General features: G+C 44.6%; 2 protein-coding genes across 4 annotated transcripts; one reads left to right on the top strand and one right to left on the bottom strand.

Moving 5' to 3' along the window:
• The first annotated feature begins 96,137 nt into the window (after window positions 1-96,137).
• Window positions 96,138-119,193, top strand: adgrd2 (adhesion G protein-coupled receptor D2). 3 transcript variants are annotated; one of them, XM_014171644.3, is made up of 26 exons: window positions 96,138-96,499; window positions 96,749-96,816; window positions 97,079-97,139; window positions 97,335-97,571; window positions 97,731-98,360; window positions 99,473-99,598; window positions 99,879-99,973; window positions 100,201-100,500; window positions 101,940-102,051; window positions 104,796-104,930; window positions 107,076-107,184; window positions 107,428-107,533; window positions 107,687-107,742; window positions 107,860-107,986; window positions 108,115-108,218; window positions 108,520-108,622; window positions 108,862-109,015; window positions 109,409-109,542; window positions 109,747-109,862; window positions 111,166-111,286; window positions 111,889-111,930; window positions 112,064-112,117; window positions 112,270-112,417; window positions 115,476-115,528; window positions 115,664-115,694; window positions 116,708-119,193. In XM_014171644.3, the coding sequence occupies exons 2-26, from the start codon at window positions 96,772-96,774 to the stop codon at window positions 116,713-116,715; spliced, it is 3,207 nt and encodes a 1,068-aa protein (XP_014027119.2). In that variant the 5' UTR covers window positions 96,138-96,499; window positions 96,749-96,771; the 3' UTR covers window positions 116,716-119,193. The 3 variants fall into 3 exon arrangements, with proteins under 3 accessions (XP_014027119.2, XP_045562842.1, XP_014027118.2); XM_045706886.2 differs by lacking the exon at window positions 115,664-115,694 and having other exon boundaries at window positions 96,138-96,422; XM_014171643.3 differs by lacking the exon at window positions 115,664-115,694.
• On the bottom strand, window positions 119,179-141,382 carry LOC106585443 (nuclear receptor subfamily 5 group A member 2-like). Its single transcript, XM_014171645.3, has 7 exons — window positions 141,175-141,382; window positions 139,013-139,137; window positions 138,769-138,910; window positions 137,223-137,869; window positions 133,426-133,545; window positions 125,712-125,859; window positions 119,179-121,140 (listed from the first exon to the last, which is right to left on the bottom strand). Exons 1-7 carry the CDS (start codon window positions 141,194-141,196, stop codon window positions 120,887-120,889), a joined length of 1,458 nt encoding a protein of 485 aa, XP_014027120.1. The 5' UTR covers window positions 141,197-141,382; the 3' UTR covers window positions 119,179-120,886.
• Window positions 141,383-143,626: the final 2,244 nt, after the last annotated feature.

Genomic DNA, 143,626 nt, shown 5'->3' with positions numbered 1-143,626 from the left:
TCTGCCTCTCTCTCTCCATGTTTCTGTGTCTCAGTTTCTCTGCCTCTCTCTCCCTGTTTCTATCTCAGATACTCTCCCTCTCTCTCTCCATGTTTCTGTCTCTAGGTTTCTCTGCCTCTCTCTCTCCATGTTTCTCTCTCTAGGTTTCTCTGCCTCTCTCTCTCCATGTTTCTCCCTCAGTTTCTCTGCCTCTCTCTCTCCCTGTTTCTGTCTTTCAGTTTCTCTGCCTCGCTCTCTCCATGTTTATGTCTCAATGTCTCTGCCTATAAATCTCCCTGTTTCTGTCTATTAGCTTCTCTGCCTCTCTCTCTCTCTCTGTTTTTCGGTCTCTCAGTTTCTATGCCTCTCTCTCTCCCTGATTCTCTCTCAGTATCTCTTCCCCTCTCTCTCCCAGTTTCTCACTCAGTTTCTCTGCCTCTCTCTATACATGTTTCTGTCTTTCAGTTTCTCTGCCTCGCTCTCTCCATGTTTATGTCTCAATGTCTCTGCCTCTAAATCTCCCTGTTTCTGTCTATTAGTTTCTCTGCCTCTCTCTCTCTCTCTCCCTGTTTCGGTCTCTCAGTTTCTCTGCCTCTCTACATGTTTCTGTCTCTCAGTTTCTCAACCTCTCTCTCTCCCTGTTTCTCTCTCAGTTTCTCTGCCTCTCTCTCTCCCTGTTTCTGTCTCTCAGTTTCTATACCTCTCTCTTTCCCTGGTTCTGTCTCTCAGTTTCTCTGCCTCTCTGACTCCATGTTTCTGTCTCTCAGTTTCTCTGCCTCTCTCTCTCTCCATGTTTCTGTCTCAGTTTCTCTGCCTCTCTCTCTCTCCATGTTTCTGTCTCTCAGTTTCTCTGTCTCTCTCTCCATGTTTCTATCTCTCAGTTTCTCTGCCTCTCTCTCTCTCCATGTTTCTCTATCTCAGTTTCTCTGCCTCTCTCTCTCTCTCGATGTTTCTGTCTCTCATTTTCTCTGTCTCTCTCTCCATGTTTCTATCTCTCAGTTTCTCTGCCTCTCTCTCTCCATGTTTCTCTATCTCAGTTTCTCTGCCTCTCTCTCACTTTGTTTCTGTCTCTCAGTTTCTCTGCCTTTCTCTGTTTCTGTCTCTCAGTTTCTCTGCCTCTCACTCTCCCCGTTTCTCTCTGTTTCTCTGCCTCTCTCACTCTGTGTTTCTGTCTCTCAGTTTCTCTGCCTCTCACTCTCCCCGTTTCTCTCTCAGTTTCTCTGCCTCTCTCACTCTGTGTTTCTATCTCTCAGTTTCTCTGCCTCTCTCTCTCCATGTTTCTCTATCTCAGTTTCTCTGCCTCTCTCTCACTTTGTTTCTGTCTCTCAGTTTCTCTGCCTTTCTCTGTTTCTGTCTCTCAGTTTCTCTGCCTCTCACTCTCCCCGTTTCTCTCTGTTTCTCTGCCTCTCTCACTCTGTGTTTCTGTCTCTCAGTTTCTCTGCCTCTCACTCTCCCCGTTTCTCTCTCAGTTTCTCTGCCTCTCTCACTCTGTGTTTCTGTCTCTTAGTTTCTCTGCCTCTCTCTCTCCATGATTCTTTCTCTCAGTTTCTCTGCCTCTCTCTCTCCATGTTTCTTTCTCTCAGTTTCTCTGCCTCTCTCTCTCCATGTTTCTGTGTCTCAGTTTCTCTGCCTCTCTCTCCCTGTTTCTATCTCAGATACTCTCCCTCTCTCTCTCCATGTTTCTGTCTCTAGGTTTCTCTGCCTCTCTCTCTCCATGTTTCTCTCTCTAGGTTTCTCTGCCTCTCTCTCTCCATGTTTCTCCCTCAGTTTCTCTGCCTCTCTCTCTCCCTGTTTCTGTCTTTCAGTTTCTCTGCCTCGCTCTCTCCATGTTTATGTCTCAATGTCTCTGCCTATAAATCTCCCTGTTTCTGTCTATTAGCTTCTCTGCCTCTCTCTCTCTCTCTGTTTTTCGGTCTCTCAGTTTCTATGCCTCTCTCTCTCCCTGATTCTCTCTCAGTATCTCTTCCCCTCTCTCTCCCAGTTTCTCACTCAGTTTCTCTGCCTCTCTCTATACATGTTTCTGTCTTTCAGTTTCTCTGCCTCGCTCTCTCCATGTTTATGTCTCAATGTCTCTGCCTCTAAATCTCCCTGTTTCTGTCTATTAGTTTCTCTGCCTCTCTCTCTCTCTCTCCCTGTTTCGGTCTCTCAGTTTCTCTGCCTCTCTACATGTTTCTGTCTCTCAGTTTCTCAACCTCTCTCTCTCCCTGTTTCTCTCTCAGTTTCTCTGCCTCTCTCTCTCCCTGTTTCTGTCTCTCAGTTTCTATACCTCTCTCTTTCCCTGGTTCTGTCTCTCAGTTTCTCTGCCTCTCTGACTCCATGTTTCTGTCTCTCAGTTTCTCTGCCTCTCTCTCTCTCCATGTTTCTGTCTCAGTTTCTCTGCCTCTCTCTCTCTCCATGTTTCTGTCTCTCAGTTTCTCTGTCTCTCTCTCCATGTTTCTATCTCTCAGTTTCTCTGCCTCTCTCTCTCTCCATGTTTCTCTATCTCAGTTTCTCTGCCTCTCTCTCTCTCTCGATGTTTCTGTCTCTCATTTTCTCTGTCTCTCTCTCCATGTTTCTATCTCTCAGTTTCTCTGCCTCTCTCTCTCCATGTTTCTCTATCTCAGTTTCTCTGCCTCTCTCTCACTTTGTTTCTGTCTCTCAGTTTCTCTGCCTTTCTCTGTTTCTGTCTCTCAGTTTCTCTGCCTCTCACTCTCCCCGTTTCTCTCTGTTTCTCTGCCTCTCTCACTCTGTGTTTCTGTCTCTCAGTTTCTCTGCCTCTCACTCTCCCCGTTTCTCTCTCAGTTTCTCTGCCTCTCTCACTCTGTGTTTCTATCTCTTAGTTTCTCTGCATCTCTCTCTCCATGATTCTTTCTCTCAGTTTCTCTGCCTCTCTCTCTCCATGTTTCTTTCTCTCAGTTTCTCTGCCTCTCTCTCTCCATGTTTCTGTGTCTCAGTTTCTCTGCCTCTCTCTCCCTGTTTCTATCTCAGATACTCTCCCTCTCTCTCTCCATGTTTCTGTCTCTAGGTTTCTCTGCCTCTCTCTCTCCATGTTTCTCTCTCTAGGTTTCTCTGCCTCTCTCTCTCCATGTTTCTCCCTCAGTTTCTCTGCCTCTCTCTCTCCCTGTTTCTGTCTTTCAGTTTCTCTGCCTCGCTCTCTCCATGTTTATGTCTCAATGTCTCTGCCTCTAAATCTCCCTGTTTCTGTCTATTAGTTTCTCTGCCTCTCTCTCTCTCTCCGTGTTTCGGTCTCTCAGTTTCTCTGCCTCTCTCTCTCCCTGATTCTCTCTCAGTATCTCTTCCCCTCTCTCTCCCAGTTTCTCACTCAGTTTCTCTGCCTCTCTCTCTACATGTTTCTATCTCAGTTTCTCTGCCTCTCTCTCTCCATGTTTCTGTGTCTCAGTTTCTCTGCCTCTCTGTCTCAGTTTCTCTCTCAGATACTCTCCCTCTCTCTCTCCATGTTTCTGTCTCTAGGTTTCTCTGCCTCTCTCTCTCCATGTTTCTGTCTCTAGGTTTCTCTGCCTCTCTCTCTCCATGTTTCTGTCTCTAGGTTTCTCTGCCTCTCTCTCTCCCTGTTTCTCTCTCAGTTTCTCTGCCTCTCTCTATACATGTTTCTGTCACTCAGTTTCTCTGCCTCTCTACATGTTTCTGTCTTTCAGTTTCTCAACCACTCTCTCTCCCTGTTTCTCTCTCAGTTTCTCTGCCTCTCTCTCTCCCTGTTTCTGTCTCTCAGTTTCTATACCTCTCTCTTTCCCTGGTTCTGTCTCTCAGTTTCTCTGCCTCTCTGACTCCATGTTTCTGTCTCTCAGTTTCTCTGCCTCTCTCTCTCTCCATGTTTCTGTCTCAGTTTCTCTGCCTCTCTCTCTCTCCATGTTTCTGTATCTCAGTTTCTCTGTCTCTCTCTCCATGTTTCTATCTCTCAGTTTCTCTGCCTCTCTCTCTCTCCATGTTTCTCTATCTCAGTTTCTATGCCTCTCTCTCTCTCTCGATGTTTCTGTCTCTCAGTTTCTCTGTCTCTCTCTCCATGTTTCTATCTCTCAGTTTCTCTGCCTCTCTCTCTCCATGTTTCTCTATCTCAGTTTCTCTGCCTCTCTCTCACTTTGTTTCTGTCTCTCAGTTTCTCTGCCTTTCTCTGTTTCTGTCTCTCAGTTTCTCTGCCTCTCACTCTCCCCGTTTCTCTCTTAGTTTCTCTGCCTCTCTCTCTCCATGATTCTTTCTCTCAGTTTCTCTGCCTCTCTCTCTCCATGTTTCTTTCTCTCAGTTTCTCTGCCTCTCTCTCTCCATGTTTCTGTGTCTCAGTTTCTCTGCATCTCTCTCTCCCTGTTTCTATCTCAGATACTCTCCCTCTCTCTCTCCATGTTTCTGTCTCTAAGTTTCTCTGCCTCTCTCTCTCCATGTTTCTCTCTCTAGGTTTCTCTGCCTCTCTCTCTCCATGTTTCTAACTCAGTTTCTCTGCCTCTCTCTCTCCATGTTTCTGTCTCTCAGTTTCTCTGCCTCTCTGTCTCCCTGTTTCTGTGTCTCAGTTTCTCTGCCTCTCTCTCTCCATGTTTCTCACTGTTTCTCTGCCTCTCTCACTCTGTTTCTGTCTCTTAGTTTCTCTGCCTCTCTCTCTCCATGATTCTTTATCTCAGTTTCTCTGCCTCTCTCTCTCCATGTTTCTTTCTCTCAGTTTCTATGCGTCTCTCTCTCCATGGTTCTGTGTCTCAGTTTCTCTGCCTATCTCTCCCTGTTTCTATCTCAGATACTCTCCCTCTCTCTCTCCATGTTTCTGTCTCTAGGTTTCTCTGCCTCTCTCTCTCCATGTTTCTCTCTCTAGGTTTCTCTGCCTCTCTCTCTCCATGTTTCTCCCTCAGTTTCTGTATCTCTCTCTCTCCATGTTTCTGTCTCTCAGTTTCTCTGCCTCTCTCTCTCTCTCTCTCTCTCTCCCCCTGTTTCGTTCTCTCAGTTTCTCTGCCTCTCTCTCTCCCTGATACTCTCTCAGTATCTCTTCCCCTCTCTTTCCCAGTTTCTCACTCAGTTTGTCTGCCTCTCTCTCGCATGTTTCTCTCTCAGTTTCTCTGCCTCTCTCTCTCCATGTTTCTGTCTCTAGGTTTCTCTGCCTCTCTCTCTCCATGTTTCTCCCTCAGTTTCTCTGCCTCTCTCTCTCCCTGTTTCTGTCTTTCAGTTTCTCTGCCTTGCTCTCTCCATGTTTATGTCTCAATGTCTCTGCCTCTAAATCTCCCTGTTTCTGTCTATTCGTTTCTCTGCCTCTCTCTCTCTCTCTCCCTGTTTCGGTCTCTCAGTTTCTCTGCCTCTCTACATGTTTCTGTCTCTCAGTTTCTCAACCTCTCTCTCTCCCTGTTTCTCTCTCAGTTTCTCTGCCTCTCTCTCTCCCTGTTTCTGTCTCTCAGTTTCTATACCTCTCTCTTTCCCTGGTTCTGTCTCTCAGTTTCTCTGCCTCTCTGACTCCATGTTTCTGTCTCTCAGTTTCTCTGCCTCTCTCTCTCCATGTTTCTGTCTCAGTTTCTCTGCCTCTCTCTCTCTCCATGTTTCTGTCTCTCAGTTTCTCTGTCTCTCTCTCCATGTTTCTATCTCTCAGTTTCTCTGCCTCTCTCTCTCTCTATGTTTCTCTATCTCAGTTTCTCTGCCTCTCTCTCTCTCTCGATGTTTCTGTCTCTCATTTTCTCTGTCTTTCTCACCATGTTTCTATCTCTCAGTTTCTCTGCCTTTCTCTCTCCATGTTTCTCTATCTCAGTTTCTCTGCCTCTCTCTCACTTTGTTTCTGTCTCTCAGTTTCTCTGCCTTTCTCTGTTTCTGTCTCTCAGTTTCTCTGCCTCTCACTTTCCCCGTTTCTCTCTCAGTTTCTCTGCCTCTCTCTCTCTCTCTCTCTCCCTGTTTCGGTCTCTCAGTTTCTCTGCCTCTCTACATGTTTCTGTCTCTCAGTTTCTCAACCTCTCTCTCTCCCTGTTTCTCTCTCAGTTTCTCTGCCTCTCTCTCTCCCTGTTTCTGTCTCTCAGTTTCTATACCTCTCTCTTTCCCTGGTTCTGTCTCTCAGTTTCTCTGCCTCTCTGACTCCATGTTTCTGTCTCTCAGTTTCTCTGCCTCTCTCTCTCCATGTTTCTGTCTCAGTTTCTCTGCCTCTCTCTCTCTCCATGTTTCTGTCTCTCAGTTTCTCTGTCTCTCTCTCCATGTTTCTATCTCTCAGTTTCTCTGCCTCTCTCTCTCTCCATGTTTCTCTATCTCAGTTTCTCTGCCTCTCTCTCTTTCTCGATGTTTCTGTCTCTCATTTTCTCTGTCTTTCTCACCATGTTTCTATCTCTCAGTTTCTCTGCCTTTCTCTCTCCATGTTTCTCTATCTCAGTTTCTCTGCCTCTCTCTCACTTTGTTTCTGTCTCTCAGTTTCTCTGCCTTTCTCTGTTTCTGTCTCTCAGTTTCTCTGCCTCTCACTTTCCCCGTTTCTCTCTCAGTTTCTCTGCCTCTCTCTCTCTCTCTCTCTCCCTGTTTCGGTCTCTCAGTTTCTCTGCCTCTCTCTCTCCCTGATTCTCTCTCAGTGTCTCTTCCCCTCTCTCTCCCAGTTTCTCACTCAGTTTCTCTGCCTCTCTCTCTGTACATGTTTCTCTCTCAGTTTCTCTGTCTCTCTCTCTCCATCTTTCTGTGTCTCAGTTTCTCTACCTCTCTGTCTCAGTTTCTCTCTCAGATACTCTCCCTCTCTTTCTCCATGTTTCTGTCTCTAGGTTTCTCTGCCCCTCTCTCTCCATGTTTCTGTCTCTAGGTTTTCTCTGCCTCTCTCTCTCCATGTTTCTCCCTCCGTTTCTCTGCCTCTCTCTATACATGATTCTGTCACTCAGTTTCTCTGCCTCTCTACATGTTTCTGTCTCTCAGTTTCTCAACCTCTCTCTCTCCCTGTTTCTCTCTCAGTTTCTCTGCCTCTCTCTCTCCCTGTTTCTGTCTCTCAGTTTCTATATCTCTCTCTTTCCCTGGTTCTGTCTCTTAGTTTCTCTGCCTCTCTCTCTCCATGATTCTTTCTCTCAGTTTCTCTGCCTCTCTCTCTCCATGTTTCTTTCTCTCAGTTTCTCTGCCTCTCTCTCTCCATGTTTCTGTGTCTCAGTTTCTCTGCCTCTCTCTCCCTGTTTCTATCTCAGATACTCTCCCTCTCTCTCTCCATGTTTTTGTCTCTAGGTTTCTCTGCCTCTCTCTCTCCATGTTTCTCTCTCTCGGTTTCTCTGCCTCTCTCTCTCCGTGTTTCTCCCTCAGTTTCTCTGCCTCTCTCTCTCCCTGTTTCTGTGTCTAGGTTTCTCTGCCTCTCTGTCTCCCTGTTTCTGTGTCTCAGTTTCTCTGCCTCTCTCTCTCCATGTTTCTTTCTCTCAGTTTCTCTGCCTCTCTCTCTCTCCCTGTTTCGGTCTCTCAGTTTCTCTGCCTCTCTCTCTCCCTGATTCTCTCTCAGTATCTCTTCCCCTCTCTCTCCCAGTTTCTCACTCAGTTTGTCTGCCTCTCTCTCTACATGTTTCTCTCTCAGTTTCTCTGCCTCTCTCTCTCCATGTTTCTGTGTCTCAGTTTCTCTGCCTCTCTCTCTCCATGTTTCTGTCTCTAGGTTTCTCTGCCTCTCTCTCTCCATGTTTCTCCCTCAGTTTCTCTGCCTCTCTCTCTCCCTGTTTCTGTCTCTCAGTTTCTCTGCCTCGCTCTCTCCATGTTTATGTCTCAATGTCTCTGCCTCTAAATCTCCCTGTTTCTGTCTATTAGTTTCTCTGCCTCTCTCTCTCTCTCTCTCCCTGTTTCGGTCTCTCAGTTTCTCTGCCTCTCTCTCTCCCTGATTCTCTCTCAGTATCTCTTCCCCTCTCTCTCCCAGTTTCTCACTCAGTTTCTCTGCCTCTCTCTCTACATGTTTCTCTCTCAGTTTCTCTGCCTCTCTCTCTCCATGTTTCTCACTGTTTCTCTGCCTCTCTCACTCTGTGTTTCTGTCTCTTAGTTTCTCTGCCTCTCTCTCTCCATGATTCTTTATCTCAGTTTCTCTGCCTCTCTCTCCATGTTTCTTTCTCTCAGTTTCTCTGCGTCTCTCTCTCCATGGTTCTGTGTCTCAGTTTCTCTGCCTCTCTCTCCCTGTTTCTATCTCAGATACTCTCCCTCTCTCTCTCCATGTTTCTGTCTCTAGGTTTCTCTGCCTCTCTCTCTCCATGTTTCTCTCTCTAGGTTTCTCTGCCTCTCTCTCTCCATGTTTCTCCCTCAGTTTCTGTGCCTCTCTCTCTCAATGTTTCTGTCTCTCAGTTTCTCTGCCTCTCTCTCTCTCTCTCTCTCTCTCTCCTCCTGTTTCGTTCTCTCAGTTTCTCTGCCTCTCTCTCTCTCCCTGATACTCTCTCAGTATCTCTTCCCCTCTCTCTCCCAGTTTCTCACTCAGTTTGTCTGCCTCTCTCTCGCATGTTTCTCTCTCAGTTTCTCTGCCTCTCTCTCTCCATGTTTCTGTCTCTAGGTTTCTCTGCCTCTCTCTCTCCATGTTTCTCCCTCAGTTTCTCTGCCTCTCTCTCTCCCTGTTTCTGTCTTTCAGTTTCTCTGCCTTGCTCTCTCCATGTTTATGTCTCAATGTCTCTGCCTCTAAATCTCCCTGTTTCTGTCTATTCGTTTCTCTGCCTCTCTCTCTCTCTCTCCCTGTTTCGGTCTCTCAGTTTCTCTGCCTCTCTACATGTTTCTGTCTCTCAGTTTCTCAACCTCTCTCTCTCCCTGTTTCTCTCTCAGTTTCTCTGCCTCTCTCTCTCCCTGTTTCTGTCTCTCAGTTTCTATACCTCTCTCTTTCCCTGGTTCTGTCTCTCAGTTTCTCTGCCTCTCTGACTCCATGTTTATGTCTCTCAGTTTCTCTGCCTCTCTGACTCCATGTTTCTGTCTCTCAGTTTCTCTGCCTCTCTCTCTCTCCATGTTTCTGTCTCAGTTTCTCTGCCTCTCTCTCTCTCCATGTTTCTGTATCTCAGTTTCTCTGTCTCTCTCTCCATGTTTCTATCTCTCAGTTTCTCTGCCTCTCTCTCTCTCCATGTTTCTCTATCTCAGTTTCTATGCCTCTCTCTCTCTCTCGATGTTTCTGTCTCTCAGTTTCTCTGTCTCTCTCTCCATGTTTCTATCTCTCAGTTTCTCTGCCTCTCTCTCTCCATGTTTCTCTATCTCAGTTTCTCTGCCTCTCTCTCACTTTGTTTCTGTCTCTCAGTTTCTCTGCCTTTCTCTGTTTCTGTCTCTCAGTTTCTCTGCCTCTCACTCTCCCCGTTTCTCTCTTAGTTTCTCTGCCTCTCTCTCTCCATGATTCTTTCTCTCAGTTTCTCTGCCTCTCTCTCTCCATGTTTCTTTCTCTCAGTTTCTCTGCCTCTCTCTCTCCATGTTTCTGTGTCTCAGTTTCTCTGCATCTCTCTCTCCCTGTTTCTATCTCAGATACTCTCCCTCTCTCTCTCCATGTTTCTGTCTCTAAGTTTCTCTGCCTCTCTCTCTCCATGTTTCTCTCTCTAGGTTTCTCTGCCTCTCTCTCTCCATGTTTCTAACTCAGTTTCTCTGCCTCTCTCTCTCCATGTTTCTGTCTCTCAGTTTCTCTGCCTCTCTGTCTCCCTGTTTCTGTGTCTCAGTTTCTCTGCCTCTCTCTCTCCATGTTTCTCACTGTTTCTCTGCCTCTCTCACTCTGTTTCTGTCTCTTAGTTTCTCTGCCTCTCTCTCTCCATGATTCTTTATCTCAGTTTCTCTGCCTCTCTCTCTCCATGTTTCTTTCTCTCAGTTTCTATGCGTCTCTCTCTCCATGGTTCTGTGTCTCAGTTTCTCTGCCTATCTCTCCCTGTTTCTATCTCAGATACTCTCCCTCTCTCTCTCCATGTTTCTGTCTCTAGGTTTCTCTGCCTCTCTCTCTCCATGTTTCTCTCTCTAGGTTTCTCTGCCTCTCTCTCTCCATGTTTCTCCCTCAGTTTCTGTATCTCTCTCTCTCCATGTTTCTGTCTCTCAGTTTCTCTGCCTCTCTCTCTCTCTCTCTCTCTCTCCCCCTGTTTCGTTCTCTCAGTTTCTCTGCCTCTCTCTCTCCCTGATACTCTCTCAGTATCTCTTCCCCTCTCTTTCCCAGTTTCTCACTCAGTTTGTCTGCCTCTCTCTCGCATGTTTCTCTCTCAGTTTCTCTGCCTCTCTCTCTCCATGTTTCTGTCTCTAGGTTTCTCTGCCTCTCTCTCTCCATGTTTCTCCCTCAGTTTCTCTGCCTCTCTCTCTCCCTGTTTCTGTCTTTCAGTTTCTCTGCCTTGCTCTCTCCATGTTTATGTCTCAATGTCTCTGCCTCTAAATCTCCCTGTTTCTGTCTATTCGTTTCTCTGCCTCTCTCTCTCTCTCTCCCTGTTTCGGTCTCTCAGTTTCTCTGCCTCTCTACATGTTTCTGTCTCTCAGTTTCTCAACCTCTCTCTCTCCCTGTTTCTCTCTCAGTTTCTCTGCCTCTCTCTCTCCCTGTTTCTGTCTCTCAGTTTCTATACCTCTCTCTTTCCCTGGTTCTGTCTCTCAGTTTCTCTGCCTCTCTGACTCCATGTTTCTGTCTCTCAGTTTCTCTGCCTCTCTCTCTCCATGTTTCTGTCTCAGTTTCTCTGCCTCTCTCTCTCTCCATGTTTCTGTCTCTCAGTTTCTCTGTCTCTCTCTCCATGTTTCTATCTCTCAGTTTCTCTGCCTCTCTCTCTCTCTATGTTTCTCTATCTCAGTTTCTCTGCCTCTCTCTCTCTCTCGATGTTTCTGTCTCTCATTTTCTCTGTCTTTCTCACCATGTTTCTATCTCTCAGTTTCTCTGCCTTTCTCTCTCCATGTTTCTCTATCTCAGTTTCTCTGCCTCTCTCTCACTTTGTTTCTGTCTCTCAGTTTCTCTGCCTTTCTCTGTTTCTGTCTCTCAGTTTCTCTGCCTCTCACTTTCCCCGTTTCTCTCTCAGTTTCTCTGCCTCTCTCTCTCTCTCTCTCTCCCTGTTTCGGTCTCTCAGTTTCTCTGCCTCTCTACATGTTTCTGTCTCTCAGTTTCTCAACCTCTCTCTCTCCCTGTTTCTCTCTCAGTTTCTCTGCCTCTCTCTCTCCCTGTTTCTGTCTCTCAGTTTCTATACCTCTCTCTTTCCCTGGTTCTGTCTCTCAGTTTCTCTGCCTCTCTGACTCCATGTTTCTGTCTCTCAGTTTCTCTGCCTCTCTCTCTCCATGTTTCTGTCTCAGTTTCTCTGCCTCTCTCTCTCTCCATGTTTCTGTCTCTCAGTTTCTCTGTCTCTCTCTCCATGTTTCTATCTCTCAGTTTCTCTGCCTCTCTCTCTCTCCATGTTTCTCTATCTCAGTTTCTCTGCCTCTCTCTCTTTCTCGATGTTTCTGTCTCTCATTTTCTCTGTCTTTCTCACCATGTTTCTATCTCTCAGTTTCTCTGCCTTTCTCTCTCCATGTTTCTCTATCTCAGTTTCTCTGCCTCTCTCTCACTTTGTTTCTGTCTCTCAGTTTCTCTGCCTTTCTCTGTTTCTGTCTCTCAGTTTCTCTGCCTCTCACTTTCCCCGTTTCTCTCTCAGTTTCTCTGCCTCTCTCTCTCTCTCTCTCTCCCTGTTTCGGTCTCTCAGTTTCTCTGCCTCTCTCTCTCCCTGATTCTCTCTCAGTGTCTCTTCCCCTCTCTCTCCCAGTTTCTCACTCAGTTTCTCTGCCTCTCTCTCTGTACATGTTTCTCTCTCAGTTTCTCTGTCTCTCTCTCTCCATCTTTCTGTGTCTCAGTTTCTCTACCTCTCTGTCTCAGTTTCTCTCTCAGATACTCTCCCTCTCTTTCTCCATGTTTCTGTCTCTAGGTTTCTCTGCCCCTCTCTCTCCATGTTTCTGTCTCTAGGTTTTCTCTGCCTCTCTCTCTCCATGTTTCTCCCTCCGTTTCTCTGCCTCTCTCTATACATGATTCTGTCACTCAGTTTCTCTGCCTCTCTACATGTTTCTGTCTCTCAGTTTCTCAACCTCTCTCTCTCCCTGTTTCTCTCTCAGTTTCTCTGCCTCTCTCTCTCCCTGTTTCTGTCTCTCAGTTTCTATATCTCTCTCTTTCCCTGGTTCTGTCTCTTAGTTTCTCTGCCTCTCTCTCTCCATGATTCTTTCTCTCAGTTTCTCTGCCTCTCTCTCTCCATGTTTCTTTCTCTCAGTTTCTCTGCCTCTCTCTCTCCATGTTTCTGTGTCTCAGTTTCTCTGCCTCTCTCTCCCTGTTTCTATCTCAGATACTCTCCCTCTCTCTCTCCATGTTTTTGTCTCTAGGTTTCTCTGCCTCTCTCTCTCCATGTTTCTCTCTCTCGGTTTCTCTGCCTCTCTCTCTCCGTGTTTCTCCCTCAGTTTCTCTGCCTCTCTCTCTCCCTGTTTCTGTGTCTAGGTTTCTCTGCCTCTCTGTCTCCCTGTTTCTGTGTCTCAGTTTCTCTGCCTCTCTCTCTCCATGTTTCTTTCTCTCAGTTTCTCTGCCTCTCTCTCTCTCCCTGTTTCGGTCTCTCAGTTTCTCTGCCTCTCTCTCTCCCTGATTCTCTCTCAGTATCTCTTCCCCTCTCTCTCCCAGTTTCTCACTCAGTTTGTCTGCCTCTCTCTCTACATGTTTCTCTCTCAGTTTCTCTGCCTCTCTCTCTCCATGTTTCTGTGTCTCAGTTTCTCTGCCTCTCTCTCTCCATGTTTCTGTCTCTAGGTTTCTCTGCCTCTCTCTCTCCATGTTTCTCCCTCAGTTTCTCTGCCTCTCTCTCTCCCTGTTTCTGTCTCTCAGTTTCTCTGCCTCGCTCTCTCCATGTTTATGTCTCAATGTCTCTGCCTCTAAATCTCCCTGTTTCTGTCTATTAGTTTCTCTGCCTCTCTCTCTCTCTCTCTCCCTGTTTCGGTCTCTCAGTTTCTCTGCCTCTCTCTCTCCCTGATTCTCTCTCAGTATCTCTTCCCCTCTCTCTCCCAGTTTCTCACTCAGTTTCTCTGCCTCTCTCTCTACATGTTTCTCTCTCAGTTTCTCTGCCTCTCTCTCTCCATGTTTCTCACTGTTTCTCTGCCTCTCTCACTCTGTGTTTCTGTCTCTTAGTTTCTCTGCCTCTCTCTCTCCATGATTCTTTATCTCAGTTTCTCTGCCTCTCTCTCCATGTTTCTTTCTCTCAGTTTCTCTGCGTCTCTCTCTCCATGGTTCTGTGTCTCAGTTTCTCTGCCTCTCTCTCCCTGTTTCTATCTCAGATACTCTCCCTCTCTCTCTCCATGTTTCTGTCTCTAGGTTTCTCTGCCTCTCTCTCTCCATGTTTCTCTCTCTAGGTTTCTCTGCCTCTCTCTCTCCATGTTTCTCCCTCAGTTTCTGTGCCTCTCTCTCTCAATGTTTCTGTCTCTCAGTTTCTCTGCCTCTCTCTCTCTCTCTCTCTCTCTCTCCTCCTGTTTCGTTCTCTCAGTTTCTCTGCCTCTCTCTCTCTCCCTGATACTCTCTCAGTATCTCTTCCCCTCTCTCTCCCAGTTTCTCACTCAGTTTGTCTGCCTCTCTCTCGCATGTTTCTCTCTCAGTTTCTCTGCCTCTCTCTCTCCATGTTTCTGTCTCTAGGTTTCTCTGCCTCTCTCTCTCCATGTTTCTCCCTCAGTTTCTCTGCCTCTCTCTCTCCCTGTTTCTGTCTTTCAGTTTCTCTGCCTTGCTCTCTCCATGTTTATGTCTCAATGTCTCTGCCTCTAAATCTCCCTGTTTCTGTCTATTCGTTTCTCTGCCTCTCTCTCTCTCTCTCCCTGTTTCGGTCTCTCAGTTTCTCTGCCTCTCTACATGTTTCTGTCTCTCAGTTTCTCAACCTCTCTCTCTCCCTGTTTCTCTCTCAGTTTCTCTGCCTCTCTCTCTCCCTGTTTCTGTCTCTCAGTTTCTATACCTCTCTCTTTCCCTGGTTCTGTCTCTCAGTTTCTCTGCCTCTCTGACTCCATGTTTATGTCTCTCAGTTTCTCTGCCTCTCTCTCTCCATGTTTCTGTCTCAGTTTCTCTGCCTCTCTCTCTCTCCATGTTTCTGTCTCTCAGTTTCTCTGTCTCTCTCTCCATGTTTCTATCTCTCAGTTTCTCTGCCTCTCTCTCTCTCCATGTTTCTCTATCTCAGTTTCTCTGCCTCTCTCTCTCTCTCGATGTTTCTGTCTCTCATTTTCTCTGTCTTTCTCACCATGTTTCTATCTCTCAGTTTCTCTGCCTCTCTCTCTCCATGTTTCTCTATCTCAGTTTCTCTGCCTCTCTCTCACTTTGTTTCTGTCTCTCAGTTTCTCTGCCTTTCTCTGTTTCTGTCTCTCAGTTTCTCTGCCTCTCACTTTCCCCGTTTCTCTCTCAGTTTCTCTGCCTCTCTCTCTCTCTCTCTCTCCCTGTTTCGGTCTCTCAGTTTCTCTGCCTCTCTCTCTCCCTGATTCTCTCTCAGTATCTCTTCCCCTCTCTCTCCCAGTTTCTCACTCAGTTTCTCTGCCTCTCTCTGTACATGTTTCTCTCTCAGTTTCTCTGTCTCTCTCCATCTTTCTGTGTCTCAGTTTCTCTACTTCTCTGTCTCAGTTTCTCTCTCAGATACTCTCCCTCTCTTTCTCCATGTTTCTGTCTCTAGGTTTCTCTGCCCCTCTCTCTCCATGTTTCTGTCTCTAGGTTTTCTTTGCCTCTCTCTCTCCATGTTTCTCCCTCCGTTTCTCTGCCTCTCTCTATACATGATTCTGTCACTCAGTTTCTCTGCCTCTCTACATGTTTCTGTCTCTCAGTTTCTCAACCTCTCTCTCTCCCTGTTTCTCTCTCAGTTTCTCTGCCTCTCTCTCTCCCTGTTTCTGTCTCTCAGTTTCTATATCTCTCTCTTTCCCTGGTTCTGTCTCTTAGTTTCTCTGCCTCTCTCTCTCCATGATTCTTTCTCTCAGTTTCTCTGCCTCTCTCTCTCCATGTTTCTTTCTCTCAGTTTCTCTGCCTCTCTCTCTCCATGTTTCTGTGTCTCAGTTTCTCTGCCTCTCTCTCCCTGTTTCTATCTCAGATACTCTCCCTCTCTCTCTCCATGTTTTTGTCTCTAGGTTTCTCTGCCTCTCTCTCTCCATGTTTCTCTCTCTCGGTTTCTCTGCCTCTCTCTCTCCGTGTTTCTCCCTCAGTTTCTCTGCCTCTCTCTCTCCCTGTTTCTGTGTCTAGGTTTCTCTGCCTCTCTGTCTCCCTGTTTCTGTGTCTCAGTTTCTCTGCCTCTCTCTCTCCATGTTTCTTTCTCTCAGTTTCTCTGCCTCTCTCTCTCTCCCTGTTTCGGTCTCTCAGTTTCTCTGCCTCTCTCTCTCCCTGATTCTCTCTCAGTATCTCTTCCCCTCTCTCTCCCAGTTTCTCACTCAGTTTGTCTGCCTCTCTCTCTACATGTTTCTCTCTCAGTTTCTCTGCCTCTCTCTCTCCATGTTTCTGTGTCTCAGTTTCTCTGCCTCTCTCTCTCCATGTTTCTGTCTCTAGGTTTCTCTGCCTCTCTCTCTCCATGTTTCTCCCTCAGTTTCTCTGCCTCTCTCTCTCCCTGTTTCTGTCTCTCAGTTTCTCTGCCTCGCTCTCTCCATGTTTATGTCTCAATGTCTCTGCCTCTAAATCTCCCTGTTTCTGTCTATTAGTTTCTCTGCCTCTCTCTCTCTCTCTCTCTCTCCCTGTTTCGGTCTCTCAGTTTCTCTGCCTCTCTCTCTCCCTGATTCTCTCTCAGTATGTCTTCCCCTCTCTCTCCCAGTTTCTCACTCAGTTTCTCTGCCTCTCTCTCTACATGTTTCTCTCTCAGTTTTTCTGCCTCTCTCTTTCCATGTTTTTGTCTCTAGGTTTCTCTGCCTCTCTCTCTCCATGTTTCTGTCTCTAGGTTTCTCTGCCTCTCTCTCTCCCTGTTTCTCTCTCAGTTTCTCTGCCTCTCTCTATACATGTTTCTGTCACTCAGTTTCTCTGCCTCTCTACATGTTTCTGTCTTTCAGTTTCTCTGCCTCTCTCTCTCTCCATGTTTCTGTCTCAGTTTCTCTGCCTCTCTCTCTCTCCATGTTTCTGTATCTCAGTTTCTCTGTCTCTCTCCATGTTTCTATCTCTCAGTTTCTCTGCCTCTCTCCCTCTCCATGTTTCTCTATCTCAGTTTCTCTGCCTCTCTCTCTCTCTCGATGTTTCTGTCTCTCAGTTTCTCTGCCTCTCTCTCTCCATGTTTCTCTATCTCAGTTTCTCTGCCTCTCTCTCACTTTGTTTCTGTCTCTCAGTTTCTCTGCCTTTCTCTGTTTCTGTCTCTCAGTTTCTCTGCCTCACTCTCCCCGTTTCTCTCTCAGTTTCTCTGCATCACTCTCTCCATGTTTCTGTCTCTAGGTTTCTCTGCCTCTCTCTCTCCATGTTTCTCCCTCAGTTTCTCTGCCTCTCTCTCTCCATGTTTCTGTCTCTCAGTTTCTCTGCCTCTCTGTCTCCCTGTTTCTGTGTCTCAGTTTCTCTGCCTCTCTCTCTCCATGTTTCTCACTGTTTCTCTGCCTCTCTCACTCTGTGTTTCTGTCTCATAGTTTCTCTGCCTCTCTCTCTCCATGATTCTTTATCTCAGTTTCTCTGCCTCTCTCTCTCCATGTTTCTTTCTCTCAGTTTCTCTGCGTCTCTCTCTCCATGGTTCTGTGTCTCAGTTTCTCTGCCTCTCTCTCCCTGTTTCTATCTCAGATACTCTCCCTCTCTCTCTCCATGTTTCTGTCTCTAGGTTTCTCTGCCTCTCTCTCTCCATGTTTCTCTCTCTAGGTTTCTCTGCCTCTCTCTCTCCATGTTTCTCCCTCAGTTTCTCTGCCTCTCTCTCTCCATGTTTCTGTCTCTCAGTTTCTCTGCCTCTCTCTCTCTCTCTCTCTCTCCCCCTGTTTCGGTCTCTCAGTTTCTCTGCCTCTCTCTCTCCCTGATACTATCTCAGTATCTCTTCCCCTCTCACTCCCAGTTTCTCACTCAGTTTGTCTGCCTCTCTCTCTCTCGCATGTTTCTCTCTCAGTTTCTCTGCCTCTCTCTCTCCATGTTTCTGTCTCTAGGTTTCTCTGCCTCTCTCTCTCCATGTTTCTCCCTCAGTTTCTCTGCCTCTCTCTCTCCCTGTTTCTGTCTTTCAGTTTCTCTGCCTGGCTCTCTCCATGTTTATGTCTCAATGTCTCTGCCTCTAAATCTCCCTGTTTCTGTCTATTAGTTTCTCTGCCTTTCTCTCTCTCTCTCCCTGTTTCGGTCTCTCAGTTTCTCTGCCTCTCTACATGTTTCTGTCTCTCAGTTTCTCAACCTCTCTCTCTCCCTGTTTCTCTCTCAGTTTCTCTGCCTCTCTCTCTCCCTGTTTCTGTCTCTCAGTTTCTCTGCCTCTCTCTCCATGTTTCTGTCTCAGTTTCTCTGCCTCTCTCTCTCTCCATGTTTCTGTCTCTCAGTTTCTCTGTCTCTCTCTCCATGTTTCTATCTCTCAGTTTCTCTGCCTCTCTCTCTCTCTCTCGATGTTTCTGTCTCTCATTTTCTCTGTCTCTCTCTCCATGTTTCTATCTCTCAGTTTCTCTGCCTCTCTCTCTCCATGTTTCTCTATCTCAGTTTCTCTGCCTCTCTCTCACTTTGTTTCTGTCTCTCAGTTTCTCTGCCTTTCTCTGTTTCTGTCTCTCAGTTTCTCTGCCTCTCACTTTCCCCGTTTCTCTCTCAGTTTCTCTGCCTCTCTCTCTCTCAATTCAATTCAATTCAATTCAATTCGCTTTATTGGCATGACGTAACAATATACATATTGCCAAAGCTTATTTTGGATATTTACAATATAAAAATAAATAAAAATGAGAATCAAATATTGTCAACGGGACAACAGTAACAACAATAACCAAGGGTCAAAATAACCAACACATTGAACAATAACAATAATCATACAGTAGAGGACATGTGCAGGTTTATTGGTCTGTCAGACACTGTCCCTCAACTTATGGCAGGCAGCAATGTAGTGCGCTGCCAACCCACAGCTCTCTGCGTCCTCCCCCAACAGGACGGGTAGCCTATCCTCATCAGAGAGGTCTGTGAAACCTTGAATAAGGGTTTCAAATTTGGGGAAATGACACTCTCTAATTGTTTTATATTTTTGACATTTTGTCAGGAAATGTAGCTCCGTCTCAGGTTCTGCTGTGGTGCAGTGGTTGCACAGCCTTTCCTCTACAGGGAGCCAGGTTTTCCTGTGTCTACCCTTTTCAATGGCAAGGCTGTGCTCACTGAGCCTGTACTTTGTCAAGGTTTTTCTAAGGTTTTGATCAGTAACCATGGTCAAATATTTAGCCATAGTGTACTGTCGATTTAGGGCCAGATAGCACTGCATTTTGCTTTGTGTTTGTGCTTGTGTTTCCCAATAAGCAATGTAGTTTTGTTTTGACTGTGTTGTAATTTGGTTTATTCTGATTGATTGGATGTTCTGGTCCTGAGGCTTCAGTGTTTTAGTAGAACAGGTTAGTGAACTCAGCCCCAGGACCAGCTGGATGAGGGGACTCTTTTCTTTGCTCAGCTCTTGGCATTGCAGGGCTTGGTAATGATATGAGAGGGGGTCACTGTATTTTAGATGTTTCCAAAACTTAATTGCTCTTTTTTGAGTTTTATTATTAGTGGATATTGGCCTAATTCTGCCCTGCATGCATTGTTTGTAGTTTTCCTCTGGACACGTAGGAGAATCTTACAGAACTCTGCATGTAGGGTTTCAATGGGGTGTTTGTCCCATTTGATGAAATCTTGTTTTGCAAGTGGACCCCACACCTCGCTGCCATAAAGTGCAATTGGTTCAATGACATATTCAATTAGTTTTAGCCAAATTTTAATAGGTATTTCAATTTGAATTTGCTTTTTAATGGCGTAGAATGCCCTGCGTGCTTTCTCTCTCAGTTCATTCACTGCCTCATTAAAGTGTCCAGTTGAGCTTATTTTTAAACCTAAGTAATTGTAGTGTGTACAGTACTCTATATATTTTGTACCAATTGAGAACTTTGGTCTAATTCCCTGAGATCTGGATCTTCTCTGGAAAATCATTATTTTAGTCTTTTTGGGGTTTACTGCCAGGGCCCAGGTCTGGCAGTACTGCTCTAGCAGGTCCAGGCTCTGCTGTAGGCCAGGTGCTGTGGGTGACATCAGGCATAGGTCATCTGCGAAGAGTAGGCATTTAACTTCTGAATTGTGGAGACTAACACCAGGGGCTGAGGATTTTTCTAGAATAGTGGCCAATTCGTTAATGTAAATATTGAATAGTGCAGGGCTCAGATTGCAACCCTGACGAAGGCCCCGCCCCTGGTTAAAGAATTCTGTTCTTTTCTTACCAATTTTAATGCTGCACGTATTGCCAGTATACATTGATTTAATTATGTCATATGTTTTTCCCCCTACACCACTTTCAATAACTTTGTAGAACAGTCCTGTATGCCAAATAGAATCAAATGCTTTTTGGAAGTCGATAAAGCAAGCGTATATTTTGGTATTATTTTGGTGGACATGTTTATCTATCAGGGTGTGTAAGGTGTAAATATGATCAGTTGTGCGATGTTTTGGTATAAATCCAATTTGGCTTTTACTCAAGACATTGTGCTTATTAAGGAAGTTTAGAACTCTTACATTGATGATACTACAGAAAACCTTCCCCAGGTTACTGTTCACACAAATGCCTCTGTAATTGTTAGGGTCAAATTTGTCTCCGTTCTTAAAGATTGGGGTTATGAGTCCTTGATTCCAGATGTCAGGGAAATAACCTACACTCAGGATCAAATTAAACAGTTTTAATATAGCCAATTGAAATTTTGCACTAGTGAGTTTGAGCATCTCATTTAGGATGCCATCAGGTCCGCATGCTTTTTTAAATTTGAGGGCCTGAAGTTTCTTATAGAGCTCCTGGTCAGTAATTGGGGAGTCCAATGGGTTTTGATTGTCCTTTATAGCTTTTTCTAATCCATTCAACTTCTCATGGATTTGGCGTTGTTCTGCGTTTGTGTCAATTTGAACGGTGTTGTAGAGTGTTTTGAAATGGGTCGTCCATACGTCACCATTTTGTATTGCTAATTCCTCTTGTTTCGATTTTTTTAGTTTTTTCCAATTTTGCCAAAAGTTGTTTGTGTTTATGGACTCCTCAATTAGTGTCAGCTGCTTGCTGTTGTACTGTGCTTTTTTGGTTCTGAGTGTACGTTTATAGAGTTTTAAAGTCTCACAGTAATGAAGGCGTAGTTCACCATTATTTGGGTCTCTGTGCTTTTGGTTGGATAGTGTTCTAAGGTTTTTCCTTATAATTTTACAATCTGCATCAAACCAGTTGTCATCTGCGATTTTTTTTAGTTTTGTTTTTTATCAATTTCAATTGTGCTTCTTTTGCCGTTTGCCTGAATATATAGTCTCTCTCTCTCTCCCTGTTTCGGTCTCTCAGTTTCTCTGCCTCTCTCTCGCTCCCTGATTCTCTCTCAGTATCTCTTCCCCTCTCTCTCCCAGTTTCTCACTCAGTTTCTCTGCCTCTCTCTGTACATGTTTCTCTCTCAGTTTCTCTGTCTCTCTCTCTCCATCTTTCTGTGTCTCAGTTTCTCTACCTCTCTGTCTCAGTTTCTCTCTCAGATACTCTCCCTCTCTTTCTCCATGTTTCTGTCTCTAGGTTTCTCTGCCTCTCTCTCTCCATGATTCTTTATCTCAGTTTCTCTGCCTCTCTCTCTCCCTGTTTCTGTCTCTCAGTTTCTCTGCCTCGCTCTCTCCATGTTTATGTCTCAATGTCTCTGCCTCTAAATCTCCCTGTTTCTGTCTATTAGTTTCTCTGCCTCTCTCTCTCTCTCTCTCCCTGTTTCGGTCTCTCAGTTTCTCTGCCTCTCTCTCTCCCTGATTCTCTCTCAGTATCTCTTCCCCTCTCTCTCCCAGTTTCTCACTCAGTTTCTCTGCCTCTCTCTGTACATGTTTCTCTCTCAGTTTCTCTGCCTCTCTCTCTACATGTTTCTCTCTCAGTTTCTCTGTCTCTCTCTCTCCATCTTTCTGTGTCTCAGTTTCTCTACCTCTCTGTCTCAGTTTCTCTCTCAGATACTCTCCCTCTCTTTCTCCATGTTTCTGTCTCTAGGTTTCTCTGCCTCTCTCTCTCCATGTTTCTGTCTCCAGGTTTTCTCTGCCTCTCTCTCTCCATGTTTCTCGCTCCGTTTCTCTGCCTCTCTCTATACATGATTCTGTCACTCAGTTTCTCTGCCTCTCTACATGTTTCTGTCTCTCAGTTTCTCAACCTCTCTATCTCCCTGTTTCTGTCTCTCAGTTTCTATATCTCTCTCTTTCCCTGGTTCTGTCTCTTAGTTTCTCTGCCTCTCTCTCTCCATGATTCTTTCTCTCAGTTTCTCTGCCTCTCTCTCACCATGTTTCTTTCTCTCAGTTTCTCTGCCTCTCTCTCTCCATGTTTCTGTGTCTCAGTTTCTCTGCCTCTCTCTCCCTGTTTCTATCTCAGATACTCTCCCTCTCTCTCTCCATGTTTTTGTCTCTAGGTTTCTCTGCCTCTCTCTCTCCATGTTTCTCTCTCTAGGTTTCTCTGCCTCTCTCTCTCCGTGTTTCTCCCTCAGTTTCTCTGCCTCTCTCTCTCCCTGTTTCTGTGTCTAGGTTTCTCTGCCTCTCTGTCTCCCTGTTTCTGTGTCTCAGTTTCTCTGCCTCTCTCTCTCCATGTTTCTTTCTCTCAGTTTCTCTGCCTCTCTCTCTCTCCCTGTTTCGGTCTCTCAGTTTCTCTGCCTCTCTCTCTCCCTGATTCTCTCTCAGTATCTCTTCCCCTCTATCTCCCAGTTTCTCACTCAGTTTGTCTGCCTCTCTCTCTACATGTTTCTCTCTCAGTTTCTCTGCCTCTCTCTCTCCATGTTTCTGTGTCTCAGTTTCTCTGCCTCTCTCTCCCTGTTTCTCTCTCAGATACTCTCCCTCTCTCTCTCCATGTTTCTGTCTCTAGGTTTCTCTGCCTCTCTCTCTCCATGTTTCTGTCTCTAGGTTTCTCTGCCTCTCTCTCTCCATGTTTCTCCCTCAGTTTCTCTGCCTCTCTCTCTCCCTGTTTCTGTCTCTCAGTTTCTCTGCCTCGCTCTCTCCATGTTTATGTCTCAATGTCTCTGCCTCTAAATCTCCCTGTTTCTGTCTATTAGTTTCTCTGCCTCTCTCTCTCTCTCTCTCTCCCTGTTTCGGTCTCTCAGTTTCTCTGCCTCTCTCTCTCCCTGATTCTCTCTCAGTATCTCTTCCCCTCTCTCTCCCAGTTTCTCACTCAGTTTCTCTGCCTCTCTCTCTACATGTTTCTCTCTCAGTTTCTCTGCCTCTCTCTCTCCATGTTTCTGTGTCTCAGTTTCTCTGCCTCTCTGTCTCAGTTTCACTCTCAGATACTCTCCATCTCTCTCAACATGTTTCTGTCTCTAGGTTTCTCTGCCTCTCTCTCTCCATGTTTCTGTCTCTAGGTTTCTCTGCCTCTCTCTCTCCATGTTTCTCCCTCAGTTTCTCTGCCTCTCTCTCTCTCTCCCTGTTTCTGTCTCTCAGTTTCTCTGCTTCGCTCTCTCCATGTTTCTGTCTATTAGTTTCTCTGCCTCTCTCTCTCTCCCTGTTTCTGTCGCTCAGTTTCTCTGCCTCTCTCTCTCCCTGTTTCTGTGTATCAGTTTCTCTCCCTCTCTCTCTACCTATTTCTCTCTCAGTTTCTCTGCCTCTCTCTTTCTCTGTTTCTGTCTCTCAGTTTCTCTGCCTCTCTCTCTCCATGTTTCTCTCTCAGTTTCTCTGCCTCTCTCTCTCCTTGTTTCTGTCTCTCAGTTTCTCTGCCTCTCTCTCTCTCTCTCCCTGTTTCGGTCTCTCAGTTTCTCTGCCTATCTCTCTCCATTTTTCTGTGTCTCAGTCTCTCTGCTTCTCTCTCTCCCTGTTTCTCTCTCTCAGTTTCTCTGCCTTTCTCTCTCTCTGTTTCTGTCTCTCAGTTTCTCTGCCTCTCTCTCCTTGTTTCTGTCTCTCAGTTTCTCTGCCTCTCTCTCTCTCTCTCCCTGTTTCGGTCTCTCAGTTTCTCTGCCCCTCTCTCTCCCTGTTTCTCTCCAAGTTTCTTTTCCTCTCTCTCTCCTAGTTTCTCTCTCAGTTTCTCTCCCTCTCTCTCTCTCCATTTTTCTGTGTCTCAGTCTCTCTACCTCTCTCTCTCCCTGTTTCTGTCTCAGTTTCTCTGCCTCTCTCTCTCCCTGTTTCTCTCTCAGTGTCTCTTCTTCTCTCTTTCCATGTTTCTGTCTCTCAGTTTCTCTGCCTCTGTCTCCCTGTTTCTGTCTCTCAGGTTCTCTGCCTCTCTCTCTCCATGTTTCTGTCTCTCAGTTTCTCTGCCTCTCTCTCTCCATGTTTCTGTGTCTCAGTTTCTCTCCCTCTCTCTCTACCTATTTCTCTCTCAGTTTCTCTGCCTCTCTCTTTCTCTGTTTCTGTCTCTCAGTTTCTCTGCCTCTCTCTCTCCATGTTTCTCTCTCAGTTTCTCTGCCTCTCTCTCTCCATGTTTCTGTGTCTCAGTCTCTCTGCTTCTCTCTCTCCCTGTTTCTCTCTCTCAGTTTCTCTGCCTTTCTCTCTCTCTGTTTCTGTCTCTCAGTTTCTCTGCCTCTCTCTCTCTCCTTGTTTCTGTCTCTCAGTTTCTCTGCCTCTCTCTCTCTCTCTCCCTGTTTCGGTCTCTCAGTTTCTCTGCCCCTCTCTCTCCCTGTTTCTCTCCAAGTTTCTTTTCCTCTCTCTCTCCTAGTTTCTCTCTCAGTTTCTCTGCCTCTCTCTCTCCATGATTCACTCTCAGTTTCTCTCACTCTCTCTCTCCATTTTTCTGTGTCTCAGTCTCTCTACCTCTCTCTCTCCCTGTTTCTGTCTCAGTTTCTCTGCCTCTCTCTCTCCCTGTTTCTCTCTCAGTGTCTCTTCTTCTCTCTTTCCATGTTTCTGTCTCTCAGTTTCTCTGCCTCTGTCTCCCTGTTTCTGTCTCTCAGGTTCTCTGCCTCTCTCTCTCCATGTTTCTGTCTCTCAGTTTCTCTGCCTCTCTCTCTCCATGTTTCTGTGTCTCAGTTTCTCTCCCTCTCTCTCTACCTATTTCTCTCTCAGTTTCTCTGCCTCTCTCTTTCTCTGTTTCTGTCTCTCAGTTTCTCTGCCTCTCTCTCTCCATGTTTCTCTCTCAGTTTCTCTGCCTCTCTCTCTCCATGTTTCTGTGTCTCAGTCTCTCTGCTTCTCTCTCTCCCTGTTTCTCTCTCTCAGTTTCTCTGCCTTTCTCTCTCTCTGTTTCTGTCTCTCAGTTTCTCTGCCTCTCTCTCTCTCCTTGTTTCTGTCTCTCAGTTTCTCTGCCTCTCTCTCTCTCTCTCCCTGTTTCGGTCTCTCAGTTTCTCTGCCCCTCTCTCTCCCTGTTTCTCTCCAAGTTTCTTTTCCTCTCTCTCTCCTAGTTTCTCTCTCAGTTTCTCTGCCTCTCTCTCTCCATGATTCACTCTCAGTTTCTCTCACTCTCTCTCTCCATTTTTCTGTGTCTCAGTCTCTCTACCTCTCTCTCTCCCTGTTTCTGTCTCAGTTTCTCTGCCTCTCTCTCTCCCTGTTTCTCTCTCAGTGTCTCTTCTTCTCTCTTTCCATGTTTCTGTCTCTCAGTTTCTCTGCCTCTGTCTCCCTGTTTCTGTCTCTCAGGTTCTCTGCCTCTCTCTCTCCATGTTTCTGTCTCTCAGTTTCTCTGCCTCTCTCTCTCCATGTTTCTGTGTCTCAGTTTCTCTCCCTCTCTCTCTACCTATTTCTCTCTCAGTTTCTCTGCCTCTCTCTTTCTCTGTTTCTGTCTCTCAGTTTCTCTGCCTCTCTCTCTCCATGTTTCTCTCTCAGTTTCTCTGCCTCTCTCTCTCCATGTTTCTGTGTCTCAGTCTCTCTGCTTCTCTCTCTCCCTGTTTCTCTCTCTCAGTTTCTCTGCCTTTCTCTCTCTCTGTTTCTGTCTCTCAGTTTCTCTGCCTCTCTCTCTCTCCTTGTTTCTGTCTCTCAGTTTCTCTGCCTCTCTCTCTCTCTCTCCCTGTTTCGGTCTCTTTGTTTCTCTGCCCCTCTCTCTCCCTGTTTCTCTCCAAGTTTCTTTTCCTCTCTCTCTCCTAGTTTCTCTCTCAGTTTCTCTGCCTCTCTCTCTCCATGATTCACTCTCAGTTTCTCTCACTCTCTCTCTCCATTTTTCTGTGTCTCAGTCTCTCTACCTCTCTCTCTCCCTGTTTCTGTCTCAGTTTCTCTGCCTCTCTCTCTCTCTCCCTGTTTCTCTCTCAGTGTCTCTTCTTCTCTCTTTCCATGTTTCTGTCTCTCAGTTTCTCTGCCTCTGTCTCCCTGTTTCTGTCTCTCAGGTTCTCTGCCTCTCTCTCTCCATGTTTCTGTCTCTCAGTTTCTCTGCCTCTCTCTCCATGTTTCTGTCTCTCAGTTTCTCTGCCTCTCTCTCCCTGTTTCTCTCTCAGAAACTCTCCCTCTCTCTCTCCATGTTTCTGTCTCTAGGTTTCTCTGCCTCTCTCTCTCCACGTTTCTTTCTCTGAGTTTCTCTGCCTCGCTCTCTCCATGTTTCGGTCTCATTTTCTCTGCCTCTCTCTCTCCCTGTTTCTGTCTCAGTTTCTCTGCCTCTCTCTGTCCCTGTTTCTGTCTCTCAGTTTCTCTGCCTCTCTCTCTCCCTGTTTCTCTCTCAGTTTCTCTGCCTCTCTCTCTCTGTTTCTGTCTCTCAGTTTCTCTCCCTCTCTCTCTATCTATTTCTCTCTCAGTTTCTCTGCCTCTCTCTTTCTCTGTTTCTGTCTCTCAGTTTCTCTGCCTCTCTCTCTCCATGTTTCTCTCTCAGTTTCTCTGCCTCTCTCTCTCCTTGTTTCTGTCTCTCAGTTTCTCTGCCTCTCTCTCTCTCTCTCTCTCTCCCTGTTTCGGTCTCTCAGTTTCTCTGCCTATCTCTCTCCATTTTTCTGTGTCTCAGTCTCTCTGCTTCTCTCTCTCCCTGTTTCTCTCTCTCAGTTTCTCTGCCTTTCTCTCTCTCTGTTTCTGTCTCTCAGTTTCTCTGCCTCTCTCCATGTTTCTCTCTCAGTTTCTCTGTCTCTCTCTCTCCTTGTTTCTGTCTCTCAGTTTCTCTGCCTCTCTCTCTCTCTCCCTGTTTCGGTCTCTCAGTTTCTCTGCCCCTCTCTCTCCCTGTTTCTCTCCAAGTTTCTTTTCCTCTCTCTCTCCTAGTTTCTCTCTCAGTTTCTCTGCCTCTCACTCTCCATGTTTTTGTCTCTCAGTTTCTCTGCCTCTCTCTCTCCATGTTTCTGGTTCTCTGCCTCTCTCTCTCCATGTTTCTCTTTTAGTTTCTCTGCCTATCTCTCTCCCTGTTTCTGTCTCTCAGTGTCTCTGCCTCTCTCTCTCCCTGTGTCTGTCTCTCAGTTTCTCTGCCTCTCTCTCTCCATGTTTCTCTCTCTAGGTTTCTCTCCCTCTCTCCATGTTTCTCCCTCAGTTTCTCTGCCTCTCTCTCTCCATGTTTCAATCTCTCAGTTTCTCTGCCTCTCTCTCTCCTTATTTCTGTCTGTTTCTCTGCCTCTCCCTCTCCGTGTTTCTGTCTCCGTTTCTTTTCCTGTCTCTCTCCCTGTTTCTGTCTCTCATTTTCTCTGCCTCTCTTTCTCTGTTTCTCTCTCAATTTCTCTGCCTCTCTCTCTTCCTGTTTCTCTCTATTTCTCTGCCTCTTTCTCTCCCTGTTCTGTCTTTCAGTTTCTCTGCCTCTCTCTCTCCCTGTTTCTCTCAGTTTCTTTGCCTCTCTCTGTCCCTGTTTCTCTCTCAGTTTCTCTGCCTCTCTCTCCATGTTTCTGTCTCTCAGTTTCTCTGCCTCCCTCTCTCCCCGTTTCTCTTTCAGTTTCTCTGGCTCTCTCTCCCCCTGTTTCTTTCTCAGTTTCTCTGACTCTCTCCCTGGTTCTGTCTCTCAGTTTCTCTGCTCTCTCTCTCTCTGTCTCTGCTTCTCTTCGCTCTCTCTTTGTTTCTTTGCCGCTCTCTCGCTCTTGCAGTACCATGTATTTTCAGTCCCCCTCATTTTTCTGTTCATATTCACATTCGCTTACTCTCCTTGTGTCATGGATAATAAGATACAGAGATTTGTCACGTAACATTTCAAATTTGTAAACTTTGAAAATGTAATATAATTGAAACTAAGCTTTGACTCATGTTTTATTGTTGTATTCAGAGTGTTATTGGCCAAGTACAGTATATTAGTTCCTCAGACCAAAGGGTGTTTGTATACAAGCTGTGTCCTTTACTCACCATGTCTGGAGTGTGGAGGAGCTGTGGAGCTCCTCAGGTCAGAGGATTGGTATGGGGGGTTTGCCAGAAGCGTTGCCCCCAGCAGGCTGAGCCCTCTCTGGCATGGTTCTCTGATCTGCTCCCTCCTCTCCTTGCCCTGGACAGAGTGGAGGGAAAACAGAACCACACTATTGATGTTCGAGGCAAAGTGTGCCCTGCTTTTCTACTTTCGCTTTTCACTTGACCTTTTTTAAATTTATTTTACATTTTTTATTATTCATATTACATATTTTATATAGTTAACCATGCATTTTCATAGCTTATTTTCACAGCCTATTTTCACAGTCTATTTGGAGCTAATAAAGTCTGAATCCAAGGACGCAGTGATCAGGGGAATATACATATACTATACAGCTGCCTTAGGTTGTGACCTTCACTGGGACTGAATGGAGGATTGGTCCTCTACGGTGATTATGGTGAGGCCATGCCAATGTGTTGTGATGCCAGGATCACTGTGCCAGTGTTTAGTACCATAGATGTCCAGTACTCCACCAGGAAGTGTGGACTGTGCTTGAACTCGCAGGTGAAGGGAAAATGGTAAACCTGCATCTACTGTTCCAATATCCAACAAACTAGTATAATAAGTACAATGCATGCCCAATACATTCCTTCATATGGATTGCTAGTATGGACATGGTAAGGAAGCCTAAGAGAATCAAACCATAGTCCAGTGCTTATTAATAGAAATCCAGAATGGCCATGAAGTACCATTCATAAGGAAGCCCCTTCCTCACCACCCTCACTCCCACTGCATCACCTCTGACAGCTCATGTCAACGCCCCCAAATTAAGCTCTTTGTTAGGGGTGCATTATCCTGTATCCTCCCTCCCTGAGCACCATGGTGCTACACAGTAAAGGGCAGCAGAGAGGATCCACAGCCTAAAGGAGAGGCTTAATGAAGGCCACAACACAACCAGCAAGGCCTACATATACAAGTAATGACCACAGTCTGTGTACTACACTGTAAGTGATGGGAGAGTTTCTGCTCTGGTTTTGGTTAGTTGTGTGCTTTTCATTGCGTGGATAATTGTTCTATATATAGATATAGAACATAGACATTTTTCATCAGGACCATTGGAGGCGTAGTACTGCAACAATGTTATCTGGGGGACTTTTTGTAAAGGTCAGGATTGCCAAAGTAAGGCCAGTGTGCTGCTCTACGAGTATGTTGAGGCCAACGCTAGTGCAGGAGAGAGGTTGGTATTTGTCAAATATATGGTATAGCTCACATCTCCTATACTGTAGTGAATGGCATCAATGACTTTGTTGCTCCACTAGTACTGAACAACACTGTAGGGATTATGATGAAGGGTAGGGTGTGTGTGTCTGTCTCTCTGCGCATGTATGTGTGTGTGTGTGTGTGTGTGTGTGTGTGTGTGTGTGTGTGTGTGTGTGTGTGTGTGTGTGTGTGTGTGTGTGTGTGTGTGTGTGTGTGTGTGTGTGTGTGTGTGTGTGTGTGTGTGTGTGTGTGTGTGTGTGTGTGTGTGTGTCTAAGGCCATGGAAGCCAGTGCAGTGCAGATTATTATGCAGGGTGGTGTGTGTCTGTGGCCTGCTCCATTATGTATGGACTCAGGGGAGCCTGGTCAGTGGAGTGTGAGAGACAGGCCCAGGAGCAGGCCATGCTGTTGGACACATGTCAACACAGACACACCACCTCTCCACGGACCGCAGACACACACACACACACACACACACACACACACACACACACACACACACACACACACACACACACACACACACACACACACACACACACACACACACACACACACACACACACACACACACACACACACCACACACACACACACCACTTAGTAGGCTGACAAATCTGTACACACACTCACTCACCCACAGCCTGCCAGAGAATAGTCAATGTGATCCGTACCATGCCCTGGATACACTGCAGTTTAGCTTGTGCATTGTTCAATGTAATAGACAGAGGACCTCATGTACACTACTACCACATACAATACATGCAGTAGGTTACATTCAGGGTTACAGTCAGGGTAACAGTCAGGGTTACTTTCAGAGCTACAGTCAGGATTACATTCAGGGTTACAGTCAGGGTAACAGTCAGGGTTACTTTCAGAGTTACAGTCAGGGTTACATTCAGGGTTACAGTCAGGGTAACAGTCAGGGTTACTTTCAGAGTTACAGTCAGGATTACAGTCAGGGTTACTTTCAGAGTTACAGTCAGGATTACATTCAGGGTTACAGTCAGGGTAACAGTCTGGGTTACTTTCAGGGTTACAGTCAGGGTTACATTCAGGGTTACAGTCAGGGTAACAGTCAGGGTTACTTCCAGAGTTACAGTCAGGATTAAATCAGGATTACAGTCAGGATTAGAGTCAGGGTTACTTTCAGAGTTACAGTCAGGATTACAGTCAGGATTACAGTCAGGGTTATAGTCAGGATTACAGTCAGGGTTATTGTCAGGGTTATAGCCAGGGTTACTGTCAGGGTTATAGTCAGGATTACAGTCAGGGTTACAGTCAGGGTTATAGTCAGGATTACAGTCAGGGTTATAGTCAGGATTACAGTCAGGCTTATAGTCAGGGTTATAGTCAGGATTACAGTCAGGGTTACAGTCAGGATTGCAGTCAGGGTTATAGTCAGGGTTATAGTCAGGATTACAGTCAGGGTTATAGTCAGGATTACAGTCAGGGTTACAGTAAGGGTTATAGTCAGGATTACAGTCAGGGTTACAGTCAGGATTACAGTCAGGGTTATAGTCAGGGTTACAGTCAGGGTTATAGTCAGGATTGCAGTCAGGGTTACAGTCAGGGTTATAGTCAGGATTACAGTCAGGGTTATAGTCAGGATTACAGTCAGGGTTATAGTCAGGATTACAGTCAGGGTTACAGTCAGGGTTATAGTCAGGATTACAGTCAGGGTTATAGTCAGGATTACAGTCAGTGTTATAGTCAGGGTTACAGTCAGGGTTATAGTCAGGATTACAGTAAGGGTTACAGTCAGGGTTATAGTCAGGGTTATAGTCAGGATTACAGTCAGGGTTACAGTCAGGGTTATAGTCAGGGTTATAGTAAGGTTTACAGTATGGGTTACAGTAAGGGTTATAATCAGGGTTACAGTAAGGTTTACTGTAAGAGCTACAGTCAGGGTTACATTATGGGTTACAGTCAGGATTACAGTCAGGATTACAGTATGGGTCACAGTATGGGTTACCTTATGGGTTCAGTATGGGTTACAGTCAGGGTTACAGTATGGGTTATAGTCAGGGTTACAGTCAGGGTTACAGTTAGGGTTAAAGTATGGGTTACAGTCAGGGTTCCAGTATGGGTTATAGTTTGGGTTATAGTCAGGGTTAAAGTATGGGTTACAGTCAGGGTTATAGTCAGGGTTACAGTAAGGGTTACAATATGGGTTATAGTCAGGGTTACAGTAAGGGTTACAGTATGGGTTATAGTCAGGGTTACAGTAAGGGTTACAGTATGGGTTATAGTCAGGGTTACAGTAAGGGTTACAGTATGGGTTATAGTCACAGTTAAAGTATGGGTTACAGTTAGGGTTATAGTCAGGGTTAAATTATGGGACACAGTATGGGTTATAATCAGGGTTACAATATGGGTTATAGTCAGGGTTACAGTAAGGGTTACAGTTTGGGTTATAGTCGGGGTTATAGTCAGGGTTACAGTATGGGACACAGTTTGGGTTATAGTCAGGGTTACAGTATGGGTTATTGTTAGGGTTACAGTATGGGTTACAGTATGGGTTATAATCAGGGTTACAGTTTGGGTTATTGTCAGGGTTATAGTATGGGTTACAGTTTGGGTTATAGTCAGGGTTATAGTCAGGGTTATAGTCAGGGTTACAGTTTGGGTTATTGTCAGGGTTATAGTCAGGGTTATAGTTAGGGTTACAATATGGGTTACAGTATGGGACACAGTATGGGTTATAGTCAGGGTTACCGTAAGGGTTACAGTATGGGTTATAGTCAGGGTTACAGTATGGGACACAGTATGGGTTATAGTCAGGGCTACCGTAAGGGTTACAGTATGGGACACAGTATGGGTTATAGTCAGGGTTACAGTAAGGGTTATAGTATGTGACACAGTATGGGTTATAGTCATGGTTACAGTATGGGTTACAGTATGGGATACAGTAAGGGGTACAGTATGGGTTACAGTATGGGACACAGTATGGGCTACAGTAAGGGTTACATTGTGGATTATATTCAAGGGTACAGTAAGGGTTACTGTATGGGTTATAGTCAGGGTTATAGTCAGGGTTACAGTATGGGACACAGTATGGGTTATAGTCAGGGTTATAGTCAGGGTTACAGTATGGGACACAGTATAGGTTATAGTCAGGGTTATAGTATGGGACACACTATGGTCAGGGTTATAATCATGGTTACAATATGGGTTATAGTCAGGGTTACAGTATGGGACACAGTATGGGTTATAGTCAGGGTTATTGTCAGGGTTACAGTATGGGACACAGTATGGGTTATAATCAGGGTTACAATATGGGTTATAGTCAGGATTATAGTTAGGGTTACAGTATGGGACACAGTATGGGTTATAGTCAGGGTTATAGTCAGGGTTACAGTATGGGACACAGTATGGGTTATAGTCAGGGTTATAGTCAGAGTTACAGTATGGGTTATAATCAGGGTTACAGTATGGGTTATAATCAGGGTTACATTATGGGTTATAATCAGGGTTACAGTATGGGTTATAATCAGGGTTACAGTATGGGTTATTATCAGGGTTACAGTACGGGTTATTATCAGGGTTACAGTATGGGTTATAATCAGGGTTACAGTATGGGTTATAATCAGGGTTACAGTATGGGTTATAATCAGGGTTACAGTATAGGTTATAATCAGGGTTACAGTATGGGTTATAATCAGGGTTACAGTATGGGTTATGATCAGGGTTAAAGTATTGGTTTATAGTTGAACTGTACCTAAACCTGTGTGTCAGTAGTTCATTAATGGCGTTAGTGTTAATTATGTGGAGTGTTCATATGCTGTCAAGCCTCATTAGGCAGCCGGAGCTAATTGGCTTTTGAAAAGGTGGAGCGGATCCCCTTACATTTAACACAGGAATGAATTATTCTTTTGAAGTTAAGCAGTATTTTGGCTGTTGCGCAGAAGTCAATAAGAGGTGGGGATTGACTGTTTTTGAGTCTTATCAAACTGTTGTTATGCTCTCTCTGCACTCTCTCCAGGATTTTAAAAGGCAGACTGCATCTCATTCCTGAGAGAATCATATGGAAATATTTTGTTTACAGATTGCCTTGCAGCGTCTGCCCTCTCGCTGGGTCATGCATTAAGGTAAACTTGCCCTTTATCCCTACCTCTCTCTATCCTCGCTATCTTCTTCACCCATTGGTCTCCTGCCTGCCCTCTGTGTGTGTCTGACTGTCTTCAAAGACTGAGAATGGGCATAGTAAATTAAACTTAATATTGTTATAAGACTAGTAAGTTATTATGGCAGCCCAATGAGTGAAGCATGGAGGGGAGGAAATGGGTCAGAATAGTGTTGTGTGAATGCAACAGACATCGTATGAAATGCTACGATCATCACATTAGTCAATGCTAAGATCATCACATTAGTCAACGCTAAGATCATCACATTAGTCAACGCTAAGATCATCACATTAGTCAATGCTAAGATCATCACATTAGTCAATGCTAAGATCATCACATTAGTCAATGCTAAGATCATCACATTAGTCAATGCTAAGATCATCACATTAGTCAATGCTAAGATCATCACATTAGTCAATGCTAAGATCATCACATTAGGCAATGCTAAGATCATCACATTAGTCAATGCTAAGATCATCACATTAGTCCATGCTAAGATCATCACATTAGTCAATGCTAAGATCATCACATTAGTCAATGCTAAGATCATCACATTAGTCAATGCTAAGATCATCACATTACTCAATGCTAAGATCATCACATTAGTCCATGCTAAGTCAATGCCAACTGTACACCTCAACTAGGAGTAACTTTATGTATTGTTATCAACCCAAGCATGTACTTCATGGGCCAAATTTGTGTGTTTCTTTGGGTAGATATGTATGTGCTCATGTTTGTGTGTATGTGTGCGTGTGTTAATGTGTGTGTTTGTGTGAGTGTTTGTGTGTGTGAAGACTGTGAGTGTTTTTGTGTGTGTGTGTGTGTGTGTGTGTGTGTGTGTGTGTTTGTGAAGACTGTGCATGTTTGTGTGTGTGTGTGTGTGTGTGTGTGTGTGTGTGTGTGTGTGTGTGTGTGTGGGTGTGTGTGTGTGTGTGTTTGTGTGTGTGAAGACTGTGCGTGTGTGTGTGTGTGTGTGTTTGTGAAGACTGTGCGTGTTTGTGTGTGTGTGTGTGTGAAGACTGTGCGTGTGTGTGTGTGTGTGTGTGTGTGTGTGTGTGTGTGTGTGTGTGTGTGTGTGTGTGTGTGTGTGTGTGTGTGTGTGTGTGTGTGTGTGTGTGTGTGTGTGTGTGTGAGTGAGCGGGCTGGTGGATGCGGTCCTGAGGGGCTGGATTACCCCTCTGCATGCCCCAGGCCAGAGCAGCTCTGGAGGGATTACTCTCAGACCTGCACCCTGGCTGGATTAGACTGCTGGGCCTCATTTCCATTTTCTTATTTACCTCAGCCCACCAGAGGAAACGCTCAGCTGCACAAAAACAGCTAATTGATGCTGTTGAAGCCATGGAGTGTCGCACAGTATACACTCTTTATTCCTGGGGTTCCGTTTTGGGGTTTAGGGCAGATGGGGATGAATTCTCAAAACAGGCAACAACATTTTTAGTCTGTCAAAAATAGAACGAGAGGGTTGTCTTTGTTTATCTGTGTGTATGATGTTGTGTTGTTTTGTGTGCCATGTCGTGTGTCTGCTACGTGGGGGCGTGTGTGCGCCTGTGTGTGTGCGCGTGTATTTGCGTGCTTGTGTGTGTGCCTGCCTACGTGCCCCTGTATGCAGAGGTCTCATTACTCTTCAGGGTGGTGTAAATACCTGGTCACAGTGTGATGAAAACAGTTGTCTTACTCCGCAGCTCTCTAACGAGCTACTGATGGCTAGAGCCACCACATTCCCCTAGCAACCACGCTGAACTCTGACCCCGAAGATTGGAAACCTGTATATATTAGGATCACAGGAGTATGAAAATCCACTGTGAGTCCCTTTCCACCTTCTTTTGCCTGTTCCAGTGTCCTTTTTGTTCCATCCAGGACTTGACGTGGGCTAACAGTACAGGAAGAAGAGAGGTGGGTGAGGTGGCTGCTGTGACAGGTGTACGGTGGTGTACGGTGGAGCCCAGGCTCAGTTCAGGCTCAGCTCAGACTCAGCTCGGGGCTCAGCTCGGGGCTCAGCTCAGACTCAGCTCAGGCTCAGCTCAGGCTCAGCTCGGGGCTCAGCTCGGGGCTCAGCTCGGGGCTCAGCTCGAGGCTCAGCTCAGCTCAGGCTCAGCTCAGGACTCAGCTCAGGCTCAGCTCAGGCTCAGCTCAGACTCAGCTCAGACTCAGCTCTGGGCTCAGCTCGGGACTCAGCTCAGACTCAGCTCAGGCTCAGCTCGGGGCTCAGCTCGGGGCTCAGCTCGGGGCTCAGCTCGAGGCTCAGCTCAGGCTCAGCTCAGGACTCAGCTCAGGCTCAGCTCAGGCTCAGCTCAGACTCAGCTCAGGCGCAGCTCGGGGCTCAGCTCGGGGCTCAGCTCGGGGCTCAGCTCGGGGCTCAGCTCGGGCTCAGCTCGGGGCTCAGCTCAGGCTCAGCTCAGGACTCAGCTCAGGCTCAGCTCAGACTCAGCTCAGGCTCAGCTCAGGGCTCAGCTCAGGGCTCAGCTCAGGGCTCAGCTCAGGCTCAGCTCACTCAGGGGCTATTAGTGATTGCAGGTGTGACAGATCCTCTGTTCAGACTCAAGGAAGTTTGCCCTCTCAGAATAACCCTGGTAAAAAGAGAAAAATATTATTGTGGGGAAATGGTAATACTAGTTTGTAGATAGTGTGGTGTAGACTCATTTATACTTTTCTAAATGTATGCCAGCCTTCTTTGTGTCTATTTCCAACCGATTATCCAGGATGTCTTTGTCTCACTATTGTCTTTGTATCGCAGGCTCCTTGGTAAAGACTGGGCTTCATAATTAAATTAGTACTCACATAATCAAGTGTCTTAGTAAATAGACACACTAATACAGAGTAGCAGACTGTTTTGAAAACGCAATATTTAAAAAATGTTTTTCTCTATTTATGCAAGGGTTCAATTTATTGTCTTACTCTAACCACGTTCCAATCCACAGTTTTTATACGAGTAAAGTCATACCATATAAAGAAAATCACGACAGCTGTGATGGAAACACGAAGTTTTGGTACAATTTTATAAATGCAGACAGATCATTTGTTTGTTTGACATGGTGGGATATTTTTGTCTCCGTAAAACGTATTATGCAAGAAATGGTGGCCTTTATGCACATATATTGATATAATAATAACGAAGTAAACTTGGAGTCATGCGATGATATGGTGTGTGGTTTATGTAGTTTATTAGGCTACAGGGGTGGCAGGTATTCTAGTGGTTAGAGCGTTGGGCCAGTAACCGAAAGGTTGCTGGATCAAACCCCTGAGCTCACAAGGAAAATATCTGTCGTTCTGCCACTGAACAAGGCACTTAACCCACTGTTCCTAGGCCGTCATTGTAAATAAGAATTTGCTCTTAACTGACTTGCCTAGTAAAATAAAAATAAGTTGTGATGAACTTCACAGGGTGGTGAAAGCGCACGGTGATGAGCTTGATGCCACTTTACAATAAATATCGAGGGTCTTATTCTAGTGACATGACACTGCCTTTAGACAAATTCAAATATTCTCGCTCTTATCCATAATAATCTCATCATGTAGACTAGCCTATCCACACAGCCTACCTGCACTGTATCTGAGAGCTGTTGGCTAGAGCACCCGTGCCAAGACCAGAGTAGGAACATTTGCTATTTAACGCAACAGTTGTTGTGACAAAACTATCGGTAGAGTTGAAAATGTGATGGAAACATATTGAACTTTTGATATTTATCAGTACATGAAAACTTAATAGAAAAAGTATGTTTTGGGTGAACTACGTGATCACCATTTGGTGGAAACACCACTGGTGAGAAAATGCGCATATTTTCTTTATGTGGATTCTAGAATATTCACATGAAAAACTATCGCCAATTGAATGGAAACGTAGCTAATTACAGTCAGATATGGTTAAGATGAGTGAATTTATTGAAATGGTGCATGTGCTTAGAGAGTGTTTACAGATTTGCAGTCAGTCCTACAATAGAGGTCCATCCATGCTATCAGTGTACTGAAGGGAGATCTCGTCTTACCTTACATCTTATCCTTGATGTTTCAGGCATGAATGGCTGTTGTTAATCTGTCATAATCACTACTTCTGATGTGTATTTTATTTTTATTTTTATTTTTTATTTCACCTTTATTTAACCAGGTAAGTTAGTTGAGAACAAGTTCTCATTTACAACTATGACCTGGCCAAGATAAAGCAAAGCAGTGCGACACAAACAACAACACAAAGTTACACATGGAATAAACAAGCGTACAGTTAATACTGTACGCGTGCTACGGGTGGGTGTTGTTATCGTGACCAGTGAGCTGAGATAAGGCGGAGCTTTACCTAGCATAGACTTACAGATGACCTGGAGCAAGTGGGTCTGGCGACAAATATGTAGCGAGGGCCAGCCGACTAGAGCATGGTAACAAAATGGATGGCACTGTGATAGACTGCATCCAGTTTGCTGAATAGAGTATTGGAAGCTATTTTGTAGATGACATCGCCGAAGTCGAAGATCGGTAGGATAGCCAGTTTTACAAGGGTAAATTTGGCGACGTGAGTGAAGGAGGCTTTGTTGTGAAATAGGAAGCCAATTCTAGATTTGATTTTGGATTGGAGATGTTTAATATGAGTCTGGAAGGAGAGTTTACAGTCTAGCCAGACACCTAGGTATTCATAGTTGTCCACATATTCTAGGTCAGAACCGTCCAGGGTAGTGATGCTAATCGGGCGGGCGGGTGCGGGCAGCGAACGGTTGAAAAGCATGCATTTTGTTTTACTAGTATTTAAGAGCAGTTGGAGGCCATAGAAGGAGTGTTGTATGGCATTGAAGCTCGTTTGGAGGTTAGTTAACACAGTGTCCAAAGAAGGGCCTGATGTATACAGAATAGTGTCGTCTGCGTAGAGGTGGATCAGGGAATCACTCGCAGCAAGAGCAACATCATTGATATATACAGAGAAAAGAGTCAGCCCGAGAATTTGACCCTGTGGCACCCCCATAGAGACTGCCAGAGGTCCGGACAACAGGCCCTCCGATTTGACACACTGAACTCTGTCTGTGAAGTAGTTGGTGAACCAGGCGAGGCAGTCATTTGAGAATCCAAGGATATTGAGTCTGCCGATAAGAATACGGTGATTGACAAGTCGAATACGGATACGGTGATTAAGAGTCGAAAGCCTTGGCCAGGTCGATGAAGACGGCTGCACAGTACTGTCTTTTATCGATGGCGGTTATGATATCGTTTAGTACCTTGAGCGTTGTTGATTTGCACCCATGACCAGTTCAGAAGTCGGATTGCACAGCGGAGAAGTTACGGTGGGATTATGTGTATTTGTGATGTGTATTTGTTTGTCTAGGAACAGCCTACCATGTTGACCAACCATACTCTCAAAGGATACATAACAGTGGATATGTCTCCAAAGAGATCCCTGGTCTGGCTGCTTAATGAGGTAGGTCAGTGAGGTATGTCAGTGGTTGATTTCGGCTATAAAAAGAATACCAGTGTCCACATGTGAGGCAGAAAGTGATCACAATACTGCTGACAGATTATTTAAACCAACTTCCTAGTACAGTATATCCCAACACACACCACACACACACACACACACACACACACACACACACACACACACACACACACACACACACACACACACACACACACACACACACACACACACACACACACATACACACACACACACACACACACACAACTGATTTATTAAAAGAGAACAGGGTGCGATGGGGGGAAAGGTAAATCGATCTGGGCTCCCCCAGCCTCAGTCAGTGGAGAGTTAAAACATTGTTAAACTCCAGCCGAGCGGACGCACTCCCTAACCAGCTAACCTCCCTCTCATTGATTTTTTATTTAGCTCCCAGCAGTGATATGTCTTCAATGCACACAGAACACACCGAACCTCCATAGCCTGCCAGGACATAAATCAGGCCCCATTGAGCATAGCCAGCCGGGCCGGCGCAGTGCACTGAGGCAGAGCACTTTGTTAACAGAATTAAACTCTTATTTAGTTGACTTTCCATAGAGGCCAACAGAGAGCCTCAAGACAAGACGGCCCGACAGGAAATCCAATTCACCTTAGTGAAGAACAACATGCTGCCTCAAATAAGAAGGGCTTTGCATTAATTTGTGTGTGTTTGTGTTTGTGTGTGTTTGTGTTTGTGTGTGTGTGTGTGCGTACATGCGTGCGCATGTGTGTGTGTGTGTGTGTGTGTGTGTGCATGCGTGTGTCTGTGTGTGTGGTACACCTAGAACACAAATCTCCCTATCTCCATCCTAGAACGTTGGGATGGTTTCTGCTCTTGATTTGTGGTCTAACTGGTCTGTGTAGTAGTTTTTTAAATAAACTGGACTGTATAAGGCTGGGATTTTTGTGGTTTGTGTTTTATTCTTAAACCTTCTAATAAATAATGAACTGTATCTAACGGGAACCTTTAAAAAAAGTTCCTGGGTTACCACACAGTGTTAAAACCACACTTTTCCCCTCACTGGCCTCTCTCTGTTGTTTAACAAGAACAGTGTCCCCCTATGGGAAGGGACAGGGCTCAAAAAGGACAAACCTCTCACATGACATTCACCTATACCTCTAGCGTGCCATGAAAACCTTTACAAGGCTCTGACAGATCTATCTGAGTAAGGAGCTGAATGCTGATCCCAGATCAGCTCCACAGTGTCCCAGCCCATCTCGTCTACCTCTCATTGCCAACTGCTGACTTGAGATCAGCCATTTCCGGCTCTGTTACGGCTCTGTAATGACGTTAACACACAATAATCTCTCACCGAGGGTCTCTCTTCTCTCTCTCCCAGGCAGGCAAGCAGGAGAAGCGCCGGAAGGTTGATCAAAGAAGGGGATTATGGTTTCTGATGACTTCCGCTGGCACTCTGAGCCCAAACCAAGCGTTCTGAATAGAGGTAGTTACTTACTACTTAGCTACACCACAGCAGATAAAACAGAGATCTCCCATGGCTTCCACTGAAGAGAAAGAAGGACTCCTGCTGAATTGACTTCAATAGACTTCAGTTCCAAATAGCTACCGGTTTGAACAGCCATTCATTTGTTATATTTCCTCCCTATGTCAAGGAGCTTTGGCATGTTGAGCAGTGTTGTATTATTGTCACCATATATATGTTTAGCACAGTGTTGGTCAGCCATGTAGAAGGTCTGAGGATAACAGCACACCTGCTAATTGGGATTCAAGAGTGAGATTGGAAAGGCTGTGTAGGGAGATGGACCAGGAGCAAGAGCAGTGGTGTCAGCAGAGACAAAAGTAGAGACAGAGACAACAGGGTCAAAGATTGGGGAATAAATAGTCATGAGACTATATATTTTTTAAGATTTTTATTTCACCTTTATTTAACCAGGTAGGCAATTTGAGAACAAGTTCTCATTTACAATTGCGACCTGGCCAAGATAAAGCAAAGCAGTTTGACAACATACAACAACACAGAGTTACACATGGAGTAAAACAAACATACAGTCAATAATACAGTAGAAAAATAAGTCTATATACAATGTAAGCAAATGAGGTGAGATAAGGGAGGTAAAGGCAAAGAAGGCCATGGTGGCGAAGTACATACAATATAGCAAGTAAAACACTGGAATGGTAGATTTGCAGTGGAAGAAAGTGCAAAGTAGAAATAGAAATAATGGAGTGCAAAGGAGCAAAATAAATAAATACAGTGGGGGAAGAGGTAGTTGTTTGGGCTAAATTATAGATGGCTATGTACAGGTGCAGTGATCTGTGAGCTGCTCTGACAGCTGGTGCTTAAAGCTAGTGAGGGAGATAAGTGTTTCCAGTTTCAGAGATTTTTGTAGTTCGTTCCAGTCATTGGCAGCAGAGAACTGGAAGGAGAGGTGGCCGAAGGAGGAATTGGCTTTGGGAGTGACCAGAGAGATATACCTGCTGGAGCGCGTGCTACAGGTGTGTGCTGCTATGGTGACCAGCGAGCTGAGATAAGGGGGGACTTTACCTAGCAGGGTCTTGTAGATGACCTGGAGCCAGGGGGTTTGGCAACGAGTATGAAGCGAGGGCAAGCCAACAAGAGCGTACAGGTCGCAGTGGTGGGTAGTATATGGGGCTTTGGTGACAAAACGGATGGCACTGTGATAGACTGCATCCAATTTATTGAGTAGAGTATTGGAGGCTATTTTGTAAATGACATCGCAGAAGTCGAGGATCGGTAGGATGGTCAGTTTTACGAGGGTATGTTTTGGCAGCATGAGTGAAGGATGCTTTGTTGCGAAATAGGAAGCCAATTCTAGATTTAACTTTGGATTGGAGATGTTTGATGTGAGTCTGGAAGGAGAGTTTACAGTCTAACCAGACACCTAGATATTTGTAGTTGTCCACATATTCTAAGTCAGAACCGTCCAGAGTAGTGATGCTGGACGGGCGGGCAGGTGCAGGCAGCGAACGGTTGAAGAGCATGCATTTAGTTTTACTTGTATTTAAGAGCAGTTGGAGGCCACGGAAGGAGAGTTGTATGGCATTGAAGCTCGTCTGGAGGGTTGTTAACACAGTGTCCAAAGAAGGGTCAGAAGTATACAGAATGGTGTCGTCCGGACAACAGGCCCTCCGATTTGACATTGAACTCTATCAGAGAAGTAGTTGGTGAACCAGGCGAGGCAATCATTTGAGAAACCAAGTCTATTGAGTCTGCCGATGAGGATGTGGTGATTGACAGAGTCAAAAGCCTTGGCCAGGTCAATGAATACGGCTGCACAGTATTGTTTCTTATCGATGGCGGTTAAGATATCGTTTTGGACATTGAGCGTGGCTGAGGTGCATCCATGACCAGCTCTGTAACCAGATTGCATAGCGGAGAAGGGTATGGCATAAAAACATTATGTGCATTTTGGAAGCATATCTATAGTGAAAAAGGAGTAACATTCCCAAACCATTCACTCATTCTAATGAATAGCTAGCTGTATTCTGGGAAAACTTTAAAGAACTAAATGTGGTTTGCTAGGTTTGCTGGGTATGACTTTTCCAGAGTGGAATGCGATGTTGTCCTCTCACCATGGCCCATAAACCGTGCACGTCCTGACTGACACTCCCTGATTATAATAATGAGCTGCAACCACAGCGCACAGGTCAGAGGCCACAGCAATTATCTGGTGTCTCCCCACTAAAAATGTTTCGCACAGACACACAGCGCCATTTCCATTCTAATATTTTGAACCACAATTAGGGGTTAAAAATTATTAGAATCATTAAGATAAACCTGCTCCAATAACAGTAAAAACATATTGCTCTGATAGATTTGATGGTAGACTTCCATCATGATTATATAGGAGGATTTACAGAGGTTTAGATCAAGAGTTTTAATCACAAAACAGATTGATTAGTAGCATCAACACAGGCCTCATCACAGGGATGTCCTTGTTTGTGGTGGCTGTGTCAGTGTGACGGGGTGATTATACAATATAGGGGTGAGGTCATCAGGAGGCATGGGGGGGGGGGGGGGTTATGATATGACTGCTGTAGCCACACTGTCCCACTGGGCCCAATGTCACAGGCACCCCTCAACCCTCTCTGCAACCCCACAGACACCATGCCTGTAGCCACACACACATACACACAGCCTGGGGGGAAACGACAAACACACCAGGAGTATTTCAAGACTAGAGGAGACTACAGTAGCTACAGTATGTCTGTCTCTCAGAGCAGTAACCGATTCATAAAGGCTGTGTCAGAGATGTACCTCAGTTCATTCTACTGTCACCATGGGCTCTTCTTTAGTGCCTCTCACAGTCAGGGGAAGAAAGGAGAAAGAGAGAGAGAGAGAGAGAGAGAGAGAGAGAGAGAGAGAGAGAGAGAGAGAGAGAGAGAGAGAGAGGCGTGCTGCCTGTAGAGTAGATTGGTTATGAGGTCTCTACCCCCCATGTTCTTCCTCTGAGGTTTGGCTATTGATTGTTGTGTGTGTGCTGCTTCCTGTGATCCACGTCAAGCCTAAAAAGTCAGAACAATACCTGGCTCTGGGCCTGGGGATGGAAGGTTGTACAGCAGTGGTTTACCAGTTATCTACTCTGAGTGTTTCCTGAGTTGGTTTGATACTCCTTAATTGGTTTGATAGTCATGAGTGACATTAATTACTGATTTATGTGTAAATGTATTTGAATGTATATTGAATGTACTTCCATCCTGCGGATGGAAGGTTGAACAGCAGTGGTTTACCAGTTATCTACTCTGAGTTATCTACTCTGAGTGTTTCCTGAGTTGGTTTATATATATATATATATATATATATATATATATATATATATATATATATGAATTAATGAATGAATGGGGAGTTATGATTAGGGAGATAAAGATATTAACAATCTTTCAACATTATAGCAAACAAATATATCATAGTCAATATTGGAGCTTAGCTTAAAGTATTACAGATGACATTTTGACAGCAAAGTTGAAATTCAGATTCTAGGCAATGTACTGTGGGTGGAAGGTTATAGCTAGTTGTAAAGTCAAGAAAATGGATATTGTATAAATTGCATTGTTTAATATCACTCTTGTTTCCCCTCTGTATATTTTGACATCCCCCTGGTTGTGCCCTAGTCTGTATGGACATGAGAGGAACTAATCTGACCCACACTCTTCATCTTCACTCAACCGATGCAGTGGTCTGTGCCCTCGCTACGTTCCATCGCCCCACTGCTCCCCTTCTCCCATTAACTTCAATTAATGTGATGGTTCATCAGTGGCTGAACGACTCTGTCATGGGCCCTAAGGCAGTATTTATCTGATTACTCTTAATGGGTGAAAATATGATAAACAAATGAAATTATCTGTGACCTATTTAAAATGGAGGGACGGACGTGAGATTTTTAATTTCATTTTATAGGAAGGAAATTAAGACCCCTAATTACCTTGACATGTTCTGGATAGACACGGAATAACAAATACATTACAAATTCAGGGTGATGAACAACTGGACACGTGTAAAAGGCCAGATTCAGACTATTGGAGAGATAACACCCCCTGTTCTGTCCTCCTCAGTGGCCATCAATTGTTCATTGAGATGGTGTGGACTGACTTCATCACCAAGTATTGATGACAGGAGTCGTGGGGATATGAATTCCTCCAGCAGCCTCTGGAATGATGAAGTCAGTTGGATATAGATTTAATTAAATCCAGAGCTGACTATGTGAAGATTGAGGGAGGCAATTTAAGCAGAATGTTCACCATGCAAGCCTAGGCATTTTATGAAGAACTGTATTGCTCTACACACTGTCTGTGGAAAAGCATGGGCTCCCTCTGTTGGTGGATTATCAGAAGCAGGGGTCTGGTCAGCTGCAGTAAGTTACAGTTATGGCCAGAGGAGAGAGACACTGGTACAGTGACTGTTATCTGACATAAATTAGATAGAGGAGTGTTGGGGTTAGTGTCCTAACTCCAAAAAGAAAAACAAACCTTTGGAGATAAAGATATTCACTTCGTTTAACATCCACATTTAAGCTCCACTGACAACCTATGACTGCTGTTGTAAGACGGAGAGCTGTTGTAAGACGGAGAGCTGTTGTTAAACGGAGAGCTGTTGTAAGCCGGAGAGCTGTTGTAAGACGGAGAGCTGTTGTAAGACGGAGAGCTGTTGTTAAACGGAGAGCTGTTGTTAAACGGAGAGCTGTTGTTAAACGGAGAGCTGTTGTAAGACGGAGAGCTGTTGTTAAACGGAGAGCTGTTGTTAAACGGAGAGCTGTTGTTAAACGGAGAGCTGTTGTTAAACGGAGAGCTGTTGTAAGACGGAGAGCTGTTGTTAAACGGAGAGCTGTTGTAAGACGGAGAGCTGTTGTAAGACGGACAGCTGTTGTTAAACCGAGAGCTGTTGTAAGACGGAGAGCTGTTGTTAAACGGAGAGCTGTTGTTAAACGGAGAGCTGTTGTAAGACGGAGAGCTGTTGTAAGACGGAGAGCTGTTGTTAAACGGAGAGCTGTTGTAAGACGGAGAGCTGTTGTAAGACGGAGAGCTGTTGTTAAACGGAGAGCTGTTGTTAAACGGAGAGCTGTTGTTAAACGGAGAGCTGTTGTTAAACGGAAAGCTGTTGTAAGACGGAGAGCTGTTGTAAGACGGAGAGCTGTTGTTAAACGGAGAGCTGTTGTAAGACGGAGAGCTGTTGTAAGACGGAGAGCTGTTGTTAAACGGAGAGCTGTTGTTAAACGGAGAGCTGTTGTTAAACGGAGAGCTGTTGTTAAACGGAAAGCTGTTGTAAGACGGAGAGCTGTTGTTAAACGGAGAGCTGTTGTAAGACGGAGAGCTGTTGTAAGACGGAGAGCTGTTGTTAAACGGAGAGCTGTTGTTAAACGGAGAGCTGTTGTTAAACGGAGAGCTGTTGTAAGACGGAGAGCTGTTGTAAGACGGAGAGCTGTTGTTAAACGGAGAGCTGTTGTTAAACGGAGAGCTGTTGTTAAACGGAGAGCTGTTGTTAAACAGAGAGCTGTTGTAAGACGGAGAGCTGTTGTTAAACGGAGAGCTGTTGTTAAACGGAGAGCTGTTGTTAAACGGAGAGCTGTTGTAAGACGGAGAGCTGTTGTTAAACGGAGAGCTGTTGTTAAACGGAGAGCTGTTGTTAAACGGAGAGCTGTTGTAAGACGGAGAGCTGTTGTAAGACGGAGAGCTGTTGTGAAACGGAGAGCTGTTGTTAAACGGAGAGCTGTTGTTAAACGGAGAGCTGTTGTAAGACGGAGAGCTGTTGTAAGATGGAGAGCTGTCGTTAAACGGAGAGCTGTTGTTAAACGGAGAGCTGTTGTAAGACGGAGAGCTGTTGTAAGACGGAGAGCTGTTGTTAAACGCAGAGCTGTTGTAAGACGGAGAGCTGTTGTAAGACGGAGAGCTGTTGTTAAACGGAGAGCTGTTGTAAGACGGAGAGCTGTTGTAAGACGGAGAGCTGTTGTTAAACGGAGAGCTGTTGTTAAACGGAGAGCTGTTGTTAAACGGAGAGCTGTTGTTAAACAGAGAGCTGTTGTAAGACGGAGAGCTGTTGTTAAACGGAGAGCTGTTGTTAAACGGAGAGCTGTTGTAAGACGGAGAGCTGTTGTTAAACGGAGAGCTGTTGTTAAACGGAGAGCTGTTGTTAAACGGAGAGCTGTTGTTAAACGGAGAGCTGTTGTAAGACGGAGAGCTGTTGTAAGATGGAGAGCTGTTGTGAAACGGAGAGCTGTTGTTAAACGGAGAGCTGTTGTTAAACGGAGAGCTGTTGTAAGACGGAGAGCTGTTGTAAGACGGAGAGCTGTTGTTAAACGGAGAGCTGTTGTAAGACGGAGAGCTGTTGTAAGACGGAGAACTGTTGTTAAACGGAGAGCTGTTGTTAAACGGAGAGCTGTTTTTAAACGGAGAGCTGTTGTAAGACGGAGAGCTGTTGTAAGACGGAGAGCTGTTGTTAAACGGAGAGCTGTTGTTAAACGGAGAGCTGTTGTAAGACGGAGAGCTGTTGTAAGACGGAGAGCTGTTGTTAAACGGAGAGCTGTTGTTAAACGGAGAGCTGTTGTTAAACGGAGAGCTGTGGTAAGACGGAGAGCTGTTGTTAAACGGAGAGCTGTTGTTAAACGGAGAGCTGTTGTTAAACGGAGAGCTGTTGTTAAACGGAGAGCTGTTGTAAGACGGAGAGCTGTTGTTAAACGGAGAGCTGTTGTTAAACAGAGAGCTGTTGTTAAACGGAGAGCTGTTGTTAAACGGAGAGCTGTTGTAAGACGGAGAGCTGTTGTAAGACGGAGAGCTGTTGTTAAATGGAGAGCTGTTGTTAAACGGAGAGCTGTTGTTAAACGGAGAGCTGTTGTAAGAAGGAGAGCTGTTGTAAGAAGGAGAGCTGTTGTAAGAAGGAGAGCTGTTGTAAGACGGAGAGCTGTTGTTAAACGGAGAGCTGTTGTTAAACGGAGAGCTGTTGTAAGACGGAGAGCTGTTGTAAAACGGAGAGCTGTTGTTAAATGGAGAGCTGTTGTTAAACGGAGAGCTGTTGTAAGATGGAGAGCTGTTGTTAAACGGAGAGCTGTTGTTAAACGGATAGCTGTTGTTAAACGGAGAGCTGTTGTAAGACGGAGAGCTGTTGTTAAACGGAGAGCTGTTGTTAAACGGAGAGCTGTTGTAAGACGGAGAGCTGTTGTTAAACGGAGAGCTGTTGTAAGACGGAGAGCTGTTGTTAAACGGAGAGCTGTTGTTAAACGGAGAGCTGTTGTAAGACGGAAAGCTGTTGTAAGACGGAGAGCTGTTGTAAGACGGAAAGCTGTTGTAAGACGGAGAGCTGTTGTAAAATGGAGAGCTGTTGTTAAACGGAGAGCTGTTGTTAAACGGAGAGCTGTTGTAAGAAGGAGAGCTGTTGTAAGACGGAGAGCTGTTGTTAAACGGAGAGCTGTTGTTAAACGGAGAGCTGTTGTAAGACGGAGAGCTTTTGTAAAACGGAGAGCTGTTGTTAAATGGAGAGCTGTTGTTAAACGGAGAGCTGTTGTTAAACGGATAGCTGTTGTTAAACGGAGAGCTGTTGTAAGATGGAGAGCTGTTGTTAAACGGAGAGCTGTTGTAAGACGGAGAGCTGTTGTAAAACGGAGAGCTGTTGTTAAACGGAAAGCTGTTGTAAGACGGAGAGCTGTTGTTAAACGGAGAGCTGTTGTAAGACGGAGAGCTGTTGTTAAACGGAGAGCTGTTGTTAAACGGAGAGCTGTTGTAAGACGGAGAGCTGTTGTAAGACGGAGAGCTGTTGTTAAACGGAGAGCTGTTGTAAGACGGAGAGCTGTTGTAAGACGGAGAACTGTTGTTAAACGGAGAGCTGTTGTTAAACGGAGAGCTGTTTTTAAACGGAGAGCTGTTGTAAGACGGAGAGCTGTTGTAAGACGGAGAGCTGTTGTTAAACGGAGAGCTGTTGTTAAACGGAGAGCTGTTGTAAGACGGAGAGCTGTTGTAAGACGGAGAGCTGTTGTTAAACGGAGAGCTGTTGTTAAACGGAGAGCTGTTGTTAAACGGAGAGCTGTGGTAAGACGGAGAGCTGTTGTTAAACGGAGAGCTGTTGTTAAACGGAGAGCTGTTGTTAAACGGAGAGCTGTTGTTAAACGGAGAGCTGTTGTAAGACGGAGAGCTGTTGTTAAACGGAGAGCTGTTGTTAAACAGAGAGCTGTTGTTAAACGGAGAGCTGTTGTTAAACGGAGAGCTGTTGTAAGACGGAGAGCTGTTGTAAGACGGAGAGCTGTTGTTAAATGGAGAGCTGTTGTTAAACGGAGAGCTGTTGTTAAACGGAGAGCTGTTGTAAGAAGGAGAGCTGTTGTAAGAAGGAGAGCTGTTGTAAGAAGGAGAGCTGTTGTAAGACGGAGAGCTGTTGTTAAACGGAGAGCTGTTGTTAAACGGAGAGCTGTTGTAAGACGGAGAGCTGTTGTAAAACGGAGAGCTGTTGTTAAATGGAGAGCTGTTGTTAAACGGAGAGCTGTTGTAAGATGGAGAGCTGTTGTTAAACGGAGAGCTGTTGTTAAACGGATAGCTGTTGTTAAACGGAGAGCTGTTGTAAGACGGAGAGCTGTTGTTAAACGGAGAGCTGTTGTTAAACGGAGAGCTGTTTTAAGACGGAGAGCTGTTGTTAAACGGAGAGCTGTTGTAAGACGGAGAGCTGTTGTTAAACGGAGAGCTGTTGTTAAACGGAGAGCTGTTGTAAGACGGAAAGCTGTTGTAAGACGGAGAGCTGTTGTAAGACGGAAAGCTGTTGTAAGACGGAGAGCTGTTGTAAAATGGAGAGCTGTTGTTAAACGGAGAGCTGTTGTTAAACGGAGAGCTGTTGTAAGAAGGAGAGCTGTTGTAAGACGGAGAGCTGTTGTTAAACGGAGAGCTGTTGTTAAACGGAGAGCTGTTGTAAGACGGAGAGCTTTTGTAAAACGGAGAGCTGTTGTTAAATGGAGAGCTGTTGTTAAACGGAGAGCTGTTGTTAAACGGATAGCTGTTGTTAAACGGAGAGCTGTTGTAAGATGGAGAGCTGTTGTTAAACGGAGAGCTGTTGTAAGACGGAGAGCTGTTGTAAAACGGAGAGCTGTTGTTAAACGGAAAGCTGTTGTAAGACGGAGAGCTGTTGTTAAACGGAGAGCTGTTGTAAGACGGAGAGCTGTTGTTAAACGGAGAGCTGTTGTAAGACGGAGAGCTGTTGTTAAACGGAGAGCTGTTGTAAGACGGAGAGCTGTTGTAAGACGGATAGCTGTTGTAAGACGGAGAGCTGTTGTTAAACGGAGAGCTGTTGTAAGACGGAGAGCTGTTGTAAGACGGAGAGCTGTTGTAAGACGGAGAGCTGTTGTAAAACGGAGAGCTGTTATTAAATGGAGAGCTGTTGTAAGACGGAGAGCTGTTGTTAAACGGAGAGCTGTTGTTAAACGGAGAGCTGTTGTTAAACGGAGAGCTGTTGTTAAACGGAGAGCTGTTGTAAGACGGAGAGCTGTTGTAAGACGGAGAGCTGTTGTTAAACGGAGAGCTGTTGTTAAACGGAGAGCTGTTGTTAAACGGAGAGCTGTTGTAAGACGGAGAGCTGTTGTAAGACGGAGAGCTGTTGTAAGACGGAGAGCTGTTGTTAAACGGAGAGCTGTTGTTAAACGGAGAGCTGTTGTTAAATGGAGAGCTGTTGTAAGACGGAGAGCTGTTGTTAAACGGAGAGCTGTTGTTAAACGGAGAGCTGTTGTAAGACGGAGAGCTGTTGTTATACGGAGAGCTGTTGTTAAACGGAGAGCTGTTGTAAGACGGAGAGCTGTTGTAAACGGAGAGCTGTTGTAAGACGGAGAGCTGTTGTAAGACGGAGAGCTGTTGTAAGACGGAGAGCTGTTGTAAGACGGAGAGCTGTTGTGAAACGGAGAGCTGTTGTTAAACGGAGAGCTGTTGTTAAATGGAGAGCTGTTGTAAGACGGAGAGCTGTTGTTAAACGGAGAGCTGTTGTAAGACGGAGAGCTGTTGTAAGACAGAGAGCTGTTGTTAAACGGAGAGCTGTTGTTAAACGGAGAGCTGTTGTTAAACGGAGAGCTGTTGTTAAACGGAGAGCTGTTTTTAAACGGAGAGCTGTTGTTAAACGGAGAGCTGTTGTTAAACGGAGAGCTGTTGTAAGACGGAGAGCTGTTGTAAGACGGAGAGCTGTTGTTAAACGGAGAGCTGTTGTTAAACGGAGAGCTGTTGTTAAACGGAGAGCTGTGGTAAGACGGAGAGCTGTTGTTAAACGGAGAGCTGTTGTTAAACGGAGAGCTGTTGTTAAACGGAGAGCTGTTGTTAAACGGAGAGCTGTTGTAAGACGGAGAGCTGTTGTTAAACGGAGAGCTGTTGTTAAACGGAGAGCTGTTGTAAGACGGAGAGCTGTTGTTAAACGGAGAGCTGTTGTAAGACGGAGAGCTGTTGTTAAACGGAGAGCTGTTGTAAGACGGAGAGCTGTTGTAAGACGGAGAGCTGTTGTAAGACGGAGAGCTGTTGTAAAACGGAGAGCTGTTATTAAATGGAGAGCTGTTGTAAGACGGAGAGCTGTTGTTAAACGGAGAGCTGTTGTTAAACGGAGAGCTGTTGTTAAACGGAGAGCTGTTGTTAAACGGAGAGCTGTTGTAAGACGGAGAGCTGTTGTAAGACGGAGAGCTGTTGTTAAACGGAGAGCTGTTGTTAAACGGAGAGCTGTTGTTAAACGGAGAGCTGTTGTAAGACGGAGAGCTGTTGTAAGACGGAGAGCTGTTGTAAGACGGAGAGCTGTTGTTAAACGGAGAGCTGTTGTTAAACGGAGAGCTGTTGTTAAATGGAGAGCTGTTGTAAGACGGAGAGCTGTTGTTAAACGGAGAGCTGTTGTTAAACGGAGAGCTGTTGTAAGACGGAGAGCTGTTGTTATACGGAGAGCTGTTGTTAAACGGAGAGCTGTTGTAAGACGGAGAGCTGTTGTAAACGGAGAGCTGTTGTAAGACGGAGAGCTGTTGTAAGACGGAGAGCTGTTGTAAGACGGAGAGCTGTTGTAAGACGGAGAGCTGTTGTGAAACGGAGAGCTGTTGTTAAACGGAGAGCTGTTGTTAAATGGAGAGCTGTTGTAAGACGGAGAGCTGTTGTTAAACGGAGAGCTGTTGTAAGACGGAGAGCTGTTGTAAGACAGAGAGCTGTTGTTAAACGGAGAGCTGTTGTTAAACGGAGAGCTGTTGTTAAACGGAGAGCTGTTGTTAAACGGAGAGCTGTTTTTAAACGGAGAGCTGTTGTTAAACGGAGAGCTGTTGTTAAACGGAGAGCTGTTGTAAGACGGAGAGCTGTTGTAAGACGGAGAGCTGTTGTTAAACGGAGAGCTGTTGTTAAACGGAGAGCTGTTGTTAAACGGAGAGCTGTGGTAAGACGGAGAGCTGTTGTTAAACGGAGAGCTGTTGTTAAACGGAGAGCTGTTGTTAAACGGAGAGCTGTTGTTAAACGGAGAGCTGTTGTAAGACGGAGAGCTGTTGTTAAACGGAGAGCTGTTGTTAAACGGAGAGCTGTTGTTAAACGGAGAGCTGTTGTAAGACGGAGAGCTGTTGTAAGACGGAGAGCTGTTGTTAAATGGAGAGCTGTTGTTAAACGGAGAGCTGTTGTTAAACGGAGAGCTGTTGTAAGAAGGAGAGCTGTTGTAAGACGGAGAGCTGTTGTTAAACGGAGAGCTGTTGTTAAACGGAGAGCTGTTGTAAGACGGAGAGCTGTTGTAAAACGGAGAGCTGTTGTTAAATGGAGAGCTGTTGTTAAACGGAGAGCTGTTGTAAGATGGAGAGCTGTTGTTAAACGGAGAGCTGTTGTTAAACGGATAGCTGTTGTTAAACGGAGAGCTGTTGTAAGACGGAGAGCTGTTGTTAAACGGAGAGCTGTTGTTAAACGGAGAGCTGTTGTAAGACGGAGAGCTGTTGTTAAACGGAGAGCTGTTGTAAGACGGAGAGCTGTTGTTAAACGGAGAGCTGTTGTTAAACGGAGAGCTGTTGTTAAACGGAGAGCTGTTGTAAGACGGAAAGCTGTTGTAAGACGGAGAGCTGTTGTAAGACGGAAAGCTGTTGTAAGACGGAGAGCTGTTGTTAAACGGAGAGCTGTTGTTAAACGGAGAGCTGTTGTTAAACGGAGAGCTGTTGTAAGAAGGAGAGCTGTTGTAAGACGGAGAGCTGTTGTTAAACGGAGAGCTGTTGTTAAACGGAGAGCTGTTGTAAGACGGAGAGCTGTTGTAAAACGGAGAGCTGTTGTTAAATGGAGAGCTGTTGTTAAACGGAGAGCTGTTGTAAGATGGAGAGCTGTTGTTAAACGGAGAGCTGTTGTAAGACGGAGAGCTGTTGTAAAACGGAGAGCTGTTGTTAAACGGAGAGCTGTTGTAAGACGGAGAGCTGTTGTTAAACGGAGAGCTGTTGTAAGACGGAGAGCTGTTGTTAAACGGAGAGCTGTTGTAAGACGGAGAGCTGTTGTTAAACGGAGAGCTGTTGTAAGACGGAGAGCTGTTGTAAGACGGATAGCTGTTGTAAGACGGAGAGCTGTTGTAAAACGGAGAGCTGTTATTAAATGGAGAGCTGTTGTAAGACGGAGAGCTGTTGTTAAACGGAGAGCTGTTGTTAAACGGAGAGCTGTTGTAAGACGGAGAGCTGTTGTAAGACGGAGAGCTGTTGTAAGACGGAGAGCTGTTGTTAAACGGAGAGCTGTTGTTAAACGGAGAGCTGTTGTAAAACGGAGAGCTGTTGTTAAACGGAGAGCTGTTGTTAAACGGAGAGCTGTTGTAAAACGGAGAGCTGTTGTTAAACGGAGAGCTGTTGTAAGACGGAGAGCTGTTGTAAGACGGAGAGCTGTTGTAAGACGGAGAGCTGTTGTTAAACGGAGAGCTGTTGTTAAACGGAGAGCTGTTGTTAAATGGAGAGCTGTTGTTAAACGGAGAGCAGTTGTAAGACGGAGAGCTGTTGTAAGACGGAGAGCTGTTGTTAAACGGAGAGCTGTTGTTAAACGGAGAGCTGTTGTAAGACGGAGAGCTGTTGTTATACGGAGAGCTGTTGTTAAACGGAGAGCTGTTGTAAGACGGAGAGCTGTTGTAAACGGAGAGCTGTTGTAAGACGGAGAGCTGTTTTGTAAGACGGAGAGCTGTTGTTAAACGGAGAGCTGTTGTAAAACGGGGAGCTGTTGTAAGACGGAGAGCTGTTGTAAGATGGAGAGCTGTTGTTAAACGGAGAGCTGTTGTTAAACATTTTTACATTTACATTTTAGTCATTTAGCAGACGCTCTTATCCAGAGCGACTTACAGTAGTGAATGCATACATTTCATACATTTTTTTTCTGTGCTGGCCCCCCGTGGGAGCTGTTGTAAAACGGGGAGCTGTTGTAAAACGGGGAGCTGTTGTAAGACGGAGAGCTGTTGTAAGATGGAGAGCTGTTGTAAGACGGAGAGCTGCACTGTTGGTTAAGGGCTTGTAAGTAAGCATTTCACTGTTTGATCTACAGTTGTTGTATTCGGCGCATGTGACAAATACCGTTTGATTTGATTTGTTGTAAGACAGAGCGCTGTTGACTTGGTCTATATACAGTACACTATGTACACCCATGTACACTCTTGGGTGTGTGTTTTGTGTGTGTGTGTCTCAGACAGAGCTATATATTGGAATCGGATCTTTCCATCGATAACCGATATTCCATAAACAGGATGTTTATCTTGCGGCCATTTTCATGATGTGTCATTATTGTCACAATGTATGAAATCAACATTTGAAGCATAGTTATTGGACAATTGCTCTTTTGGATGACAATTTATGAAAATTCAGTGTGGAAAATGACACTTTTTAATTTCCCTGTTGTAAAACATTATATCGGCAGATACAGTATATCGGTATCGGTAAGTTTTGTCCCCGAAAAATTGGAATCGGTATCATACCCAAACAAAACGTATCGCTTGGGCTCTAGTCTCAGAGAGTTCACTGACTACAAAGGATCGATCAAAGGGGGGAAATTCGGAGCCAATTATTTTCAGCTTAATGGTCCCTGGGGTACGGGGAGTGAACAACAACAAAACGCCTTCAACAGAGATCCATTCTGGACAAGTCAGCTGCTCCAACTCCACAGGAGCAGACATGAACCACCAGCTCTCTCTCTCTCTCTCTCTCTCTCTCTCTCTCTCTCTCTCTCTCTCTCTCTCTCTCTCTCTCTCTCTGTCTCTGTCTCTGTCTCTGTCTCTGTCTCTCTCTCTCTCTCTGTGTAGCAGACTGGAAACACAACCAACACCAGCCACAGCACAGCAGCTGGGTACTGTACTGTCGCTCTGAGTGTCACGGCCAGACAGTCATGTACTGTAACTCTTCACATTAGCGTGGCCACTGAGCCCAGTTAGAAGGCAGTGACATTTGGCAAGTGACAAAGCTCTCTGAAAAATACAGTAGAAATGAATGAATTATCTGAAGCACATTACATGGTTAAAACTCAAGGTTCAAACTCCTAAATGCTCCTCACTTGTATCTCGTGTTCCAATGAACTATCAGTGTAGATATTGTGGTTGAATGAAATGAAAGGAGGGCGCTTCCTCTGATCATCGTCTTCAGGGTGGAGGTGTGTGCATGTGTGTCTGTATTTCTACGTGTGTGTGAACAGCCTGCTAGGAGCAATGTGGGCCCAGTATTGTCTCCTATGCCAGGTTCTCTGGCAGCGGGATGGATCCAGGGGATCCTCTTTAAAGCGGTCCCACAGGGCTTCTCATAGGCACTGTTCAATGTGGCGCCGCCGGCGACATTTTCCCCAACAGCTTATAGCTCATCAACTATTTAGATTTGCACTTAACGCTCCTGGGGAACTAAACATCTAGCTACCGGCTGGCTTGTGGCTGCAGAGAAGGTGCTCAGGTACCATGGATAACATATCAATGAAACATGTAGTTGGTTGTTAGTTCGATGTTTTGGTTGGTGCAATAAACAAATATGGAAACCCAAGGAAGTCTGTTTTGCAGTGTAGATGTATAGAGACAGGAGAGAGGAGTTGATCTGTAGAGAGTGTAAACCAGTCCTTCAGCACAGGGCTGCGGAGACATGGTTAGCTTTCCTCTGCTGTATAGACACACTGTATTCCACAGACACGCTCTACGAAGAGTCTGTCTGCTCACGGCTCCAACATGTCCCCCATCTCCCCACCTCCTCTCTTTCAGTCTCCCCCCATCCAGCCCTCCTCTCTCCAATCCCTCCATCTCACACTCGTCCCCAGACTCCCACAGGCAACTCCACGAGGGGTCGCATGATGAATGAGCAGACAGTAAGCAGGATGTGTGTGTGTATGTATGTGTGTGCGTGCGTGTTGCTCAGAGAGTGATGACCACAGCCGTTAGAAAGATCACACTGGGATTCATTATGGTGACAGACAGGGCCGCCTCTAATACACCGGCTATGTTTGCTTGTTTGCGTGTGTGTATGTGTGTGTGTGTGTGTGTGTGTGTGTGTGTGTGTGTGTGTGTGTGTGTGTGTGTGTGTGTGTGTGTGTGTGTGTGTGTGTCTGTCTGACAGGCTCTCTAAAACGGCGTCTGAGGATTACACACTGAGTGGGACAGAATAAACAGCGCTCTGTGTGAGGGTTTGATCAATTATTTACATCATTGAGAAAGCAGAGTCGACACTTTTTATGCCTCCACCTGCTCTTCCCAGTGCTTAAAATATGATTTATGTGTTATGGTCACATTGAATTTCAGTGCTATTGGGCCGAAGCCTTTTGGGACACAAAGTGGTGGTTACAAAGTGCTGCAGCCTCGTTTGAGAGGCGGCACAGAGAAAGAGGAGCATCTTACTGGACCAACCAAAGTCCTGTCCAGAGAGCAGTTAAATCACTTTGTTTCTCTCCCACTTTATTGACACATCTTTCAGGCGAGAGAGAGAAGGGAAGGCTGGGACAATGTGGTGTAGTTCTGATATCATAGGAGATCATTTCCAGGATTAGTTCATTACTCCTTCTCAGGGTTGTGGTCAATTCTAATTTAATATGAAATTGTAATTTAATTATTGAATTCACTCATGAAGTGGAGAACTCATGTTGAATTCAATTAGAGTTTAGAAAATCTTAAAATTATGGAATTGGAATTGAATTGGAATAAGACTGTTTGGACTGTTTGAATGTAATCGTGAAAGAAAATTCAAAAAATGTTTTGGGGGTTTATTTGTCAAGGAACTCAGTCTGGCTTTAAACTTACTCTTGAAAGTTGTGATAGTAGAATGCACAAGGTACAATTTCGAAATTGGGTAGTGCATCATCTGTTCCTCTTGTAATCTTAGTCATTGCATGCATTAGAGAGCTATTTATAATTTGTCAGAAATGTCCAGATCAACTAGCCCATGTCGGCTATCATTTTTTTATTTAGGTTTTTTACTCCATAGATATTGTTGTAATTTTTTTGTCACTCAAATATCACATAAATACATATTACAAATGCAAAAGTTTTAGAATCGCAAAGAAAATTAGCTTCAAAACAACATAATTTTTTATTGCACCCAATGACAAAATGTGACCCGTTTCAGGAAACTAGGCATAGGAGAGTCATTTGAACGTTTATTTTTATTTTTATCAACATGCGTTTTTTGGCAGAAATGCCTTCTGGAACATGTGAACTTTCATGTGCCTTTATAACAAACTTGTACGCCATACAAATAAAATCGTTAAATTACGAGCCTTGTTGGTTAAGCCACAGAAAAAGTCAGCAACCTTCCCACTAGCCATGATTGGCTGAGATAATGAATGGGCTGGACATGCCGAGAGAGGAGTTCGGATTGGTCTGCCATATAGAGGGCTTCTGTCTATTTGAGCTAGTCAGTCTGTGTTGGTAATCCTGTCGAATGCGGCTTTTTAAAAAATGTATTGTGTAGTGGAGCTGCATAAGTGTTGCTCTCCACTTTCTGGAGGATCGAGTTTTGAAATCAGTTGAATTAGAGTATGATAGCTAAAGAGATGGAGAAAACACCTGTCTCCGGATAACGTCTTCAAACTAAGGGCAACCGTGGCATGGCATCCGTGACAGGGAGACCCGTTCATCATGCATGATGATGTACACGGGTAAGATAGTCTAGCGTTAGCTAGCTACATTTTCAGATATTACACGTTTCTAATTTTGATAGAAAGTGGTTTCATTTCAAGCTAAAGTGTACTGTTAGCTAACTAGCTAGCTATTGTTAGCTGGCTGGCTCCCTAGCTAATGTTACGTGTATGAAGTTATTATTCGTATCCCAGAACCGTTTGCTTTGCTAGTTAGAGCCTATGTTATCTAGCTAACATTGAATCTGGTTGGTTAGCTCCCAGCAGATTTATGCAGGGTAGTAACGACATGATTCGGCACTATGTTCATTGTTGTTTAACTAGCTAACATTACCTGGCTGGCTCATTAGCTAACGTTACGTGACGTGAGTGATCTTACATGTTGTTTACGTGGTGTGTAAAATTGCAGGAAATAAGCTTTAAACCTGCAAAATTCTCTCCACCAACAAGAGGGGTGTCAACAGTTTGTGTCATGAACTGTGCTTGTGCCCATAGAAATAGATGTAGTGTGTGCGCACGCTACATTGGATGTTCCCCAATGCTGGAAGGGGGCCCAAGTGAAAGAGTTTGGGAACCCCTAATTTAGCTGTAGTTCTCCAAAAATAGACAAAAAAAAACATATTTTTAACACACACAAAAACAAACAGAAAATGTCCCCTACTTTGACTCTACAAGCAGCACTCATGGGTGCTGTGATATGGAGGATAAATCCAGTCTCTAGTTTTCTATCAGTTGTCTAGGTTTGGCATCATATTGCATCATGCTCCCCAAAGTGTTCCCAAACGTGTCCCAGATATCAGTCTCGCTGGAGTCACAGCCACATTTACATAGTGCCACAACAACACAGACACCCAGTGGTACCACAACGCCACAGACCAGCTTAATATTTCATTGCCGTATGAAATATGCCTGAGTGTGTGCTCGGCATCTGCCATCTTTGGGACTCTGCTTCCCCCAGGAGGCTCGTTTGATCAGTAATTGGGAAGTGTGCTGAATTAATCAGCAGTTTATCTGCTTTTTAATTGAAATAACAATTTCAAACACAGCGTTTACACGGCGAACATCACCACTGTTCCCTCTCATATTGTCATTCTCATATTGTCATTTTCATCTGCGCTCTCAAACGGTCCGCTGAGAGTCAATGGAACATAACGACGAGCTTCAATGCCATTCAACACTCCTTTCGTGGTCTACAACTGCTCTTAAATGCAAGTAGAACTAAATGCATGCTCTCAACCGATCGCTGCCCGCACCCGCCCGCCCGTCTAGCATCACTACTCTGGACAGTTCTGACTTAGAATATGTGGACAACTACAAATACCTAGGTGTCTGGATAGACTGTAAACTCTCCTTCCAGACTTTCTCCAAAATTAAATCTAGAATCGGCTTCCTATTTCGCCAACAAAGCATCCTTCACTCGTGCTGCCAAACATACCCTTGTAAAACTGACTATCCTACCAATCCTTGACTTCGGCGATGTCATTTACAAAATAGCCTCCAACATGCTATTCAGCAAATTGGATGTAGTCTATCACAGTGCCATCCGTTTTGTCACCAAAGCCCCATATACTACCCACCACTGTGACCTGTATGCTCTCGTTGGCTGGCCCTCGCTTCATATTCGTCGCCAAACCCACTGGCTCCAGGTCATTTATAAGTCTTTGCTAGGTAAAGCCCCACCTTATCTCAGCTCACTGGACACCATAGCAGCACCCACCCGTAGCACGCGCTCCAGCAGGTATATTTCACTGGTCATCTCCAAAGCTAACTCCTACTTTGGCCGCCTTTCCTTCCAGTTCTCTGCTGCCAATGACTGGAACGATTTGCAGAAATCACTGAAGCTGGAGTCATATATCTCCCTCACTAACTTTAAGCATCAGCTGCCAGAGCAGATTACCGATCATTGCACCTGTACGCAGCCCATCTGTAAATAGCCCACCCATCTACGTCATCCCCATATTGTTATTTATTTTTTGTTCCTTTGCACCTTGCATCTCTACTTGCACATTCATCTTCTGCACATCTATCACTCCGGTGTTTAAATGATAAATTGTAATTATTTCGCCACTATGGCCTATTTATTGCCTTACCTTCCTAATCTTACTACATTTGCACACACTGTATATAGACTTTTCTATTGTGTTATTGACTGTACGCTTGTTTATTCCATGTGTAACTCCGTGTTGTTTGTGTCGCACTGCTTTGCTTTATCTTGGCCAGTTGTAAATGAGAACTTGTTCTCAACTGGCCTGCCTGGTTAAATAAAGGTGAAATAAAATGTCAAAAAATGTAATATTAACGTAACGACAGAAGTCAGTTGCAGGTAATAAAATAAAATAATATGCACATTTCCTTGGTGCACAAAAGAGTGTTTACGAGATAAAATAGCTAGTTCTTTTTTTATACGTTCAGTGTGTTAATGTGTGTTAGCACATCTACATAGTCTGATAGAATGATGGTAGGCAAAAACATTTCTATGATCATATACATGTATGATATTAGATATTGTATATTAATACTTTTATTTTCCTAGTATGCCTGAGGCCACAGAGGCAGTTGGCTAATGGCAGCACTGTTTCCTACAAACCTTGATTTGTAACCCCCCCCCCCCCCCCCCCCCCCCCCAACTGCTTTCCAATGTTTCTGGACCTCCCTAACCTGTGGAGCCCTCCAGCCCCAAGTTTCTGGCTCCTGCCCTACTAGTTTATGCCGGCTCCATTGCCCTCAGGGTAAACTGGTGTTCTGTGTGTCAGCACAAGGCTCTGGCCACACACTCCACAACAGATGTCCTCCCAGACTGGCCTGAAATCCAGCCAGAGAGGGGGATCCACCAGCAGTAGCCGTGTCAGTGCAATAACATTTTAATGTGGATACAGTGGGTCCTGATGACTGGACATTACTATCCAGCGTCCACCATTATGACAGCATGGTGTTGTTCACCATCCATAAGCTAAGATATCCTCTGTCCTGGCTCAAATTCAACAGAACACAAAACCTATGATGCAATATTAGAATACAGTCTGTGTACCATTTAAATACCATCACAGGACGATACCATTTAAATTTAAATACAAAACAATATTACAGTGCCATACAATATTACAATAGTCTTTATTCTGCTTATATACAACGAGTGGGTCTAATCCTGAATGCTGATTGGTTAAAAGCTCATTCCAGCTAGTGTCCAGTCCCCAAGTTACCACCAGCTAAATCTATGACGTTAAAATGCCTATTTACTTGATCTCCACTATAAAAAACATCTAGGCATCATCTCACATTTCTTTTAGACTAACATCTAGTTTTCAACAGCGGAGATTTGTATAAACCTTTCTGTCTCTCTCTCCGACATTTGCAACATTGTTTCAATACTAAAATTGGATCTCCTGCTGTCCTATAGTAATGAAAGTGTCGGGGTCGGGAGTTGGGATGAGACAGACAGGCAGGCATCGTTACTCAGCCAGTCGAAATCATGAATCAGCTGGCATAATTTTTATGGATATATATAGAAAGAAATGTCAATTGAAAAAAGGTAAAACCAAACGAAGTGTTTGAAGTGATTGTGTTAGCTGTGTTGTTGGCTAGCTCCTCTGAACAACCCGGAAAGAGCACATTTCCTATGCCAGGCAAAATCTCACCTCATTAGCTCATTGTTATGGATGTATCCAAATAAATGTCACTAGAAAACAGCTTTAACAAATCAAATGCAGCTACTGTTGTTATTCTTTTTGACGTTTGACGTGACTGTAAGTTAGCCGTTGTTTGTTAGCTAGCAAGCAAGGGATAAGAACGTTGCCAGCCAGTATGGCAATGGACCATTTAGAACGAACGACTGGGTCCATAGATACAGAACAGAAAGACTGAACAACTGGGTTGCGTCTCTGACAACTGAACCAATAGAACGAATGACCAGCCGGCTTGGGTAGCAACCCTAGATTAGTGTCGGGACTATATCTTGTGGAAGGTTGAAATAGTATGAATAAATGAATCCAAATAACGTTTTTGAATGAAAATATGTCAATCATTAATTGAATATGTTGGTAACCTATTGTATAAAAGTGATAATGTCCTCGAAGCCGGTGTTTGGAGGATATATTGGCACAGTTTGTCTCGCCTCCCGACCCCTACACGTTCATTACTATGGGACAGCTGGAGATAGAATTTGAATATTGAAACAATGTTGCAAATGTCGGAAAGACAGACTGCAAGGTTTAAGAGTATATGGCCATTAAGGTCAGACTGTTCTTCAAGATGTTCAAACGTGCATAGATGGCCAGCAGGGTCAAATAATAATTACAGTGGTTATAGAGGGTGCAACAGGTCAGCACCTCAGGAGTAAATGTCAGCTGGCTTTTCATAGCCGAGCATTCAGTGGTCGAGAAAGCAGGTGCAGTAGAGAGAGAGAGAGAGAGAGAGAGAGAGAGAGAGAGAGAGAATAACTAAGATCACACAGGACACCAGATAAGACAGGAGAATTATACCAGAGAGGACAGACTGACCCTATCCCCCCGACACATAGACTATTGCAGTATAGATACTGGGACTGAGAAAGGCCAACCAGGCAGGATATAACCCCACCCACTTTCCCAAAGCACAGCCCCCACACCACCGAAGGGATATCAACAGACCACTAACTTCCTACCTTGAGACAAGGCCAAGTATAGCCCACAAAGATTTCCCCCACCGCATGAGCCCGAGGGGGCGCAAAACCGGACAGGAAGATTACATCAGTGACTCAACCCACTCAAGTCGAGTGTAGCAGAAAAGCCTGACATGACGTGATGCACCCCTCCTAGGGATGACATGGGAGAGCATGAGCAAGCCAATGACTCAGCCCCCGTAATAGGGTCAGAGGCAGAGAATCACAGTGGAGAGAGGGGAGCCGGCCAGGGAGAGACAGCAAGGGTGATTCTTCATACTAGTGCCTTGCCGTACACCTTCGCACCTTTGGGCCAAACTACATTCAATCACAGTACCTACTGAAGAGATTAGTCTTCAGTTAAGACTTAAAGGCTGAGACCGAGTCTACGTCTCTCACATGGATCAGCAGACCATTTCATAAAAATGTTGCTCTTTACAAGAAAGCCCTGCCTCCCGCTGTTTGCTTTGAAATTCCAAGAAAAATTAGGAGGCCTGCGTTTTGTGACCGTAGCATATGTGTAGGCATGTACAGCAGGACCAAATCAGAGAGATTGGTAGGAGCAAGTCCATATAATGCTTTGTAGGTTAACAGTAAAACCTTGAAATCAGATCTAGCCTTAACAGGAAGCCATGGTAGAGAGGCTAGCACTGGAGTAATATAATACTTTTTGAGGGTTCTATTCCAAGATTCTATCAGCCATATTTAGCACTAGCTGAAGTTTATTTAGTGCCTTATTTGGGTAGCCAGAGAGTAGATCACTGCAGTAGTCTAATCTAGAAGTGACAAAAGCATGGATTAGCTTTTCGACATCCTTTTTCGACAAAAAGTTTCAGATTTCTGTAATGTTACGAAGATAGATCAAAGCTGCTCTTTAAATATGTTTTAAATGTTCGTCAAAAGAGAGAACAGGGTCCAAAGTAATTTTTACAACAACTGTACAACCATTGAGATTCATTGTCAGATCCGACAGCAGAGCTCTTTGTTTCTTAGGACCTAAGAACTAGCATCTCTGTTTTGAGTTTAAAAGTAAAACATTTGCTGCCCTCCACTTTCTTATCTCTGAAACACATGCTTCCAGGGTAGGCAATTTTGGGGGCTTCATCATGTTTCAGTGAATACAGCTGTGTTGTCTGCATAGCAGGGAAAGTTGACAATGTGTTTCCGAATGACATCACCAAGAGGTAGAATATGACAACAATAGGGATCCTAGAACAGAACCTTGAGGAACACCAAAACTTACCATTGATTTGTCAGAGGACAAACCATCCACAGAGACGAGATGATATCTTTCCAACAGATAAGATCTAAACCAGGCAAGAACTCCGTGTAGACCAATTAGGGTTTCAAATCTCACCAAAAGAATGTGGTGATCGATGGTGTTGAAAGCGGCACTAAGGTCTAGGAGCACGAGGACAGATGCAGAGCCTTTGTCTGACGTCATTAAAAGGTAATTTACCACCTTCACGAGTACCTTCTCAGTACTATGATGGGGTCTCACATGTGATGGTGATATATTTATAGTGATTGTATGGTGCTCTCGAACAAAAGCAGGGAGGTATCTCATAACTTCCCCTGACAATAGACTATAGCTGAGTTGATATAATGAATTGTTGCAGTGGAGATCAATGTCTGTGGTATAGAGCCAGGGAAGGGAAGGTAGGGAGCAGCTCTCATTTTTCCTGCTCTCTGTTCTTCCTCTCTTTAAGGGAGATCCCTGGCTGCCCACATGACGGATGGTGAGCGTTCTGGAGTGGCCGTTTGGTACTTGGCATCACGGCAGAGCGGGAGCTGGGGGCCATCAGGCCTGAGACGGTGGGCGTCCCCCAGCGATCCCCAGGCGGGCCCCCAGGGGCCTCCACTCTGCCTGGGAGGAAATAGGTCTCCATAAATCAGGCCATCAGGGGGTCTCAGCTGTACCCAGTCATCCATCTCAGCCCTGCTCCCTGAAGGAGGAGGAGGAGGGCGGAGGAGCAAGGTTGGGGGTGTCTTCAGATGAACTTAGGAGCAAGAGAGGGCAGGACAACCACAGTAACCCTGGGGCAGGACAACCACAGGAGAGGAGAACAGCAGGAGAGAGGCTAAGGAGAAACCAGGGCTCAGATCACTGCTGGGGCATTTGAAAAAGGTACCGGTAAAGCATAACTACATCACTGTTTCTGAGGCATAAGAGGGGGGAACCAGATAGATGGTGATGTATAACTAAAAACTAAGAGATATGTGCATATAAGTACAGTATGTTTGTGTGTGTATGACTATATTTAGTGTATGCCTGTGGCTGTGGCAGCGTTCAGGGCCCCTTGTCTTCAAACAGTGGCGTGGCTAAGGCTGGGGCACTAGGCCCCTGCAGACGGTGGCAGCACCTCAGGGTTGGGTTTAGAGGAGCACAGAGGCTTCAAAGAGAGGAGACACAACTGCAGGGCACAGCATCTAGGGCAGCGTTTCTGATCTGTACTGCACTCTGCCACGTACGCTCCACCCTCTAACCGCAGCACAGAGAGATGGAGACAGAGAGAAAGAAAGAGAGAGTTCCCAGTTCATTGCTGCCCTACTCTCCTCAACATATCTCTCTATAGTACAAACAACAGAGACAGGGAGAGTGAGAGAGGGAATTGAAGAAGTTGCCATTATCGCCCGTCACACATCTTAAATATTGTGCTCCATCTCTTCTCCTGGGAGCGGAAAACCCGAAATGTGCCAAAAGCTACAGAATAAATAACAGGCCTGTTCTTCAAATGAATGCAAATTTTTTCCCCTTCGCTCTCCTCCAGACTTTGTTCACATATTGATGCGTTCCGCAATCAACTTCAATGGCACGGGCCATCTCGGCTGAGAGAGAGAAAGAGAGAAAGGGGGGTACCAGATTATTTCTTCATCGGGCGGGAGTCAGCGGCACCAAAATGCTGCTTCTTTCATTAGCAGTCCATTAATTAGGCTTTTTGAGCTCATTTGCAAGTCGATGGCCATGGCTGTAGGACAGTCGGCTTTGAGCCGTACCACTGTGATCTGTGGGTCCTGCAGCCCCTCTACCCTCAGACATTGGATGCAAGCCTTCCTGACAATTAGTACAAAAGAGATCCATGTTCTTTATAGCCGATACATTATTCATATTTCTCTCTCCTCACTTAAATAAATCATAATGTTCTTGAGGGTTTTGCTTAAACTACACCCACCCCGCCCTCCTGCCACCACCCTCACCCCCATCCAGGCTAATCTTTCAATGAAGTGAGCCATGGGATGACCTTGGCACATACAGTATTTGGGTAATTTCCTGAATAGTATCAGACTGGCAGAAAGCCCTCTCTCTCCCCCATGATATTAACACTCGGGTCCGAGGTAAAAGAGGACAATGGAGCCACCCTTCCATCCTCTCATACTGTACTGACTTAAATAACAGTTTTGGTTATCAACTCATTCATTTTTATAAAACAAATGTGTTTTACATTACCATTTTGAAAAGCTAAATTGCTATTTTTTCTCACCTGGGTTTATGGTTAAGAAGTCCTCTAATAATCAGGATCTTCCCACAGCACCCGGGTCTCAAGACACCTGAGTTGGTGCTCCCTCAATGAGCTAGCAGCCAGACTGAGGCCTCATCTCCAGTGAAGAACCTGTGCTATGATGTCTTCCTCATTGATCTATTATCTCTGTTGTGTGAGAGGAGAGCATTCTGGACGGAGCACTGCTGTTATCTTAATGATTTAGCAGCCCTTCCTACTATTATTTATTGGTCAGAGGGGAGCCCACATCTTTTATGACAACTTGTAAACGTACAAGTATGATTGTTGTCAATCCTCATTTAATCAATTATGTCTATCATTATGGGCTTTGCTTTGTGTTGCTGCAAGTTTTTTTATCCCATTTTAACATAGCTGAGAAATGTCATGGATAATACCCAGTGTCACAGCTGTTCGAAGGAGCGGACCAAAATGCAGCGTGTTCGTAGTTCCACATATTTATTAAACGTGAAACTGAATGCAATACACTTAAATACTTGAAAACACAAAAACAACAAACCGTGACAGAGAGGACAACACACTACTCAAAAGATAAATACCCACAAACAACAATGAGAAAAACCCCTACTTAAATATGATCTCTAATCAGAGGCAATGAGGATCAGCTGCCTCCAATTAGAGATCAACCCCAAACAATCCCAACATAGAAATAGACAAACTAGAACTTAAACATAGAAATAGAAAACATAGAACAAACCAAAACACCCCCTGTCACGCCCTGCCCTACTCTACTATAGAAAATTACATCTTACTAGGGTCAGGACGTGACACCCAGCTAGCGCATAACGTTCTGAGAACCATATGTTTCTTAGAGTAAGGTGAGAGCGTGCTTGTACCATGGATACTTTGCATGCAACCTTCCCACAACTTTTCTGGGAATGATGCAGGATAGTTGCTTGGTTTTGGAGCATTCTCAACACATTTAAGGAACATTATTTTCTTTGTATTTCATCGCTTTAACAGAACGTTTTCGAAAAGTTCAAACATGGTTAAATGTTCTAGGAAATTCTCCAAATGGTTTAACATTAGTTCAGAGAACCTTAAGAAACAATGTCTTCTGTGAGAATTTCAGTATCTTTCCCACATGTTTCCTTATGGTTCTATTTCCTCATGGTTTTAAGTCATGTTCTCAAATTGTTCCGAGGATGTCAAGAAAACGTTCCATAAAAACCCCAATAAATATTTATTTAAAAACATATACATTCCGTTCTCAGCATCAACTGAACTCTCTCTATCCTCTATCTTGTTAAGTCAAATCAAATGTATTTATAAAGCCCTTTTTACATCAGCAGATGTCACAAAGTGCTTATACTGAAACACAGCCTAAAACCCCAAACAGCAAGCAATACAGTTGTAGAAGCACGGTGGCTTGGAAAAACTCCCTAGAAAATCTGGAACCTAGGAAGAAACCTAAAGGGGAACCAGGCTCTGAGGGCTGGCCTGTCCTCTTCTGGCTGTGCCGGGTGGAGATTATAAGAGTACATGGCCATTATGGCCAGATCGTTCCTCAAGATGTTAAAATGTTCATAATAATCACGGTGGTTGAAGAGGGTGCAGCAGGTCAGCACCTGAGGACTAAATGTCAGTTGGCCTTTCATAGCCGAGCATTCAGCGGTCGAGACAGAAGGTGCGGTCGGTAGAGAGGTAGAGAGCGAGATGAAAACAGCAGGTCCGGACAAGGTAGCACATCCGGTGAACTGGTAAGGGTTCCATCGCCACAGGCAGAAGAGTTGAATCTGGAGCAGCAGCACAACAAGGTAGCAAGAGGGACGTCACTAGACATTCAAAACATCCCGGGCTCAGCCCTGAAGACCTGGGGCTGACTCTGGCTCATGTTGTCGTTGGTCACATTACCGCTAGCTAATGTGAGCCAGTCATGCTGTGCGCACTGTGCAGTTCCACAGGGCTACCCCTGCCATGTAGTAATAACACCTCATAATTTTACACACATGTACATACCAGTATACAATCCTTTCTCCAACTAAATATTCACAGTGTTTGTGAGTTATATTGCACAGCACTGGGATGTTAGTCCTTCCATAAAGATTAGAAATTAAACAAAATGTTGCTGTAGGTGCAAACTTGTCTATGACTTCACACTTTCCCATGCGTGTTAGTATGTATATCTTTGTCAATTGTCGTGATGCATTCTATCTTGGGTCATAGGGCTCTTAAACCAGGTATGTAGATGTATTAATTCACTGAAAGATTTCTCACAGCTGCTAACTGGGATGGTCAGCACAGCATGTATGATTGCCTTCAGTGATGGGAACATTTCAGGGTCTAACAATTTATACACACAGGACAGGTCAGAAGTGGCATCTTTCTTTTTTTGAGAGGTAATGTTTAGCAAGGACTACTTCCTCTGGCTTGAGAGGAATGTGCCATGTTTGTCTTGTGTGGGCCTCCCCTCTCTTCCTTGCTGTCTGAAGTTCTGCTTTCCTGGATCTCCTATATTATTACAGAGACGGCATAGTATCATAGTGCCGTAGCAATATGGAGTATTCTGAACACACACACACACTTTGATCTAGCAACCCTTTGGTTACGCTCTAACCACTAGGCTACCTGCAGCCCCACAAATTGAACTAAAGGTAAAACCTGGGATAATTTCTGTTCCTTAAGGATATTAGCAGTTCACTCAATCTTAAACCTGATTAACATTCAACTGTCTTACCCTTTACTAACCACAATACCTGTGTTCTCTCTCTCTCTGAAGCTTTAGCAACAAAATCGACATGCGTTCAACCATGGAGCAAAACAGATTGTTAACATGTAAGCTATATTTCGCTTCCAATGTTTATTGAAAACAAATACATTTGCACAATGACCACTTGTTGTTTCAAATAGATCGTTACAGTTGTTGGTTAGCTAGCTAGCGAATTTTAGCCATATTTGCATTGACATGAAATCAGACAAAACACCTCAAAACAAGACATGGTATCAATAACATGATGAAACATGCTGAAATAAGCCAATTCTGATTCCCCGCACGGCAGTGTCATTCTTGCTAGAAATCTAGCCATCCAGAACCACAACAGGTTGATTTATGCCCCATGGAAGCGCGCACATCGTTTTTGTGACATTGTCAGCCAACCCATCTATGTAGCTAAACATCATGTAGCTAAAAAAAGAAACGTCCTCTCAATGTCAACTGCGTTTATTTTCAGCAAACTTAACGTGTAAATATTTGTATGAACATAACAAGTTTCAACAACTGAGACATAAACTGAATAAGTTCCACAGACATGTGACTAACAGAAATTGAATAATGTGTCTCTGAACAAAGGGGCCAAAATCAAAGTAACAGTCAGTATCTGGTGTACTGCAGTGCATCTTCTCCTCATGGACTGCGCCAGATTTGCCAGTTCTTGCTGTGAGACGTTACCCCACTCTTCCACCAAGGCAGTGAAGAGCACTTTTTGCCAGTCCTGTATGGTCCAGCGACGGTGGGTTTGTGCCCATAGGTGACGTTGTTGCCGGTGATGTCTGGTGAGGACCTGCCTTACAACAGGCCTACAAGCCCTCAGTCCAGCCTCTCTCAGCCTACTGCAGGCAGTCTGAGCACTGATGGAGGGATTGTGCGTTCCTGGTGTAACTTGGGCAGTTGTTGTTGCCATCCTGTACCTGTCCCGCAGGTGTGATGTTCGGATGTATCGATCCTGTGCAGGTGTTGTTACACGTGGTCTGCTACTGTGAGGACGATTAGCTGTCCGTCCTGTCTCCCTTTAGCATTGTCTTAGGCATCTCACAGTACGGACATTGCAAATTATTGCCCTGGCCACATCTGCAATCCTCATGCCTCCTTGCAGCATGCCTAAGGCACATTCATGCAGGTGAGCAGGGACCTTGGGCATCTTTCTTTTGCTGTTTTTCAGAGTCAGTAGAAAGGCCTCTTTAATGTCCTAAGTTTTCATAACTGTGACCTTAATTGCCTTCCATCTGTAAGATGTTAGTGTCTTAACGACCGTCCCACAGTTGCATGTTCATTAATTGTTTATGGTTCATTGAACAAGCATGGGAAACAGTGTTTAAACCCTTTGCAATGAAGATCTGGGAAGTTATTTGGATTTTTAACAATTATCTTTGAAAGACAGGGTCCTGAAAAAGGAAAGATACTTTTTTTTGCTGAGTTTAGATGCTAAATAATTGTATTGTAAACACACACAATCTATTCACTCTCTGTGTTTGCTGAGCTGCATCTTCAATTCCAGCTTTGTTTTTTCAACAGTGATACTTTGTCGGGTGGTGAACAGAGCTCTAGCAGTTGGATTCAGTGTCCAAATAGCTAATCAATAACTGTACTGTCAAAACTCTGCTCATAAAATTTGCAAGGTTGCTAATGAAGCAGCACTCCTAGCAACAGTAGACTGGGTAGTTCCTCACATTAGTTAGTTAGCTTAAATTTCAAAATGTTGAAATAGTAATAGTAATAGCAAGCTAGCAAAGCTAATCTCCAGTGCTCCTTCCCATCTATGCGCTCACTTCCTCAGAGAATGAACAGTCAACTGCGTGTGCTCGAAATATAATTTTTTTGTGAGGAATCAAAAATGACTTTAGAAAACTACTTTGACGCCGCCTCCTAAAGTACCACCGTACACAGAAAGGCTGGTTTTAGGCAGCACTACAAAGGCAGGGCAGGCCAGGGCTCATGTTTGGAGTATTCATTGCGGTGCGTAATGCAGTGTAGCCTCGCTTGTTTTACACCATCCCAAAAGGGCAAAAGACTCAGGGCTGAGACAAAATCATTCGGGCTAAAGTCCCGAAAGCCCGGGTCTGGTGATGTCAATGGGTAGCACATCTGGTGAACAGGTCAGTGTTCCATAGCCACAGGCAAAACAGCAGAAACTGGATCAGCAGTAAGACCAGGTGGACTGGGGACAGCCAGGAATCATCAGGCCAGATAGTCCTTAGGCATGGTCCTAGGGCTCAGGTCCTCCCAGAGGGAAGAGAGAGCGAGAGAGAGAGAGGAGAATTAGAGGGAACATACTTAAGTTCACAAAGGACACCAGATAAGACAGGAGAGTTTCACCAGATAGGACAGACTGACCCTAGCCCCCCAGCACATGGACTATTTCAGCATAGATACACTGTAAAAAATGAGTTGTTGAATATATTTAAAATATTATAGGCAACAAAATTACACATAATATTACTGAGTATTTTAAGTATTTTTATTTTAACTGAATGATTGATCCTATTATATACATATTGTTACATGATATATTAATTTAGACCAACTCAGAAAGGTTAGCATTTTTACTTTGGCTTTACTCAATCAGATCACTTAAGAGAAAAGGTATCAGGAGGCCAGGAATACTTGAAAACATCAATGGTTTGCAAAACAGTTCTTATTAAATAGTACAAAAGCAGTACAAAAGCAGCAGCAATAATTCTGAAATTATTAGTTGACAAATTGCAGAATTGCAATCAACATTGCAGGTACGTCCTGATTGCTGCAGGTAAGCAAAACTGTAGAATTAGGAACTAGAACACTAACACTAGTAATAATAGGATCTCTGTGGGCAGAACCATCTACTTAGAAGAGAGAATGGAACTTCAACTCCATAGACTTCATAAGGACCCAAATATTATCATAGTAACCATAGATAACTAAACAAATGGGGGCTCATGGAGGCTTAAATAGCTCGTGTTTGCACTGTCTCAGCCGGTTCGCCAGGCTCTGTGGGTTCGTCGGGCTTCTACGCCCCCAACCGGCTTGTACGGCGCCCATGCCTTGGCCGGCCCATCAGGCTCGCCGGGTGGTGCTCCTAGAGGGTGGGGGGGGGGGGGGGTACTGTCACGCCTGCTCCCGCTCCCTTTCCCCCTCCCTGGTTACCAACATTACGGCAACTGCGCTCATTAGACTCACCTGGACTCCTTCACTTTGTTGATTTACCCCTGAAAATCTGTCTGTTCCTTGGTTGTGTCCCTGTGTCTGCATTATTCCATATTGTGTTTGTTATGTGTTCCTGTCCAGACGCTGTTCGTGTTCCGTTTCATGTCCGTCAGCTAATTCAACTCCCTGTACCTGCTTCTCATCTTGAGTCGCTCCCTTACATTAATTGGCAGACCAAACAGCCGATCTCTTTGTTTCTTAGGACCTGGAACTAGCATCTTTGTTTTTTCCGAGTTTAAAAGTAAAACAGTTGCCGTCATCCACTACCTTATGTCTGAAACACAGGCTTCCAGGGTAGACAATTTGGGGGCTTCACCATGTTTAATCGAAATGTACAGCTGTGTGGTGTCTGCATAGCAGGGAAAGTTGACATTGTTTTTATCCGAATGACATCACTGAGATGTGGAATATACAGTGAAAACAATTGTGGTCTTAAAACGGAACCTTGAGGTACCCCGAAACTTACCACTGATTTGTCAGAGGACAAATCATCCACAGAGACAAACTAATATCTTTCTGACAGATAAGATCTAAACCAGGAAAAAACGTGTCCATGTAGGCTAATTACAGTATCCAATCTCTCCAAAAGATTGTGATGATCGATGGTGTCAAAAGTGGCACAAAGGTCTAGGAGCATGAGGACAGATGCAGAGCCTTGGTCTGATGCCAATGAAAGGTCATTTACCACCTTCGCGAGTGCAGTCTCAGTACTATGATGTGGTCTAAAACCAGACTGGAGAGTTTTGTATACATTATTTGTCTTCATGAAGGCAGTGAGTTGCTGTGCAACAACTTTTTCTAAAGGTTTTGAGAAGAATGGGAGATGTGATATAGTTGATTTTATTTTCCGGGTCAAGGTTTGGCTTTTTCAGGAGAGGCTTTATTACTGCCAATTTAGTGAGTTTGGTACACATCCGGAGGATAGGGAGCCATTTATTATGTTCAACGTAAGAGGTCCAAGCACCGGAAGTAGCTCTTTCAGTCATTTATTCTGGTGTGTTGGCAGCAGCCCACTAATTGACCACAACTGATCTTAATGAGTGCTTGTTTCCTTTGAAATGGGGTCTATTTTTAGACAAAAATGAACAGCTTTGTATGCATACAAAAATATGGCATTTTAGCTCCATCCTGGTCTGTGTTTTGTGTAGGCTTACCCTAGGGTGACGATTTGATAACCGTGTAAATCTCTCTCGGACAAGGTGACTTTTATCAATATATTTGCCTGTATTTATCCCAAACAAATGAAATGCTAATTAGCTGCTCATGTGGCAGCTACAGAACTACAAATGCCATGATGATCTGAACGAGATTGCCAAATCGAGGCAAAGGTAAGAATCTCTGCATTAACGATCTAATCTTAGCTAAATGTAGCAATGAATAAATTGGCAAAATTTCTTTAAATGTACTTGTTAGCAAAGGTGTCAGTTAGAGATGATGTGCAGGAGCTTGTAGGGATTTGTAGTCTTGCATGATGTCTACTTTGATTTTAATTAGCATTTTATAATCTGAGTAAATAAAGCCGAATATATTGATAAAAGTCACCTTGTCCGAGAGAGATTTACATGGTTATCAAAACTGCAGGGTAAGCCTACCCGAAACACAGCCTTTATTTAAGTGTTTCTACAATCCCCTATGAGAAAATGAATGGTGGGAAGAACAGTTTGAATAATTTCCCTGTTTGACCGCTAGGTTTTATGGGTATTATGACACCTCCACTGTTGTGCTCTATTACGGTATCTTTACTTTTACTCAAGTATGACAATTGGGAACTTTTCCTAACCACTGCCAATGGGAAATAAAAAATTTATGTTCCAACAACTTCCAAGGAACCAAATGTGCTAGCTGGGTACGGATATTATTATGACGCATATATTATCATATTTTCTTGACTATCTGTCATGTGTTAGTTAATCCATCAATGCCCACGTGACAGCTGTCTTAAGTCTCTAACCAGGGATTTCTGTTGACTGTTCATTTGGAACTTGTATTGCAAGTTTGGAGTTACGTCAAGCTCCCCATTCTCTATGAAGTAGTACAGTCAGCTGTGGCTGAATGTGCTGTGCATTTCAGCATTACAGCTCATCCACAACACAACACTGGGGAGTCCAGGAGATCTGAAGGCCCAGCGCTAACAGCGTCCTGTCACTGGATCCTGGAACCTGGGCTGGAACAGATAGAGCAATTAGCCCTGAGAGAACATGTTTATCTGTGACAGCAAAGCAGACTCCCAATGTATGTATCCTAATAGGCTATTTCACAGAACTCATTTTGGGGGAACGTGTGTGCTTCCGTTTCTCTATCCAATTAGGAGAGGATATCCTCTCTTCAGCATTTATTAGACCTACTCAGTATTCTTTACGCTGCTATCAGTTTCGATAACTAGACTGCACAAAGAGCAAATGCTCCATTTGGTGTGATTTGTTGCCTCGCTTGACCACTTCTTTGTCTGGGGCCAGAACGAGGGCTGGCTGGTTAAGCGGTGTGGAATGGGGCAGCCCCGCTGTTTTATCAAGTCTGCTGAATCTGTAATGAAATAAGTGGGGATGGTAGTGACGCCGGGAGTGAAGGAGGAGAGGGAAAGCAAAACAGACTGCCATATTTCAACCTGGTCTCAGAGCATTTTGTATTATTCTGTATGTAAATCTGTTTCATTTAGTATGATATGTTACGTTTCGTATGGTATGTATTCATTTGTGGATGTCCATCACCCATTTACTATGATACGTTACGATTTCCAATTCGTATTATATGTTACAAATTTGCAAAATGTACAATATGTTACGAATTTGCAAAACATATGGTATGTTTTGAATTCTAGCTAGCTGGCTAGGTAGCTAATATTATCTACTGTAGCTGGCTAACATTAGCTAGGCTAGGGGTTAGGATTAGGAGTTAGGGGAAGGGTTAAGGTTAAGGTTAGGGTTAGGGGAAGGGTTAGCTAACATGCTAAGTAGGGGAAAGTAGGTAAAAAGTAGTAAGTAGTTGAAAAGTGGCTAATTAGCTAAAATTGTCCGTGATGAGATTTAAACTTGCACCCTATGGGTTGCTAGATGTTCATGTTATACGGCCATTCATCCATCTCGACCAACCACGCTACAAAACTTAACATACTGTATCATGAGTGTCCCAGATTTACATTTACTATGTTACCTCTAGTCTATGAGACCAGGCTGCTTATTTGAATCATTTAAGCAAGACCCAATTATGGCAGGGCTTCATGTGTAGGAAACGGCCTGTTTTAAAGGCAGCACAAATCAATGAGCATAGTGATGTGTTTGACAGAAATGCCTGTTAGTGTGTATAGCAGTGCTCGAGGATCATTACACACCCTGTATCCAATACATTATCACCAAAATGGAGGAATGAAAATAAAGAGAAGTGGGGAGGCAGGGTGGGAGCACTGGACCATCTGTATCATGGGCTGTGACTGCTCTTTTTGAGCCTGATAGCAGCACAGCAACTCTATTTCTAGCCCTTTAAAGGCTTCCAAAGTGCCTGCAACGCTCTTAGGCATAATATACTAGGATTCTAGCATCTTATTTGCATGATTCTACGACATCATACTGTATTTAATCTAATATCAAATTACAAATGGGGATGGTTTCGAGGATTGGCTCTAAACCCCCTGGGAGTGAGAGCAAGCTAAAACCTATTAGATTTGATCAGGCTAGAGCTCATGATACTCTACAAAGACCTTTGACATAACTGCCAAAATCCTTCAGTTTGTCATTGCATCAAGAAGCATTAAGACCCATCTGTAATGTTTTGGATGTAATAACTCTGGAGATTTCTCTCAGTCGTCCAACTCTAGGCTGCCTGAGTTCAGCACCAGTGCTCCCCCACTGGGCACACACTGGTTGAATCAACGTTGTTTCCACGTCATTTCAATGAAATTACGTTGAACCAACGTGGAGTAGAGGTTGAATTGACGTCTGTGCCGAGTGGGCCCTCTCCCTCCCTGCCTGCCCGAGGAGGCCATCTGGCCCAGCCACTGTCTGGCTGGTGACGAGCCATTGGGCCAGCGTGTCGAACACATCGCTCTATATTGGCCTGGCAGCCTGTTGATCCCCTCAACAGAACATTTCCACTTGTACAGACCAGCTGTGCAGGCAGGCACAATAAGGAGCATCATGAATAAAATTATCATTTCAAATTATACAGTATGAGGCTGAGATGAACTATGGAGGAAATTATCCATTGCTGTGTTTGTCGCCTGGCTCGGCCTTCAACTCTGAGAGAGAGGACACTGGAGATTGAGCAGCAACTGTGAGAACTTGTCAGAGTGAATTAAAGAAGGTTTGGGGCTACGGACTTACTGCCCGGGAACCGGAAATGAGAGGAGCCTCCAGACTCCAGACCAACTGGCTGGGGAAAAAAACATACCACTCAATTCAGGGTCCACTGGCCTGTTCTCTTAGCTTCACTGATCACGAGACCTGCAGACTCCAGCCGAAGAAAGACGTCAGGAAACTGTCAAGTATCCATTCACTGGGCTATATTAAATGCAGGCTACACCTGCTGTTGAAAGTGTGACAGCCAAGGATTCTTAAAGTAGAGTTAAATGTATGCAAGGATAATGGGTTGCAGTAACTTAACCTCTCTATCCCATCTCCAAAGTTAGCCGCCTCCGTACCTACCTACCTACCTACCTACCTACAGTACCTACCTACCTACCTACCTACCTACCTACAGTACCTACCTACCTACCTACCTACAGTACCCTACTACCTACAGTACCTACCTACAGTACCTACCTACCTACTTACCTACAGTACCTACCTACCTACCTACCTACCTACCTACCTACCTACCTACAGTACCTACCTACCTACCTACCTACCTACCTACAGTACCTACCTACAGTACCCTACTACCTACAGTATCTACCGACCGACCGACCGACCGACCGACCGACCTACCTACCTACCTACCTACCTACCTACCTACCTACAGTACCTACCTACCTACAGTACCTACCTACCTACCTACCTACCTACCTACCTACCTACCTACAGTACCGACCTACAGTACCTACCTACCTACAGTACCCTACTACCTACAGTACCTACCTACAGTACCTACCTACCTACAGTGCCTACCTACCTACCTACCTACCTACAGTACCTACCTACCTAACTACCATCCAACAGTACCTACCTACCTACCTACCTACCTACCTACCTACAGTGCCTACCTACCTACCTACCTACCTACCTACCTACAGTACCTACCTACAGTACCTACCTACCTACCTACCTACCTACCTACCTACCTACCTACCTACCTACTTACATACCTACAGTACCTACCTACAGTACCTACCTTCCTACATACCTACAGTACCTACCTACAGTACCAACCTACCTACCTACCTACCTACCTACCTACCTACCTACCTACATACCTACAGTACCTGCCTACAGTACCTACCTACCTACCTACAGTACCTACCTACAGTGCCTACCTACCTACCTACATACCTACAGTACCTACCTACAGTACCTACCTACCGACCTACAGTACCTACCTACCTAACTACCATCCAACAGTACCTACCTACCGGCCTTCCCTGTGGCTCAGTTGATAGAGCATGGTGTTTGCAACGCCAGCATGGTGTGTGCAGCGCCAGGGTTGTGGGTTCGAGTCCCACGGGGGGCCAGTACAAAAAAAAATAAAAAATGCATGAAATGTATGTATTCACTACTGTAAGTCGCTCTGGATAAGAGCGTCTGCTAAATGATTAAAATGTAAAAATGTAAAAATGTACCTACCTACAGTACCTACCTACTTACCTACATACCTACAGCACCTACCTACAGTACCTACCTACATACCTACAGTACCTATCTACATACCTACAGTACCTACCTACCTACCTAGCTACCTACCTACCCTACCCCTCTGTGGAGAAGCCTGGCTGGCCATTGAGCCCCAGCCCAGCCATCCCCTCATCTATCAGTGACACCACTGGCTGACAGAGCACTTATTCACACTCACTCATGAATATTCAATTTACTCCCACTTCAAGGGTACAAAATATCTATCTATATACAAGAGAGAGAAGGAGAGACATCCCTCTTTCTTTCTCTCCCTCTCTCCCCCCCTCTATATCTCTCTCTCTCTGTCTCTCTCTCTGTCTCTCTCTCTCCCTTCACTTTCTCTCTCTCTTGCCTCAGCTTGCATAGCCAAAACACAGCAAGCAAATGTGGGCTCTAATTTCATGTGCACGTTTCATTAGAGGTGTCGACCAGTAGACATTTTTCCTGACACTTTGAGCAACTCCACACAATCCTGCACCGTTTGCTGAAAAAAGAATCCCATTTGTCCTTTGTCAGCACAAACACTTTAATTTGATGCTTTCACTCTTGAGTAAGCAGCAGATCTCCTCAGAAGCCCTCAGAGACACAGGAAATGCATTTGGGTCCTTTCCTCTACCCCATCAGCAGCTCACCAAATACTACATGGCCTCTATGTTTTATAAATCATTTGAATCGTGCATAAGTGGAAATACTGTAGAGGGCAAAAGTGCAGGTGTGTCAGTTTTCAAGTGGCCAAAACATCACAATAACTATGTCTTACTTTATAAAATGGCTTTCGGTATGCTTAACTGGATTCAGTAAAAAAAATATATGGTATGCTATACTGCATTCAGGAGAAGAAAAAAAATGCTGCATTCAGTAAAATATATATATATGGTATGCTATACTGAATTCAGTAAAATCTATACAGTATGCTTTGCTGCATTTAGTTAAAAAATATATACAGTATGCTATACTGCATTCAGTTTCAAAATATACTGTATGAAAGTAATAATGTTCTGTATCATGTTTTATATTATTAAATTAGGAAACATTGACATACAGCACTGATTGTAACAGTGATTGCATTTATGATCTCAGAAAGACTGAGCTGTACATGTTTGGTTTTTCTCATCATAGGAAGTATACAACTGAGATGTGTCACGGTTGTCGTCGGTGAATGAGGACCAAAACGCAGCAGGTACGTGAATGCTCATCTTGATTTTTAATTATCTTCAAAAATGAACATACAAAATAACAAAAACGAAAAACTAACAACTAACAAACAGTCTGGCAAAGCAAAGCTCAACACAGAACAATTCCCCACAACCCCAAAGACAAACACACACACCTATATAGGACTTCCAATCAAAGGCAACTATACACACCTGCCTTCAATTGGAAGTCCCAATCATCAACCCAACATTTAACAAACACAAACATGCCACGTCCTGACCAAAACTAAAACACTAGCTCCATCTGCTGGTCAGGACGTGACAGTACCCCCCCCCCCCCTCAAGGTGCAGACCCCGGAATGCACCTAAAAAAGAAAAACAAGAAAATCCCCAATACCCCAACAAACAATAACCCCTAAACCATAAGGGAGGGAAGGGAGGGTGGCTGCCGTCAACGACGGCACTGTGCTACACCCTCCCTCCCCAACCCACCTATCCTGGAGGTGGCTCAGGTGCAGGCCGTTCCAGGCTGTCGGGGCAGTCTGGCAACTCGGGACAGTCTGGCAACTCGGGACAATCGGGGCAGTCTGGCAACTCGGGACAGTCGGGGCAGTCTGGCAACTCGGGACAGTCGGGGCAGTCTGGCAACTCGGGACAGTCGGGGCAGTCTGGCAACTCGGGACAGTCGGGGCAGTCTGGCCACTCCGGCAGGTCAGGGCAGTCTGGCCACTCCGGCAGGTCAGGGCAGTCTGGCCACTCCGGCAGGTCAGGGCAGTCTGGCCACTCCCGCAGGTCAGGGCAGTCTGGCCACTCCGGCAGGTCAGGGCAGTCTGGCCACTCCGGCAGGTCAGGGCAGTCTGGCCACTCCGGCAGTTCAGCGCAGTCTGGCCACTCCGGCAGTTCAGCGCAGTCTGGCCACTCCGGCAGTTCAGCGCAGTCTGGCCACTCCGGCAGTTCAGCGCAGTCTGGCCACTCCGGCAGTTCAGCGCAGTCTGACCTCTCTGGCGACTGTTGACTGGCGGGCAGCTCTGACGACTGTTGACTGGCGGGCAGCTCTGACGACTGTTGACTGGCGGGCAGCTCTGACGACGACTGTTGACTGGCGGGCAGCTCTGACGACGACTGTTGACTGGCGGGCAGCTCTGATGACGACTGTTGACTGGCGGGCAGCTCTGACGACGACTGTTGACTGGCGGGCAGCTCTGATGACGACTGTTGACTGGCGGGCAGCTCTGATGACGACTGTTGACTGGCGGGCAGCTCTGATGACGACTGTTGACTGGCGGGCAGCTCTGACGACGACTGTTGACTGGCGGGCAGCTCTGATGACAACTGTTGACTGGCGGGCAGCTCTGATGACGACTGTTGACTGGCGGGCAGCTCCGATGATGACTGTTGACTGGCGGGCAGCTCTGATGACTGTTGACTGGTGAGGCTGGGTTTACGCACTTGTAGCCTGGTGCGTGGTGCTGGTACTGGGCTTACCAGATTATTAACACGCACCTCCAGGCTAGTGCGGGGAGCGGGAACAGGACGAGTCGGACTGGGTTGACGCACTTCCGGGTTCGCACGAGAGACAGGAGCTGGAAACCCAGGGCTATGGAGGCGCACAGTCGGTCTTGATCTTACCTCCTGCACAACCCGTCTTGGCTGGATGGAACTAGTAGCCCTGTACGAGCGGGGTGCTCGTACAGGGCAGACTGGGCTGTGCAGGGGCCTGATGGTAGCCGTGCGTAGAGCGGGAGTTGGGTAGCCTGGTCCTCGGAGGCGTACCGGCGACCAGATGCGCTGCGCAGGCATCCTCCTACCAGGCTGGATGCCCGCTCTAGCACGGCACCTGCGAGGGGCTGGAATAACGCGCACCGGACTGTGCGTGCGTATGGGTGAGATAGTGCGCTCCTCAGCGACACATGGCGCTCTCCACCTCATACGCTCCTCCATATAACCACGGGTAGCTGGCTTCCGGCTCTTCCTATGCCTAGCCAAACTACCCGTGTGCCCCCCCCAAAAAAATTATTTGGGGTGCCTCTCGTGCTTCAACGCCAGTCTTGTCCCTCGGAAACGTTCCCGGTCCATGCCAGCCTTACTCCTTTCCCATCTCTCGCTTACCACCTGTCCCCATGGAAGGCGATCTTTACCGGCTTGGATCTCCTCCCAAGTGTAGGAGCCTTTTCCCTCCAAGATCTCCTCCCAAGTCCATTTCTCTCGTTTGTCCAATTCGACATTCCTCTGCTCCTTCCTCTGCTGCTTGGTCCTGGAATGGTGGGTGATTCTGTCATAAAATAAGTCGTACTCATCCTTGAAAATGTCGTACTGGAGAGAAGAGGACCAAAACGCAGCAGGTATGTGCAGGCTCATCTTGATGTTTATTTATTTTCAAAATGAATGCCAAAATAACAAACCACAAGAATGAACGAACAACCAACAGTCTGGCAAAGCATAGGCTCAACACAGAACAATTCCCCACAACCCCAAAGACAAACACACACACCTATATAGGACTTCCAATCAAAGGCAACTATACACACCTGCCTTCAATTGGAAGTCCCAATCATCAACCCAACATTTAACAAACACAAACATGCCACGTCCTGACCAAAACTAAAACACTAGCTCCATCTGCTGGTCAGGACGTGACAAGATGTGAGCCCACTCCATACTCTGGGGTGATCCCTGCCAGGACCTGCAGTCTGAGAGGAGCTCAGATACAGTGAAGGTCATCAGGTTCATGAAGCTGCTCTCTGTCCATCTTCTCTCTCTCCTTCCTTCTTTCCCCTTTAGTGTTTCTACGATGACTGGAACACCGTGCTTCTGAAACTCTTAAGAAATGCGATCATTTAGCAGACGCTTTCATCCAAAACAACTTCCAATTAACAGTGACTCATTTAAAGTGTAGCCCATATGGGAATCAAACCCATTGCCTCGGTGTTGCCACTTGCCAGCGCCGTACTCTAACCTACTGAGTCCTTAGGACCATGAACCATGTTCAATGTACAGTATATTCACACACACAGGGCTTATAGTACAGTATATACTGAAACCTCCAGCAGGTCTATGGGGAGTCGTGGATCTGTCACAGCACACTGAGCTGCCAAGCAGCTTACGCCCCTCTGCCCTGTCAGACACAGCCACAACATAGCCAGTGCCACTGTCTGACACAGTTCCACCACACAGCCTGTCAACCACAGCCAATCACTTCCTCTGCTTTATACATAGCATAACGTTACACACAGAGTGACAGAGGGTGGGGATATACTCATCAGCTGATATGTAATAACAGACCTACTATACAGTACCTGAACATGCCACTGAGATATTCAGTACCATTCAGTACCATTCCTACCGACATCACACATTCTATAGATTACCTGGACTATTAAGGTTCTAGGATTTCGTCTGTAATGAATATAGTAATGAGGGGTAGATGTTTGGCATTATAAAACTTGTCACGGTGTGCAGAATTGAAATCTCCCATTCTGACATGTATTTTATGGAAATCAGCATGTTACTCTCCAGGTGTGATGAGGCCTTAATTAGCTTTTGTGATGGCTGCTGTGCTGTGGGTTGCAGCACGAGGTGAGCCACGTCGCTGGGGCAATGAGCGGGCTAAGTGCAAACCTCTGTTCTCAGTAATTGCACAGCTGTTTCACAGTGTTGGCTAAAGGTAATTGTTTCCTCCCCATCTCATTCATATCTGCAGTAGTCTGTGACTGCATGTGACACAGTCAGAGGAGGTAAACCTGAACAGGGAAACCTGTCTCTCCTGTGATCTCCTGAGAAGTCTACAATAATATCTCATTATTGACTCACAAGCCAGTGCCACTGAGCATTGAGTCCTTATACAACAGCAGCACCTAGTGGACATGTGCATAATTTCAGCTGGGAATTGGTGGCTCTGAGGTAGTATAATATTGTCTGCAGTTAATCGTACATTTCTTAAGGTGTGGGAATTTCTTTCATAAATTTCAATCAAATCAGCGCTCTTCGATTTCTCAGTCAGAATTGATCATGTGTAGTGTATACTGTAGGTGGCAGGTGCTGGTCTTGTGGCCACTTACACGGTATATATACAACATCCTGCCACTTGGTGTCAGTGTGTCAATAGGAATAGCTGTCATGCTCTGTGACTGTCCAGTGCATAGCTCAGAGTTTAGTGATATCCTTATCACATTTTATATCTCATTATGTTTTTTACATCCACCAAGCCTGCAGTGACAAACTCAGTTCAGTGTCATTTTTCTTACTTGACAATAGAGATTTACTGTACCTGATAACCAGGAATAATAGTTCAAAATTGAGGGTGCAGTTAGAGAGTGACACATTTGATCATTTTTATATACATTATCATGTGCATACAATATTTTATTAAAGCGCCACGAAGCCATTCCATTAATCAGCTGTAGAGATCCCCACAATTTGATGGGGAAATCTGCACTTGACTAACTCATTCAAAATACGAAGTATCATGTGTTTTACTCAAGTGGGGTTCTTGGGGTGCCTGAAAAGTGGGGTCAGTGGACAGACCTTCACACATAACATCCACATGCCTCTCCTTTCTAACTGCAGCTCAACATATTATCCTCCAGGAATCCTCACAATGAGAGTCACCTCTTTATTATAAGAATTTGTTCTTTTTTTATACGTTCTTCAAGAATACAATTTCCAATGGAAAGCCTTTCATTTGGAGTGGCAGAGCGCACGAAGGGTATGATAGATGTGGACTGAAAGACATAATAGTTCACATTCAGAGAGAGAGCGAGAGCGAGAGAGAGAGAGAGAGAGAGAGAAATGTCAGAGATTAACAGATTACACAATTTCAATTATTGTTCTCAGACCATTCATCACACATCTCTATTGTGTATCTGTTTCTTAGCTATTCTACCTCAAAATCCTATTAAACCATCCCATAATAGGTTTGTATTGAAGTGGCATAGGGAGGAAGTGGCTGAACATAATGTCTTAACGCTCCCTGATTAGTTGCTGAGGACTACAACCGCCAGTTGAACAAGCTCACCACTTCAAGCTCACCACTTTTGGTTTTCCTTCATACAAAATGCGAAAGAAGCATTTCTATGAATTCAGGAAGTGGCCAAGGACCAAAGTTTGAGTTCAGTTTTAAACTTTAACATTTGTGATTTAAGTTTAGAATGTACGGTAGTCTCTATCGACAGATGTGGGGAGCTCTACGACTGACTGAGTGAGTCCACAGTAGAGTCCAGCACAGTTTACAGTATGCATTGATGCTTTTTAAGTCAAAAAGAGGTCTGAAATGAGCAGCGGTTTTAGGATATGTATAAGAGGTAAGTAAGGTCAGACACGGCTGTGGCTGAGTGCTCTGAGATAAAGCTAATAGCTAATGTTAGCCTGCACCAAGTGACTCCATCTGACCATCTCTGTCTCCCCCCCTTCTGTTTTTGTCTCAACCTAATGCCCCTACAACATTTATGGCGCTGCTTTTAAAGGCGGTCTCCATAGCGACGGTGTGAACCCCTCTCCCACACTGACCCTTTCCCCAGCAGAGGTTCTGATTGATGGTTAAAGGGGCGGTCATCAAGACTATCTGCTCTGGCCAGATTAGGCCGGACAAACATGCCCCCGAATGGCCGGCCAGGCAGGAATGTTTGTTAACGAGGTGAAATTCCACCATTTTCTGAACCGCAGATTTACAGACATGTACCCTTTAATAATTCCATAAATCTCATCTGAATGTATTCTTGTCTTTTGGTTATTTTTTAACCTTTGAATCATCTCTTAATCTGAATACAGGTTAGTCTTGTCTGTCAGAGGACTCACAATGTCGTTGTTAGAATTTGCCATATGGGCTCCCGAGTGGCGCAGTGGTCTAAGGCACCGCATCTCATTGCTAGAGGCATCACTACAAAGCCCTGATTCGATCCCGGCTGTAACACAACCGGCCATGATCGGGAGTCCCATAAGGCGGCCCACAATTGGTTTAGGGGAGGGTTTGGCCAGGGTAGGCTGTCATTGTAAAATAAGAATTTGTTCTTAACTGACTTGCCTAGTTAAATAACAACAAATAAAAGTTGCTTTTGCTTTGTAGACAATTCACTGGACTCTGGATGGTTAATTACTGCAGGGTACTAAATCAGGGTCACACAGAGTGTTAATTGGTAGTCTTAAACAAATCTACTTTAAAACAAAAGTATACACCTCACACACATGTTTATGGGTTTAAAAAAATAAGACACCTTTACCATGGATTTACCACTTCTATCATCTCTTTGGAAGATATCAGTCAGCAGCACATTGTAGTAAAAATCACTCTGTAATGGAGCGGCACAGCAAAACTGTGCAGGTATCCCCTCAACTCTCAACACATTGTTGCCCATTTTACATTCAAATCAAATCAAATTGTATTTGTCACATGCTTCGTAAAACAACAGATTACTTATGGGTCCTTTTCCAACAAATATTTGTTTATCTTTACATTATCTTTACATTAACTGTACATTATCTTTACATTAACTGTACATTAACTGTACATTATCTTTACGTTTTTGTAAGTCATTTGACACTTTGTTGCAACTCCAGATAGCGTTACGTATTACAGTTATGTACAGTTATGTAATACCATTCAGCTTCATCATATAGAATCTTATTGTTGAACAAGACAAAGACTTTGGGGGTGTCAGTATCCCAGGGTGCCTGGGCATGCTACTGTGGGCTGGTGCTTCTGGGAAAAGTGTTCATCCTCTCACCACATGTAGCTCACTGGCTCTTTGTCTCCTCTGATGTGAGCCTGCCGAGCCCACTGTTTGACGTTTCCATGCCGTTCTTACAACCCCCAGGTTGTCATGGAAATACACTGGGTGGCAGTTGCCACAAAGTTAGAGTGGAGGAAAGGGGAGAGACAAGATGGTGAAAGGGGGGGTCAATTATTCCTGGGCTCTTTTGTGTACTTCTGCGACATCATATTCAAATGTTGATTAAAAGAAGCTGTTGACTGCTTTACTATGGATATTTGTTGACACCAAGCTAAAGAAGGTGTGTCCAGAATATTCAGTGCAGTTCAGAAGTCTAAATGTTTTACTTTATTAGTTTTACAGTACATGGATGTCTTAATGACTGTAAATGTTTAATGTGATTCAGTCGCATTGATAAAATATGTTTGTAAGTGTAGTCATGGACTTTGTAAAACAGAGAAACTTGAATGGCCTCACAGTCTCTCTATCCCTATCCTAGTCTCTCCATCTAAGTAGAGCAGTGTTGACTTTGAAACAAGGCTGCTCTGAGGAAAAACCCACATTGGCCAGAGAAGGCGACTGAACACGTAGGCGTTTACATAGGGAGCCCAACACAACCAGCTTACAAAGCCTTCAAAAACACAGCATTCGGTACAGTGTAGACCAACAAACAACATAACATCTATTGTCTGTGTTGGTGTTATGTTTGTACTTGACGTGTGTATGAGTGAGTAGATGTGCTTGGGATGTACTGTATTTTCCCACTCCGAACCACAAGACAGACAGATATTTTTCCACCATTTCTAGTGTAATTTAGAACTGTAATCATTATGTCCTTCAGTTTGCGACATCCCAATAACAACATCACTGTTTTCAGACCTTCTCAGGTTCCTAACCTTGTCTGATGTATTGTACAGTATCTGACTAAAATCGATTGGGAAGTTACTGAAATACTGTCAGCAAATCAGTGACACTCTCGTCCCCATATCTACAATGACTGTCACGAATCCCAGCGAAGGTGGCTCCCCTGCCTGCTCGGGCGGCGCTCGGCGGTCATCGTCACCGGCCTACTAGCCGCCGCTGATCCCTTTTTCCTTTTCGTTTGGTATGTCTTATTGTTTGCACCTGTTCCTCATTTGGTTCTTTTGATTTTTGGTTATTTAAGCCTGGTTAGCCCGCCCAGGTTTGTGCGGGATTATTTAGCGTCAGGTTGTGTTTTTTATTTGGATGTGCTTGCGATCTACTATCGTTCTATTTTTATGCATGCTGTGCACCTGTTGTTTGGGCACTTTGCATTTTTCACGCCGGTTGTGTTGGCGTTGATCGTGTTGTGTTTTATTGAATAAACACACAGTTCCTTACCTCTGCTCTCTGCGCCTGACTCCTACCACCACTCCTAGCAACGACTGACAGAATCCCGCACCAGCTATGGAGGCAGCAGGAGCAGCCTCCCCTCCTCTCCCATCGATGGAGGAACGGGTCCTCCATCATACCACCATCCTCCACCGAATCGGCTCAGCGATGGACCAGATGATGGAGAGGATGGACCGATGGGAGAGGAGTGGCCTCCCTACCGCATCCCCAGCACCAATTCCCCCTCCACCATCTACCCCTCCACCGACTTCCGGACCCGGAGCCCTACGCCTGGCTCTCCCCAGGGAGTACGATGGAGCGGCGGCTGGGTGCCAGGGGTTCCTGCTACAGTTGGAGTTGTACCTGGCTACCGTTCGTCCGACTCCCTCGGGAGAGGAGAGCGTAAGCGTCCTCGTCTCCTGCTTAACGGGACGTGCCCTGGAGTGGGACAACGCAGTGTGGTATGGCCCAGACTCGGCATGGGATCACTACCCGAGTTCACCCGCCGTTTCCGGGCCGTGTTCGACCACCCAGCAGAGGGCCGGGCGGCGGGTGAACGGCTGTTCCACCTGCGGCAGGAGACGAGGAGCGCACAGGACTTTGCTCTGGAGTTCCGGACCTTGGCTGCTGGAGCAGGGTGGAACGACAGGGCCCTGATGGACCACTATCGGTGTAGCCTCCGGGAGGATGTCCGCCGTGAGCTAGCCTGTTGGGACACTACCCTAACACTAGATGAGCTAATCGACATGTCCATTCGTCTCGACAACCTGCTGGCTGCGCGCGGGCGTCCAGACAGGGCACTGTTGGTTCCATCTCCAGGTCCTCGAGCTCCCATCCCTATGGAGCTAGGGGGGGCCGCGTCCAGGGGAACCGGAGGAGGAGGCTCCTCTTGTACCCAGTGTGGTCGGAGAGGACACACTACCGACCGGTGCTGGGGGAGCTCCTCTGGTAATCGGGATGGCAGGCGGAGCACTCCTCGTTCACCTCAGGTGAATAAGCACCAACCTCACCCAGAGCTCATATGTTCGTTTTAGTAACTTTCCCCTTGTTTTCTCCCTCTTTCCAGCATAAGGCGCTAGTCGCTTCAGCTGGAAACTTTATGGATCGTGGGCTCGCATTAAGGCTAGGGATTCCCCTGGTGTCGTTGGACCAACCTTTCCCCGTGCACTCCTTAGATAGCCGACCATTAGGGTCAGGACTGGTCAGGGAGGCCACGGTGCCACTGGACATGGTAACGCAGGGGGATCATGGGGAACGGATTAGTCTCTTCCTCATTGATTCTCCTGCGTTTCCGGTGGTGCTGGGGATTCCCTGGCTGGCCAATCACAATCCCAATATTTCGTGGAGACAGGGGGCTCTCAGAGGGTGGTCAGAGGAGTGCTCAGGCAGGTGTAAGGGAGTTTCCATCGGTGCAACGACGGTGGAGAGTCCAGACCAGGTTTCCACTGTGCGCATTCCCTCAGAATATGCCGATTTGGCTATCGCCTTCTGTAAAAAGAGGGCGACCCGATTACCACCTCATCGACGAGGGGATTGCGTGATAAATCTCCAGGTAAACGCTGCACTTCCCAGGAGTCACGTGTACCCATTGTCACAGGAGGAAACGTTGGCTATGGAGACATATGTCACGGAATCTCTGAGACAGGGGTACATTCGGCCCTCCATGTCACCCGTCTCCTCGAGTTTCTTTTTCGTGAAGAAAAAGGATGGAGGGTTGCGTCCGTGCATTGATTATCGAGGTCTAAATTCCATCACAGTAGGGTTCAGTTACCCACTACCTCTCATCGCTACGGCGATGGAATCATTTCACGGCGCGCGTTTTTTCACGAAACTGGACCTCAGGAGCGCTTACAATCTGGTGCGTATCCGGGGAGGAGACGAGTGGAAAACCGCATTTAGTACCACATCGGGCCACTATGAGTACCTCGTCATGCCGTATGGGTTAAAGAATGCTCCAGCCGTCTTTCAATCCTTTGTTGATGAGATTCTCAGGGACCTGCACGGGCAGGGGGTGGTGGTGTATATTGACGACATCCTGATTTATTCCGCCACCTGCGCCGCGCATGTCTCCCTGGTGCGCAAGGTGCTTGGGCGACTGCTGGAGAATGACCTGTACGTTAAGGCTGAGAAATGTGAGTTTTTCAAACGAGCCGTTTCCTTCCTGGGGTATCGCATTTCCACCTCGGGGGTGGTGATGGAGGATGACCGCGTTAAAGCCGTGCGTAATTGGCCGACTCCGACCACGGTAAAGGAGGTGCAGCGGTTTTTAGGGTTTGCCAATTACTACCGGAGGTTTATCTGGGGCTTTGGTCAAGTTGCTGCTCCCATTACCTCACTGCTGAAGGGGGGTCCGGCGCGCTTGCGCTGGTCAGCAGAGGCGAACAGATCGTTGAGTCGCCTGAAGGAGCTGTTTACCGTCGCTCCAGTGCTGGCTCATCCGGATCCCTCGTTGGCATTCATAGTGGAGGTGGACGCGTCCGAGACTGGGGTGGGGGCCGTGCTATCACAGCGCTCGGGCACGCCACTCAAACTCCGCCCGTGCGCTTTCTTTTCTAGGAAGCTCTTGCCGGCGGAGCAGAACTATGACGTGGGGGACAGGGAGTTGTTAGCTGTGGTCAAGGCTCTGAAGGTGTGGAGACATTGGCTTGAGGGGGCTAAGCACCCTTTCCTCATCTGGACTGACCACCGTAATCTCGAGTACATCCGGGCAACTAGGAGACTGAATCCGCGTCAGGCCAGGTGGGCCATGTTCTTTACCCGTTTCCGGTTCACGATCTCTTATCGGCCAGGTTCACAGAACACGAAGGCCGACGCACTGTCCCGCCTATATGACACCAAGGAGAGGGCCATCGATCCGGCTCCCATTCTTCCAGCGTCGTGCTTGGTAGCTCCGGTGGTATGGGAGTTGGACGCGGAGATCGAGCGGGCATTACGGTTGGAACCTGCACCATCGTAGTGTCCGGCAGGTGTTCAGTACGTGCCGCTTGGTCTCCGTGATCGATTGATTCGATGGGCCCATAATCTCCCCTCTTCGGGTCACCCTGGGATCGAGAGGACAGTGCGGAATCTGAGGGGGAAGTACTGGTGGCCCACCTTGGGTAAGGACGTGCGGTTTTATGTTTCCTCCTGCTCGGTGTGCGCTCAGAGCAAGGCTCCTCGACACCTGCCTAGAGGGAAATTACACCCCCTCCCCGTTCCACAGCGGCCGTGGTCACACTTGTCAGTGGACTTCCTCACTGACCTTCCCGTATCTCAGGGGAACACCACTATCCTGGTCGTTGTGGATTGGTTCTCGAAGTCCTGTCGTCTCATCCCGTTGCCCGGTCTCCCTACGGCTCTGCAGACTGCGGAGGCCCTGTTTACCCATGTCTTCCGGCACTACGGGGTGCCCGAGGACATCGTTTCTGATCGGGGTCCCCAGTTCACGTCAAGAGTTTGGAGGGTGTTCATGGAACGTTTGGGGGTCTCGGTCAGCCTGACCTCGGGTTTCCACCCCGAGAGTAATGGGCAGGTGGAGAGGGTGAACCAAGAGGTGGGTAGGTTTCTAAGGACGTATTGCCAGGACCGGCCCAGGGAATGGGCGAGATACGTGCCATGGGCAGAAATAGCCCAAAATTCTCTACGTCACTCATCAACCAACATGTCACCGTTCCAGTGCGTGTTGGGCTACCAGCCGGTCCTGGCTCCATGGCACCAGAGCCAGACCAAGGCTCCTGCGGTGGAGGATTGGGTGCAGCGCTCGAAGGACACTTGGAGAGCCATCCAAGACGCATTCACAAAGGCGAGTGGACGGCAGAAGAAGAGCGCTGACCAGCACCGCAGTGAGACCCCTGTGTTTGCACCAGGGGATCGAGTCTGGCTCTCGGCTAGAAACCTGCCCCTCCGCTTGCCCTGCCGGAAGCTGGGCCCGCAGTGTGTAGGGCCGTTTAAAGTCCTGAGGAGGATAAACGAGGTGTGTTACCGGTTACAACTTCCATCTTACTACCGTATTAACCCCTCGTTTCATGTGTCTCTCCTCAGGCCGGTGGTGGCTGGTCCCATGCAGGAAGGTGAGGTGCCGGAGGTTCCTCCACCCCCGCTGGACATTGGGGGGTCCCCGGCGTATAAGATACGCGCCATTCTGGACTCCAGACTTCGGGGGGGGGGGGGGGGGCCTACAGTACCTCGTCGACTGGGAGGGGTACGGCGCGGAGGAGAGGTGCTGGGTACCCAGGAAGGACATTTTGGACCCCCCACAACTGAAGGAGAACCACCGCCTTCATGGGGATCGCCCTGCGCCTCGTCCTCCGGGTCGCCCTCGAGGTCGGTGGCGGCGCGATGCGGGAGCCACGCGTCAGGAGGGGGGTAGTGTCACGAATCCCACCGAAGGTGGCTCCCCTGCCTGCTTGGGCGGCGCTCGGCGGTCGTCGTCACCGGCCTACTAGCCGCCGCTGATCCCTTTTTCCTTTTCGTTTGGTATGTCTTATTGTTTGCACCTGTTCCTCATTTGGTTCTTTGGATTTTTGGTTATTTAAGTCTGGTTAGCCCGCCCAGGTTTGTGCGGGATTATTTAGCGTCAGGTTGTGTTTTGGATTTGGATGTGCTGGCGATCTACTATCGTTCTATTTTTATGCATGCTGTGCACCTGTTGTTTGGGCACTTTTGTATTTTTCACGCCGGTTGTGTTGGCGTCGATCGTGTTGTGTTTTATTGAATAAACACACAGTTCCTTACCTCTGCTCTCTGCGCCTGACTCCTACCACCACTCCTAGCAACGACTGACAATGACAGTTATGATCTGACATAGCTAATCAACTACAGTTTGTGTGGATAGGATCAGAATCAGGGTACACAATGTCACGTAAAATGCATTGGAGCCTCCCCCAAAGTCCTAGGCTCTTTCTTTACCATGAACATGCAGCTGTTAGACAAACGCTTTTTCAACCACACTTTTACCTCCTTGCTCCTGATGCGGTTAGTCTGTTGCTCTGGGATCCCCCGGACAATGCTGTGGTGCCTCTTCCACATGATGTGTTCTCCAGCACTGCTTTTATCACTCTGTGAATCATTGCATTGTAGTTGACATACCAGCGTACCAAGGTAGTCATGCCTCCACTGCATCCCACAACTCCTACCTCAGGCCTACTCTGTTAACAAGGCTGTCTCCTACACACCACATTCTCCTCACACTCGCAACATGGTTGTCACACTGTCACCCTATAGTGCATCTCATCTCAGTACCTTTTCAACAAGCCCTGCAGTTAACCCAAATTATATTAAGAACAATATGGATTGAAGTTGAATAAAGATTGATAAGTGTTGCTCATTCGTTTGTATCAATAAACCATCAATCAATATGTTTTTGAATGGTATATAAAATGTCTTATGCGTACAGAGACATTTCCTTAATTCAGTCAACCAGGGTAGAGATGGTTATCACACCCCTATTTCACCAACACACAAGACAAATCCCTTCTCTACCTCTCACAAACATAGCAATGGGGTTGATTCATAAAATGTAACCACCATGTTAAACTTACTACTTGTTTTGTAAAGCCAAATGACATAATCAATACTCCTCTAAAGATCATGAGTTTCATGTATTTGCTTGTGTGTCCTTTTCTGACACAGTGAGTTGGAGGAAACATCACAGCTATACCCATTATTTCTGTCAACTCAGTGTATAGAGCGAACAGGTGGTAGTTACGTTTTATACATCAACCCCTAATGTGTTTTACTGCAGTGAGTCAGCAACACAGGGCTTAGCATTATGCTCTAACTATACTGTTTACACAGAAGGTGGACAGAGACACACACTTAGAACCACATTAAATTGTTCCAAACGCAAACTTGCAAAAGATGCTTACATGTTCTAACCAATGTGTATGGTGTGGGTGAAGGGAGAGGCCGCACGCTGCTGTTCAGACAGCAGATTAAGGCGAGTGATGCCCAGTTTGGTGCAGCAGCAGCAGGCTTTGTTAATCTGGGTCTGTGGTGTGGCTTTCAGTCTGTGTGTTGGTTGGTGCTCAGGGGAATACTAATGCAGCTCTTTGTCTTCCAGGGCATTAGTGATTAGTGGCTTTTGTGTGGGGTCGTACACTCAAGCACACGTGTGTGTGCTTGGGGGCACACGGGGGGATCCCTCTACTAAAACCAAAAACCGAGAGTGGTCCATACTATTTATTTCATTTCATATACAGTAAAGGAATGTGTTCTGGTTTTAAATGTCTATGTAAGCTGGTTACTTATGTGCATCTAACAAGAAAGTATGTGTTACATGCAGTATGTTAAACACTGAGTGCACAAAACATTAAGAACACCTGCTCTTTCCATGACATAGACTGACCAGGTGAATCCAGTTGAAAGCTACGATCCCTTATTGATGTCACTTGTTAAGACTTTTTTGAGACTTGAGACAATTGAGACATGGATTGAATAGAGCGCATCTCTTATTCAGAGGGGTTGGGTTAAATGCGGAAGACACATTTCAGTTGAATGCATTCAGTTGTAAGACTGACTAGGTATCCCCATTCAGACCCTTCACTTTTTCCACATTTTGTTACGTTACAGCCTTCTTCTAAAAAGGATTCAATTAACATGTTTCCTCATCAATCTACACACAATACACCATAATGACAAAGCGAAAACAAGTTTTTGGACATTTTTGCACATTTATTCAAAATAAAAAACAGAAATACCTTATTTACATAAGTATTCAGACCCTTTGCTATGAGACTCGAAATTTAGCTCATGTGCATCCTTTTTCCATTGAACAACCTTGAGATGTTTCTACAACTTGATTGGAATCCGCCTGTGGTAAATTAAATTGATTGTGCATGATTTGGAAAGTCTCACACCTGTCTATATAAGGTCCCACAGTTGACAGTGCATGTCAGGGCAAAAACCAAGCCATGAGGTTGAAGGAACTGTCCGTAGAGCTCAGAGACAAGATTGTGTCGAGGCACAGATCTGGGGAAGGGTACCAAAAAAAGTGCAGCATTGAAGGTCCCCAAGAACACAGTGGCCTCCATCACTCTTAAATGGAAGAAGTTTGAAACCATCAAGACTCTTCCTAAAGCTGGCCTCCCGGCTAAACTGACCAATCGGGGGAGAAGGGCCTTAGTCAGGGAGGTGACCAAGAACCCGATGATCAATCTGACAGAGCTCCAGAGTTCCTCTGTGGAGATGGGTGAACTTTCCAGAGGGACAACCATCTCTACAGCACTCCACCAATCAGGCCTTTGTGGTAGAGTGGCCAGACAGAAGCAACTCCTCAGTAAAAGGCACATGACAGCCTGCTTGGAGTTTGCCAAAAGGCAACTTAAGGACTCTCAGACCATGAGAAACAAGATTCTCTGGTCTGATGAAACCAAGATTGAACTCTTTGGCCTGAATGCCAAGTGTCACATCTGGAGGAAACCAGGCACCATCCATATGGTGAAGCATGGTAGTGGCAGAATCATTCTGTGGGGATGTTTTTCAGCGGCAGGGACTGGGATACTAGTCAGGATCGAGGTAAAGATGAACGGAGCAAAGTACAGAGAGATCCTTGATGAAAACCTGATCCAAAGCACTCAACCTAACCTACGAATGAAAGTTTACAGTAGGTGCACAGAGGTCGAGAGAGAAATTTGATGTGACAGACAGTGACACATGGTCCGACAGTGACATTCAATACTGCCTTGCACACTCTTGCCTGCATCTAGCTGATAATGGGTGTAATCATTAGTCGAACAGTTGCAAATTAGAGTTTCTATTGGACAAATTCAGGTATGTTTATCCCGGTTTTGTTCCGTTTGCTCCTGTTTAAGAAACGTTTTTCAACAGAATCGGCAGAATGAATACACCCCTGATCACCCTTTGACACAGTTCACAGTAGCCACGTTATATTCCTTCTCGCGTTTACGTTATGCGTTTCACCTATTCCGTTCTCTTCCCTTCAATGCACAACACAACACATGTTGTGACCAGGCAAAAAAAACTTTCCAAGACACACAGCCTACAAACCCTAACCTGGACGACACTGGGCCAATTGTGCACCACCCTATGGGACTCTCAATCACTGCCAGTTGTGATACAGCCTGGAATCCAACCAGGGTCTGTAGTGATGCCTCTAGCGCTGAGATGCAGTGCCTTAGACCGCTGCACCACTCGGGAGCATCTCTGGAGAGACCTGAAAATTGCTATGCAGCGACGCTCCCCATCCAACCTGACAGAGCTTGAGAGGATATGCAGAGAAGAATTGGAGAAACTCCCCAAAAACAGGTGTGCCAAGCTTGTATCGTCATAACCCAGAAGACTCGATGCTGTAATCGCTGCCAAAGGTGCTTCAACAAAGTACTGAGTAAAGGGTCTGAATACTTATGTAAATGTATTATTTACATTTTTACTTTTTATAAATTTGCAAACATTTCCAAAAAACTGTTTTTGATTTGTCTTTATGGGGTATTGCGTGGAGATTGATGAGAAAAAACAAACATTTAATACATTTTAGAATAAGGCTGTAGCGTCGCAAAGTGTGGAAAAAGTCAAGGGGTCTAAATCCTTCCCGAATGCACTGTATATGTGCCATTCAGAGGGTGAATGGGCAAGACAAAAGATTTAAGTGCCTTTCAACTGGTAGTAGTATGGTACTAGGTGCAAGGTGCGCTCAACAGTTCCCAGTTTTATTGTGTATCAATATTGGTCCATCACACAAAGAACATACAGCCAACTTGACACAACTGTGGGAAGCATTGGAATCAACATGGGCCAGCATACCTGTGGAACGCTTCAACATATTGTAGAGGCCATTCTCCAGCGAATTGAGGCTGTTCTGAGGGCAAAAGGCAGGGTGCAACTCAAATTTAGGAATGAGTTCTCATTGTTTGGTAAACTCAGTGTATATATACAGAGTAACCTAAATAAAATAGATGATGCTCTATGGTATACCGTAGAATTGGAAGTCATTCATTATCATCATAGTATTTTTACAAATGTTTTTAAACATTTTTATTTAACCTTATTTATTGTGTTAGTATTTATTTAATTTTTTACTATACTTTATTTTGAAAATATTTTCTCAACTCTATTTCTTGAACTGCGTTGTTGGTTAAGGGCTTGTAAGTAAGCATTTCACGGTAAGGTCTACACCTGTTGTATTTGGCGCATGTGACAAATAACTTTTGATTTGATTTTTGACCCAATCAAACTTTATTTTTGACCTTTATTTAACTAGGCAAGTCAGTTAAGAACAAATTCTTATTTACAATGACAGCCTAACCCAGCCAAACCCTAACCCGGATGACGCTGGGTCAATTGTGCACCGCCCAATGGGTAGTAAATGACATCTCATTGACTATGTAATGTACTGATACACTATATGTACAAAAGTATGTGGACACCCCTTCATATTGGTGGATTCGGCTATTTCAGCCATACCGTTACTGGCAGGGGCATAAAATCGAGCACACCGCCATGCAATCACCATAGAAAAATATTGGCAGTACAATGACCTTACTGAAGAGCTCAGTGACTTTCAATATGGCACCGTCATAGGATGCCACCTTTTCAACAAGTAATTTTTTCACATTTTCGCCCTGCTCTAGCTGCCCCAGTCAACTGTAAGTGCTGTTATTGTGAAGTGGAAACGTTTAGGAGCAACAAGGCGAAGTGGTAAGCCACATAAGCTCACAGAATGGGGCCGCAGAGTGCTGAAGTACGTAGCATGTAAAAATCGTTTGTCCTTGGTTGGAACACTTACTACCGCGTTCCAAACTGCCTCTTGAAGCATCTTCAACACAAGAACTGTTAGTCGGGAGCTTAATGAAATAGGTTTCAACGGCCAAGCAGCCGCACACAAGCCTAAGATCACCATGTGCAATGCCAAGCGTCGGCTGGAGTGGTGTAAAGCTCACCGCCATTGGACTCGAGCATTCTCTGGAGTGATGAATCACGCTTCAGGCAGTCCGACGGACAAAATTAGGTTTGGTGGATGCCAGGAGAACGCTACCTGCCCCAATGCATAGAGCCAACTGTAAAGTTTGGTGGAGGAAGAATAATGATCTGAGGAAGCATTTCATGGTTCAGGCTAGGCTCCTTAGTTCAAGTGAAGGGAAATCTTAACACTACAGCATACAATGACATTCTAGACAATTCTGTGCTTCCAACTTTGTGGCAACAGTTTGGGAAAGGCCCTTGCTTTTTCAGCATGACTATGCCCCCGTGCACAAAGCAAGGTCCATACAGAAATGGTTTGTCGAGATCGGTGTGGAAGAACTTGACTGGCCTGCACAAAGCCCTGACCTCAACCCCATCGAACACCTTTGGGATGAATTGGAAGGCTGACTGCGAGCCAGGCCTAATCGCCCAACATCAGTGCTCCACCTCACTAATGCTCTTGTGGATGGATGGAAGCGAGTCCCCACAGCAATGTTCCAACATCTAGTGGAAAGTCTTCCCAGAAGAGTGGAGGCTGTTATAGCAGCAAAGCGGGGACCAACTCCATATTAATGCCCATGATTTTGGAATGAGATGTTCGACGAGCAGGAGTCCACATACTGTTGGTCATGTAGCGTACCTTGATGTATACAGTAAATAGCAGAAGCAGTAGCAGACAATAAGAGTGGTGCAGAAATGCTTGCCACCCTGCTGGTCTTGATGAACTCTCCGTACCAAACACTTGGCACTGCTTGTGTACGTAGAGTTCTTAAAAAAATGGCCTGATTTGCATGACAAAGCATGCTACTGATTCAAGGGTGCTGAAGAGTGTGGCGGTGGTGTTGGTGCTAGGGAGGGGGGGCTGGCTGAAGGCAGAGGTTGACTGTTGGACAGAAAGGCAACAGACAGATGCTCCTCACAATGCACAGCAGAGACTTCTCCATAGAGACCAGTCAGGCAGGAGATACTGGAGGCAAAAGCGGCTGAACAGTGGATGAACTGACTAGACTGGACAATGGTCAGAGCACACGCAGGAAATCAGAGTAGTGATCCTCAGTATTTAAGGAGAGTTACAGCAGCCTTGGAGTAGCACTAGGCAGTAAAAGCTGGAGTCGGAGCAGTCTGTTCACTACGAGTCTACAGTAAGCCCAGTTACACAAATAAGGGGACATCACCTGTTGCAGTGTGGGTCTGGGGTAACTTTGATGTGTGTTGTACGGTAAGATAAGTAGCCTATCGCTATTTTATTTGAAGTGGTTCTCTTTGAAATATACACAAAATATAGTATAATATCTATAATACTTCAAACATTGTTTATACAGTATGTTGTTGCACTGTGTTAGTCATTGTATTGTTGAACAGAGGTGTATTGGTCTTTGATATGAATAGAGGCTACAGTATGATCCATTGAAGAAACCTAAGTGTCTCCTGAAAGGCAGAGACCAGTTAGCATTGTGTTTTGTTTCAGCTGTGGAACACTGAGACATAGAGATGACTGGAGCCCTCCTGTCTGGGCTTCTGCTCTGTTGCATAGTGGTAATGTCTATTACTTTCTTATATATATAAAATGAAATAATGTGGAATATGAATCCATTCATTGTTTTCAGCGTTTTACTGTAGAAATTAATGAATTTATTGGTAGATCTGATACGTTTCATAGGCTAAACGCAACTATTCATTTGACTCCATGGTTCTGCTTGTTTCTATACTGAGTTCATTGAATAAGTACATATCAAGGATATTATGTCTATGCCCTAGCCAACAGAATAAAGCAGAGTAAATGTTTCCTCTATTGTAGGTGCTGTGTGAATGTGAGCCAACACAGCCGGGGCCAGACAAAGGAGAGATGGACTCAGGCGGTGAGTTCTGGAACTGTCAATCACTTTCAATACCATGGCAGCAACTCTTACAACCTGATGTATGATGCTAGAATGTCTTTAGGATATCATGTCATTTCCCTGTTGTTTCCATAGAGATTTGCTTAAAGAGATGATAGAGGTGTTCCTGTAAAGTGTGATCCATGCCTATTTGTGGTTTTGTGGTCATAATGACAGAGGGCAGTCTGGTCCATCAAACATCAGACTGGGTGTTCCAGCTGGTCAACGTATCCCTGGACCTCTCCCAGGCAGAGAGCTTCTGCAGCGGCCAGTTCAGCTCCCTCACCACCCTGGGCCAGCCTGAAGACGAGGAGGGAACCCTGGAGCTCCAGAGGCGGGCAGGCCTGCATGGACCCATGTGGGTCAGGGACCCCAACAGACCAACAAGCAGGCCTCTGGCACTAGCCAAACAGTGTGAGTTTAGCAACTACAGCAGCTATGTCTTGATGCCATATTGCATTTATCTCTTCCACTCTATCAAGTTGTCTATAAATGATGATCGATACCTTGGCGTTGTGTTGTGATCAAGGCCAGCATAGAGAGTGATGATCTTCTTCTGTCTCTACCTGTTAGACATGCTCTTCCAAGCCCTGAACTTTCCCAGGGATTCTCAGGAGGGCTACGGCCGTGTCAACATGATGTTTCCGGCCCTACCAGCGGTGAGCGTGTGTGTCCGCGTGCAGTGGGACCCCCAGTGGGACCAGGTGTCCACCATGTACTCCTACGCCGCACCTGTCTTCACCAATGAGTTCCAGCTGCGCGGGCAGGTGGACAGAACAGGACGCATACTACTGGCGCTCATTGTCCACGGGCAGCACCTCCCCTACAAGGCCTCCTTCCTCAACGATGGGGCCTGGCACCACCTCTGTGTTACCTGGCGCAAGGCTGACGGCCACTGGGCCATCTATGTGGACGGGGAGAAAGGGGCTATGGGCTCCAGGACTGACACCCCCAGGGACATACATGGAGAGGGGATACTTATCCTGGGGCAGGACCAGGACTCATTTGGAGGGAACTTCACTGAACCCTTCGTAGGGAATATCACAGATCTGAATGTCTGGGACACATCCTTGGAGCAGAGGCAGTTCCGTGCCCTGGACGGCTGCTCGCCTTTGACCCAGCAAGCTATCTTTACCTGGAGTATTGATAATATGACCCGTCATCCAGTGGTAAGAGAGGTGTCAGCCAGTCTGTTCTGTCCAGGTGAGACTGCACCAACACTCACACAACAATGAGAGATCCCTACATAAAATATAGCCATAATCTGATCTTTATTGGATGTGCTTTTTATCAGTGCTTTTGATTCCAGGTTGATATATTTTTTGTTTGGTTTAATTGTCATCTTAGCAGTTGAATCTTGGCCATTTAAATTTACTGTCAGGCATTTTGTTTCACATGCCCTTTGCGGTCTCTTGGTCCTAGTTAGGTAGCCTACTTTCCATTGAAGAAGGATTTGTTCACACACAAAATTCACGATGCATTATTTGGGTGGCCTCCTGCAGATTTAAAATCAAAATGTAGGTATTTTGTTTCTTTCACATAGCTTTTTAATTCTGATATGGTACCTTTATAGAGCTTTCTATTGCAAACCTATTGTCCTTCTTCCAGATCAATCCGTAGCTATTACTAATCCAATACTGAGTCAGTGGTGATTGTTCCCAGTCCCCTGTCAGTTGGTTGTTGAATCGTTCTGGGTGATCTACCTCAAAAGAGGCCAGTTAAACCAGTGGCTGTCTGCCTGAACACATCCAGTATGTCTGTCTGAGAGAGAGTCATGGGGGAGAGGAAACTGGTTAGCGTGGTTCACTGGCTAAAGGCCATGTGGAGGGCAGAGGAGGGGGATTCACACAAGTATGAGGTCTGTGCTTTACGAAGAGAATGGAGCTCTACTCAATAGTGAAAAGCAACAAAACGTTTAAGCGCCAGGAAAAAGAAGGAATTCCATTTCTGTGAGTAACAAGTTGACTGGCTTTTTGTTGGCAGCCATTCTCAGTAAAAATGTCAAACATGGTTAAAATAATTGCAATGAATTGTCTGTGTTTTTCAAAGGTTGTTGAATATGAACATGAAAATATGATAGTATTTTACTTATACATGTAAATTGCTTTAGATTGAAAACATGTTATGCTACAGCATGCTAAATTAAACCAAGTACTTAGAGGACCATGGAGTAAACAAAGGTGTCACAAAATCAAGAGCTCACTTGACGCAAATAAGTCATTTAAATGTATTTCCATGAACTTTAGTAGAACAATAAACTGATTATGTAGTTACTGGAGCTGTCTCATGCTGTGTGTCTGTGTGTTGTGTTGCAGGGGTCCACAGGCAGAGGGAGATGCAGGGCTGCAGGGCTCTAGAGGGCTGGTCTAGCCAACAGCTCCCCTTGTACAGCTCTGCAGACTGCTCCACCACACTCCCCTTCATCTGCAGGACCAGCAGTGGTGAGTCAACCACTACCTAAACCGCCACTACATAGGCCTAGACCATTACTTACATACTGTAACAAACATGGCTATCACAGTACTTACTACATGACTCTTTACTGTACAACAATACCATGTATATATCTGAATTGACTAGTGAAATGAATTTAGCGTCACATTAGGGGAAATGACTGAACATGAATCGTTGTGACTCTGTACATGGTTTGTAACTAAATACCCTAACAAAACATCAGAGAGGAACCATGGACTGTTTCTGACCCATGGCTCTCTGTTACAGAGCGCTATGTTAAGATGAAGGGGTTGAGTGAGTTTCAGAGCTCCCATCCCAGTCCCTTCATGAACCACCTCATGCAGCTCTCCAATGGAACACAGGTAAAGACTGATTACTATAAATCACTGGTTTCCTGTCAGGATTAGGACATTTATGATTGATCTCTAACTTATTTAACTTGACACAGCAATTTATCTTTGTTCTGTCAGAAAATGATGTCCAATTTTCTTTGAACTACAGTTTTTGATTTCCTTTACATCCTCTGCTCTTTGTGTGTATTTGTGTGTATTTGTGTGTGTGTGTGTGCGTGCGTGTGTGTGTTCATCAGGGTGTGGAGGGTGTGATTGGGGAGCAGTCAGGGGGCCAGATGAGCTGGGGTCAGGTGTCCAGTCTGCTCAACATGTCCAGGCAGGCCCTGGAAGACACCAAGGAGGGGCTGCAGCCTGGAGACATGCTGTCCCTGGTCCAACTGCTGGTGCGGGCTGCAGACGTGCCCACAGACATGGCCACGGAGGGGAACCACAGCCGGGCCACCAACAGCGCTGGGGAGCTCAGCCACACCTTCATCACTGTGGCTGACAGCATCATCAGCCAGGACAACGTCCCCAAGTGGCAGGCCATCAAACAGGTATCAATCAATTATTTAAAGTGATTTATGAAGCCCTGTTTACATTTACCCTGTTCTCTGCTGCCAATGACTGGAACGAACTACAAAAATCTCTGAAACTGGAAACACTTATCTCCCTCACTAGCTTTAAGCACCAGCTGTCAGAGCAGCTCACAGATCACTGCACCTGTACATAGCCCATCTATAATTTAGCCCAAACTACTACCTCTTCCCCTACTGTATTTATTTATTTTATTTATTTTGCTCCTTTGCACCATATTATTTATATTTTATCTTTGAACTTTCTTCAAACTACAAATCTACCATTCCAGTGTTTTTCTTGCTATACTTTATTTACTTTGCCACCATGGCATTTTTTTTTGCCTTTACCTCCCTTATCTCACATCATTTGCTCACATTGTATATAGTCTTATTTTATTTTTATTTTTTTCTTCTACTGCATCTTTGATTGTATGTTGTTTTACTCCATGTGTAACTCTGTGTTTTTGTATGTTGTCGAACTGCTTTGCTTTATCTTGGCCAGGTCGCAATTGTAAATGAGAACTTGTTCTCAACTTGCCTACCTGGTTAAATAAAGGTGAAATAAATAAAAAATAAATAAATAAAATCAGGTACCAGAGTGGCAGGCTACAACAATGACTGGGAACAGGAGGCAGAGACAAGGTGTTAAGAACGTAGACATGACTACTGGAGTATGATTTTATCATATCTCCACTAGAGGGCAGTAAGATGTGTACTGTGAATGTATACAAATAAATGGTTACGCTTGGCTTAATTAGTTAGTGTACATGTACAGAACACATAAGGCTGAATCTTGATAAAGCTTGATTGCACATACACTAAATGTAATCTTCTCTAAATCCATGAATATCTAGTTTAACAATAAACAGGTCTAATTTATATATTGCTGCAGCACATTTTCACAGACTATTATGATCTCTGAACAATTTTTATTTAATATCCAACAAAGACAATCTTGAATGTTCTTTAAAAGAAGCACTGTGTGCTATTATGGTTAACAGACCCATCCAAAACAATTACGTAGAACATGTATACTATATGTCTATGTATCCTAGTGGTAGCCATATGATAAGTGTTCATATTGATGCAGCGCTCGCCTCCCCCGCTTCACCCACCTCCCCTCTCCCAGGCCTTTCTACCCGTCAAGGTTACAGCAGCACAGCACAGCCAGACTGAATGTATTAGAGCAGCTAGAGGACTGAAACACTGTGGCTTTCCTCACCCACGTAACACTGCTTCACTCACAGTGTCTGCTCTTCTCCAATAACTACAGCCAGGAGTCTCGTGACCAGCTGACCAAACTCTGTGTCCTAGTTATAGGCTTAATATCCTGGTCAGGTCACGTGGTCAGGGCCCTACCAATGACCAGTATATTGCTATGATGAACCCCATACCCTTATCCCTGCCCTGTGCCCCAGGTGGTGAGTGGACCAATGACTGTGGTCAAGAGTATTGACCGCATGGTGACCAGTCTGAGCACTCGGCTGATGGCAGAAACTGACCATCTGCTCATTCACAGCTCCAGCATCAGTAAGTCACTTAGTACAGTACATTCTCTAGACTGTTACAGTGTGTTCTGTGGGCTTTTGAAAGGCTGAGTGAGTGGACAGACATACTACACAAAGCAATATTGAACCGATAACATCTTCCAGTGGCTAATTCAGAATTAGTCACTTAATATTTTTATTAGTTCGATATTGCTTTGTGTACCCACATAAAAAAAATACTAAAGTATACTATAGAATATTACAGTACCTAGTATAGAATTCTGTAGTAAACTGTAGTATACTGTAGAATACTATACTAATTAGCACATACTGTACCCTGCCCATTCCCCACCCCATATCCCAATTTGTGCCACCCATAAGTGAGAAACCTACATGCCAAGTATAGACCATATATTGTATTACCTACAGGTTATAGAAAGGAGCAGACGCTTCAACTATCCGCTCAGACCCCAGTCCTACCTACCTACAGTACCAAACTACCTACAGGTTCTGGACATGTTGCTCTTTTAGTATTACTCCAGTAGGTTTCCTGAAGGACAGAGCCTGTACTTCTATGTCAAAGATAATAAAACAAAAACACTATAGTAAATACTACAGTCATGTCAGCAGAAACACAACAGTAAATAATACACTATAGTACAATCTGCAAAAACACCACATTAATTACTATATACTACAGTTTTCCTTTACTACATTATTTATACTATAGTAAAGAGTAAATACTACAGTATGCTACAGTAAATACTTTTTGCTGACTTTAGTTTGCAAAAACACTACAGTGAATACTACAGTAAAGTCCACTAAAGCACTACAGTGAATACTGTAGTAGTTATAGTATACTTAAGCAATAAAGCACAAGGGGGTGTGGTATATGGCCAATATATCACAGCTAAGGTCTGTTCTTATGTACGAGGCAACGCGGAGTGCCTGGATACAGCCCTTAGCCGTGGTATATTGGCCATATACCCCAAACCCCCGAGGTGCCTTATTGCTATTATAAACTGGTTACCAATATAATTCGAATAGCCAAAATATATGTTTTGTCATACCCGTGTTATACGGCAGTCAGCCAATCAGCATTCAGGGTTGGAACCACCCTGTTTATGTCACGGTTGTCATAAGGAGAAGAGGACCAAAGTGCAGCGTGTATGTGGTTCCACATTTTATTTAAACTGTGAAATTATGCAATACATAAATAAACTGAATAAACAAAACAAACCATGACTCAGAGGTGAAACAAACACTATTAAAAAATAATCACCCATCCGGGCTGCAGGCCGTCGCCGGAGGTTCCGGGCTGCAGGCCGTCTCAGGAGGTTCCGGACTGTAGAACGTCGCCGGAAGCTCCGGACTGGGAACTGTCGCCGGAAGCTCCGGACTGGGAACTGTCGCCGGAAGCTCCGGACTGGGAACTGTCGCCTGGGATGGGATGTGGGATGTGCACTGAATGTGCACTGGAGGCCTGATGCGTGGGGCTGGCACAGGTGACGCCAGACTAGTAACACGCACCTCAGGGCTAGTGCAGGGAGCAGGAACCAGGCTACCAGGCTAGATTGACTCACTGGATGCCGGGTACGTGGAGCAGGCACAAGATATACTGGACCATGGAGGCACACTGGAGGTCTCGAGCGTAGAGCTGGCACCACCCGTCCTGGCTGAATGCTCAACCTAGCACGGCAAATGCGGGGCGCGGGCACAGATCGCACCGGGCTGTGAATGCGCATTGGCGACACAGTCGTTGCCGTGCTAGCTCCTCGTAACGTTGCCGTTCTGCTTTCGCTGCCTCCACCTGTTCCCATGGGAGGCGATCCCATCCAGCCTGGATCTCCTCCCACGTCCAGGATCCCTTTCCATTCAAAATGTCCCCCCAGGTCCACTCCTGATCACGCTGCTTGGTCCTTTGGTGGTGGGTGATTCTGTCACAGTTGTCATAAGGAGAAGAGGACCAAAGTGCAGCGTGTGTGTCGTTCCACATTTTATTTCATCTGTGAAACTATGCAATACATAAATAAACTGAATAAACAAAACAACAAACCGTGACGCAGAGCTGAAACAAACACTACTCAAAAATAATCACCCACAAAACCCAGGTAGAAAAAAACCCTACTTAAGTATGATCTCCAATTAGAGACAATGAGGACCAGCTGCCTCTAATTGGAGATCATCCCAAACAAACCAACATAGAAATACAAAAACTAGAACCTAACAACATAGAAATAGAACACATAGACTAAACCCCCCTGTCACGCCCTGACCAACTCTACCATAGAAAATAACAGCTTAACATGGTCAGGCCGTGACAGTTTATAATATAGTATTTTCTCATGTGGGTCATGCGTCTACTGCTATTCAGAGAAACCTGGACCTTATTTGGACCCCGCGACATGAGCTTCATACTTGTTCTTTCCTTTGTTCTTCTAGACCTACTATTGCCGAACACAGGCATCTTGCTACAATATAACGTCATTTACCAACCGCTATGGAGCACTTAGCTGTTCCTCTTACTATAATACAAAAATGACAGCTAGGCCTGCCCACTACACTATGTATGCTCCTTATACCACCTTTAATGTCAACCTTCCTATCCACAGTGGACCTGTCTTCATCAGGTCACAGGTGGTAGCATGTAGGAGCATATAGTGTACAAGCCTTTCTGTCCTTTGCATGTTTACTCATTAGCACTTTTTGTAGGATGTGCTGCTGTGACTACAACCATTCCTCTTCCTATAGTTAATTCCACTGAAAATAGTTATTTATGTCATTCAGAACTGGAGGTCCAGCAGCAGAGTCTGGGAGAGGAATCTAGCGGGTCTAAGTTCTGTGGTCCAGTGGTGGACAGCGACACCAACATAGACTGCATCTCAGTCCCCACACAGAACATGCAGGATCTCCATGACAACGGTGAGAGACATCCCTGAGAGCGCTGTACTGTCTGTAACTGTGCTGTCTGTAGCTGTACTGTGTCTAGATGAGAATATGCACTCCTTCAATCATAGCCAGCCGACTACTTTACAGTCTCAACCATGCATTCCTCTAACAGTAAAAACACCTACAGTAGTGAAGCAGGATTTTAAAATACATACCAAGAATTTATCAAGCACTGTTTGAACACTGAGTGTACAAAACATGAAGAACACATTCCTAATATTGAGTTGCAAGTTGCACCCCCCGTGTTTGCCCTCAGAACAGCCTCATTTCGTCAGGGCATGGACACTACAAGGTGTTGAAAGCATTCCACAGAGATGCTGGCCCATGTTGACTCCAATGCTTCCCACAGTTGTGTCAAGTTGGCTGGATGTCCTTTGGGTAGGTGGACCATTCTTGATACACACAAGAAACTGTTGAGCGTGAAAAACCCAGCAGTGTTGCAGTTCTTGACACAAACCAGTGAGCCTGGCACCTACTACAATACCCCGTTCAATGGCACTTAAATCTTTTGTCTTGCCCATTCACCCTCTGAATGAACGAATGGCACACATACACAATCCATGTCTTAGTTGTCTCAAGGCTTAAAAATCCTTCTTTAACCTGTCTCCTCCCCTTCATCTACACTGATTGAAGTGGATTTAACAAGTGACATCAATAAGGGATCATAGTTTCACTTGGATTCACCTGGTCAGTCTATGTCATGGAAAGAGCAGCTGTTCTTAGTGTATGTACTGGTACACACTTGTCAGTGCATGGTACAGACAGTATGTTTTCATCCATTTGTAGTACCACTTGACTTCATACAACTATTCACAATCTATATTAGCTGGCTATTGTGAGACATAACATTGCTCTGTGTTTCCAATTTGTGCTGCATTGTTAAACTGTCTAGTGTTCTTAGAAGTGTTGTTTATGTGGATGTTGATGTTGTTGTTTATGTGGATGTTGTTGTTTATGTGGATGTTGATGTTGTTGTTTATGTGGATGTTGATGTTGTTTATGTGGATGTTGTTCTTTATGTGGATGTTGATGTTGTTGTTTATGTGGATGTTGATGTTGTTGTTTATGTGGATGTGGATGTTGATGGTGTTGTTTATGTGGATGTTGATGTTGTTGTCTATGTGGATGTGGATGTTGATGTTGTTTATGTGGATGTTGATGTTGTTGTCTATGTGGATGTGGATGTTGATGGTGTTGTTTATGTGGATGTTGATGTTGATGGTGTTGTTTATGTGGATGTTGATGTTGTTTATGTGGATGTTGATGTTTATGCAAATGTTGATGTTGTTTATGTGGATGTTGATGTTGTTGTTTATGTGGATGTTGTTTATGTGGATGTTTTTGTTTATGTGGATGTTGATGTTTATGCAAATGTTGATGTTGTTTATGTGGATGTTGATGTTGTTGTTTATGTGGATGTTGTTGTTGTTTATGTGGATGTTGTTGTTTATGTGGATGTTGTTTATGTGGATGTTGTTTATGTGGAGGTTGTTTATGTGGATGTTGTTGTTTATGTGGATGTTGATGTTTATGTGGTTGTTGTTTATGTTTATGTGGATGTTGTTGTTTATGTGGATGTTTATGTGGATGTTGTTGTTTATGTGGATGTTGATGTTTATGTGGTTGTTGTTTATGTTTATGTGGATGTTGTTGTTTATGTGGATGTTGATGTGGTTGTTGTTTATGTTTATGTGGATGTTGTTGTTTATGTGGATGTTGATGTTTATGTGGATGTTGTTGTTGTTGTTGTTTATGTGGATGTTGTTGTTTATGTGGATGTTGATGTTGTTTATGTGGATGTTGATGTTGTTGTTTATGTGGATGTTGATGTTGTTGTTTATGTGGATGTTGATGTTTATGTGGATGTTGATGTTGTTGTTTATGTGGATGTTTATGTTGTTGTTTATGTGGATGTTGATGTTGTTGTTTATGTGGATGTTGATGTTGTTGTTTATGTGGATGTTGATGTTGTTGTTTATGTGGATGTTGATGTTTATGTGGATGTTGATGTTGTTGTTTATGTGGATGTTTATGTGGATGTTGATGTTTATGTGGATGTTGATGTTGTTGTTTATGTGGATGTTGATGTTGTTGTTTATGTGGATGTTGTATGAGCAGGCTTCCAGAAGGTGACTGTGGTCAACACGTGGTACAGTTCCCTGCGGCCTCTCTTCAACTCAGAGGAGAACATCACCATGTTTCCCATCGTCACCGATGGCATCCAAAGGTAGGGAACTGTTTTAGACCAGGGTGACACTGAGTAGGCACGAAATGAGAATAAATAACTTGAAAAAGGACAAGTCTTTTTTTCATGAATTACTGTAGATATGAATCAGTCCATTAAGAACATTAATTTTCATTTTCCATTAAGACTTTTTTCCATTAGTGCCTACTGAGCATAAGCCAGTGTTGATATCCAGCCTTATGTGTGACTGTCCCCATATGGCCTGTGCTGTGCTTTGTGTGTCAGGTACCTGGGCACCATCCTGGGCTCTTCTGTCATCTCTACTACAGTCCTGGGTGACGGACAGCCTGTCAGCATGGCTGTACGCTTCCAGCTCCAACACAGAGCTCAGGTTAGTCTCACACTCACATGGAATATATTCCTCTATACACTATATACCTCTGCCTCGCTCACAGAGAATATGATATATGTCCCTTGTTCTCCTCCATAAGTCTGTCCTTTACTGTAAGTGTGAAAGGATGTCCTGTTCCATTGATTCCTTTAGAATCCTGTAGGGACCGTGTATGACCCAGTCTGTGCATTCTGGGACTTTGATCTGATGTGAGTATAATGACAGCACATGTTCTGCCATTACATCAATAGAAATCAGTGTTTGATTCATTAGTGTAAAGGTTACCATAAAATGCGATGAAAGTGTAAACTGTTGTCCTCCTCTAGGCCAGAGGCAGGGGGGTGGTGGTCTACTAGAGGATGTGAGGTCATCTCTAAACAATACGACTCCACTGTCTGCTTCTGCAACCACACCACCAACTTTGCCCTGTTGATGCAAGTCTATGAAGTCCAGGTAAAGGTCCATTCTATCCTCCACAAGACACCACATTCCACATTGTGAAATAGTGCACTCAATAGAGAATAGACACTTATAGTCAGTATAGTTTCTGATAAATACCTGTGTGTGTGTGTGTGTGTCAGAGGAGTCCAGAGAATGAAAAAGCCCTCCAGGTGATGACGTTCATTGGCTGTGGAGTGTCTCTGTGTGGCCTACTCTTCACCTTCATCCTCTTCATTGCTGTGGGGTGAGTGGTGCTCTGCTTCATGGAATAATCTACTAGCATGTGGAGGGTACAAGACATGTGTTTGAATGATTAGGTCTGTCTGTACAATATGTCTTCTTTACCATGTTGAGCAGACCCATTGCTGCTGTGTTTAGTATTTATGTATGATTACTGACTCACAGACTAGCTGTATGTTGGTCTGACCTTGATCATCTCTCTGTGTCTGTCTCCCCTCTCCCCTCTCCCCTCTCCCCCTCTCCCCTCTCCCCTCCCTCTCCCCTCTCCCCTCTCCCCTCTCCCGTCTGGCCTGGTGTGGGTTCAGAGTTCCTAAGTCTGACCGCACCACTGTCCATAAGAACCTGATCGTGGCTCTGGGAATAGCTGAGCTGCTGCTGATGTGCAGTGACTGGGCCTCTGCTAACGAGGTGGGACTCTTTACATACAGTAGCTCTGTCTCTCTTCAAACATCTCATTCTCTGTATGGTTATGGGTAATATGAACTAGAGGAGGGCATAGGGTCAGAGATCCATGTGCCTGTGGGCTTTTATCTGCTTCGGTTGATGAATGTATGATAGGACATTCTCTTCTCTAGACCACAGCACTATATGTGTGTTACTTAAATGGCGGACAAGTGTGTCAATGCTTTGTCCCTCCTGTCCACTAGGGGGCGTGTCTGGTGGTGACGGCCCTGCTGCACTTTTTCTTCATGGCCTCCTTCTCCTGGATGCTGGTGGAGGGGCTGCTGCTGTGGAGTAAGGTGGTGTCTGTCAACATCAGCGAGGACCGCAGGATGAAGATGTACTATTCCATCGGCTGGGGTAAAACACACTACAGCTATAACACAATGTCCTGATACACTCCACACAGGACTCATCCAGTCACACAAGACACTGGCCGATATCCTACAAGCCCAGTTTGTGCACAGTGCTGTCTGGAACACAACTCATCTAGACCAAAGGCTGTGTTCCTACTGACCACATTGGGAGAGTGTATTTATTCAAATAGCTAAACACGCTCATGATGATGTGTTATAAGATGCTCATCTATTGGCCAGCTGTCTGAGGTGTTCACTTTTTTCAGAGGAAACAGAATGGCTGGTGAATGATGTCTACTGCAGTGCCTGTAACACAGCAATGTCAACTCTCTTTATTCAAGACATTCCTGTGTTATATTCCTGTAAAAAAAAACATATTGTTGCTTTCTTTTTGCAGGTCTACCTGTTGTGATTGTTGGTGTAACCTTGACGATATCCTTGGACAAGTACAAAGCAGACAATCACTGCTGGCTCAATGTGGAGACTGATATGATTTGGGCTTTTGTGGGACCTGTTCTGTTTATCTTGGTCGTATGTAGCTTTGCTTTACTTGTGTTACTTCACTTTACTGTGTGTTTGTGCATTTGTGTGTGTGTGTGTGCATTTGCATGTGTGTGTGTGTGCATTTGTGTGTGTGTGTGCTCACCTGTGATGGTTATTCATGTGTCATACATGTGTCATGCAGCAACAATATGGCATGTCCATCAGTTGTTCTAAGACTTTGTGTACTCCTAGGTCAATGCAGTGGTGCTTTGCCGGGTAGTCATAGTGACAGTGTCCAGCGCTCGTCGTCGCGCGAAGATGCTCACTCCCAGTTCAGCATCTAAACTCCATACCTTCGACCTGACCTGGTGAGTCACCACACTATAGCTCTCTCTTTCTCTCTCTCTCTCAACCACTCTCTCTCTCTCATTCGCTCTCATTCAGTCTCTCGTCCTCTTTCCCTGACTCTCCTGCTCTCTCACGCACATGCAAACCTAGGACACATACATTGTGTTTTGATTCTGCGACCCAACATCCAACACTTGGTGGTTTTTCATGGTATGTTTTATATGTGCGATACAACGAGACAGAGAGCTGTCAGAGAAATTTCCTTTGAAGTACAATCTGTGGAATAGGTGATTTTCAAATCCACAAGTGACCGATCCACACAGCCAAACTTAACTGAACTCAACAGAGAGACTGTAAGTGTATGAGAATGAGGTAGTTTGAGTCTGAAGTAGTGGGAGTTGTTATAGGTCTTATCAGTCTAACACCTGGTCCTATCGAGACAGAGAGACGGAGAGGCAGACTGTGTGGGTGTGTGTTGGTCTGTGTGCTTTTCACTGAGCTCATTGTCTGGTCAATGTGGACTCTAAACAGGGACCAGGGCATAGGGTTCAGTGCTGTCCCAATATAGACAGGGTCTAAACATGCTATGCTCATATATAGCTGCCTACATGCAGAGACAAGACAAATAAAACAATGATATTGTGCACACTGCACATCTATGAACACCAAGACAGTATTTCATTGAGATATTTATTTTCAATCATCACCTCTTCATTTCCTTGTAAAGAGAGTGAAGGAGTAAGCAAGCCATCTCTGCCCCCTCCACAGTCTATCTGTTCCCCGTAAGAATGTGATGAGATGTCACAAGTTTGGAAAGAAGACTAAATTGAAAAGAAAAGCAAAGGAAGAAGAGGAATTGCTCACTTTGTCCTTGTAGACAAAGTTCAACGTGAACTCAATTTCCAGGCCCAGGTGCAGCAGGACGACAACAAATCAGAGACACAGAGCATACATGATAATAATGTAATAATGTGATTATTATTACTATTTTTACTAATTTAAATTGAATACACTCGCATCAAGTATAGCTGTGGTTGTCACATAACTACATTCTGTGCAGTTTGTGTGTGTGTGTGTGTGTGTGTGTGTGTGTGTGTGTGTGGTGTGTGTGTGTGTGTGTGTGTGTGTGTGTGTGTGTGTGTGTGTGTGTGTGTGTGTGTGTGTGTGTGTGTGTGTGTGTGTGTGTGTGTGTGTGCGTGACAATAGCTAGATGCCATAATGGACTTCTATTCAGCATCAGCTGAGTCCTGCCAGGAGAGTGTGTGTGTGGGGGTCGGTGCGTGAGTGGGTGTGTGTTCTATACTGACAGTCTGACTTCTGCAGGGCTGTGACGCGACCAGTCCTTATTCTACTGCCAGTGCTGGGCCTTACCTGGCTGTGTGGAGTCCTGGTGCACCTATCCATGATGGTGGCCTATGTCTTCATCGCTCTCAATGCTTTCCAGGTAAGCAAAGCCATCCTTTCAAGGATCTTTGTCTGTAAAAGTTTGTAGAGAGCGAGCGAGAGAGAGAGAGAGAGAGAGAGAGATGGGCTAGATAAGCGGGTTGGTGGGCCGCAGGAGCAGTGTAGTGTGTGGGAAAGGGTGGCTCAGTCTGGACCTTTGAAGGACAGGGCTCAAGGCTGGCCCCTTGCCAGATTCACCTCCACCTCTCTTCCCATCACACTCCTGATAAGACTTGTAAATCAGATGGAGGTACTCTGCACTTCCCCTCTAATTTTCTCTTTCTACCTCTACCTCTCTCTTTCGCTATCTCTCTCTCTCTCTCTCTGTGTGTTACTCTGTGCGCTCTCCCTCTCTCTCTCTCTCTTTCTTGCTCTCTCTCTCATATAAGCTTCCTGCATGGTTGTTAATTCATGTGAATGAGCTGGCCATGGCCCCGGAGTAACCCTCAGAGAGCTGCTAGTTAATTTAGATTTATTGTGAGGCTTCATCCGGAGAGAGGGGAGGTAAACCTCATCATCCTCAAACTATACTTAGGCTGTTGAAGGCTCCATAGAAATAACTCACTATATTGTACATTGTCTTCTGTCTTTTCCTTCCTGTAGGGTCTGTACATATTCCTGGTGTATGCGGTTTACAATAGTGAGGTATGTTTTCTAAGAACTCTGTTTCAGCAGGGCTTCTTTCTCTCAGAATGCAGTTGTCTATCTGTGGCATGCCAACGCCAAACACGTCAGTGGCAGTACAAGCTACTGAGGGTATTGTCTGCTTTTCTTAAAGGTGAGGAATGCCATAAAGAGGATCAAAGAGAAGAGGAAAGCCTTGTCTTTCACGGTGAGCCAAAAAGCATACAGCGACATCCGTACTAACATTTTGATTATTCTCAACCTGGAGAAAAACATTATGCTAACTCAAGATGAACATGCATTGAATACACAGTCAGACAGCCTCATGTAAACTTCTCAATGCAATCTCATTGGTTGTAGAACTGTTCCCAGCCAATCAGCTTTCTGCCGTCCCAGAGGAGTCCAGCCCAGACGTGGACCCACAGTCTGCCACCTCCCTCCAGCCCAGAGACCAGCGACATCTCAGGCCCCGGCAGCACCACCTCCACCTCACTGGTCATCAAGAGTGGTAGGAGAGGCTGGCCAGAGTGGGGTGGGTGGCCCTGGGGTTGGAGTGAGGATTGGGGCTGTGGAGGGTTGGGGTGGGTCAGGTTGGGGGAAGGTTGTCTGGTTTTGGGTAGGCTGGGTTGGGTTGGGTTAGGGTTGGTTAGTGGTGGGTTGTGGTGCAAGGGGTCATGCAGTCTGGATATTACACTTAGGTGTTCAACGAACCTGACATGAACGCCATTAACTTCTTGGGGCTATGTGGGACGCTAGCGTGCCACCCGTGGTGCACCCTATCAACAGCAGGTGCATTTCAAGAGCGGCAAATTTGAAACCAAATAAATGTCAAAATTCAAATTTTTCAAACATACAACTATCTTACACCCTTTGAAAGATAAACATCTCCTTAATCTAACCACGTTGTCCGATTTCAAAAAGGTTTTACGGCGAAAGCATAAAGTTAGATTATGTTAGGAGAGTACATTGACAATAGCTGTGTGTAATGTTTTGTCAATTCAAAGACAGGGTCACCAAAACCATAAAACCAGCTAAAATGATGCACTAACATTTTACAATCTCCATCAGATGACACTCCTAGGACATTATGTTAGACAATGCATGCATTTTTAGTTCTATCAAGTTCATATTTATATCCAAAAACAGCGTTTTACTATGGCATTGATGTTGAGGAAATCGTTTCCCTCCAATAACCGGCAGTCAAGTCAGCACCACAAATTAAATAATTAAAATTAGAAAACATTGGTAAAATATTATATTGTCATTTAAAGAATTATAGATTTACATCTCTTGAACGCAATCAACTTGCCAGATTTAAAAATAACCTTACTGGGAAATCACACTTTGCAATAATCTGAGCACTGCGCCCAGAAAAATATGCTTTGCTATACAGACAAACGGCCATGTTGGAGAGATCTAAAATCGAAAATACTATGTAAATAATCCATTACCTTTGATTCTCTTCATCAGATGTCACTTCCCGGAATCCCAGGTCCATAACGAATGTAGTTTTGTTCAAAAAAGCTCATAATTTATATCCAAAAAGATCCGTGTTGTTAGCACATGATCTAAGCCAGCCGGACTTCTCGTCATGAACGAGGGGAAAAAATATATTTACGTTCGTTCAAACATGTCAAACGTTGTATAGCATAAATCATTTGTGCCTTTTTTAACCAGAACATGAATAATATTCAAGGTGGACGAATGCATTCTCTTTTATAACGTATTGGAACGAGGGTACCCAACATGAACTCGCGCGCCAGAGTCTAAACGGCCATCACCGTTCCATGGCTCTTGTTTGGTCAGATCTCACAGTAAAAGACTCAAAACACTTTGTAAAGGCTGGTGACATCTAGTGGAAGCAATAGGAAGTGCCAAAACATTAATCAACCCCTGTGTGTTTCAATGGCATAGGCTTAAAGGTAATTCAACACATCAGGTATCCACTTCCTGTCAGAAAATGTCTCAGGGTTTTGCCTGCCAAATGAGTTCTGTTATACTCACAGACACCATTCAAACAGTTTTAGAAACTTTAGGGTGTTTTCTATCCATATATAATAAGTATATGCATATTCTAGTTACTGGGTAGGATTAGTAACCAGATTAAATCGGGTACGTTTTTTTATCCAGCCGTGAAAATACTGCCCCCTAGCCCCAACAGGTTAAAGGCAAAGTTTACCCAAAACTCCCAAATGATTCCATACATTGAAACTAGTTTAGTGGAGTTTGCCCTCTCCCCTTCTCTCTCCCTGTAGTACTGAAACAGCTGCAAAAATGGGTCACGTGACTTGTGACTTGTGCTGGATGCAGGCCTCGCTCTACTCCGTTGCCAGTGAATTCATTATTCAGAAATGTGTTATTTTATTGAAAGTGTACTGCCGAATTAGCTATTTTTGTCAAAGTACTATCGGGTTTGAGTCAGGAAACTTGTATATTTCAACCTAAAATATTTGTGATTATTTTATATTATTATTTTATCTAGTCGACTCCACAGCAGCGGCGATGGGTAACAACTGCGCATGTACGCCCTCATGTACGCCCTCATGTACGCCCTCATGTACGCCCTCATGTACGCCCTCATGGGGTAGACCCTGCAATGTAGAAACGTCACAATATGCCCTTATATGGAGCTTGATGTCACAAATTCAATTCTTTAATGGGTGAGAAAGAACCTGGTGCAAAAGTTAATGGTTAGACAAATCACAGGTAAAGTTAGTTATGCAAAGTGGAAAAAGAGATGGCTGCAAGAGCAAGCTGATGTCCGGTCCCTGACTGCACTTTACACAGTAAATCAAGGGAAGAAGCCACCAAATGTCAATGGTTTTCCTATAAAAGATATGGAGTGATGCAGAAGAAGGTTAATAGCAATTCGAAATAGTAAATACAATATAAATACTCCTGCAGCCAACCTTGCATTGCTGCATGTGGGTAGCAAGCACTTCAGTGGGGATGTATATGAATAAGATGTGCAATCTGAAATTATGGGGACAGGAAACTGAAGGATACTAAAAGATACAACTGTTGCTACTATATTTCCATGGACTGGATATGGCGCAGTGCCAAAATACAAAGGCACATTTGAGAAGAGAAAGCGACAGGGTTGGGGCTGTGATCCAGCTACTGCTGCAATTTGCCTCAATTCTCCGGCCGAATACTCAGGCGACGACACCATCAGCACCCCTCCATGATATAAAATAATCGCTACTGTTTGGGGTCGAAAAGTACACATTTCCTGACTCAAAACCGATAATACTTTTGACAAAAATAGCTAATTTCGCAGTACGCTTCAATAAAACAATGAATTTGTCCACAATTTGCAGATTTGTGTATCATGAATTCACTGGCAACAGCGCAAAGTGAGGCCTGCATCCAGCAACGTCACCAGTCAGATGAACTGCTTTTGCCGCTGTTTCAGTACTACATGGAGAGAGAGGGGGAGAGGGCAAACTCCACTGAACTAGTTTCAATGTATGGAATCACTTGGTTTCTAGATTTTGGGTAAACTTCTCCTTTAGTACCAGGTGAATAAATGCATCTCTGTGAGATTTTGCCTTTTTGTCTTTCAGAGAGTTTTGGAAAAGAAAGTCGTTTCTCCTTGAAACCAGCATCAGGAAACCAGGTATGTTTGGTATTATGCATCTAAAGAGACTCTATCCTCTTATTTGGCCTACTATCACTCCTAAATGGTTCATTGTGTATTTTACGAATTCTGATCCATCTCCCAGACATCAACATGTCTGTTTTACTTTACCAGGTGGTTCAATTGACTGCTTTCAAGCCCTCAGGTATTTTCACCATTTCCTAGGCAGCTGAATCTGACTTTCATTTAATCTTGCTTTATTAAAAAGAATGTGGCTGGCACACATACAATAAGGAACCAGGTTACATTGTCTACTGACTATTTCGTCATCATTTAATCCCCTTATGTTAGTATCTATATTTTCTTCAGATTTAAATTCTTTTTGATTGGACAGTTATTTTGACTACATGTAATAACATCAGGTGTGTGTTTTGTAAACATTTTGGCAGCACTTTTTTGGTTTTTGAAGTGGGCCAGGTCACTTCACCATGTCGAGAGCCTGGAACTATAAGGTTCTATCTGCAAAAAAGAGGATTCTGAGATAATTGGCTTTAAAGTTCTGAATCCTAATCGGTTTGAATGGTGTCAGCACTTTTTATTGTGTATTCTTTTGAACAGAGAAACATGAATTGGGTATCTAGAGTACTATATAAGTTGAGAACACTGAACAGAACAAGGCTATATCAATAACTACATTTTGACCAAAAAATGCAGAGAGAACCTTATAGTCTCAGTCTAATCATCAGAAAGGAGAGAGGTGAAAGTTTGTCCTTTGATTTGCTGAATGTTTTCTCTTTTATGGCAAACACCTGATCAGTGTGGTGTGTGAGTGGCACTTGGGGTCCGATGTTGACAGTCAGAACAATAGGAAACATCATTTTCCTCAGTAGTTAGACAATCAGGCTACCGCCGATCATCCTCTCAAACACCTGCTCCCACAGCTTGACTGTGTCACACGCATGTATGCACACACACATACGCATTCACGCATGCGCACACACACACAGACAAACAGACAGACACACACACCCACACAGGCACACACCCACGCACCCACACACACTCAATCCACCCAATATGTTGTGTTGGGGGCAATAATGGAGGTTTTACGATGTCTAGTCTGTAGTTTTCATTTTTGCAAAGAAAGAATAATCTATTATATTGGACATAATATGTTGATAGAATAATACATTTTGTGTTACTTTTCTGTTACAACAGGCTGCTGATGGAATGTTTGGAATTGGACACAAAGGCACATTTATCATATAACCTGGTGGGAAGAAAGTGGAATTGCACAGTGAATAGCACAAACAGATACACACAATAGATGCATCCACTCTCATACAAATATTGTAGATGATGTAAATAGACACACACTCAAATACTGCACATATAGGATACACACACACACACACACACACACACACACACACACACACACACATACAGAATGAAAGACTCAAAGATGTGCACACACACACACAGAGCGTGTGAAGCAGGAAGTGTTTTTTTAGGGCGACAGCTCCTCCTCCACCACAGTGTCCCATTCCCAGGGTCAGGAACCATCTGCTGTTTAGGAAATGGCTGTTCCAGAGAGGCAACACAACATTTGTCGTGTGCATACAGACTTCAGTTTCATTCTCTTTTGGAGAGTGGCTTATCACACCTTCAGTCTTTTTTTACAGTTATTTTTTGTGCATGTGTACTTTTTGTTTTTACAGACATAACTAGACAGTAGACGTTACTGTTTTTACAGACATAACTAGACAATAGACGTTACTGTTTTTACAGACATAACTAGACAATAGACGTTACTGTTTTTACAGACATAACTAGACAGTAGACGTTTCTGTTTTTACAGACATAACTAGACAGTAGACGTTACATGTTTTACAGACATAACTAGACACTAGACGTTACTGTTATTACAGACATAACTAGACACTAGACGTTACTGTTTTTACAGACATAACTAGACAGTAGACGTTTCTGTTTTTACAGACATAACTAGACAATAGATGTTACATATTTTACAGACATAACTAGACAGTAGACGTTACTGTTTTTACAGACATAACTAAACAGTAGACTACTGTTTTTACAGACATAACTAGACAGTAGACGTTACTGTTTTTACAGACATAACTAGACAGTAGACTACTGTTTTTACAGACATAACTAGACAGTAGACATGACTGTTTTTACAGACATAACTAAACAGTAGACATCACTGTAAGCACTGGAAACTTTGAATCTAGGATTAAAGGCTTATACTACTGTAAGATATTATATGACCAGACAACAAGATTGTGTTGTCAGTGTGAAAACCTGGATAGTAGGATGACAAATCCTCTTATAGATCAACAGCATTATATAGTAGAGATATGCTGCTAACTTACTGTGCACTGTCTGGGCAGCTCGTAAAGAAACTTTATGAAGCCTAGCACCTGTTGTCCACCTACAGTACTGTATCAGCAACCAACCACTATGTGTATTGGAGGCTGTGCTAGCTGCAGCTTGGCTTTCTCCCCAAGCCTTTCCTCCCTCCCCTGCCCTGGCCTATCCTGCCTTACAACAAGCAGCAGCAATCCTGGCCTCTCCCTATCTCCACTGCAGGAAGGTGCACTCTGAACCGAGACACATTATTCACTACAGCTCAAATGATCGTATGAAACTGTTTATTGTCCCAATAGAAGAATATGCTGGGGCAAATATAATGTACATTATCGTTTGATATAATTGTATTTCTATACATATATTGTTATGAGATGGGGGGAAGGTTATTGTTAGGACATAGACAAACACACTACCACACACTTCCACACCTCATCCCCAGGGGGCAGCAGCAACCTGGTTCAAATGCTCAGCCAGGAAGTCTTGTGGAGCTTTATTAAGTGTTGATTGGGCACAGGTGCAAGGAAACGAGATTGAGACAGCTATTAGAACCGTTAGGCTGATGTTTTTTCTTGGTAACCATGTGAGCCCTTGGTTTTGTTTAAAATCTTTTGCTTGGGCATGTTTTTCGTTTTTTGTATATATTTATTTTTGTCACCTCTGAACAATCAAAAATCTGCTTGGACTGGCTAACCAAGAGGTCATGAAGGAGCTGGCCCTAGACCTAAGGTAAGGTTGCTGTCTCCTGGGTACATGTACATACAACACAGTCCTCATACGCTGATTTCTCACATAGATGCACATCTTAAATCAGGTTATAGACCATGTAACTAGGACTAAGACCCCTAGACCCCTAGAGAGAGTGCAACAATATTTGAGGCTAGTTAATCGATTTCGTAACAATACATTGTAAGATTTGTATGAAAATGATAGCTTTTCCAAAGCCCTTATACTTTGTTCCTTAAATGTATTGTTTAATTACTGTTAATGGCCTCCAATATTTGCGCTCTTTGTAGCCATTGGCTGAAATGTACATTTACATATGTATTTGTGAAGTAGCACTGACTTGTCAGCCCAAAACCACAGACTTTCACATTAATATGAATTGCATTGTCATGACTCATAAATTGCTACCACTATCCTGGATAGCCTCCAGAGTATTTGAAAAGAATGTATTATGTATATATGACCCCCATGGTCATTGAACAACAGCGAGATGGTTCAAAAGAAATGGACAGAACATAAGTAGCGCATTACTTAATTACATTTATTGGTTTGATGCTATTACAATAAAATATATTTAAAGAAAAGTATGTTTTGATTGTTTCTGTTTGAAAAGCATTCATATTTCTGACAGAGGTAACCAAGTGGACCATCACAGACAGTTTGAGAATGAGATCTTAAACAGACCTCATCACTTCACCAAAACATCCAAGACTGGGACTGCACATACTAAGGTGAAACTCAACAGAAGCAAAAGCAACATATAGAGAACCAATTACACAATAAGTATCTTCAACCTTAAGAAATGAAAAAGTATGTGTGGTGAAACATCTGAGCTTGGTATAGCTCACTGTGGCATTTCTTTTCCAGTTTCACAATATAAATGTACTGTACAAAGAGGTACAGATGACAGTCATTTCAGTTACAAAATGGTCAATATATTTAGACAGACAGGCCAGGGTTATCTTAAGGCAGGTGTTCTGATTGTCTCCAAGAAGTTAAAACAGCCAACCCTGCCATGTCTGTATGAGAGACAATTCAAACATGTTGCTTCACTACGTGCTGAAATTACGCAAACGGATATGTGGGTGTTACATGTCATTGTTGATGTTGATTTCATTCCTTGCCGTCCTGATACTCGATGTTTTGTGCTTCATCTGACAATTTTCCTGCCATTTCTCAAGTACGATAAGTCTATTTTCTCCTTACACTTGAATCCAACTGGATTTCCCTAGATCTCTTTCAAGTTTAGCTTGAAAAGCAAACATTCCATACATTGCCAATTGCATGTTTTCCTTCATTCTGCGAGTACAAAATGTCTGGAGCACATCCACAGTGCACGACCCCCTATCCTTGACCTGGCTCTGTAGTCCAGGTGGACAGAAGAGGCTAGAGGACTTATATCGTAAAGCTTACCAAGAACATTCATTTTTAACACGTCTACTTAATAAGAGATTGCTTTCTTTGTTGTTCATTTTTCTGTCCGCACACGTGGTTGTCTCTTTCTGGGGCCGTCCTCCATTAATCTGTTAATAAGAGACGACTGCAGCCAAAGATGGCTTCATACTCTCCCACACATCAGCGCCACATTCAGGGCTCTCTCCCTCCCTCTCTCTTACGCCATCTCTTCCCCCTCCCCCTCTCTCCTCTGTATCGCTCTCTCTTTCTATCACTTTAAGTCGATCTCTCATTGGAGTAACAGACAGTCATTAAACGTAATATGAGTATGCAGATGTCATTCTTGAAACATATGTGTAGTTCATATATTAGAATATCAATATCTAATAGAAAAAAACTATATTGACCATAACATATTTTTCACATACCACATTTTTTGGTAAAGTTGGTGACAATTTACAAAGAACAAGTGCTCAGATAAATGTAGTGCTTCCACTATATTTGAAAGGGTAAGACATGTCTTAATGACAGGTGTTATAGGGCCTCTTTCATCTGAAAGAGGCCCTATAACTCTGATATAACTCTGATACAAGACCTCACTCTGCTGAATTCAACAAAATGTTACATTTACTTCATACAGTATCATAGCATAGCTTTCTTTGTACATTTTATAACTATGTACATTTAAAGGACTGCCAAAACAATGAGTCCATATTCTGTTTACACACACCTTGGACAGAGGGGATACTCACGCATGCACGGACACACGCACACAAACACACAACTCATCTTCTCCTAGCTGTAATCATAAATCCCCTCTTTGCTTCCACACCATCGGTCCCACAGACAGTCTGCTGGTGTATAGTGATGGTAGCGTGGTGCTCATATACAGGCCTTCTTGGCATGCAGCATCTCAATGAGCAGGTTGTTGCAGGGCACCTCCCCACTCAGGTGTTTGTAGCACAGGTAGTCCTCTGCCTGATTGCTGAGGGCACGCAGCTCTGGCAGATGCAGCACCAGCTGGCTGAACTTGTCCAGGTACTGGGGGTAGGTGCATACAGTGTACTCCAGCAGAGCCCCATTCACCTGCTCCTGAACACTTTCCACAAACACCTGGTTCTCCAACAGCTTCACATCTGGACAGGGACATAGGAAAGAGATTTAGAAGGGATTCAATTACTCTGTAGATGATCACATAAATGGGAGAATATTGATATATTTATGTGAAACTGTTCCTCAAATCCCTGTGTTAAGGCTCAGCATCAGTAACTTGTTGAGATCAAGTGTAGGCCTAAATTTTAGCATTGAAATTGCATCAGTTTATTACTAATATTCAATTTCTGGTACATTGGATCTGTACAGCGTGGGTTGGTTGTGGGTTGGTTGTGTGTGTCTGTGTGTGTGTGTATATATGTGACAATAGCTAGACCCTATAATGGACTTCTATTCAGCATCAGCTGAGTCCTGCCAGAAGAGCCATTCACACAGTAATTAAATATTTTGAATAATCTTTTCAAACCACTTAAGGGCAACTAAATTGCCCTGATAAACCGGACTCATTGATTGAAAGATGAGGGAGAGAGAGCAAGAGAATGAAACAGACAGTGGAGATGGGAAATATTTTCTGCCTGTGACGAGTGCTCTCATTATTCTAAAGCCTTTTATTCCCAGCTCGCTGGCGCTAAATAGCAGTCGCTTAAGGGAATCTGGGCAACTGTCGTCTATACACACTCCATATACAGAAGCCACAGCATGAATGTCAGTCAGATTATTGAATGATAGACCCATCCATTAAGATTCCATTGAATGCTATTAAAGAATAATGGGTGAGGTTGTCTTCTTTGTTAATGTTGCCTTTTGACAAGGCCCTACATTGAATTATGTGAGTATACCTGAAATAAAGGACTGGTTCAGATAACAGTTGGAACCTTCTGGATAAAAAAACATATATCAATGGCTGTGACCTTTCCATTTAAAATGCCACCTCTGACTTTCAAAATAAATGGGACAGCGAGACTTGTCAACTAAAACCTACTGTCACATCCTGACCAGTAAAGGGGTTATTTGTTATTGTAGTTTGGTCAGGACGTGGCAGGGGGTGTTTGTTTTATGTGGTTCGGGGTTTTGTTGGGTTATGTATTTATGTAAGAGGGGTGTTTGTTTTATGTGTTCCGGGCTTTTGTTGGGTTATGTATTTATGTAAGAGGGGCGTTTGTTTTATGTGTTCCGGGGTTTTTGGGGATTGTTCTATGTTTTGTATTTCTATGGGTTTTCTATGTTGTGTATTTCTTTGTTGGCCTGGTATGGCTCTCAATCAGGAACAGCTGTACATCGTTGTTGCTGATTGGGAGTCATACTTAGGTAGCCCTGTTTTCACCTGTCTTTTGTGGGAAGTTGTATTTGCATTGCTGTGTGTAGCCTGCATTACTGTGCGTTCGTGCGTTTTCTTGTTTTGTGTTTTCAGTGTTCTAATTAAAAGTAAAAATGAGCACTCAACCCGGTGCGCCTTGGTCCATTTCATACGACGACCGTTACAGAACTTCCCACCACCAACGGACCAAGCAGCGGGCCCAGGAGGAGCAAGGATAATGGGCCAGGGAGAGAAGGGAGTGGAGGACATCTTGGACATGGGAGGAGGTAATGGCAGGGGACAAGACCCTGCCATGGAAACAGGTGGAGACAGCGAGGGAGGAACGGCGAAAGTGGAGCGTAGAGCAGGCCCAACGAAGGAAGCACGAGAGGCACCCCCAATAATTTTTTGGGGGGGGGGGCACACGGGTAGTTTGGCTGGGCCAAGGGTGAGCCCTAAGCCAACTCCCGTGCTTATTATGGGGAGTGTATGGAGTGGAGAGCGCCGGAGTATGCGGAAGTGCGCACGATCTCGCCCATGCGCACGCACAGTCCAGTGCGAGCGATCCCAGCCCCTCGCAAGTGCCGTGCTAGAGTGGGCATCCAGCCTGGAAGGAGGATGCCTGCACAGCGCATCTGGCCACCGGTGCGCCTCCTAGGTCCAGGCTACCCTACTCCTGCTCTACGCACGGCAACCATCAGGCCTCTGCACAGCCCAGTTCGCCCTGTGCCAGCACTCCGCTCGTGCAGGGCTGCTATTACCATCCAGACAGGACGGGTTGTGCAGAAGGTATGCTCCAGACCTCCAGTGCCTACTCATGGCCCGGTGTATCCAGTTCCCACTCCTTGCACTAGCCCTGAGGTGCGTGTCTCCAGTCTGGCGTGTCCAAAGCCAGCACCACGCACCAGGCCTCCAGTGCGTCAGCCCAGTCTAGTACGTCCTGTTCCCGCTCCTCGCACTAGCCTTGGGGTGCGTGTCTCCAGTCTGGTACCTCCACTGCCAGCCCCACACACCAGGCCTACAGTGCGTCAGCGCAGTCCAGCTCGTCCTGCTCCTGCTCCTCGCACTAGCCCTGTGGTGCGTGTCCTTAGTCTGGCGCATCCTAAGCCAGCCCCACGCATCAGGCCTTCAGTGCACAGTCCCCGTCCAGAGCTTCCGACGATAGTGCCATGTCCAAAGCTTCCGGCAACAGTGCCTCGTCCAGAGCTTCTGGCAACAGTGCCCCGTAGAGAGACTGCCCACAGTCAGGAACTGAGAGAGACGGCCCACAGTCAGGAACCAAGAGAGATGGCCCACAGTCAGGAGCCGAGAGAGACGGCCCACAGTCAGGAACCGAGAGAGACGGCCCACAGTCAGGAACCGAGAGAGACGGCCCACAGTCAGGAACCGAGAGAGATTGCCCACAGTCAGGAACCGAGAGAGACGGCCCACAGTCAGGAACCGAGAGAGACGGCCCACAATCAGGAACAGAGAGAGACGGCCCACAATCAGGAACCGAGAGAGACGGCCCACAGTCAGGAACCGAGAGAGACGGCCCACAGTCAGGAGCCGAGAGAGCGGCCCACAGTCAGGAGCCGAGAGAGATGGCCCACAGTCAGGAGCCGAGAGAGATGGCCCATAGTCAGGAGCCGAGAGAGACGGCCCACAGTCAGGAACCGAGAGAGATTGCCCACAGTCAGGAACCGAGAGAGACGGCCCACAGTCAGGAACCGAGAGAGACGGCCCACAGTCAGGAACCGAGAGAGACGGCCCACAGTCAGGAACCGAGAGAGACGGCCCACAGTCAGGAACCGAGAGAGATTGCCCACAGTCAGGAACCGAGAGAGACGGCCCACAGTCAGGAACCGAGAGAGACGGCCCACAGTCAGGAACCGAGAGAGACGGCCCACAGTCAGGAACCGAGAGAGACGGCCCACAGTCAGGAACCGAGAGAGACGGCCCACAGTCAGGAGCCGAGAGAGCGGCCCACAGTCAGGAGCCGAGAGAGATTGCCCACAGTCAGGAACCGAGAGAGACGGCCCACAGTCAGGAACCGAGAGAGACGGCCCACAATCAGGAACCGAGAGAGACGGCCCACAGTCAGGAACCGAGAGAGATGGCCCACAGTCAGGAACCGAGAGAGACGGCCCACAGTCAGGAACCGAGAGAGACGGCCCACAATCAGGAACCGAGAGAGACGGCCCACAGTCAGGAACCGAGAGAGACGGCCCACAATCAGGAACCGAGAGAGATTGCCCACAATCAGGAGCCGAGAGAGACGGCCCACAGTCAGGAGCCGAGAGAGACGGCCCACAGTCAGGAGCCGAGAGAGCGGCCCACAGTCAGGAGCCGAGAGAGATGGCCCACAGTCAGGAGCCGAGAGAGATGGCCCACAGTCAGGAGCCGAGAGAGACGGCCCACAGTCAGGAGCCGAGAGAGACGCCCAACAGTCCGGAGTCGGCGCAGCGAGAGTCGCCCTACAGTCCGGAATCGGCGCAGCGAGAATCGCCCTACAGTCCGCAATCGGCGCAGCCAGAGTTGCCCTACAGCCCGAGGTCTCCGGGGTCTGCACCTTTGGGGGGGGGGGGGTACTGTCACGTCCTGACCAGTAAAGGGGTTATTTGTTATTGTAGTTTGGTCAGGACGTGGCAGGGGGTGTTTGTTTTATGTGGTTCGGGGTTTTGTTGGATTATGTATTTATGTAAGAGGGGCGTTTGTTTTATGTGTTCCGGGGTTTTTGGGGATTGTTCTATGTTTTGTATTTCTATGGGTTTTCTATGTTGTGTATTTCTTTGTTGGCCTGGTATGGCTCTCAATCAGGAACAGCTGTACATCGTTGTTGCTGATTGGGAGTCATACTTAGGTAGCCCTGTTTTCACCTGTCTTTTGTGGGAAGTTGTTTTTGCATTGCTGTGTGTAGCCTGCATTACTGTGCGTTCGTGCGTTTTCTTGTTTTGTGTTTTCAGTGTTCTAATTAAAAGTAAAAATGAGAACTCAACCCGCTGCGCCTTGGTCCATTTCATACGACGACCGTTACACCTACTTCCAACAAAAAGTTTGAAAAAGTTATTTTCTCATTCTTAAGTACTACACATCACTGGGTTATACAAACCACAGCTACGATACAAACAAGTATGAAGTACCTCAAACCTAATCAAATTCAAATCTTTGAAAGACCATAGTAATTTTCAAAGATGATTATTCCATTCTTGAGATAGCTGTAATGAGCTATACATGAGCTGTATGTATGCACGCATGACTGTAAGTCGCTTTGGATAAAAGTGTGTTATATTATATACATATTATAAGACTAATAATCACCATCTAATGTGGTACAGCGTACAGCGTGTATACTGTATGTCCATGTGGTCTACTCACTGGGATTGAAGAGGAGGAGGAACTTGAGGCAGGCAACCTCTCTCCTGTCTACCTGCAGGGCAAGTAGCCTCCCAGCCAGCTCCTGTCCTCTCTGGACCAGGCCTGACAGACTCAACCCCGCCTGTGACCCCATGGATGACAGATCCATCTGCAACACAACACAAAAGGACAACATTAAGTATTACTGTATATACAGGTTTTAAAGGGCAATTCCAGCACTTTTCAACCTCATATACATTTTCTCCAGCACCGAACCAGTGTCTACATATGTAAAAAAATCGCGCATTTCTACGATCTATGGTTAAGAAGATAAGAAGAAATGCCCCAAAAAATGCTTCTCTGTGACAGGTAGCCTAGCGGTTAACTTGTTATGGATAGGGGGCAGTATTTTCACGGCCGGATAAAAAACGTACCCGATTTAATCTGATTATTACTCCTGCCCAGAAACTAGAATATGCATATAATTATTAGCTTTGGATAGAAACCACTCCAAAGTTTCTAAAACTGTTTGAATGGTGTCTGTTAGTATAACAGAACTCATTTGGCAGGCCAAAACCTGAGAAGATTCCAAACAGGAAGCGCCCTCTCTGACTATTACTTAATCTCTATCCAAAACAGGGGATCTCTGCTGTAACGTGACATTTTCTAACACTCCCATAGGCTCTCAGAAGGCGCCAGAACGTTGAATGATGACTTCGCAGGCCATGGCTGAAAAACAGTAGCGCCTTTGGATAGTGGTCGATCTGAGAACAATGAGACTGGGGGCGCGTGCACGAGACAACCCCATGTTTTTATTTTTTCATCGGTCGGAATATTATCGCTTTTTTACGAGAAAAATCGCATAAAATTGATTTTAAACAGCGTTTGACATGCTTCGAAGTACGGTAATGGAATATTTTGAATTTTTTTGTCACGAAACGCGCCGGGCGCGTCACCCTTCTTTACCCTTCGGATAGTGTCTTGAACGCACGAACAAAACGCCGCTATTTGGATATAACTATGGATTATTTGGAACCAAACCAACATTTGTTATTGAAGTAGAAGTCCTGGGAGTGCATTCTGACGAAGAACAGCAAAGGTAATCCAATTTTTCTTATAGTAAATCTGAGTTTGGTGAGTACCAAACTTGGTGGGTGTCAAAATAGCTAGCCATGATGGCCAGGCGATCTACTCAGAATATTGCAAAATGTGCTTTCACCGAAAAGCTATTTTAAAATCGGACATAGCGATTGCATAAAGGAGTTCTGTATCTATAATTCTTAAAATAATTGTTATGTTTTTTGTGAACGTTTATCGTGAGTAATTTAGTAAATTCACCGGAAGTGTTCGGTGGGAATGCTAGTTCTGAACGTCACATGCTAATGTAAAAAGCTGGTTTTTGATATAAATATGAACTTGATTGAACAAAACATGCATGTATTGTATAACATAATGTCCTAGGAGTGTCATCTGATGAAGATCATCAAAGGTTAGTGCTGCATTTAGCTGTGGTTTTGTTTTTTGTGACATTATATGCTAGCTTGAAAAATGGGTGTCTGATTATTTCTGGCTGGGTACTCTGCTGACATAATCTAATGTTTTGCTTTCGCTGTAAAGCCTTTTTGAAATCGGACAGTGTGGTTAGATAAAAGGAGAGTCTTGTCTTTAAAATGGTGTAAAATAGTCATATGTTTGAAAAATTGAAGTTTTTGGATTTTTGAGGAATTTGTAATTCGCGCCACGCCTATCATTGGATATTGGAGCAGGTGTTCCGCTAGCGGAATGTCTAGATGTAAGAGGTTGAGTGGCGGGCCAATAACCAAAAGGTTGTAGACACTGTTATTGTGCTGGAGATAATGAAAATGCGGTTGAAAAGTGGTGGTGTTGCAACTTGAATTACAGTACAGTACAGCTTCAGTACAGGTTCATAGATGCCATACATTGAGTCTGCAGTAACTTCTCACCACCTTCTAAATTAATGCGATTGGCATTTTATGTAACATATTGGACGTTAAATCCTCAAATTCCCACAGTAGCTTCTAGAATGATACAGTGTAACTTTTAAGCCCCTCTTCCTCCTGTTCTCACAAACCTTGTACAGTATGCAGATAAAAATTGCCTGTTTTCCATTGCAGTCTTTATGAGAAAAAAATAACTTCATTTAAACACGAGGCAAATAAATACCAGTGGCAATCTTTCGCCTCTCCTCCCTAAACCCAGGAGTCAGTTACAAGCTGCAGAGACAAGCTGCAGAGACAAGCTGATGGTTGTTTTTTCCTTTTCTGTTCTGCATCTTCCAAACACAAGAACAAGAGCAGGCAGCAGAAAGTGTTCTCACTCCTTGAATTTTTTCAATTTTGTTGTATTACAAATTGGGATTAAAATGGATTTCATTGTCTTTTTTTCTCAACGATCTATAAAAAACAGCTTTGCACACCTGGATTTTACAATATCTGCCCATTATTCTTTTTAAACTCTTCAAGCTCCGTCAAGTTGGTTGTTGATCATTGCTAGACATCCATTTTCAAGCCGATTTAAATCAAAACTGTAACTATGCCAATCAGGAACATTCAATGTCATCTTGATAAGCAAATCTGATGCATATTTGGCCTTGAGTTTGAGGCTATTGTCCTGCTGAAAGGTGAATTTGTCTCTCAGTGTCTGTTGGAAAGCAGACTGAACCAGGCTTTCCTAGGATTTTGCCTGTGATTATAGCTGTATTCCATTTATTTTCATCCTAAAAAAATCCCTAGTCCTTGCTGATGACAAACTGATCCAAACCATGATGCAGCCACCACCATGCTTGAAAATATGAATGGTGGTACTCAGTGACGTGTTGTGTTGGATTTGTCCGCCAAAGATTGCAAACAGGTTTTTGAATATTTGCATTCCATACAGACTTACTTCTTTTAACTCTGTCACTTAGGTTAGTATTGTTTAGTAACTGCAATGTTGTTGATCCGTCCGAAGTTTTCTCCTATCACAGCCATTAAAGTCTGTAACTGTTTTAAAGTCACCTCATGGTGAAATCCCTGAGCGGTTTCCTTCCTTTCCGTCAACTGAATAAGGAAAGACGCCTGTATCTTTGTAGTGACTGGGTGTATTGATACACCATCCAAAGTAAAATTGATAACTTCACCATGCTAAAGTGATATTCAGTGTCTGCTTTTTTGTTTGTACCAATCTACCAATAGGTGCCATTCTTTGCAAGACATTGGAAAACCTCCCTGGTCTTTGTAGTTGAATCTGTGCTTGAAATCCACTACTTGACTGAGGGACCTTACAGATAATTGTATGTGTGGGGTACAGAGACGGGGTAATGATTCAAAAATCCTGTTAACCACTATTATTGCACACAGATTATGTGACTTGTTACGCACATGTTTATTCCTGGACGTATTTAGGCTTCTCATACATAACAAAGGGGTTGAATACTTATTGACTCAAGACATTTCAGCTTTAAATGTTTTATCAATTTGTAAACATTTCAACAACAACAAAAAAATCCACTTTGACATTGTAGGGTATTGTGTGTAAATCAGTGGCACAAAATCTCAATCCATCATAAATTCAGGCTGTAACACATCCGAATGTGGAAAAAGTCAAGGGGTGTGGAAAAAAAGGCACTGTACATATCTATTTGTGGGTATATACTGACCATACAAACATTAGGAACACCTTCCTAATATTGAGTTGCACCCCCCTTTGCCCTCAGAACACTCTCAATTCGTCGGGGCATCAAATCAAATTGTATTTCTCACATGCGCTGAATTACGTAGACCTTACAGTGAAATGCTTACTTACAGGCCCTTAACCAACAATGAAGTTTCAAGAAAATACCAACAAAAAGAGTAAGAGATAAGAATAACAAATATTTAAAGAGCAGCAGTAAATAACAATAGCCGGGCTATATACATGGGGTACTGGTACAGAGTCAACGTGCTGGTTCACTGGTGTAGAGATAATTGAATTAATATGTACATGTAGGTATAGTTATTAAAGTGACTATGCATAGATAAAAACAGAGAGTAGCAGCAGCATAGAAGATGGGGTGGGAGCAATGCAAATAGTCTGGGTAGCCATTTGATTAGCTGTTCAGGAGTTTTATGGCTTGGGGGTAGAAGCTGTTTAGAAGCCTCTTGGACCTAGACTTGGCACTTCGATACTGCTTGCTGTGCGGTAGCAGAGAGAACAGTCTATGACTAGGGTGGCTGGAGTCCTTGACAATTTTTAGGGCCTTCCTCTGACACCGCCTGGTATAGAGGACCTGGATGGCAGGAAGCTTGGCCCCAGTGATGTACTGGGCCGTACACACTACCCTCTGCAGTGCCTTGCGGTCGGAGGACGAGCAGTTGCCATAGCAGGCAGTGATGCAACCCATCAGGATGCTCTCGATGGTGCAGCTGTAAAACCTTTTGAGGATCTGAGGACCCATGCCAAATCTTTTCAGTCTCCTGAGGGGGAATAGGTTTTGTAGTGCCCTCTTCAAGACTCTCTTGGTGTGCTTGGACCATGTTAGTTTGTTGGTGATGTGGACGCCAAGGAACTTGAAGTTCTCAACCTGCTCCACTGCAGCCCCGTCGATGAGAATGGGTGCATACTCGATCCTCCTTTTCCTGCAGTCCACAATCATCTCCTTTGTCTTGATCATGTTGAGGGAGATGTTGTTGTCCTTGCACCACACGGTCAGGTCGCTGACCTCCTCCCTACAGGCTGTCTCTTCATTGTCGGTGATCAGGCCTACACTGTTGTGTCATCAGAAAACTTAATGATGGTGTTGGAGTCGTGCCTGGCCGTGCAGTCATGAGTGAACAGGGAGTACAGGAGGGGACTGAGCACGCACCCCTGAAGGGCCCCCGTGTTGAGGATCAGCGTGGCGGCTGTGTTGTTACCTGCCCTTACCACCTGGGGGCTGCCCGTCAGGAAGTTCAGGATCCAGTTGCAGAGGGAGGTGTTTAGTCCCAGGGTCCTTAGCTTAGTGATGAGCTTTGAGGGCACTATGGTGTTGAATGCTGAGCTGTAGTCAATGAATAGCATTCTCACATAGGTGTTCCATTAGTCCAGGTGTGAAATGGCAGTGTGGAGTGTAATAGAGATTGCATCATCTGTGGATCTGTTGGTTCGGTATGCAAATTGGAGTGGGTCTAGTGTTTCTGGGATAATGGTGTTGATGTGAGCCATGACCAGCCTGTCAAAGCATTTCATGGCTACAGATGTGAGTGCTACGGGTTGGTAGTCATTTAAGCAGGTTACCTTAGTGTTCTTGGGCACAGGGACTATGGTGGTTTGCTTGAAACATGTTGGTATTTCAAACTCAGACCGGGAGAGGTTGAAAATGTCAATGAAGACACTTGCCAGTTGGTCAGCGCATGCTCGGAGTACACGTCCTGGTAATCCATCTGGCCCTGTGGTGAATATTGACCTGTTTAAAGGTCTTACTCACATCGGCTGCAGAGAGCGTGATCACACAGTCATCTGGAATAGCTGATTCTCTCGTGCATGTTTCATTGTTACTTGCCTCGAAGCGAGCATAGAAGTTATTTAGCTCATCTGGTAGGCTCGTGTCACTGGGCAACTCTCGGCTGTGCTTCCCTTTGTAGTCTGTACTAGCTTGCAAGCCCTGCCACATCCGACGAGTGTCAGAGCCGGTGTAGTACGATTCGATCTTAGTCCTGTATTGACACTTTGCCTGTTTGATGGTTCGTCGGAGGGCATAGGGGGATTTCTTATACGCTTCCAGGTTAGAGTCCCGCTCCTTGAAAGCGGCAGCTCTAGCCTTTAGCTCAGTGTGAATGTTACCTGTAATCCATGGCTTCTGGTTGGGGTATGTACGTACAGTTACTGTGGGGACAACGTCCTCGATGCACTTATTGATAAAACCAGTGACTGACGTGGTGTACTCCTCAATGCCATCGGAAAAATCCCGGGAACATATTCCAGTCTGTGCTAGCAAAACAGTCCTGTAGTTTAGCATCTGCTTCATCTAACCACTTTTTTTCTAGAGTGAGTCACTGGTGCTTCCTGCTTTAATTTTTGCTTGTAAGCAGGAATCAGGAAGATAGAATTATGGTCAGATTTGCCAAATGGAGGGGAGAGCTTTGTACGCATCTCTGTGTGTGGAGTAAAGGTGGTCTAGAATTTTTTCCCCTCTGGTTGCGGCACCTCTGGGTGAGCGTTTCCTGTTTGCTTATGGTGGTATACAGCTCATTGAGTGCGGTTTTAGTGCCAGCATCGGTCTGTGGTGGTATGTAGACATCTACGAAAAATACAGATGAAAAGTCTCTAGGTAGATAGTGTGGTCTACAGCTTATCATGGGATACTCTACCTCAGGCGAGCAAAACCTTGAGACTTCCTTAGATATCGTGCACCAGCTGTTGTTTACATATATGCATAGGCCCCCGCCCCGTGTCGTACCAGAGGCTGCTGTTCTATCCTGCCGATAGAGTGTATAACCCGCCAGCTGTATGTTCTTAATGTCATCGTTCAGCCACGACTCGGTGAAACATAAGATATTGCAGTTTTTAATGTTCTGTTGGTAGGATATACATGCTTTCAGTTTGTCCCATTTATTTTCCAGCAATTGAACGTTAGTTAGCAGGACAGAAGGCAAAGGCAGATTAGCCACTCATCACCTGATCCTCACAAGGCACCCTGATCTTGTTCTGCAAAATCTCTGTTTCCTTCTCCGGCAAATGACAGGGATCTGAGCATGGTCGGGTGTCTGTAGTATATCCCTCCCATCTGACTCATTGAAGAAAAACTCTTCGTTAATCTGAGGTGAGTAACCGCAGTTCTGATGTCCAGAAGCTCTTTTCAGTCATAATAGACAGTAGCAGCAACATTATATACAATACAAGTTACGAACAAAGTGAAAAAAACTAACAAAATAGCATGGTTGGTTAAAAGCCGATAAGACGGCAGCCATCCCCTCTGGCGCCATTTTCAGATGAACTCTACAAGGTGTTGAAAACGTTCCACAGGGATGCTGGCCCATGTTAACTCCAATACTTCCCACAGTTGTATCAAGTTGGCTGGATGTCCTTTGGGGGTGGACCATCCTTGATACAAATGGAAAACTATTGAGTGTGAAAAACCCAGCGGCGTTGCAGTCCTTGACACACTAAAACCGGTGCACCTGACACCTACAACCCATATCCCTTATCTCTTGCACCCTCTGAATAGCACACCTACACAATTCATGTCTCTTTTGTTTCAAGGCTTAAAAATCCTTATTCAACCTGTCTCCTCCCCTTCATGTACACCGATTGAACTGGATTTAACAAGTGACATCTATAAGGGATCATACAGTAGCTTTTGCCTGGATTCACCTGGTCAGTCTTTGTCATGGAAAGACCAGGTGTTCTTAATGTTTTGTACACTCAGTGTAGTCCCACTTTATATTCTGTCACTAAAATAATGTGTGGTAATAACACTGGTACAGTGTAATAACAGTAAGTACTGTATAGATACACATTACTGCAACAACAAAGAAAAAAATGTATTGCTATCCATAGAGGTTGTGTATTTGTAACGACGCGCGCGTGTGTGTGTGTGTGTGTGTGTGTGTGTGTGTGTGTGTGTGTGTGTGTGTGTGTGTGTGTGTGTGTGTGTGTGTGTGTGTGTGTGTGTGTGTGTGTGTGTGTGTGTGTGTGTGTGTGTGTGTGTGTGTGTGTGTCTGGTATTCATGAATGTATGATTGTATTAATTTTATGTTGGAACTGCAAGGCTGCTTACCTCCTGGCCAGTAACCAGCAGCAGGCTGCTCTCCTTCCCATGTTGCACTTGTCTGAAGACATGGTCCAGGACCAGCAGCTCAGACCAGCAGTTGTGAAGAAGCTTCATCTGGTCACCTACCTTAAAGTAGAATCAGAAAACAACAGGTCACATCAAAGCTCAAACTCATTCCACACAGCTGGCCAAGCATAGGAATAGTGGAGAACCAATCTAATGTCAAACCCAATGTCAAATAAAACAGCCTACACTGATATTACAATCTCAAGCAGGCATCAATCTAACATCAACCCCCTTAAAAGCTAGCATCCACATGGGATAGTGTGGTCCCACCTGAAACACACATAGCTACATGGACAGATAAATGGGGTGACTATAAAACCCAGAGAGGAAGATGAGGGTCCTTGTGCCATATTTCCAGCATCTGGGGCTGGTGTCAGTGTCTCGTGCATCCTCACGTTGTATTTACGAGCCACAGAGATGACCTCTCCCACCTCCTCACCGCTCCCTGTCCTCCGTCACCTCCCTTGCTCCCGCCCATTAAGGGGGGGGGGGGGGGGGGGGGAGTGATTGGATGCTCCTCATTGCTAGCACATATACTCTGGGTGTCGAAGGACGACACTGTCAGTAATCTGCAGCTGGTGACACAGAGCGTTCCTGAAGCCCCCAAATAGCACCAGGACACACATTCATCTGGCATGGGGATGACAGAATTACTACCCCTTCAATGGAACTATATATCTGTCCAGAGGAGGAGTCCAATCTTGCTCCCAATCAGAGCTACAGGACCAACACACAACAGCTTGATTCATCATACAGTACCTCTTCTCAAGGAGGATTCGGCACACAGACACAACATTTCACACACACACACACACACTCACATACACACAGTGAACGTTCAGTCAAGGGACATTCAGTCTTGTCCCCCCTGGCTGGCAGAAACAGGGAAGCATAAACCTGCCTCACTCAGTGCCATTCCATAACTGTCATAATTTGGCTTTGAGACCAATACAGATGCTTTGGAGATCAGACGGACAGGTCTAAAACCATCTGTTACGGATACATGTATCCTGTGTGTATTTGTTTTCTCTCCTTCTGCCCTAGTCACAGGTGGCAGTAATCAGTCGCCAATCAGTCGCCAATCTGAAGACCCACCTGCTCCTTTTCCCTTACCCAATCACATCCCCTTTCCCTTAAAAGAAACCCAATCATTTGTCTCTGGAGCTATCTCTCTTTTGTTTTAGCGCCTACATCTCACATTGTCCGTTATCATGTGAGTATGTAATGCTGTGGTGTATGGCTGTTTGTTAGTTGGTGGGAAAAAGGGAACAATAAATATATATCTTTCTTTTAATCAACATTTAGTAAAGGGCTGCTACAATGCACCAACCCTGCATGCACGTAATGATGTCTGATCATATGCTACAGGTATGTTAATGTCAGATACTGTATGTAAAAACTCAAGTAACGGGCAGTTTCTGACACAAACATACTGGCAATGCCCAAGGTAAATTTAGCAGATGATAGCTCAATTTTTCCTCTGCAAATATGAACAATGAGAGATAAAATACTGGGCCGTGGAGAGAGAGCTGACATTCCCCTGTTATCGTCTGGATGGAATGTAATTACTCAGAGAGATAGCTCTTTCTGCAGGAGGCTCTCTCTCCTGGCAAACATCCACCGCTTTGTGCTCGCCTCACACTGTTCACGTCTACAACCTCACAATTGGTTGCAATTTAGCCAGGATACATCACAGGTACGTAACATGACTGAAATCCATGCAGTTCAAATGTTACACTTGGCTTTGCACTATCAACACGCCAGAGGCAACACTAAACTGTCTCTCCAATTTTCCATAATCATAATCCCATAGCTAGATTAGATTACACACGATTACATCAAATCAAATATGCTGGCCATTTTCTCATATTGTATATAAAACAAAACCCCATCACTGTCATTTAAGCTATTTTTCAGACTGTTGTTTATCCAGGGGCAGAATCCTCCTCTCCAGTCAGGTCTAACTCCATAATGCTGATGATGCTGCCGTAACTACTACTGGCCACTGATCACTGCATCAGAACATGGGTCCTCAGAGGCATATAGGCCTACCGACTATAAAATAAGCCAGTTAAAAGAGTAAATTAAAGTGAAGAATGGGACCACTGTGTGTGTCCCCATGACACAGTCTTTACATAGATACTATGTTCCTATCTCACCACACAATGGACTCACTGTCTCACAGATAAGGCTAACAGACAAATAACAATAATGTGACAAAAAGTTGCTTCTAAATACACGTCAATTCAGATGGGTGCTAAATATTTTTCGAATAATACATGGCAAAGAGCAAACAATGTTTTAGTAAGTTCCCGTCGCAAGCTATTCTCTGGCCGATGACAGCATCAATAAAATGAATAGCACAGTGAGCATTGAGAAATATCACTGGTCAGCCTTCATCAACACCAGCATGCATTGTTTCCTTTAGGCCCCAGAGGCCTATACTACGAATCAGGTTTGAGGAGTTATCGAGGTAACTTTGGTCAACCCTGAGTTCATCTCGGGATAACTGGTACCACGAAAGTGGCTAACCTTTTAACCAGGTACATTTATATGGCAACGAATCCTGAGAACTAACCTGCAGGTTAACTCAGAGCTTACTCCATTTATCCTGAATGAAGTGGCTGAGCCGCGAGTTGAGGACCAAGGAAATCAGATTCCCTCCCTTTCGCAAAGATTGCGTCATCATCTCCTTCATATCTTTTGTTTTTTGTTTTACAATGTTAATTTTAAAATACCTATCACATTACACATTTAGTAATGACAGAACGCATTTGAAACATCACGCACGGTAAAACTTTTGTAGATATTACTTAATACAATTATTTTATAGATGGGAGTGGGGAAAATGTTGCTTGTGCACACCAAAGCCAGTATTAATGATAAGTAATAAAATAAAGACGGCACTTCTAAAAGCCTATTTCACACCGTAGCCTGCTGAATTTGCTACATAAATTGTGTTTCATTTTGATTTCTACACAAATTAAAATGTGTCACTGACTCGCCCATGGATTGATGCTACAGCATTGTCTCCATGAAGAGTTCGGCATTCGACTAGCCACGTGGCGGATGAGCAATATCCACCATCGTAGTATACAGATGAAGCCTTAGATGGAATGTGAAGCTAACTGAAGCTGGCTAGCTTTAGAAAACCCTGAGTAGATCTAGCTTCCTTCGTAGTATACCCCTCTGGTCAGTCACCACAGTGTCAAACAACATTATTGATTTCACTCTCCTGTTGGGACCGGGAGTAACATTTGACTGGAGACATAACTCATGCTGTAAAGTATGGCACAACTCAATTACACCCTTCAGTTGACAAAGAGACTCAAAGTATAAGGCCTATCTGACATGGACAGTGATGCATCCCAAATCATTACCCCGAGGGAGGTACAGTGGGTTATGATGTCACCTCTTTAACTGCTGCTCTATTTGAGTGCCTCCACCAGAAACAAGGAGGGACAGAAACAATGATAACTATCTGTCATAGTAAATCTAACATTTTTACACAGGCCTTTGTTCTTTACTGCCATAATGTGTGTGTGGGTGCAGGGCTTCAGAAAGAGGATCAAGAAAAATGTTATCTTCAATATTCTTGATATCACTTATGAATGAAGTGGAATAATAAGATCATTACAATGATAAGATATGATACTGTGATCATTATTCTAAGAATTATTTCTAAATGTGCATGTCTCTCCTATCATTTCTGTGTGGACAGGGTCTGGGAAGCTTACCTTGAGCTCCTTGAAGAAGATGCAGCTCCTGGCCCACTCCACTATAGAGAACAGAGTCTGGTCAGCCATGCGACACATGAGGCTGAAGGTGCTGAGCCTGTCCTGCCGGCCCCGGCCACTCTGTTCCTGCTGCAGGAAGGCCATGATCTTACTCTGTACCTGCATCTCGTCTGGGTCGCAGCGCAGCAGCTCTAGCACCAGGGGGGAGAGGGTGGGAGGCTGTGGGGAGCCTCCGGAGGGGTACACATCCGGAAAGGGGTACCCCACCAGAGACTCTGGGGAGCTTGTGTGGTGGTCAGAGTACTCAGACTTGATGGCCCTGCTGGGGAATGCTGTGCACTGGTACTGGGTAGTCAGGGGTCCATGGGGCTGCATGGCCACCCCCAGGGAGGAGGGTCCGTAGAGGCTGGTCTCATAGTCTGTGGGGGTGATGGAGGGCATGAGGCCTTTGGGGAGGGATGGGAGGCTGTGCAGGGTGCCAGTGAAGCCATAGTTAGTCTGTACAGGGGAGAGCTGTGGAGGAGCAGACTCCAGCTTGAAGCCCGTGGAACGTATCAAAGCCTTCTTCTGCTGTTTCATGGCTCTGTCCCGCTTGTACATGGGGCCAAACTTATTCCTGCCCCCACGCATGCGGTCTGCACGCACAGCTGTCACAGAAAGAGACAAGGAGTGGGGAAACAGAACTATGTCAACAACAGAGGGTCTTTACATGGAAATTGTTACTATGCTACTATAGCCGGAAGGATATCATGGTAAAATGCTCCTCATGAAAAATAATTATTTGCGCTATCCTTATAAAGAGGATAGCGCAAATATTCAAATATATATCACTGCAAATACAGCCATAACAAGTGCACAGGAAAATAGCCTAATTTAGTCAGGAATATGTGTTTTGCAGTTTCCTGAATCAATTTTCGTAAAAATCTACGTAAAACAACCACACGGGTATCATACTACTTTATTCTATTACACAATTCTCTTTTTGAAAATGTACCATACACAACATACGCTAATGCCTTTGCTGTTACACAATGGTACCGTGTTGATGTAAATATTAAGTCTCCGTTTAAAACCACAGCGAGAAGCCCAGAGTTTTACTAGAAAATCAAGAATGTGTCATTTCTCCGCGGAAACAGGTGCTACATTTTCACATCACAGCCTGGGTGGGAATCACTGGTGTGCTCCGCGCTCCGGCCACTTCATGTTTTTGCGCCCCATAAAATCACCGACGCTAAACTTCTCAACTCTGTATATTGTCTGTCCCTAATTCAAAACAAAGATACCACTACAACTTTTGCGAAAGTGTTAAACAATTCAGAAGCAACTGATACTAAGACATTAGGCTATAGCATCTGTTGAGGCCTACAGGCCATATGTTGGACATATTTCGGGCATATAGCAAATTATAACAAATTCATATATATACAATCATATCCAAATGAAAAAATATGCCAAAACATTAAGGGCTTATTTTTTTCTGGACAGTACGGTTGAAATCGACTCAATGATAATGTCAAATGAAGGGGTGAGATGAAGAGAACCATACCTTCTAATCTCATGCCAACATCGAGGCATTTCTGGAATCGGCAGCAGGGACATCTCTTCCGCTGTGTTTTGTCTATTTTACACTCCTGGTTTTCTGCACAAGTATACCTCTTCTTGTTCTGGACTGTCCTCTTGAAGAAGCCCTGGAGAAAATATCTATCCTACATTAGGTTGATGAGCCACAAAACCCACAAACACAAGAAAAAAAGGAAATTGAAAAAAGGAATAATTACAAATGAAAATACCTTACAACTTTCACATGTAAGGAGTCCATAGTGGTATCCTGAGACCTTATCTCCACAAACAGGACACAATTCTTCCAAATCTTCATCATAGGTGTAGTCCATTACGCCTACCATCAATGGTACGCCTGGTTCGCAAATAAAAGCAAGGGTCAAGAAAAACGGATGAAGCAGGGATGTAACGAATAAATGAATTAAAATAATGTACAGTTTCTTAATCAAATGCATTTACGGCCCTTGACAAATTTGAAAATGCAGGACGAAATTGTAGGATTATGTGCAGCTGTGAAATGATATCTGCTTTAAATCAAACTTCCAAAAGGCTTAAAACCTAAAAATATATATAGTTTCACTAATAATAATCTTAATGTGGGTTAATATATATATTGCGAAAAATGCAAAAATACATTTACTTCCACAATAAATATGATAGATTGATGCTGCGGTGATATTAGCGTATTTCAGACAGCTGATTGACAATAGTTTCAGACTATTTCACAAAAATAAGACCGACGATTCCATAATGCATGGAAGCAAACATAAAAACATTGATATTCACGATTTATTAAAATCAAATGTAAAAACTAAAAAAACAAACATTTTATGATAAGACAGGCAAATGATTAAACGGATTCGACCAAATATAACGTGTATGGTTGATTACCTTTATCGCCCCCTTCTTCCAAGTGGTTATTCCTATTAATCAAGAAATGCCTCAGACTAGGATAGAATAACGCGTTTTATAATCCACACCTACAACACGGTCCAACGCGCGCTTCGACACGAGCACATGTCCTTTACTCAGGGCTCTCTCACCTTCTACTGGGAGGTTGGCCAATGAGCGGTGGATGCGACCACCTATCTTGAGAACACAACCTATGTGTGGTACAGTGTACCCTTTCTTGCAACATAATAAACGGATATGTCCCATTTTAAGGAGAATGCCTTTAACCAAAAGTGTCAAATAGGAACGGAGGATGATCGAAAGTGATAATAGCCTATCTATTATTATGATTATTAATACTGTTATGATTATTATTATTATTTTTATTGTCGTTGTCGTTATTATTATTATTACTGCTATTATAGCATAGTTAGGCTATAACGATTGTTATTACATTTTTGTTATTATTCATGTTGTTTGTTGTTATCGATATTATTATTATCATAATCATCAGTCGTTTTGTTTTCGTAATTAAGATCCAGAGTTAGTTTTAATTCTGTGACTAAGTTATGACTTTAGGCCATATGAATGTGAACAGCAATAATTTAAACAAGAAATTAGTAGACCTATAGCTTCCGCATCAACGGTCCTTTTGCGTATTATTTCACATTTCAGTCCTTACTCTTTTTTATAATAATTTTTCATGAATCAATAGACTCGATCTATAATAGGAAACGCAGACCCAACGCCTGAGTTAATTATATTCCAAGGCCGTTTAAACAATAGCTTACATTTCGACAAGGGGTGTTAGGCTAACACTATTTTGGACAAAATAGGAAGATAATATCCAATAAGTAGGCTTAAATATTTTTGTTTTTCTACAGGCTATTTTGTATAATTCATTTCGATTCACTGATTCACATTGGACTATATTTGCTGTTTTGGCAATTACTTTAGATGCAAACGGCTTAAAAAAATATATCTACATCTATTAGCCTAGGCTACTCTGTACCTCAAGGTCAGACATCAAGGGAAAGCATTTCATTTTGTACCATTTTCATTTCAAATGCAGATTAAAACTGTATTGTTTTTCTTATTATTTCCTTTTTTCTTATTATTTCCTTTATTCCCCCCCCCCCCCCCCCCCCCCCTTTGGAACCTATTGAATTTAATTATTAATTATTCCTTGAATAGACTGCTGAATATGCCAGGTTAATATAATATTTGTCTTGCAATACGGTTAAAGGCTTCGACATAAACAAATTAAGTGCAGACTGAATATCTTTATTTAAATGTTGGTCTATCTGCTAAATAAATAACTTTAAATTGGCTATTCGATATGAACGTGCAACAACAAAATAGAGGCATATTACAAAATAAAAGATTGCATTAGCCTACAGTATATGTGGGTTTACAAATAGCAAATAACTAAAAGTTAATGTAGGCATATCCGAAGCTTCAGGCAATTCTACACATTCCGCTAGCGGATTTTGTCACTTACCTTGTGCCTTTTCTCCCAACATTGTATTACCTATGAGGCAGGCTAGACGTCGATGACAATAAAACCTATTAAAGAAGATGCTGCAAAACTTTGACCACTTTGTATGTCATATACAATCCGAATCTGCAAAACAAATTCGTAGCCTAATAAACAAATAATTTAGGATAATGGTGATCTCCACGAATAACTGCAGTCATTTCCAGCGTTCTCTTTGCTTTTCTTTCTTTATCAAATAGCAAAAAAGTTACCAAAGTTCTTATTGGTCAACGTCATGTGACGACCACGGAAACGATGATGCGCCCTTTTTCCCATCCAAGCATGCAGATAATAACTAAGATGCACATATACATGAGTAGCCCGACACACAGTGTATCGTATGGGTCTGTTATGCCAAATTGATTTTAAAAAATGTAGCAGATTTCAAACATTTATATTATTCATGACCAATAGGCCTGTTATGCTTTCAGTACTCATATTGTAAGACACAATGCATTTGGAAGAAATGTATGTAAAACAATCAGAAAACATTTACTTTTGATTTACATGTCATATATATTTCATGCATGGCATTTCAGACATTGTTCTGAGAGATTATTCCAGTATCAGTACCTGAGAGGTTGTACCTGCATGGTCCCTGCTTTAATGAGCTCTATGAGAAAAATGTCAGTTAAACTTCTGTTGTCACAAGGACTCTCTATCCATATTATATGTCTGTCCTTAAGCACTGTGTATGCCAGTTCAATAAACTAATGTAATTATTAATGAAAACTGGCATACTGTGGCTATGAGACGAGAAGTCTTCAGTTGTAGAAAATGTGTATTCAATATGCAGTACCAGTGAAACGTTTGGACACCTACTCATTCAAGGGTTTTTCTTTATTCTTACTATTTTCTACATTGTAGAATAATAGTGAAGACATCAAAACTATGAAATAACACATATGGAAACATGTAGTAATTAAAGAAGTGTTAAACAAATTAAAATATATTTTATATTTGAGATTCTTCAAAGTAGCCACCCTTTGCCTTGATGACAGCTTTGCACACTCTTGGCATTCTCTCAACCAGCTTCATGAAGTAGTCACCTGGAATGCATTTCATTTCGCAGGTGTGCCTTGTTAAAAGTTCATTTGTGGAATTTCTTTCCTTAATGTGTTTGAGCCAATCGGTTGTGTTGTGACATGGTAGGGGTGGCATACAGAAGATAGCCCTATTTGGTAAAGGACCAAGTCCATATTATGGCAAGAACAGCTCAAATAAGCAAAGAGAAACGACAGTCCATCATTACTTTAAGACATAAAGGTCAATCAATCCGGAAAAGTTTCTTCAAGTGCAGTCGCAAAAACCATCAAGCACTGATGAAACTGGTTCTCATGAGGACCGCCACAGGAAAAGAAGACCCAGAGTTACCTCTGCTGCAGAGGATAATAAGGGCACAGGGCGAGACCCAGATGCAGACACAGGAGGCAGATGGTTTGAGTCTCTGATATTTATTAGTATCCAAGGGGCAGGCAAGAGAATGGTTGTGGACAGGCAAAAGATCATAACAAGGTCAGAGTCCAGGAGGTACAGAGTGGCAGGCAGGCTCGAGGTCAGGGCAGGCAGTATGATCAGGCAGGTGGGTTCAGAGTCAAGGCAGGCAAGGGTCAAAACCAGGAGGACTAGCAAAAAAACGGAGAAAAAGCAGGAGCACGGAGTAAGACGCTGGTTGACCTGATAAAACAAGACGAACTGGCACAGACAGACAGAAAACACAGGTGTAAATACCCAGGTGATAATGGGGAAGATGGGTGACACCTGGAGGGGGTGGAGACAAGCACAAGGACAGATGAAACAGATCAGGGTGTGACAGATAAGTTCATTAGTATTACCAGCCTCAGAAATTGCAGCCCAAATAAATGCTTCACAGAATTCAAGTAACAGACACATCGCAACATCAACTGTTCAGAGGAGACTGCGTGAAAATAGGGTCTTCATGGTCGAATTGCTGCAAAGAAACCACTACTAAAGGACACCAATAAGAAGAAGAAACTTGCTTAGGCCAAGAAACACGAGCAATGGATATTAGACAGGTGGAAATTTGCCCTTTAGTATGCTGAGTCTAAATTTGAGATTTTTGGTTCCATTAGCGTAGCCTCTCCTGTCGCCTATCAACTATGTGTCGGTCTATCCCTGTTCTCTCCTCTCTGCACAGGCCTTACAAACGCTTCACATCGCGTGGCCGCTGCCACTCTAACCTGGTGGTCCCAGTGCGCACGACCCACGTGGACTTCCAGGTCTCCGGCAGCCTCTGGAACTGCCGGTCTGCGGCCAACAAGGCAGAGTTCATCTCAGCCTATGCTACCCTCCAGTCCCTCGACTTCTTGGCGCTGACGGAAACATGGATTACCACAGAAAACACTGCTACTCCTACTGCTACTCACAAGGCAGGCAATACGCTTGACTTCATCTT

The sequence above is a fragment of the Salmo salar genome, chromosome 24, assembly GCF_965601325.2.
Source record: "Salmo salar chromosome 24, fSalSal1, whole genome shotgun sequence".
In the NCBI taxonomy this organism is placed as follows: Eukaryota; Metazoa; Chordata; class Actinopteri; order Salmoniformes; family Salmonidae; genus Salmo; species Salmo salar.
The sequence above is the reverse complement of the archived record's forward strand: the minus strand, read 5'-3'. Positions and strand labels throughout refer to the sequence as shown.

Excerpts from the sequence above, each read along its gene's own strand:
- adgrd2 (XM_045706886.2), top strand. The coding sequence starts at position 96,772 with ATGACTGGAGCCCTCCTGTCTGGGCTTCTGCTCTGTTGCATAGTG. Across the intron at positions 99,599-99,878 it reads CATCTGCAGGACCAGCAGTG|AGCGCTATGTTAAGATGAAG; the intron begins GTGAGTCAACCA and ends TCTCTGTTACAG. Across the intron at positions 111,287-111,888 it reads TCGCTCTCAATGCTTTCCAG|GGTCTGTACATATTCCTGGT; the intron begins GTAAGCAAAGCC and ends TCCTTCCTGTAG.
- LOC106585443 (XM_014171645.3), bottom strand. The coding sequence starts at position 141,196 with ATGTTGGGAGAAAAGGCACAAG. Across the intron at positions 137,870-138,768 it reads TGTTGGCATGAGATTAGAAG|CTGTGCGTGCAGACCGCATG; the intron begins GTATGGTTCTCT and ends TTTCTGTGACAG. Across the intron at positions 121,141-125,711 it reads CCTCCTCCTCTTCAATCCCA|ATGTGAAGCTGTTGGAGAAC; the intron begins GTGAGTAGACCA and ends GTCCCTGTCCAG.